The 108934-nt window shown below is 47.4% G+C and overlaps 1 protein-coding gene across 1 annotated transcript; it reads left to right on the top strand.

Annotated features, from left to right (window-relative positions):
* The first annotated feature begins 13928 nt into the window (after positions 1-13928).
* On the top strand, positions 13929-71671 carry gmeb1 (glucocorticoid modulatory element binding protein 1). Its single transcript, XM_038798446.1, has 9 exons — positions 13929-14333; positions 29171-29259; positions 42374-42495; positions 43609-43712; positions 49176-49333; positions 53665-53787; positions 60586-60723; positions 63011-63133; positions 69866-71671. The coding sequence occupies exons 1-9, from the start codon at positions 14194-14196 to the stop codon at positions 70585-70587; spliced, it is 1719 nt and encodes a 572-aa protein (XP_038654374.1). The 5' UTR covers positions 13929-14193; the 3' UTR covers positions 70588-71671.
* The last annotated feature ends 37263 nt before the right edge of the window (positions 71672-108934 follow it).

Raw genomic sequence — 108934 nt, 5'->3', positions numbered from 1 at the left:
GTGGATATTTTATGCGTTGGGTGGCACAGTGGCACACTGGGTTAACACTGCTGCTCACAGCGCCAGAGAACTGGGTTCAATTCCAGCCTTGGGTGGCTGGCTGTGTGGAGTTTGTACATTGTCCCCGTGTCTGTGTGGGTTACCTCCGGGTGCTCTGGTTTCTTCCCACACTCTCACCCATGTTAGCTGGGTTGGCAGGGTGCTCTTTCAATGGGTCGGTGCAGACTTGATGGGATGAATAGCATCCTTCTGCACTGTAGGTATTCTATGGAATATTGCATGATGATAAGATATTGTAGCCACCTGGGTTGGCCACTCCCCGATTCCAAAATGGAGATCCGCTAAGAATGCAGGGAGAAATGGCCAAGCTCAGGAAAACAAGCAGGTGCAAAGTTTCCTGTATATTAGGACTTGCAGAACCCAGACGGAACCGAAACCAAAAACCATCTGCATAGTAATGAGCGATCCCCGGGAACAATTGGAAACATTAAAGTAATCAAGACCAAACCAGACTCCTTGGCGCCAGGAGGAGCCAAGGCAAAGGAAGGCCAACGGACACTTAGGAAATGCCCAGCGATCAGGGAACAGCTCCAGTATTGGAGAAATCGATCCAAGTGATCAGAACTTAGTCCAATCAATTGGAACCAGGTACGGGGTCCGCCCAAAAGGGCGCAAAGCCCCTGGGGACTATAAAATAGAGTCCCTAAGTTCAATTTGTCCTTCTTGGCAGCTCTCAAAGAACTCTTGACCGTGACTCTCAACTCGGAGAGACCAAATGGCCTTTCTTTCGATTCTGAGTCTGCAGGCTTCCAGCTGGTATGGACTAATGGGTAGGAGCGCCTATCTCGTAGCGTGCGTTGACTGGACACTTACTTGGTTGGTGCAGCTGCTAGGCAGGTCTCTCCGAGTTGAGAGTCACGGTCAAGAGTTCTTTGAGAGCTGCCAAGAAGGACGAATTGAACTTGGGGACTCTATTTTATAGTCCCCAGGGGCTTCGTGCCCTTTTGGGCGGACCCCGTACCTGGTTCCAATTGATTGGACTAAGTTCTGATCACTTTGATCGATTTCTCCAATTCTGGAGCTGTTCCCTGATCGCTGGGCGGTTCCAAAGTGTCCATTGGCCTTCCTTTATCTTGGCTCCTGCTGGCGCCGAGGAGTCTGGTTTGGTCTTGATTACTTTAATGTATCCAACTGTTCCCGGGGATCGCTCATTACTATGCAGATGGTTTTTGGTTTCGGTTCCGTCTGGGTTCTGCAAGTCCTAATATACAGGAAACTTTGCACCTGCTTGTTTTCCTGAGCGTGGCCATTTCTCCCTGCATTTTTGCTTATTGTCACAAGTAGGCTTCAATGAAGTTACTGTGGAAAGCCCCTAGTCGCCACATTCCAGCACCTGTCCGGGGAGGCTGATACGGGAATCGAACCGTGCTGCTGGCCTGCTTGATCTGCTTTAAAAGCCAGTGATTTAGCCCAGTGAGCTAAATCAGCCCCTCTCCCTGCATTCTTAGCGGATCTCCATTTTGGAATCGGGAAGTGGCCAACCCAGGTGGCTACAATATGTGTGCAAGATTCCTTTTGTGTTGGATTCAATTTGCAAGTCAAATAGTGACCCCTGTTGTACACCATAGTTATATCATGAGAAACAAGGATTTACAGATCTGCGTCATTTAGACCTGCCACATTTTGCTAAATAGTCTCCAAGAATAAAGTAAGAAAATGATGCCGAGCAGGTGTCAGCATCATAGTTTCAGTTCTTGCTAAAATTCCAAAGAACTGTGGATTTTTTTCTCTATTCCCAATTCACAGGGGAAACTTGAGTATATGAATTTACATTCCATGCTGGAAGTGCAAGCATTAAAGTAACAGACAAAGTGTGGGAACTGCGAGTTTTGATACTGGTGATGATGAATTAATTGGAAACTTTCATAATCAATGCCTTTGGGCAGCACGGTGGCACAGTGGTTAGCACTGCAGTCTCACGGCGTTGAGGTCCCAGGTTCGATCCCGGCTCTGGGTCACTGTGTGGAGTTCGCACATTCTCCCATGTTTGCATAGGTTTCGCCCCCACAACCCAAAAGATGTGCAGGCTAGGTGAATTGGCCACGCTAAATTGCCCCTTAATTGGAAAAAACGAATTGGGTACACTAAATTTAAAACCAAAAATAATCAATGTATTTGCACCACCAAGGATCAAAGTAGAAGTAAATTGATTTCTGTTGGTGCGTGGATTCTATTTTAGTACTTCAAGACAAAAGCCAGTTATTTTCCAGTTTAGCAATCTTTTTCATCCATTCTCTACCTAAAGGCAAGTCCAACCCATCGCGCTATGAACCTCACCATGGGGTCAGACAAGAAGGCAGATCCAGAATGCACCCCAGCTGGAACAGGGATCGAACCCCATGATGTTAGCACTGATCCGATCCACACTGGCCACCCAGCCAACTGGTCTGAGTTGCTGCAGTAATGTACACTTTTACATTTTGTAGCCTGGAGCTATAGATTGGGATAGTGACGGTAGAGGTTCCAATTTGCTTTCCATCACATGGCTGACCAGGAATCTCTCCAGTTCTTACTGCCTGCCATTGGCACATAATGGAAGGATTTACACATTGATACTCAACCTTTTGGCCACATTATCAACGCTCCTTCCTTGGCGATCAAGTCCTGGAGTGGGACTTGAACTCAGAGCCTCTGGCTCGGAGGCAAGAGGTGCTGCCCACTGCACCACAATACCACCTCCTATTCAAGAATATATAATTATACTACATAATTAACACAACATAATTATATTATATTCATTTCACACAAATTTAATTTCCCTTAATGCAGTTAATATATAAAAGATACAGCTGAAAAATATTTTGAGGCCCTTATTCTTATGTGAGCACACAAGTGCATATGTCCTAATATAGACAACGCTTCACAGAAATCATAGAATTGTTACTGCACAGGAGTAACAATTGTGTCTTGTAAACAAAATAAAGAATTGCATTATGTAGCACTGTTCACAACCATCGGATGTCTCAAATTGCTTTACAACAAATAAAGTACTTTTTTGGAGTGTAATTGTTATGTCTTCTGGTTCCCGTAAGTTGGAAATAATCACACTTCAGGCTCAAAAAGCTAGAGCGTCATCAAACGGGTTTCTTGCTGTTCTCAGACTGATAGCCTGATACATTATTACCCAGCACATGGTAGCATTGAGAAAGTGAATGTGGCACCCGAGGACATGGATTCAGATATAACATCTAGTTCCTAGCTCTTTACAAATAATATAACAATATAACAGTAATCACTGTTGTAACACAAGAAATGAATGTAGCTGACAAACCCGCACAGCAAAATTCCTCAATCAACAATCAGATATTCTGTATTGGTGATGTTGTTTGAGGTTTTTGGAAAATCCTCTTCAGACAAATAATAAATGAATGCCAAAGTAGTGCGCCGATCTGTGTATGCCTGTCCCTATCTTTGTGCTTCTTAAATGCTTTATACATGACAGTCTGTATGGGTTTGCCTGTTCTCCCTGTGCCTGCATGGGTTTCCCCATGTTCTTCAGTTTTCTGCCACATTCCAAAGATGTGAAGATTAGGTGGATTGACCAAGCTGAATTGCCCCTTACTGTCCAAAAGCTTAGGTAGGGTTACAGTGATAGGATGAGGACGTGGGCCTGGGTAGGTGCTCATTCCCATGTTTGATGCATACTCGATGGGCCGAATGGCCTCCTTCTGCACTGTAGGGATTCTATGATTATTTTCCTACATTGCAACTGAGGATGAATGAAAGAAGAACAGGTCAAGAGGAAATGCCAAATCTGAAAGGGGCAAGAAAAGAAAATTATAAAACCATAAATATTTTCCAAGTAAGTTACAAAAAAATAAAAATGTTGATCCTGTGATAAAACTGAAATACTTACCTTAATCTGAAGTTGGAGGTCGAGAACTCCAGTTCAACAGACTGTTGCACACGCACCAACCAGAAAATGGCAGCACAATGCGAGGTTTGGTGATTCTGCATTTTTTAGGCCAAGGACCACACCTGTGTGTCTGAGTAGTTTAGAACAGTACAGCACAGAACAGGCCCTTCGGCCCTCGATGTTGTGCCGAGCCATGATCACCCTACTCAAACTCACGTATCCACCCTATACCAGTAACCCAACAACCCCCATTAACCTTATTTTTTAGGACACTAAGGGCAATTTAGCCTGGCCAATCCACCTAACCCGCACATCTTTGGACTGTGGGAGGAAACCGGAGCACCCGGAGGAAACCCACGCACACACGGGGAGGACGTGTAGACTCCGCACAGACAGTGACCCAGCCGGGAAGTAGAGTGGAGAGAGAGAGGAACGGTGTGAACAACATGTCAGATGACCCGAACGAGGGAGCCATTATCAAGTATCCCAGGGAGCAGGAAACGGGAGGGGGGCAGGGAGAAGGCCACAAAAAGAAGTCCCAGCTAAGGAACAAAAGGGAACAGGACTAGCTCCCCGGAGGTGAAGTTCAAGAAAGGAGCAGAATAACAGGCTCTAAATAGAAGCGAAAGCTGCAGACTTTAAGCGAAGCGGGCACAGGAAAATGCCTAAAAATCCGCGAAGGCAACTGAAGGTTTGTGATTCCATGCTGCGGGCTATTGGGGCATAGATACCCCTTTGGAGCAGTGGTGTTTTGCCAGGCATGGCTGAAGATCTGAAATTGTCATTGGAGGGGGCACTTGAGTGGACCCGGAAACCCAGGGGACAGGAAACTTGGGAGGAAAGATTGAAATCCTGAGTGAAACAACCTAAGAGGGAGCTGCTTTTATAAATAATTCCAAGGTGAGATCTTCAAATAAGGAGATTGGAAACCCTCATGTGAAATTTAAAGTTTCAGTGAGATTTGTTTTTTTTTAAATAATTTTTATTGGAATTTTTTACAGTAAATATAAAAATATAACAACAAGCAGTAATATGCAACTAACTGCCCCATAACACCCACAAATCCCCCCAAACCGTAACATCACATGTATCACACTCCCCCCACCCCCCCCCCAACAAGAAAACTTAACCATAAATTAAAATTAAATAAATCAAATTTAAATTAAATAAGCAAACATAGTCATCGTCCCCCCCCCCCCGCCCCCCCCCCCCCCCCCCCCCCCACTGCTACTGTCCCAGTACCCTATCGTTGAGCCAGAAAGTCGAGGAAAGGTTGCCACCACTTAAAGAACCCTTGCACCGATCCTCTCAGGGCGAATTTGACCTTCTCTAGCTTAATGAAGCCCGCCATGTCATTGATCCAGGTCTCCACGCTTGGGGGCCTCGCGTCCTTCCATTGTAGCAAAATCCTTCGCCGGGCTACTAGGGACGCAAAGGCCAGCACACCGGCCTCTTTCGCCTCCTGCACTCCCGGCTCTACCCCAACCCCAAAGATCGTGAGTCCCCATCCTGGCTTGACCCTGGATCCCACCATCCTTGACACCGTCCTTGCCACCCCCTTCCAGAACTCCTCCAGTGCCGGGCATGCCCAGAACATATGGGCATGGTTCGCTGGACTCCCCGAGCACCTGACACACCTGTCTTCACCCCCAAAGAACCTACTCATCCTCGTCCCAGTCATGTGGGCCCTATGCAGCACCTTGAATTGAATGAGGCTAAGCCGCGCACACGAGGAGGAAGAATTTACCCTCTCCAGGGCATTAGCCCATGTCCCGTCTTCGATCTGTTCCCCCAGTTCCCCCTCCCACTTCGTTTTCAGCTCCTCTACTGACGCCTCTTCCACCTCCCGCATGAGCTTGTAGATATTGGATATCTCCCCTCCCCGACCCAGACCCCCGAAAGCACCCTGTCACTCACCCCCCTCGCGGGGAGCGCAGGGAATCCCTCCACCTGCCGTCTAGCAAATGCCTTTACCTGCAGATATCTAAACATGTTTCCCGGAGGGAGCCCAAATTTCTCCTCCAACTCCCCCAGGCTCGCAAATCTTCCGTCGATAAACAGGTCCCTCAGCTGTCTAATGCCCGCTCTGTACCATCCCTGAAATCCCCCATCAATGTTCCCCGGGACGAACCTATGGTTCCCCCTTAACGGAGCCTCCATCGAGACCCCCACTTCTCCCCTATGTCGCCTCCACTGCCCCCAAATCTTGAGGGTAGCCGCCACCACCGGACTCGTGGTATACCTCGTGGGAGGGAGCGGCCACGGCGCCGTTACCAGGGCCCCCAGGCTCGTATCCCCACAGGATGCTCTCTCCATCCGTTTCCATGCTGTCCCCTCCCCCTCCATCACCCACTTACGCACCATCGACACGTTGGCCGCCCAGTAGTACCCCGAGAGGTTGGGCAACGCCAGCCCCCCCCCCATCTCTACCCCACACCAAGAAGACCCTCTTCACCCTCGGGGTGCCATGCACCCAAACAAATCCCATGATGCTGCTGGTCACCCTTTTAAAAAAGGCCCTAGGGATAAAGATGGGCAAGCACTGGAAGAGGAACAAGAACCTCGGGAGAACCGTCATTTTGACGGATTGCACTCTGCCCGCCAGCGATAGCGGCACCATGTCCCACCTTTTAAATTCCTCCTCCATCTGTTCCACTAGTCTGGTGAAGTTAAGCTTATGGAGAGCCCCCCAACTCCTGGTCACCTGCACCCCCATGTACCTGAAACTCTTCACTGCCCTCCTGAAAGGGAGCCTCCCAATTCCCTCCTCTTGATCTCCTCGTTCTTTCCTAAATTTAGCTTATAGCCCGAGAAGCCCCCAAATTCCGCTAACAGATCCATCACCCCCGGCATTCCCCCCTCTGGGTCCGCCACATATAACAGCAGGTCGTCTGCATACAGCGATACCCGGTGCTCCTCCCCACCCTGCACCAGACCCCTCCATCTCCCTGACTCCCTCAACGTCATGGCCAGCGGCTCAATCGCCAGTGCAAAGAGCAGGGGGGACAGGGGACACCCCACCCCTGCCTGGTCCCACGATAGAGCCTAAAGTACTCCAATCTCCTTCCATTTGTGACTACACTCGCCATCGGAGCCGCGTAAAACAGCCTCACCCATTTGATGAATCCCTCCCCAAATCCAAACCTCTCCAGCACCTCCCACAGGTACCCCCACTCAACTCTATCAAACGCTTTCTCTGCGTCCAGCGCCACCATTATCTCCGCCTCCCCCTCCACTGCCGGCATCATGATAACATTGAGCAGTCTCCGCACATTTGTGTTGAGCTGCCGCCCCTTGACAAATCCTGTCTGATCTTCGTGAATTACCTCTGGCACACAATCCTCTATCCTGGTAGCCAGGATCTTCGCCAGCAATTTAACGTCTATGTTAAGGAGCGAGATAGGCCTATATGATCCGCACTGCAAGGGGTCCTTATCCCGTTTTAGGATCAAAGAAATCAGTGTCCGCGACATCGTCGGGGGCAAAGCCCCCCCCCCCTCCCATGGCTCATTGAAGGTTCGCACCAACAGGGGACCCACCAGGTCCGCATATGTTTTGTAAAATTCCGCCGGGAACCCGTCCGGCCCCGGGGCCTTACCTGACTGCATTTGTCTGATCCCCCTGACTAGCTCCTCCAACTCTATCGGCGCTCCCAGCCCCTCTACCAGCCTCTCTTGAACCCTTGGGAAACATAGCTGTTCATGAAGCTCTCCATCCCCTCTCTCCCCCTCGGAGGCTCCGACCGGTACAATCCCTCGTAAAAGTCCCTAAAGACCCCGTTTCCTTCTGTCCCCTTCTGCACTACATTTCCACCCCCATCCTTCACTCCACCAATTTCCCTAGCCGCATCTCGCCTACGGAGCTGATGCGCCAACATCCTGCTCGCCTTCTCTCCATACTCATATACCGCACCCTGCGCCTTCCTCCACTGTGTCTCCGCCTTTCTGGTGGTCAACAAGTCAAAATTGGCCTGCAAACTGCGCCGTTCTCCCAGCAACCCTTCCTCCGGTGCCTCCGCATATCTCCTGTCCACCTCCAGGAGCTCTCCCACCAGTCTCTCCCTCTCCTTCCTCTCCCTCCATTCCCTGTGGGCCCAGATGGAGATCCGCTCCCCCCGGATCACTGCTTTCAGAGCCTCCCCACCTGGACCTCCCCCGTATCATTGGTATCCAGATACCCCTCAATGCTTCTCCGAACCCTCTTACACATCTCCTCCTCCGCCAGCATCCCCACATCCAGGCGCCAGAGCAGGCGCTGGTCCCGCGCCTCTCCCATCTCCAGATCAACCCAGTGCGGGGCATGGTCCGAAATCGCTATGGCCGAGTACTCGGCATCCTGCACCCTCGGAATCAATCCCCTGCTCAGGACAAAAGTCATATCCGGGAATAAACCCTATGGACGTGAGAGAAAAAGGAATACTCCCGCGCTCTCGGTCTCCCAAACCTCCAGGGATCCACCCCTCCCACCTGGTCCATGTATCCCCTCAGCACTTTGGCCGCCGCCTGTCTCCTACCCGTCCTTGAACTGGACCGGTCCAGTGTGGGATCCAGCACTGTGTTAAAATCTCCCCCCATGATCAGGCCCCCTGCCTCCAGGTCCGGGATGCGGCCCACCAATCGCCTCATGAAGCCAGCATCATCCCAATTCGGGGCATATACATTCACCAGCACCACCTTCTCTCCCTGCAGCCTACCCTTCACCATGATATATCTGCCCTCCTTGTCCGACACCACCTCAGCCGCCTCAAATGCCACCCTCTTCCCCACCAGAATCGCCACCCCCCGGTTCTTCGCGTCCAATCCTGAGTGAAAAACCTGCCCCACCCACCCCTTCCTCAGACGAACCTGGTCCGCCACCTTCAGGTGGGTCTCCTGGAGCATAGCCACGTCCGCCTTCAACCCCCTTAGATGGGAAAACACCCTGGTTCTCTTAACTGGCCCGTTCAGCCTCCTCACGTTCCAGGTAATCAGCCGGATCAGAGGGCAACCCGCCCCCTCCCTCGCCGACTAGCCATAGCTTGGGGATGGGACAATTGGGCGCGGCCGTTTTGGCGCGGCCGTTTGGACGCAGACGACAGAAATTCTTGTATTCAGAAAACTATTGTATTTGTTGTTGAAACATTCAATTTACTATTTTGAACTGTCAGTTGTGTCAATTTCAGCGGCCGGCTCACTTTGATCCGGAGAGGGAAGCTGCTCTCACTGAAGCAATCAGCCGGCCGCTGAAATTGACACTGCCCACTGCTCTCTCCCTCCAATCCAACTTTTAAGTTTTAATGTTTCTGATTGGAGGGAGAGAGCAGCCGGCAGTGTCAATTTCAGCGGCCGGCTGATTGCTTCAGTGAGAGAGCAGCTTCCCTCTCTGGATCAAAGTGAGCCGTCCGCTGAAATTGACACTGCCGGCTGCTCTCTCCCTCCAATCAGAAACATTAAAACTTAAAAGTTGGATTGGAGGGAGAGAGCAGCGGGCAGTGTCAATTTCAGCTGTCGGCTGATTGTTTCAGTGAGAGAGCAGCTTCCCTCTCCGGCCGCTGAAATTGACACTGTTTTAATTGGATCCACGATGGGGGTTTTAAATTTATTTAAAAATCTATGCTAGCGCTTCCCATTGTGAGTCTACGGGGGTCTGACCTCTCCCCCCGCCCCCCGTAGACTCACAATGGGAAGCGCTAGCATAGATTTTAAAATAAATTTAAAACCCCCATCATGGATATCCGCGGCTCGGATACAACGCGGGTGGCTGTCTTGGACCCCAACACCCGCGTTATAAAGGGGGACTACTGTAATGCCTCAGCATTGCCCTGAGCACATCAAGAATGAAATAGGTAGACCACTAGCTTCCTCAGCCCAACACTTTCACTTTACCATGTCCAGCATTCACTTAAACCATTTGCAAGCAAATTTAGAAATACATTTGATTTTCATACATTAGAATACATGCTAACTTGTAACTATTAAATAGCAAGGTATCAAAGATAGCGTTTACAATTCTTGATGATCCAGTCAAAACCAGCAAGCCCTTAAATACATATCATGTACGAGTAAGAACACTGGTTTTTAAACAAAATGTAACAAAGTTTGTGCGACTACTAAATTTGATGAACACACCTCCCTCATGTTGACGCCAAAACGTCCGGCGCCAAAACAGCCGGCACCAAAACGGTTGGCGCCAAAACGGCCGCGCCAAAACGGCCGCGCCCAAATGGCTGCGCCAAAACGTACCTAACCCCCATAGCTTGGCAGATGTTCGCCCCAGGCCAGCACACCCCGCTCGACCCATTCCCCATGGCGATAACGCCTCTCCTCTTCCCCCCCGGCCCCCATCGGCTCCTTCCTAGGCAGCAACCCGGTATCCCCCCCCCCCCCCAAGGCTCGGACCCCTCCTAGCCGCGACGCACCCTCCATGGTACTTCCGTGAGTCAGCTGACTTCTGCTGACCCCGGCAGCTCCCGCCAAAACCTATCCCCTCCCGGCATGGGGTCATCCCCCTCTTGCCACACCTCCTTGGCATTGCTGCAGCGCGGGAAAGAAGACCCATAGAGGCCCCGCCCCCACTGCAAGCTCCACCCCCCCACCTCGCAGCGCGGGAAACCAGAGGAAAGCACGCGCTTTCACACTGCCACACCCCACCCTTCTGACGCAGCTCCCCAAAATCCAGTTTCACCTCAATCCCCAGCCCCATACAGAAGAGAACATATAAAACACAAACCCCCAACACTCCCCACCTAACCCACAACCATGCCCAACAAACAAACCCACCCGTAAACAGAGCAAACAGAAAACCAGCATACATAACACACATGTCGTAGTTAAAGAAAGTTGAAACAGTTGAAACAGTTGAAACAAAACAGCCACAGCGGAAACAACGACGGCCAAAGTATGTCCCCAGGCCCTAGTTCAAGTCCAGCTTCTCCGCCTGTACAAAGGCCCACGCCTCCTCCGGGGACTCGAAGTAATGGTGCCGGTCCTTGTATGTCACCCACAGGCGCGCAGGCTGCAGCATTCCAAACCTGACCTGCTTAGCATGAAGCACCGCCTTCGTCCGGTTGAACCCGGCCCGCCGCTTAGCCACCTCCGCACTCCAGTCCTGGTAGATCCTCACTACCGAATTCTCCCATTTACTGCTCCTCTCTTTCTTGGCCCAGTGCAGCACACACTCCCGGTCACTGAATCGGTGGAACCGCACCAGCACCGCCCTCGGGGGCTCACCTGCCTTGGGCCTCCTGGCCAGCACTCTGTGCGCTCCCTCAAGCTCCAGGGGCAAATGGAAGGACCCCGCTCCCATCAACGAGCTCAGCATCGTGGTCACATACGCCGGGAGATCCGACCCCTCCAGCCCCTCCGCCAGGCCCAGGATCCTCAGATTCTTTCACCTCGTGCGAACGTCCAGCTCCTCCAAGCGGTCCTGTCACTTTTTGTGAAGTGCCTCGTGCAACTCCACTTTCCCCACGAGGACCACGGCCTCCTCCTCCCTTGCAACGGCCTGCTGCTGCAACTCCCGAATAGACTCCTCCTGGGCCCCAAGCAGCTTGTTCGTAGTTGCATTCAGGAGTCCAGCAGCTCAGCCTTCAGCTCAGCAAAACAACGTAGGAGCGAGGCCTGTTGCTCCTGCGCCCACTTCCACCAGTCCTCGGGTGTTGCGCCGGCCGCCATTTTGTTTTCCTTCCCCCGTTTTCTGGGGGGAGTTGCTGCAGCCTTTTTCTTCGTCCCACTCCAGGTGAGCACCATATAGTGTGGGGCAAGTTCTTCCAGGCACCTTCCCCCACCGGGATGCGTAAAAACAGCGCCGTTTGGGGCCATCGAAACAGCCCAAAAGTCCCTAAATAGCGGGAGCTGCCGAACGTGCGGCTTAGCTCCGCATAGCCGCAACCGGAAGTCCCCTCAGTGAGATTTGTTGACTAACAATGTGACAAACATCTGGATGGATTTTGAAAGAAATCCATGGAATCTGCTTATGTCACACTTGTCATTTATTGGAGAGCTCAGTGGATGTCAGAGAGTGAAGACAGGGATTTCCAGCTCTCTAAATAGAAAATGCTACAAGGCTATTGGGATGTAGTCGACTGAACAATCAGTTGCAGAGCTCAGTCAAGTGATCAGTTGAGCAGAGGTGCTACTGGAAGACTGAGTGTAGAGTGTGAGTTTTGGGTGTCTTTGGGAGCGATATGAGTTGGGTAAAAAGCATTGGGTGAATGCTCAGGAATTCACTAGAAGAAAGCTGTTTGCAACTATGCCAGTCCCAAGTGAGAAGTCTTTTTGTGTCACTCTCTGCTGTGGTAACTCTTCACTGGTTTATGTATCTGTAGAAATAGAGCTGGGGTAGAATTTGAAGCGTCTTCTTGTGTTTGTATTGAGATCTTTCCAACCATTTTGTCTGGTGTAATATAGTTCATTTTTCTTCTTTAATAAATATCACAGTGGTTAGCACTGCTGCCTCACGGCACCGAGGACCCGGGTTCGATCCCAGCCCCGGGTCACAGTCCGTGTGGAGTTTTCACATTCTCCCCTTGTCTGCGTGGGTCTCACTCCCATAACCCAAATATGTATAGGGTTGGTGGATTGGCCATGCTAAATTGTCCCTTAATGGAAACGAAAATCACAGAATCACAGCAAAGGAAGCCATTTGGCCCATTGTGTCTGCACCAGCTCTCCAAACGAGCATTATGGCTTAGTGCCATTCCCTCCACTTTTCCACATAACCCTGCATATGCTTATATTCATGTAATCATCTAATGCCCTCTTGAGTGCCTCGATTGAACCTTCCTCCACCACATTTTCACTGCATTCCAGACCTAAACCACTCGTGTGAAAGTTTTTTCTCACATATTTGCTTCCTTTTCAAATCACCTTTAATCTTTGCCCTCTCATTCTTGAACCTTTTATGAGGGTGACCAGTTTTTCCCTATGTACTCTGTCCAGCCCCATCATGATTTTGAACATCTAAATCAAATCTCCTCTCAACCTTCTTCTCTCTGAGAACAGCCCCAATCTCTCTGATCCATCCTCATAACTCAAGTTTCTCATCCCTGGAACCATTCTTGTAAATCTCTTCTGCACTCATTCCAATGCATTCACATCCTTCCTGTTTTGTGGCACCTAAAACTGTACACAATATTTCAGCTGAGGTCTAACTAGTGTCTTTTATAAGTTTAGTTTAAACTCCTTGCTCTTGTACTCTATGTCCCTACTAAAAAAGCCCAGAATCGCTCCCTCCAGTTGTTCTGCTATCTTCAATCATCGATGCACATATACACCATGTTCTCTCTGCTCCCACACACCTTTAAAAATTGTACCCCTTATTTTAAACTCTCTCCTTGTTCTTCCAACCAAAATGCATAACCTCACTTTTCTACACTGAACTTCATCTGCCACTTGTCTGCCCACTGTGTCTATGTCTTTTTGAAGTTCTACACTGTCCTCTTCAGTTTACAATACTTCCAAGTTTTATATCTTCTGCACACTTTGAAACTGTCCCCTGCACACCAATATCGAGATCATTGATGTATATCAGGAAAAGCAAGGTCCCCAGTACTGACCTCGGGGGAACACCACTACAAACCACTAGCTTTGACAAAGAGTAATCCAGACTCAAAATGTTAGCTCCCTTCTCTCTCCAAAGATGCTGTTAGACCTGCTGAGATTGTCCAGTGTTTTGTTTTTGTTTCAGATTCCAACATCTGCAGTAATTTGCTTTTAGCCACTACAAACCTTCCTCCAGCCCGAAAAATATCCATCGACCATTACTCTTTGCTTCCTGTTTATGAGCCAATTTTGTAGCCACATTGTTATTGTCCCTTTTATTCTTTGTGTTAAAATTTCATCAGCAGGCTCCAATGAATATGTTCAGTAACTTTCCTTCCCGGTTTCTGAAAGAAAAGTTAGGATCAATCAAGTCAGATTTCACTCTGGAATCTGATTTGTCCAGTGTTAACAACAGCTTTGAAAAGTTTTGTACAAAAGTAATGACTGCAATGGATTGATTGCCAGTATACAATATGGCGACGCACTGAGCAGTCACAACTCGGAATGGGCAGACAGAGAATGGCACGTGACGATGATGCAATCGCCGATGCCACAACGTCGTGACGTTACATCGCGCCGACGCTGGCAGGGAGACGTTGGTGACGGAAAAGCGCCGAAGCAGCGAGCGTGGGGCCTCGGCTTTTTCTCGGTTGTTTAGCGGCAGTCGGAGCCCGGGGGTGGGCCGGTAGGCCCCGCAGGCTCGCTCGGAGGCGGCGAACAATAGTTCGGAGCGAGAAGGAGAAGCAGGAAGGAAAAATGGCGAACGCGGCCGAGGTGAACGCGGTGTCTGTTGGGGATGTGGTGGTGGTGAAGGCCGAGCCCGTGAGCCTGGAGGGGGATAGCTCGGAGGAGAGCAAGACCCAAGTCATTCTGCAGCTTCAACCGGTGCAGCACGGGTAAGGAGCGGTGAGGAGAGGCCTGCCGGCTCAGTATAACCCTAGCAAGGCCTGGCCCTAGAGTATAGCCTGGGGCAACAACAGGCACAGTACAATCACGTTCAAATAAATGAAATCTATTAAACCATAAGTAGAGTGAGAATGTACAATATTAAGGTATTAAACCCTGATTCATTGAAATCTGATAATACATTAAAACATAGAATCAACCTGTGACCTAGGTCTGATGACCAGAGCTGTGAATGGGGAGCTGTCTGATGCCTAGAGGGGCAAATGGGGAGCTAACCAATGCCCAGAGTGCCGAATGGGGAGCTACCTGATGCCCAGAGTGCAGAATGGGGAGCTACCTGATGCCCAGGGGACTGAATGGGGAGCTTCTGATGCCCAGGGCACCAAATGGGGAGCTGCCTGTGCCCAGGGCACTGAATGGGGAGCTATCCAATGCCCATGGTGCCGAATGGGGAGCTGCCCGTGCCCAGGGGACCGAATGGGGAGCTGCCTGATGCCCAGGGGACCGTTTGGGGAGCTACCTGATACCCAGAGCGCCGAATGGGGAGCTACCTGATGCCCAGGGGACCGAATGGGGAGCTACCTGATGCCCAGGGGACCGAATGGGGAGCTACCTGATGCCCAGGGGACCGAATGGGGAGCTACCTGATGCCCAGGGGACCGAATGGGGAGCTACCTGATGCCCAGGGGACCGAATGGGGAGCTACCTGATGCCCAGGGGACCGAATGGGGAGCTACCTGATGCCCAGGGGACCGAATGGGGAGCTACCTGATGCCCAGGGGACCGAATGGGGAGCTACCTGATGCCCAGGGGACCGAATGGGGAGCTACCTGATGCCCAGGGGACCGAATGGGGGAGCTGCCTGTGCCCAGGGCACCGAATGGGGAGCTGCCTGTGCCCAGGGCACCGAATGGGGAGCTGCCTGTGCCCAGGGCGCCGAATGGGGAGCTGCCTGTGCCCAGGGCGCCGAATGGGGAGCTGCCTGTGCCCAGGGCGCCGAATGGGGAGCTGCCTGTGCCCAGGGTGCCGAATGGGGAGCTGCCTGTGCCCAGGGTGCCGAATGGGGAGCTGCCTGTGCCCATGGGTGCCGAATGGGGAGCTGCCTGTGCCCTGGGTGCCGAATGGGGAGGTGCCCGGGGTGCCGGATGGGGAGGTGCCCGGGGTGCCGGATGGGGAGGTGCCCGGGGTGCCGGGTGGGGAGGTGCCCGGGGTGCCGGGTGGGGAGGTGCCCGGGGTGCCGGATGGGGAGGTGCCCGGGGTGCCGGATGGGGAGGTGCCCGGGGTGCCGGATGGGGAGGTGCCCGGGGTGCCGGATGGGGAGGTGCCCGGGGTGCCGGATGGGGAGGTGCCCGGGGTGCCGGATGGGGAGGTGCCCGGGGTGCCGGATGGGGAGGTGCCCGGGGTGCCGGGTGGGGAGGTGCCCGGGGTGCCGGATGGGGAGGTGCCCGGGGTGCCGGATGGGGAGGTGCCCGGGGTGCCGGATGGGGAGGTGCCCGGGGTGCCGGATGGGGAGGTGCCCGGGGTGCCGGATGGGGAGGTGCCCGGGGTGCCGAATGGGGAGGTGCCCGGGGTGCCGGATGGGGAGGTGCCCGGGGTGCCGGATGGGGAGGTGCCCGGGGTGCCGGATGGGGAGGTGCCCGGGGTGCCGGATGGGGAGGTGCCCGGGGTGCCGGATGGGGAGCGAATGGGGTGCTGCCCGATGCCCAATTTCTTTTTCAAAATTAAGTGACAATTTAGTGTGGCCAATCCACCTACCCTACACATCTTTGGATTGTGGGAATGCGACCCAACCAGACACAGGGAGAATGTGCAAACCCCACATGGCAGAGCAGCGAATGCTGAGCCGTCTGCTGCTATTGCACCTTAGGATCTGTAGAAATCTTGACATAGACCGGCACTGTCTTAAATTTTCAATGAGCTGATTTCCGCAGCCTGGGACCTTCCGCGGCTGTCTCTTACACTGATCTTTGTGTTGGAGACATGGGCTATGTAAGCACTACGTACTCAGATACTTAGCCCAGCATTGTTGCACTGTTTAATCTCTGGTGTAACTCAGCAATTCACATCATAATAAGAACATAACAATGAGTAGCAGGAGTAGGCAATCTGGCACCACGAGCCTGCTCTGCCATTCAGTTGTTTTTGATGTTTTTGTGGACACAGCTCCACTTACTCGCACGTTCACCATAACCTGTTATTCCTTTACTATTCAAAAATCTATCTACCTTTGCCTTAAAAACATTTAACAAGATGGTCTTTTTAATAAATTTAGAGTACCCAATTATTTTTTCCAATTAAGCAGCAATGTAGCATGGCCAATCCACCTACCCTGCACATCTTTTTGGGTTGTGGGGGTGAAACCCACGCAGACACGGGGAGAACGTGCAAACTCCACACGGACAGTGACCCAGGGCCGGGATTCGAACCCGGGTCCTCGGCGCCGTAGGCAGAAACGCTATCCACTGTGCCACCGTGCTGCCGATAAGATAGTCTTAACTGCTTCACTGGGCAGGGAATTCCACAGATTTGTGACCTTTTGGAAAACAAGTTCCTTCTCAACTCAGTCCTAAATCTGCTCCCCCTTATTTTCAGGCTAAGCCCCCTAGTTTTAATTTCACCCATCAGTGGAAACAACTGCCCTGGTTTTATCCTATCTGTTGCCTTGATAATTTTATGTATTGCCATAAAATCCCCCCTCATTCTTCTAAATTCTAATGAGTAAAGTCCCAGTCTACTTAGTTTCTCCTCATCAGTTAATCCTCTGAACTCTGGAATCAACCTAGCGAATCTCCTGCACACCCTCCAATGCCAGTACATCCTTTCTCAAGTAAGGAGGCCAAAACTGTACACAGTATTCCAGGTGTGGCCTCACCAGCACCCTATACAACTGCAACATAACCTCCCTACTTTCAAACTCCATCCCTCTAGCAATGAAGGACAAAATTCCATTTGCCTTCTCAATTGTTTGCTGCACCTGCAAACCAACATTTTGCGATGCATGCACAAGGACACCGAGGTCCTTCTGCACAGCAGTATGCTGCAATTTTTTATCATTTAAATAAGTCCATTTTGCTGTTATATCTACCAAAATGGATGACCTAATTTGCCGATATTGAACTCCATCTGCTAGACCCTTGCCCACTCAAATGATCTGTATCCCTCTGCACCCTTTCAGTATCCTCTGCACACTTTGCTCTACCACTCATCTTAGTGTAATCTGCGAACTTTGACACATTAGACTTGTTCCCGAACTCCAGATCATCGATAATTGTGGACCCAGCACCAATCCCGGAGGCACACCAGTAGCCACTGATCACCAAACCGAAAAACACCCATTTATCCCCAGGCTTTCTGTAGTCAAACAACCCTCTATCCATGCTAACGCATTACCCATAATGCCTATATCTTATGCCGCAGCCTTTTGTGCGGTACCTTGTCGAATGCCTTCTGGAAATCCAGATACACCACATCCACCGGTTCCCCGTTGTCCACCTCGCTCATAATGTCCTCAAAATACTCCACTAAATTAGTCAAACATGACCTTTCATGAACCCATACTGCTTCTGCCCAATGGGTCAGTTTCTATCCAGATGTCTTCCTTAACGACAAATTCAAGCATTTTCCCCAATGCCCCACCCCCATTTCTCAACAAAGGCTCCCCCACTGACCCTGACTCACTACCGACCCACCAAAAAGCCTTTTGAGATCTTTATACACCTGAATGTGGCAGCTGATATTGTTAAAACGGAAACCTGTGCTCTGCTCCTCTTGACTATTTTGTGTGGATGGTTGTGCTGATGCATCGCTGCTGCTGGTGGGGCAGGAAGTCCTGGCTGGAAAGGGGCAAAGAAAATCAGGGCGCAGCAACCTTGACAGTCACCGACAATCACCCATCTGGTCCAGCATTTGTTTTTGTTTTTTTAAAAAAAAATTTATTAAGATTTTCACAAAATATAAACAACAAAACAATATTAACAAAACAATCATGGTAAAAACCCAAGAACAACACCCACCCAACTACAAAAGCAACTACAAACAAAGAAGAAGAAAAAAGGCAAACAACAAAAGGGAAAGAGATAACACCTGCCACATCCCACAAACCCATGTACAGTTCTCCCTCCCACCGAACCAAACCCCCCCCCCCCCCCCCCCCCCCCCCCCTGAAAGGCTGTCACCGCCTAAAGAACCCTTGTACTGATTCCCCTCAGGGCAAATTTCACCTTTTCCAATTTGATGAACCCCTCCATATCATTGATCCAGGCCTCCACGCTTGGGGGCCTCGCATCCTTCCACTGAAGAAGAATCCTCCGCCGGGCTACTAGGGACGCAAAGGCCAGAACACCGGCCTCTTTCGCCTCCTGCACTCCCGGCTCCACTGCAACCCCAAACATTGCGAGTCCCCAGCCTGGCTTGACCCTGGATCCCACCACCCTCGACACCCGTCCTTGCTACCCCCTTCCAAAACTCCCCCAGCGCTGGGCACGCCCATAACATATGGGCATGGTTCGCTGGGCTCCCCGAGCAACTAGCACACCTGTCTTCGTCCCCGTAAAACCTACTCATCCTCGTCCCAGTCATGTGGGCCCGATGCAGCACCTTGAACTGTATGAGGCTAAGCCTCGCACAGGAAGACGAGGAATTCGCTCTCTCCAGGGCATCCGCCCACGTCCCCTCCTTAATCTCCTCACCCAGCTCCTCTTCCCATTTACCCTTCAGTTCCTCCACCTAGGCCTCGTCTACCTCCTGCATTACCCGGTATGTGTCCGAAATCCTCCCTCCTCCAACCCACACCCCCGAGAGCACCCTGTCCCGTACCCCACGTGGGGCAGCAAGGGGAACCCCTCCACCTGCCGCCTGGCAAACGCCCTAACCTGCATGTACCGAAACATGTTCCCCGGGGGGAGTCCAAACCTCCCCTCTAACTCCCCCAAGCTCGCGAACCTCCCCTCCACAAACAGGTCACTCAACCTCCTAACCCCTGCCCTGTGCCAGCCCAGAAATCCGCCATCAATGCTCCCTGGAACAAACCGATGGTTCCCCCGTATCGGGGCCTCCATCGAGCCCCCCCACTTCTCCCCTATGCCATCTCCATTGCCCCCAAAATTTGAGGGTAGCCGCCACCACCGGGCTTGTGGTATACCTCGTTGGAGGGAGCGGTAACGGCGCCGTTACCAGCGCCTCCAGGCTCGTGCCCACACAGGACGCCACCTCCATCCTCTTCCATGCTGCCCCTTCCCCGTCCATTACCCACTTCTGCACCATAGCTGCGCTGGCAGCCCAGTAGTACCCACAGAGGTTGGGCAACGCCAGCCCCCCCCCCCCCCTATCCCTGCCCCGTTCCAAGAACACTCTTCTCGCCCTCGGAGTCCCATACGCCCAGAAAAATCCCGTAATACTTCTGTTGACCCTCCTAAAAAAGGCCTTCGGGATAAGGATGGGGAGGCACTGGAACAAAAACCTCGGGAGCACTGTCATCTTAACGGACTGCACCCTCCCCGCCAGTGACAGCGGTAACATATCCCACCTTTTGAACTCCTTCTCCATCTGCTCCACCAACCTTGAGGTTGAGCTTGTGCAGGGCCCCCCAGCTCCCAGCCACCTGGACCCCTAGGTACCTGAAGCCCTTCCCTGCCTGCTTCAGTGGGAGCCTACCAATCCCCTCCTCCTGATCCCCCGGGTGCACCACGAACAACTCGCTCTTGCCCAGGTTCAGCTTATACCCAGAGAAGCACCCAAATTCACTAAGAATCCTCATCACCTCCGGCATCCCCCCCCCCACCGGGTCCGCCACATAGAGCAACAGGTCATCCGCATAAAGAGACACTCGATGCTCCTCCCCACCCCGCACCAGGCCCCTCCAGTTCCCCGACTCCCTCAATGCCATGGCCAGGGGCTCAATTGCCAACGCAAAGAGCAAGGGGGACAGGGGACACCCCTGTCTCGTCCCCCGTTACAGCCGAAAGTACTCCGACCTCCTCCTATTCGTGGCTACACTCTCCATCGGGGCCTCGTAGAGCAACCTCACCCAACGGACAAACCCCTCGTTAAAGGTCCGGACCAACAGGTCCGCATACCTTTTTATAAAATTCAGCCGGAAACCCATCCGGCCCCGGCGCCTTCCCTGACTGCATGCTCCCTATCCCTTTAACCAGCTCAATCGGCGACCCCAGTCCGTCGACCTGCCCCTCCTCCACCCTCGGAAATCGCAGCTTGTCCAAGAAGCGCCCCATTCCACCCCCCTCCACCGGGGGTTCAGACCGGTACAGTTCCCCATAGAAGTCCCTGAAGACCCCATTAACATCTACCCCCATCCGCACCACCGTACCAGCTCTTTCCGTCACTCCCCCAATCTCCCTGGCCGCGTCCCGCTTTCGAAGCTGGTGTGCCAGCATCCTGCTTGCCTTCTCCCCATATTCATACACTGTCCCCTGTGCTTTCCTCCACTGAGCTTCCGCCTTTCTGGTAGTCAATAGGTCGAACCTGGCCTGAAGGCTACGCCTCTCCCCCAGCAATCCCTCTTCCGGAGCCTCCGCATATCTCCTATCCACCCTCACCATCTCCCCTATCAGTCTCTCCCTCTCCCTCTGCTCCCCCCTCTCCCTATGGGTTCGGATGGAAATCAACTCCCCTCTAATCACCGCCTTCAATGCCTCCCAGACCGTCCCCACTCGGACCTCCCTGTTATCGTTGGCCTCAAGGTACCTCTCAATACACCCCCGAACCCTCCCGGCCACCTCCTCATCTGCCAGCAGCCCCACCTCCAAGCGCCAGAGCGGACGTTGGTCCCTCTCCTCCCCCAGCCTGAGGTCCACCCAGTGCGGGGCGTGATCTGAAATGGCAATGGCAGCGTATTCAACATCCTACACCCTCAAAACCAGCCCCCTGCTCAGGACAAAAAAAATCAATCCTCGAATAGGCCTTCTGCACGTGGGAGAAAAACGAGTACTCCTAGGCCCTTGGCCTCGCAAACCTCCAGGGATCCACCCCTCCCATCTGATCCATAAATCCCCTCAACACCTTAGCTGGCCTCCTACCCGTCCGGGACTTGGATCGATCCAATGGGGGATCCAACACCGTGTTGAAGCCCCCCCCCCCCCAAAAATGATCAGGCCCCCCACCTCCAGATCCGGAATGCGGCCTAACATACGCCGCATAAACCCCGCATCGTCCCAATTTGGGGCGTAAACATTCACCAACACCACCCTCTCCCTCTGCAGCTTACCACTCACCATCACATACCTCCCGCCACTGTCAGCCACCACATTTAACGCCTCAAATGACACCCCTCTTTCCCACCAGGATCGCCACCCCCTGACTCTTCTCATCCAGCCCTGAGTGAAATACTTGGCCCACCCATCCCTTCCTCAGCCGAACCTGGTCCTCCACTTTCAGGTGTGTCTCTTGGAGCATGGTCACATCCGCCTTCAGCCCCTTCAGGTGCGCAAACACCCGGGCCCGTTTGACCGGCCCATTCAGCCCCCCTCACATTCCAGGTTATCAGCCGGATCAGAGGGCTCCCTGCTCCCCTTCCCTGCCGATTAGCCATAACCCATCCCCTGGCCACCACTGGCCAGCGTCTTCCCCCCCCCCCCCCCCTCCCCCAAGCACCCCCTGCATCCTCCAGCTCCTTCCTGACCATTTCAGCAGCAACCCGGTCCCCCCCCCCCCCCCCCCCCCCCCCCCCCCAAGGCTAGGACCTCTCCCTTCATAGCACTCCCGTGAGCCAGCTAACTTCTGCTGACCCCGGCGACTCACGCCCTACCTCCGACTCCTCCCCACGTGGGACTACTCCTCCTCCTTCTTGCCCATCAGCAGCGGCCCCCCCCCCCGGCCCGAACCCGTCCCCGTTTACCTCCCTGCCCGAACCCGTCCACCAGACCCGCACAAAAAGACATAACGACATCACCCCACCCACCCTAAAGCCAACCCACATCTTGCATTAATCAGAGCAAACACAATTACATTATCATACAAAATCCCCCATCTTAGACCCTCAGTTTGAGTCCAGTTTCTCGGCCTGCACAAAGGCCAAAGCCTCCTCCGGGGACTCAAAATAATGGTGCCGGACCTTGTAGGTGACCCACAGACGCGCCGGCTGCAACATGCCAAACTTCACGCTCCGTCTGTGGAGCACCGCCTTCATCTGGTTAAACCCGGCCCTCCGCTTAGCCACCTCTGCACTCCAGTCCTGGAAGATCCGCACCTCCGTGTTCTCCCACTTGCTACTCTGCTCCTTCTTGGCCCACCGGAGCATGCACTCACGGTCCACGAACCGGTGAAATCGCACCAACACCGCCCGCGGCGGCTCGTTCTGCTTGGGCCTCCTAGCCAGAATTCTGTGGGCCCCCTCCAATTCCAGGGGCCCCTGGAAGGACCCAGCTCCCATCAGCGAGTTCAGCACAACAACCACGTAGGCTGCCAGGTCCGACCCCTCCAGCCCCTCCGTGAGGCCCAGGATCCGCAAATTCTTCCGCCTCGACCGGTTGTCCAGCTCCTCGAACCGCTCCTGCCACCTTTTATGGAGCGCCTCATGCATCTCCACCTTCCCCGCGATGGCCACGGCCTCATCCTCCCTTTCGGAGGCCTGCTGCTGCAGCTCACGGATCGCAGCCCCCTGGGCTCTCTGAGTCTCCATCAGCTCTCTGGTGGTAGCCTTCAGCGACTCCAGCAGCTCCACCTTAAGCTCCTGGAAGCAGCGCAGCAGAGTCTCCTGCTGCTCCTGCGCCCACTGCCTCAGCTCCTCGAGGCCTCTGCCGGCTGCCATTTTGTTTCTCTTCCCCCCCGCTTTTCCAGGGGTGCTTCCACCGTTTTTCTTCTTGCCCCACTCCTGGTCCGGACCATAGGACCTTGGGGATCGACTCCAGTCCCCTTCCCACGTTGGGATTCGTCGACGAAGTTCTGTTGGGGGCCCTGAAAAGAGCCCCAAAGTCCGTTATTCGTGGGAGCTGCCGATCGTGCGGCTTAGCTCCGCATTGCCGCCACCGGAAGTTGGTCCAGCATTTGTTGAACTACATTAAAATAAATACATTATAATAAACCAAGTATGTTAGGAAGTAAATATGGAACAATGCATGTGAAACAAATTATATTTTTTTTAATTTTGAATTTCATTATGCAACTAAAATTCAAATCTAAACATTAAAATAAATACATTAAAATATAAGCACTGAACTATAATTGGTAAAACTAACCTACCAATATTTTGAAAAATACACCTAATTTATAAGTATTGCATTATAATTAACTATATTTTAAGATTAAATTGTAAATCCATTAAATTATAATTGTTCAGCAATAACAGGCATATAAAATTATAAACAATGTAAATATTTCTATACTATAAATAAAATAATTTGAAGTGCTTCGAAATTAGACTTGGAGAAGATCTGGGGAGTACAAAGCTTAAGGTCCTCAAATGTAAGATAGCGACTAATAAATATTAATAAGAAATTCAGAAGAAACGTCTTTACCAGAAGAGTATAGAGCTCACTACTGCATGGAATGGTTGTGGCGACTGGTTAAGGAGAACCTGGATAAACATACGAGGGGGAAAGGAATAGGTCAGGTGAAATGGGGTGGGAGGAAGATCGTATGGACCATAAACATTGACCAACTGGACCAGTTTCTGTGCTGTAAATTCTATGTAATATAAAGTAAAACCATAAAAGCATATAGAATTAAAATTCAAACATGCAGCATGATTTTTTTAAATGTAGATAAATACCATAAATTTTAAACTGGCATCAAATATTAAGTAAATTTTAATATGAACAAATAGTGTAAATACAATGAGTTATTTTAATAAATAGATTACATTTTGAAAGCTCAAACGCACATTTGTTAAATGGTGAATAAATATTTTAAACAGTGAAATACAAATTGTGAAATAAAATGCCAAAATTAAATATAAACAATTTTTAAAGGAGAAATTTATGTTAAAGTTGCTATAAGTATATAATTTAATAAAGTTAAATATAATTAAAATGAAATCTGACAAATATAATTTGGAATTACATCTTGCAGACAGGAAAAAACAATTCTTGGAAAATGTGCATTTCAGCCCTTCATGGCTTCCAAGTCTTTCTCCAGAGACCTGAACACCAAATTCTGGTTAACATCCGAGTGCAGTACTGAGGATTCGGCAGAGTTAGAGGCTTTCAGATGAGACCTTAAGCCTAGACCCTACCTGCCCTCTCGGAAGACATCAGCGATCCAGTTCCATGAATGGAACATGTGCAGGAGTTCTCACTGGTGCCCTGGCCAATTGTTATCCCTCTGCAAAAATCACTGAAAAGAAAATGATCTGGTCATTATCTCATTTCTGTTTGTGTGCAAGTTGGCTGCTGTTTTTCCTAATTACTACAGGTCAAGTGCGTTGGTGGGGGGGGGGGGGGGGGGATACTCGTTTGGCTATAAAGTGCTTTTGGACGGGGGGGGGGGGGGGGGGGGGGGATACTCGTTTGGCTATAAAGTGCTTTTGGACGGGGGGGTGGCAAAGCAAATTACTTTGCATACTGGAAATACAAAATAAAAACAGATATCGCTGGGAATACTCAGCATAATAGGCAGCGTCATGGAGAGAGAAACAGGGTTAACGTTTCAGACCCAAGACCAATTGTCCAAAAAGATCTTCAGAATGACAGCAGAGAAATTCAGCACCTTGTGCCCGTCCTGCTGCTCTTCAGTCTGAGCTCTCGACTTAAACCCCACTTCCTGATATCTCCTGCATATCTTTCTATATTCCTATCAAGCACACCCTATTCCCTGCTGCTTTATGTTATGGTCTGTTCCGAATATATACATTTTCATAACCATTTTGGTTTGGAAACATCTTGTAACTGGAACTCTTTTGAACCGTTTTTGCTTCTGGGGAATGTTCGTCCAAAGCAAAGTTACTTTTTAAAAAAAAAAGAAGAAAACAGTCTCGGGTGAAGAAAAATTAATGGGTGATTACTTGGGTGACTCAAAGTCCATTTTTAGCCAAGGTATAATTTTGCCCAAGACTCCTTGTCTAAGATACGGGAGGGGTGTGGTGCCAGCCAAGTCTTTGAAAATTTGGGGGAGGGACTTATTAATGGCCTTTTAGGGAAGGAAATCTTAGAATCCCTACAGTCCAGAAGGAGACAATTTGGCCCATCGAGCCTGCACCGACCCTTGAGAAGAGCAGCATATTTAAGCCCACGTCTCCACCCTATCCCCATAGCCCAGTAACCCCACCTAATCTACTGGAAGGGGCAATTTAGCATGGCCAATCCACCTGACCTGCACATCTTTGGATTGTGGGAGGAAACCGGCGCACCCGCAGGAAACCCACGCACACACGGGAAGAACCTGCAAACACCACAGTCACCCGAGGCCAGAATTGAACCTGGGTCCCTGGCGCTGTGAGGCAGAAGTGCTAGCCACTGTGCCATCCTTGTCCAGTGTGATGTACATGTGACTCCAGGTCTACAGCAACATGGTTGACTCTTAATTTCCCTCACTTTAAGCGTGATCATAAATGGGCAGCAAATGCTGGTCTTGCCAGTGACGCTCACGTTTCAGGAAAGAAAAAAAAGGTTGAGCAACTTTTTTTCCAGCACTCCTGTCTGATGCTGTTGTCTAGGGAAGGCTAATCTTTAAAATATTGTCAGGGTGTGGGTGATGCTGGCGCGGTGGGAATTTATTGCTTACCCAAGGGCGTTGAGTCAACCATGTGTGGGACCAGCCAGAGAAACATGGGACAGGCCAAGTAGTGTTGGCAGGTGCCCATTCCTCCTGAGCATGAGTGAACCAGTTTTTTTTTATAGACAATTGCAGTTTTCATGTTTTACCTGATGCCTGCCTAAAAACTATCAGATTTTTCAACTCGTCATGGTGGGATTTGAGCTCTTAACCTCGGGATTGCTAGTTCACTCTCATAACCACTGGTTTATCGTAGAAGCTAAGTTGTAGAGCAGCAACTTCCTACTCCATTGGTAAGATGATCCACTCTAGCCAAAGAGATGCGGTTACTATCTTTAAAAAAGGTTGGATGTTGCTGCTTCATTTGTGACTCTGGCATTTTGAACCCACTTTTTCATAGATTTTTCACAGTTACCTCATTGCAGTGTTACTGTAAGCCTACTTGTGACAATAAAGATTATTATTGATAGATCCTCCTGCATTATGCACTGGGGCGGATCTGGTGGATGATGTCATTTTCCTGGCCTCTTTAACATTGGGGGGGGGGTCTCATAATCCCCTTTCTTCTCCTAACTGGATTTTTTTTTTGCTGTTAAATATAATGGTGTGTGACTCTATTTGAATTCTGAATCTGCCAACATTCCCTTCTGTTCCAACCTCCAGACTAGTACCATCCCAAATCCAGAAATTTCAGAGTTATGCTCCTTTTCAAAAAAGGATTGAGGGCCTGCCATAACATTTATCCAGCTGGAACGTTTTACATAGGTACATGCAGAATGTAAAACGCTGATTGACATATGCCAATCATGAATTACTCCAGGGATTGTCCTGTCTTTTGCAGTTTATACAGTGTTTCTGGAAGTTTTGCCAATCTACAACTGAAACCATACTGTGAGATCAAACATGGAGAAAATACAGGACTGCTGCATATTTGATCATTGTGTCAGTGCCAGTAGTGCAGGAGTGTGAGTTGATTGCCTCAATGAGGAGACAGTTGGCTACGAATGTATGAAAGAACAATGGGTGTGTTGGAAGTGGAAGTGAATAGCTGGTGCAGGTATGATGAGCTGATTGGCCTTCTATTGTGCTGTTTTATGATTAAAACATTCTATCCCGCACATGTATCATTTTTAAGCAGTTTAAAAACTACAGTAATTAAGTTTGTTTCCACATGAAGGACACTTTTACTTTGAAGGCAAGTTTGTGTTATTCCTACCATTGACAGCATTCTCTGATAACCTATGTGGTCCTTGCGTTGTCGATGATCCACCATTTTCTGTTGTGCTGCAAGATGCTGTGGCCTTCTACTCATCAAAAACGCCAGCATCTTAACAAAAATGCAATAGAAAGGAAGTTAAATTAAATCTCCAGATTAAACAATCAAACTGCAACTTTAGTGTGGCCTAGTATTAATCCCATATCCTGCTTAACCCAAGTCTGTTGCAGCACGGAGACCGGGGCATGGCTGAATTCTTACTCTGCTGATTTAGTTTTCAATTGGAGGTGGGCTTCAGCACTTCTGGATCTAGTTTCTGATCACCATCCACTGACCCATTGCTGGAAAGTATATGTGCATAATGTGAGAAAAGCTAAACTACTGTGCTCCCATTGTCAAATAGCTTACCTAAACCTTTTTGTCAAGACCCAAATATGAAAAGTAATACTTTGGAAAAAGTACTGAAAGGCTTTTTGTTGTGGAACTATATTGCAGCAAAATCCAGCACCTTCAGGAATGGAAAGGGGAACATTTCAGGGGATCACGTGAAGCAAAACTTGAAACCCAAGCAGCTGGTTTAAAGTATTGCTGGTCATTAAGGAAAGCTTTATATTGTCATTTCGCATCTAAAATTTTTTGATATCAGCATGATGTTGAGGGGAAAATATCACCATCAACTATGTTTGTGTGTGCGTTAACTTGAGCACGTTGTAAATTTTGAGTTTATTATGAGGACATGAGCTTATAATCGAAGTTGACACGCGTGCAGTACAATGTCATATTTTGGATCTAACATTAAGCTGTGGTCCCAAGTGTTCTGACTTTAAAAGATCTGTGGCGCTGTTTCAAGGAAAAGCAGGCCTTTTCTTCGAGCTCCGTTGATGCTTGGGCTAAAGTTCCGTCTGGATAACAATGAGTGCAGCCAAAAGTAATTCATTGTGTATTTCACCGAGAGAAATTTCTTACAAAGTGCTGAAATGCTATATAAATGCTAGTTTTTAATAATGAGCCAAAATGTTTATGATTTGATCTTCATTACTTCTTCACCTTATGTTGCTTCCACGATATCCACATGTTCTTCATAACTTGTAATGCTTTTCCAGACACAATCTCAGATTGGTTGGAAAGAATCCAAAATGTTTGGATCTTTTTCCACTTGCGGTATGTGTCTAATTGCCCACAGAGTTGGAACAGATGTTTACAACAAAAAGGATGTATACTGGACAAAATGTTGCATGCAATAAATGTAGCAGTTACAAGAAATGCCCATTATAAACCAGACTTTCAGTATACCAATACCACATTTTGATGGTCAGTTGCTGTGTTTCACTGAACTTTCAGTGGCAGCACTGTATATTCTTTTGACTAGACTGCTTTCCGTTTATCTTTGTGAAGTTGTTGGGCGGCACGGTGGTACAGTGGTTAGCACTGCTGCCTCACAACATTGAGGACCCGGATTCGATCCCGGTTTAGGATTACTGTCCGTATGGAGTTCACACATTCATAGAATCAGAACTTGCAGCGCATAAGGAGGCCATTCGGCCCATCGAGTCTACACCAGCTCTTGGAAAGAGGTCCCTACATAAGCCCACACCTCCACTTATCCCTGTAACTCAGTAACGCCACCAAACCTTTTTGGACACTAAGTGCAATTTAGCATGGCCAATCCACCTAACCTGCATGTCTTTGGACAGTGGGAGGAAACTGGAGCACCCAGAGGAACCCCACGCAGACGTGGGGAGAACGATCAGACAGTGACCCAAGCCAGGAATCGAACTTGGTGCTGTGAAGCAACAGTGCTAACCATTGTGCTACCGTGCCGCCCTTATCCGTGTCTGTGCGGGTCTCACCCCCACAGCCCAAAAGATCTGTGGGGTAGGTGAATCTTTGTGTAGTTGTTGATTCCTTTACTTTGGACTGATCCCCCGCTTGAAATTATTCCAATAGCATGTGTGAAGAAGGAGCAGAATCGAATTGCAATGCTTCAGTTGTGACCGTGGAGACTCACACTTTACAGAAGCTAGCAGACGGGGAAGGTAAGAGTTCAGACTATATACACTCGTAACATAAAACGTTGGTTATTGCCATTTGAGTTTTGTTTATCTTATGGTTTGAACATCCAATTGAACATTGCTAAATATTATGAGGGAACAAAACTTCTTGACTTCAGGGTTAAGGGGTTACAAGGGTAATGTCTGTTGAATGTTTGATGTTAGTTTGATTTGAGCAGTATTTTAAAACAACATCGTAAACATGTACTGTACAGGTGCAGGAAGTTTAACATGTAGACTGCGCATTAAAGAGGAGGGAAGCTTTGGAAATTGTAGAATTTATAGTTCTGTCGGAAGCTGTTAACTCTCTTTGTGCTGATGCTAGCTTTTGATCTGCTCTAATTACATAGAGTTGTACAGCACAGAAACTGGATATTTGATCCTACTTGTCTGCTAGTGTTTTTGTTGCACACAAGCCACCTTCCACTGTACTTAATTTAACCCCATCAGTTTGTCCTTCCATTCCTTTCTTGTGTGTTAATCTAGCTTGTTCTTAAATGCATCTATTAAATCCAGTTCCTGGGTAGCAAGTTCCACATTCTAAACTCTCTGATAAAGAGATTTCTCTTGAATTCCTTGTTGGAGTTATTTGTGACTTCATGACGGCTCCTAAGTTTGCATTTCCTCACCAGTGGGAACACCAGTTGAGCTTCTCATTCATTTCAAACATAGCTATTGCACAGAATTATTTTTTTCTCTGTCATCCTCATCAAATCCTTTCATAACTTTAGACCTCAATTAAGTTGTCCACTTTAGACCTCTGTTGGGTTGTTAATTGTATATTGTGTTTACTTGTATGTAAGTGATGGTCATTTAACTGGGAATTCACTTGTGCATCTATAAATAGCAACAGTTTGAAACCATGGTGGGGAGGTAGGAGGCGTATGTATGAAATAGGTATCTCTAAGCAAAAGCTTATCAAAAGTGTATAAAGTTTGGTTTCAGTTCTATTCTTCATTTGCAGGCTTTCTGGATTCGAACATTGGTAACCCCTCAGCTTTCTCTTTTCAATCAAAAAGAATCCCAGCCTGTTCATTGTTCCCTGATAGGTATAAATTCTCTCAATTCTAGTATCATTCTGATCAATCTTTTGGTACTTGCTCCAGTGTGGCTACATTATTTTTGTCAGTGTGGCTACATTATTTTTGTAATATGAAGACCTGGGCTATGCCCAAGTTGTCTAACCAATGTTTTTCACCGGTTTTACACAATCCCTGCACTTTTCGTTCTTCCACAATCTCTCCACTTTTAGGTTCTATTCTTCTGGAAATTAATCTTTTACAATTCTTCCCTTATTTTTATTGTTTTTATAGTCATGTTTAACGATTTGTGAATTCTGTACCCTCAGATCCCTTTGCTTTTTTTCACACAAGGTGTATTTGGTCTCTTGATACTTCCTACGAAATGTACCTCCTCGCATTTACCTCATTGAAGTTTGATTGCCAATTGCATGCCCATTCTGCAAGTTTAATAGTGCTATCTTGCATTATTTCTCACTATTAATAATACCTCTAATTAAACCCCCTTCTGTTCATTCCACTATCCACTATCCTGATCCACTAATCCCCTTTCTGTTCATTCCTACTGCATAAGACTTATTGGGAGCACAGTCCCAGAATGCCAACCCTTTGCTGTTGTACAAAATTCTTAATCCAATTAACGGTCTAACAGAAAAAAAACTGTCTGTATAACGATATCAAAATTGCAGCAAACACTTCAGTGCAACCAAATGTGCTCATCAAGGTGACTTTTAGAATGTCTCTGCGGCAATGAGTTTTACAATTTCCTGCATAATTCGCTAAAATAGTGCAGACTTTTTAGTGCGGACAATGTATCGTTACTATGACTTTTTTGGGAACTTCAGCTCCATGTGAGCAGATGTTTAAGCTGCTAAAAAAAGAAACTTTTCATACATCTTTCCCATTACCAAATCAGTGTCCTGGCATCACTGAATAAATTGGTGTTGGGAGGGGGACACTTAAAGACATGTTTCTGACTTGAACATTTATTTTTAAAACCGCTAATATCTTTTATTAGGGTACTCACAGTAAGATGCCATTTGCCAAATTACATGTTTCCTATGATTTCATTGCTTTAAGTGAATTGTACACTGTGCACAACCAGTGGTGAAATATCCTCGTCCTTTTTCTCCTAGTTTCAGAGATAATCCTTACGTTGGTGTCTGAAGACTAGCATGGGACATTGAAGACACTAGAAAACTGCAGCTTTTTTCACTGCAAACCAATGGATTGGATGAGGTTGAGCTGCATTTTCTCAGACCTCACCATTTACTGCGTGGGTTTCCTCTGGGTGCTTTGGTTTCCTCCCACAGTCTGAAGAAGTGCAGGTTAGGTGGATTGGCCATGATAAATTGCCCTTAGTGACCAAAAAAAAAAGGTTAGGAAGTGAGGGCTTAAGTGGGTTGGTGCGGACTCAATGGGCCGAATGGTCTCCTTCTGCACTGTATGTTCTATGTTCTATTTGCAATGTTGGAGGAAAGGAGTTAGCCTGTCCCATCCAGCCCTTCTAAAAGATTATAACCAAACCATCACACCACATTGCATCTCTCAGTGAAGCTAGACTTCAGTTGACCATTCAGTACGTAACTACTCTGTTTGGGTGAGGTTAGCTAATCTTCAGATTGTGATGTTTTGTTATTCTCAAAGCCTCTTGGGCTCATTAAAGAGAAACAAAATCCTGCATGTTTCTGCAGTTGCTGCACAATGACCCATGCTGGAAAGTGTGCCCTTTGTGGACAGGGTCCAGCTTGGCTCTGATCCAAATTATAGCCTGCCAACACTCCTGAAGGATGTGTCATGGGTGAGATAATGGAGGGCAAGTGGTGTCTGTGAAACTGTACCGTAGCATGAATAAGTGCCTTCAGGAGTCAAGAGGTTCTGTCAGGAATATCAGTAATGGTACTTTGCACGCTGTGGCTTGCGTTCCTTAATTTCCCACATAGTGGAGGCACCAGGTACTCTGTGTTCAAGATTTAAATTCAGGAATGCCCAAGCTTCATCGCTTTTTTGGCTGATTAGTGAATTCATTGGAACCTTGTTCAGTTGCCAGAGAATCAGTGCGATTGCAGGAAAGGTCGAGGTGCCACTGATATTGAAGTTAGACGGCTCCAGGAGAAATGCCAAGACCTGAACATAGAAGTCTCTACACCATGTTTATTGACCTGACCATGGCTCTGTCAGCACTAACCCTCTGCCATGCTTCCCAATGCTTTCCATGCTAGTGATCCTGGCATTGAAATTAGATATCTCTTGGATGGGAAGCTGCTCAGTCTGAGAAAAAGTCAGGTAAAGATCAAAGTCTTCACAGCCATACTTTACGATTTCCTGTTTGCTGCCAACTGTACTAGCTATCAGAGTTGGATGTGCAGTGGAGCATTGACTTGTTCTCCAAGGCATGTGACAACTTGGCCTTTCAATCAACATAGAAAACTGAAGTAATGTACCAGCCTGCTTCAGGAAAGCCCTATCTCGAGCCCAAGATTTCACACCATGACCTGTCAGAAGTGGATAAGTTCACACTTCGGAAGCCCGCTCTCGAGCTGTCTATATTGCATACTAGACATGTGGAAGAATAGCCAAAGCAAGTGTAGCCTTCGGAACACTTTGAATACCAGTCTGGGAGCATAGAGGATTAAGTTTCCCTACAAACCAAAAGTCTGTAAAGCAATAGTACTGCCCACTCTACATATCCGAGATTTGGACTGTGTACTGGCATTGTGCCAAGAAGATCAACCACTTAAATTTGAGCTGCCTTCAGAAGCTTCTTAAGGTCAGATGGCAGGACAAAATACTAATCATTGAAGGTACTTGCCCGAGCTGGCATGCCAAGCAATCACATCATATTGAGACTGTCACAACTGAGTTGGCCTGTTCATATAACCAGAATGCCTGACAATTGCTTACCAAGGAAATTTTCTCGGAAGAGCTGGATCCTGGGCTGCACTCACATGGCGATCAAAGGGAATGCTACAAGGATACTATGAAGGCTTCACTTGGGAGTTTTGATCTCAACTTAAGTCCTAGGAGATGATTGCCTAGGAACAATGCACAGGGCCCAATCAAATAAGAAAATTGTGTGGCCTCCTTTGAAAGCAAGCGCTGCTCAACGGCAATGAGAAAACGCAAGCAGAGAAATCTCAAGCCAACACTCAACCAAAACTCAATCGTCTGCGGTATTCTGTCCTATTTTCAGCACCGATTTGCGGATACAGATCGGGTTTAGCAGTCATCCACTTACACACTGGAACCCTACCAAACATCGCAGATGATGAACATATTCAGCTTCACCTCGAAGAATGAACAAGAAGTAGATTTACTTGGATCTTGTTGGTGCATTGAAAGTTGAAGTGCATCATTCAATTCTTCTGTGTATATCTGAAGTAGCTGCAACTGACAGATCTGGGTGTTCTGATTTGGAATGTATTCACCAATGAGGCAACAGTACGAAAAGCAGCACTTTCCAAATCTCCAGATTCCCAACATATCAAACAGGACAAGCCAACACACTAAGTATAAATCTAAATTTCCTGACATCCATGCCCAGTTTTTAAAAAACATAGGAAATAGGAGCAGGTGTAGACTACGTGACCCCTAAAGCCTGCTTCACCATTCAAAAATATTGTTGAATTACCTCGATCCCTGTATACTGCCCTGGGCTGCGTATTGCTCACCGACTGCAGCTTGGACATCCCTTCATTGGCTTGATCTGTGTTAGTTGATCTCCGAGTAATCCCTCAGACTTTTTTTTATTTTCACAGAACCCTCTGAGTTAGTTTTCTGGGCAACTGCGAGTGGCTCTTGAGAAAGAATTTCCAACAGCATGGAATGGGGAAGGAGCACATTTGAGTCAATAGAAGAACATCAAACAGCTGAACCTTCACTTGCAATCCTAATCAGATGAAAGCATGAATTGCTCACTGATATTTATCCCAACTTGTCGTGATGCAGTTTATCTCTCAAGCAGATGTGACTCAAAAGGTTTTGGCTTCAGCTCTCACTCCAGCGACTTGAGCATGAGATCCAGGATGACTCTCCATTGCGGTCCTGAGGGAGTGCTGCCTATAAGTCTTGATGATGAAACATTTAACCAACTTCATACAGATTACATGTCTGCAGGATTTTGCTGTGCACAATTGGTTGTCACAGTTCCTGCATTACAACTACCCTTCAAAGGATCATGCCTTGGGGCGTGTTGAGGTGGTGAATACTTTATAAATGCTGTTGATTGATCTGAAAAGATTCCAGATCACTTCCACTGGTCTCTACCCTTGATGCTACAGGCAAATCTTCTAACTGCACTGGTATAGGTAGGCAGGCAGAGTGAGGCTGGCTGGCAAGCATGAGAGACAAGCTGGCAGTGAGACCAGGTGTCAGCATGTGGCTGGCAGGCAGGTTGTCGGCTTGGGGTCTAAAGTGAGGCCAGCAGGCAGTGTCATATAATAGACATACTCAGCTGAAACTGTGAGATTGCTGACAAAGTGTAGAATAATAACCAGTATTTCTATTGGCATTCACCTCTCTCATACAGCTAGGCACAGGAGTACCTCCTAGTCACTTGCCACGAGAAGACTAACAACATTTGGAAAAGGAAAAAGACAAGGGGGAGGAGAGTGAATAGGAAGAACAGGGAGGCTGAGAAGGTAATAAAGGAGAGAGAAGAGAGTTTAAAGTGTTTTGTTTTATTTAAAGTTATTGAGGATACATTCCCTTGAACACTTTACTGACAAAGTGTATTTACACCATTTAATGTGCATATCCCATTTCCCGGTGGCCTGGTTAATAAAATGTACTGCCCAATGTAGAACTAAGTCACACAGCAGGCACTGGGTTTGATTCTCCAATCCACTGATTTCAGCCTGAGTATTCCATTGGGCCTCTGCTTCATAATTCAGCGAGACAAAACCCGACATGGATTCAGCTGCTGTCCAGTAGCTCCAACCAGAAAGGATGGGAAGGCAGTGGCGTAGTGGTATTATCGCTGGACTAGTAATCGAGAGACACAGAGTCATGCTCTGGGGACCTGGGTTCGAATCCCACCATGGCAGATGGTAAAATTTGTCGGTTGTTCTAAAAACTCATCTGGTTCACTAATATGCTTTCGGGAAGCAAATCAGTCATCCTTAGCTGATCTGTCCAGGTAACCTCAGCAATGTCGTTGACTCTTAAAAGCCCTCTGGGAGCAATAAATGCGGCCCAGCCAGCAACACACATCCCATGAATAAATAAAAAGAATATGCTGAATATGTAATGCCAACCTGCCAACACTCCCTCCCAAGACTGGCAAGATATATCAGACAACATGTGTTACCTGTTGCATAGTAACCTGAACCTGCCAACACTCCCTCCCAAGACTGGCAAGATATATCAAACAACATGTGTTACCTGTTGCATAGTAACCTGGAAAGTTATCACAGATGTGTGCATCAAATTGCAGTGTAGTATAGTGGTACTGTACCAGGAACAGTGGTCGAAACGTTTTGAATGATCCTGATGAACAAATGAAAATTGGACCAGGAAAGTGGATTTTTAAAATCACTTGATGCAACTTTTTAAATTCATTTACAGGATGTGGGCGTTGCTGCTTCGGTCAGCATTTATTACCCATTCCTAGTTGCCTTCAGAAGGTGATGGTGAGTTTTTCTTGAACAGCTACAGTTCCTGAGGTGCTTTTAGGGAGTTCCAAGATTTTGACCCAGTGACAGTGAAGGAACAGTGATATATTTCTAAGTTGGGATGGTGAGTGATTGGAGGGGAACCTCCAGGTTGTTGGGTTCCCAGATATCTTGCTGCTCTTGTTCTTCTAGATGGTAGTGGTCATGTGTTTGGAAGGTGCTGCCTGAGGAACCCTGGTGAGTTCTTGCAGTCCATCTTGTAGAAGGTACATACGGCTCCCACTGTTGGCGGTGGCGGAGAGATTGAATATTTGTGGAAGGAGGAGCAATCAAGCAAGCTGCTTTCTCCTGGATGGTGTTGAGTTTTTTTTTTAAATTAAAAATTTTTTTTTTTTTTAAATTGAGTACCCAATTATTTTTTCCAATTTAAGGGGCAATTTAGCATGTCCAATCCACGTAACCTGCATATCTTTGGGTTGTGGGGGTGGAACCCACGCAGACACTGGGAGAATGTGCAACGGTGTTGAGCTTCTTGAGTGTTGTTGGAGCTGCACTAATCCAGATGACAGAGAATATTCCATTGCACTCCTGACTTGTGCCTTGTAGATGGTAGCCACAGTATTAATATGGCTAGTCTAGTTCAGTTTCTGATCAATGGTAACCCCCAGGATGCTGATTGTGGAGGATTCAATTATGGTAATTCCATTGAATGCCATGGGCGATGGTTAGATCCTCTCTTTTATAGGAGATGATCATTGCCTGACACATGTGTGGCACAAATGTAACTTGCCACTTGTCAGCCCAAGCCAGGATATTGTCCAGGTCTTACTGCATTTGGACCTGGTGCTGAACATTGTGTAGCCATCTGCAAACATATCCTCTTTTGATGGCAGGAAGGTCTTTGATAAAGCAGTTGAAAATGGTTGGGCCTAGGACACTGCCCTGAGGAACTCTTGCAATGATATCCTGGAGCTGAGATGATTGACCTCCAACCCCACAGCCAACTTCCTTTGTGCCAGGTATGACCCCAACCAGCAGAGGGTTTTCCCCCTGATTCCCATTGACTCCAGTTTAGCTAGGGCTCCTTGATGCCATACTGTCAAACGCTGCCTTAATGTTAAGAGCAGTCACTCTCACCTCGCCTCTAGAATTCAGTTCTTTTGTCCATGTTTGAACTAAGGCTGTAATGAGATCAGGAGGTGAGTGACCCTGGCGGAACCCAAACTGAGCATCCGTGAGCAGGTTATTGATGTGTTAGTGCTGCTTGATAGGACTGTTGATGACTCCTTCCTTCACTTTGGTGTTGATGGAGCATAGACTGATAGGGCAGTAATTGGCTGGGTTGGATTGGTCCTGATTTTTGTGTACAGGACACACGGGCAATTTTCCACAATGTTGGGTAGATGCCAGTGTTGTAGCTGTACTGGAACAGTTGGCTAGGATGCGGCAAGTTCTGGAGCACAAGTCTTCAGTACCCGGAATGCTGTCAGGGCCGATAGCCTTTGCAGTACCCAGTGCCTTCAGCTGTTTTTTGATGTTCTATGGAGTGAATCGTATTGGCTGAAGACTGGCATCTGTGATGCTGAGCATCTCCGGAGGAGACCGAAATGGATCATCCACTTGGCACTTCTGGCTGAAGATTGTTGCAAACGCTTCAGCCTTGTCTTTTGCACAGATGTGCTGGGCTCCGCCATCATTGAGGATGGAGATATTTGTGGAGCCTCAAGTGAGTTTACGGTAGCACAGTGGTTCGCCCTGTTGCTTCACAGCGCCAGGGACCAGAGTTCTATTCCCAGCTTGGGCCACTGTCTGCAGAGTCTGCACGTTCTCCCTGTGTCTGCATGGGTTTCCTCCATGTGCTCCAGTTTCCTCCCACAAGTCCTGAAAGATGTGCTTGTTGGGTGAATTGGACATTCAGAAATCTCCCTCAGTGTACCTGAACAGGCGCCATAGTGTGGCGACTAGGGGATTTTCACAGTAACTTCATTGCAATGTTAATGTGAGCCTACTTGTGACACTAATAAAGATTATTAGCTATTTATGCTGTTGGGCACACAAGTGGTCCTGTGTTGTAGCTTCACCAGATTGACACCTTATTTTTAGGTATGCCTGGTGATGCTCATAGCATGCACTCCTGCACTCTTTATTGAACCAGGGTTGATTCCCTGGCTTCGTAATGGTGGAGTATGGGATGTGCCGGGTTGCACATTATGGTGGAGTACAATTCTGCTGCTGCTCATGGATGCCCAGTCTTGAGTTGCTAGGTCTGTTCGAAGTCGCCTTCAGTGCTTCCTCCAAGTGGTGTTCGATATGGAGGAGTACTGATTCATCAACTGACGGTTGACAGCTCATGGTAATCAGCAGGAGGTTTCCTTGCCCATGTTTGACCTGATACCATGAGACTTCATGGGGTTCAGAGTCAAAGTTGAGGACTCCCAGGGCCACTCTTTCCCGACTGTATACCACTGTGCCTCCGCCATCTTTGCTTGGTCTATCTTGCCGATGAGACATGACGTCCCCAGGAATGGCGATGTTGGTGTCTGGAACTTCAAGTTTTGATCCTGTGAATATGACTGTCAGCTGTTGGTTGACTAGTCTGTGAGACACCCCTCCCAACTTTGGCACAAGCCTCCAGATGTTAGAACAGAGAACTTTGCAGGGTTGACAGGGCTGGGTTTGCCATTGTAGTTTCGGTGCCTGGTTTGATGCTGGGTGGTCCGTTCTGTTTCATTCCTTTTTTGTGTTTTTGTAGTGGTTGAATACAACTGAGTGGCTTGCTGGAGGGCATTTAAGAGTCAACCACATTGCTGTGGCTCTGGAGTCACATGTAGGCCAATCCAGGTAAGGATGGCAGATTTTCTTCCCTAAAGGACATTTGTGAACCAGATTGGCTTTTATGACAATCGACAACAGTTTCATGGTCATCATTAGACTTTTAATTCCAGATATTTTATTGAGTTTAAGTTCCACCACCTGCTGAGATGGGATTTGAACCGAGGTCCCCAGACCATTACCCTGGATGGTGCCAATAGCACTACGCCACCGCCTACGATAAGAATCTAATGTAAAGGTGTTTGTTAATAACCAAATCCCCTTTGGATAGGAAAGGCTTTAAACTTCTGATGTTTTGTTCCTTTAATCTTGTAGGTATGATTACTATGTGCACTTCCTGCAGTGGTTAAAGTCATTGTATGGATCTTGTAGATAAATTTCATATCAAAATAGGTGCAACCCTTTAGACGAAGGCTTGTTGCAAAGTCCTGAGGGTTTTTTTTACTTGTGCTTTAATGCAAGGGAGCAGCTGAAATGGTGACCTGGGCACAGGATGCCCGACCCTCTGCAAATGGATAATGGGGAGTAGGAGGGCATTGAACATTTTATTCTTTTTTGGCATAGTACAAAATGTTTATAAATATGATTGAGACTTCTCTTCCATTAATTTTGTCTACTGCTTCCTTGAAAGCGCTGCCCATGGGTGGGGTTCAAGGACCTCAGTTCCTGGATATTGTAACGGCTGTTCTTCATGCATAATAGACAGTAAGCATTGACCAGGTTTCTTCATCACCTGTCTTAATTATCTTCTTTGTAACTCACTGTCAGATTTTGTCTGCTAATGCACCTGCAAAACACCGTGGAACTTTTTTTTTTAACTTCTGTTTGACACACTTGTGATCCTGGACCAAACCCTGCCCCCCTGCCAAGTTTTTGATGATAACTGATTAAGGACCAATATAATTTTTTTTTTGAAGTAGACAGTTTGAGATTCAAGACATTTGCTAAGAGAATAAAGTCACAAGATTTCAAGGTTTCTGAACAAACAAAATTAACTTTACGATACAAAGTTAGAACAGTAAAACATTTTACAATGTCTGCTTGCACTTTATGTTAATCCTGGATGTTAGCGTATTTGTGAATTAACAGGCAAACTGGTCTAACACCCACAGCACATATTAAGTAGCTAGTGCGACCAAGACTGATCCCATAGTTTTCTCATCAACCCATCCAGATGCCAGAAAACACTGAGAGTCAATCAATCTCATTGAAACTTCCTCTCTCATGAAGGATTCAGTCGTCATTTTCGAAGATCCAGCCTTGGAATTCTTTCAAATGTTGCTCCAACTTGAAATGCCGAAACAAATGGCCCACTTCGCAGGGTTTCAAGCTCATCTCCCAAGCTGTTTTCCTGGTTACCCAACTCTGCACCCAGCACCAGCTCACAAGCACAAGTTCATTTTTTGCGACGCAGTGAGCCGAACACTACTCCTCCAAAGGATTACTTTTGCAGCACAAAATCACTAATCGTTCTCCAATCTCCAGGGCTTCTCCGAAACCTTCAAACGCCAGCCAACTGCAACATACTGCCCCTGCTCATCAATAAGATAGGTTTGGATCTAGTACAGCACTTATTTATTTATCGTTTGATTTGATTGGGTGGATTTGGGGAGCAGGGGAACTGTTGTACGATGGACTGCATCACTGTTGAGGCTTCATTTGACATTTAGAAGTGGAATTACCAGCAGGGAGTGAACAATAATAATCAGAAGGGAGTCAGTGGAATGTGAGCAGGGAGCATGCTGAATTGTTTTTCCCTTCTGGGATGAAGTACTGAGGCCTATTAAATCCTTACCGCCAACCTCTCAGATCAGCCAAGGTGACACAGATTGTTGTGCCCTTTATGATCTGTATAGTTCAGTACCATACTGGGTGAATTTACTGATCAAACCTTTCAGGGATAGCTAATGCTATTTCTGACATGGACCTCTGTCCTCAAGTAAGTTATACTCTTTTTTTTCTTTTTTAAAAAAATAAATTTAAATTACCCAATCAATTTTTTCCAATTAAGGGACAATTTAGCGTGGTCAATCCACCTAGCCTGCATATCTTTGGGTTGTGGGGGTGAAACCCACGCAAACACGGGGAGAATGTGCAAATTCCACACGGACAGTGACCCAGAGCCGGAATTGAACGTTGGAACTTCGGCGCCGAGAGGCAGCAGTGCTACTCACTGCGCCACCGTGCTGCCCCTCTTTGTACTATTTTCTGAATTAAAATAACAGTTACACAAAAGCCATTGTTGATGGACTCTTACAACACCAGGCTAAAGTCCAACAGGTTTATTTGGAATCACTAGCTTTCGGAGCGCAGCTCCTTCATCAGGTGAGTGATGAAGGTTCACTCAACTGGTGAAGGAGCTGCGCTCCAAAAGCTAGTGATTCAAAATAAACCTGTTGGACTTTAATCTGGCGTTGTAAGACATCTTTCTGCGCCCACCCCAGTGCAACACCGGCTTCTCCACATTAGGACATTCTGAAGTAGCTGGTTTGATTCTGAGGAGTGACTTGCAACGTTTGGAATCCAGTGCTTGATTCAGGCATGCAGTTAAGTTCCGAGCAGTCTGATCTTGTGTTACCTTTTCTAGCCATGTCCCTGGTAATAGTGCTGGTGCAAAGTTATTTTAAATTGCATCCATTTTATCACTCATTTGTGCAGTGGCGGATATATGCTGCCAATTGACAACTGCTGGCAACATTTAACTTTAAATAACTCCATGTGAATGTAAAGGCTGAGTGGCAATATTCACCACCACATTTCAAATTCAGACTGGACTGATGGGATGAGTCATGAACCAACCATGAAATCTTGTGCAAGGTGAGTTTGAGACCAGTTCAATCCAGTTTGCAGTTGGATGAAAGTTCACATCACTAGTCACTCATCTGTGGTCTCACTCAAATAATAGGATATCTATTGTGGGGAACCGAGCTATCGAAATGAAACGGTATGTGCAAAGAGTGATGTATCTTGTATCTCATCTGTGCTGTGGTTTGGTCTTGTGTGTGTTTGGTGGAGGATTTGTTAAAGGAATTTAGCACTACATGTTAAACTGTACTCATATTTGGAAGTACTTGATTGGGACATTGTTGAAGTAGCTTTGCTCTATATCTAACTCCCTCTTTATCTGGGAGTCCGTCCTGCTTGTCCTAGGTTCCGTTTGTTTTATACCTGCTTTCCCCTTGTACAAAATTCCATTAATTGGACCTTTATTAAAGCTGTTCTAAATGAATGCCCATCCATATCTCTAACCTACAGCAGCCCTATAACCCCTGAAATTGCTGTGTCCTTCCAATTCTGACCTCTCGCACATCCCTGATTTTCATCATTTGCCATTGGCGACAGTGCCTTAGCTGCCCTAAGCTCTAGAATTCCATTCCTAACTACTCTGCTCCTCTACCTCTCTTCCTTAAGATACTTCTTAAAACCTGCCTTGTCACCTGAGCTAAAAATGCCTTGTGTGGCTCGATGTCAAATTTTGCTTGATAATGTTCCTTTGAAGTGCTTTGGCATTTTACTAAGTTAAAGGCACAATGTAAGTCACTGTTGTTTTAAACTGGCCACTGGGAAAAGAATTGAAAACAGTTTGCAGAGACAGTGAAAATTTACAGTATATAAGGTGTATTTTTTAAATTTCAGATATCTGCAATGAGCTCAATGAAGAAGTTGAAATTGCTTATCCCATTACCTGTGGCGAAAGCAAAGCTATTCTCTTGTGGAAGAAGTTTGTTTGCCCGGGTATTAACGTGAAATGTGTAAAGGTATGATAGAGATAAAATGTTCTAGATATAACTATTCTGAAATTTCTGATAAATTTGCTGCTCTTTTTTTTTATTGTTGAGTTCTGCAGACCATGAAGGTCTTACGTTTGATTTATGGCTGATGCAGAGTTGGCAGATCTCAAACAGGAGATCAAGCAGGGGTACCTCAATTGATCTAAGCACCCTGGGCAGGATTCTCCGATTATCGATGCCGAAATGGCATTCAGTGATCGGCCGGAGAATCCCTTTTTACGGGTGGTGCTGTTTTTGGATGCTCCGCCCCCTCAACAACAGCCTACTCTAGGAGTAAGCCACGCCTTAGGACGTCACCTGAGGCCCTCCCCCGATGGTCTGACTTCCCATGGCTTGGGACACGTCCTCTCAACTTTCATGAACCTGTTGTGGCGGCTGCAGACTGTGTCCAGCGGCGCCACGCTGGGGGGGGGGGGCCTTCGGTGGGGACTGTTGAGGGTGGTGAGGGGTTACAGAGGGCAGTATTTGGCAGGCCGGGGGTCTGTGCGCATGCGGCTGCCGTGTGCATATGCGATCACGGACACGGCCATTCTGCATCCATATCATCGGGTAAAGCCGTGGTCTTTACGTGGCGCAGCTGCTAGCCCCCCACCGTACGGAGCATCGGTGCGGGGAAGGCACTGACGTTTTAGTCATAAGACCAGATGCTTCCTCCGGACATAGCCGGAGAATTCCGCTCCCTGTATTTGGAACAGGCGATGAAATCAGCTTGAGCTGGTACTTGCTCTTTATCCTACTTCCATGTGTGTTTGAAATCTGATTCTGTTCTGCTGACTCTAAAGGCTGAATGATCTGCTGCTGTCTCGGTTTATAAATGTTAATGATGTTGTGTACCCTTTTGCAGCAAATGGATAGCTAGGTATTCCCCAGCATGAGTCAATACCTCCCGTTTCAAGACTCTTGTCTCTGAAGGTGCTTGAGCTGCGATTTGGTGTAGGGGAGTCTACATACATGTTTTTGTGTCTGTGTGCATGTAGGCCTGCAGTATTCTGGAACTAATGCAGACATTTCTGTCCTTTTTGTAGTATATGACCTATATTTCCAGTTCTGAATTAATTATCCTGATTTTCCTTTTTTCAGTTTAATGATCAGCTCATAAGCCCAAAACAGTTTGTACACCTGGCGGGGAAGTCTACACTGAAAGACTGGAAGCGGGCAATTCGAATAGGAGGTATAATGTTGAGGTTGGTACCATTTTGCCAGGATTCCTTTTATTAATGTTGACCACTTCCGCTCATGTAATCTTGAATGATAAACTTGAGGATGATGATGTCTTGTGTTCTGAATTTTGTGGGCGTCACGATGGTGCAGTGGTTAGCACTGCTGCCTCACAATGGCGAGGACCCAGGTTTGATCCCGGCCCTGGGTCACTGTCTGTGTGGAGTTTGCATATTCGCCCTGTGGCTGCATGGATTTCACCCCCACAGCACACAGATGTGCAGGTAGGTGAATTGGCCACACTAAAGATGCTTGCCGGCATCTTGGCGGTGGAATTTGAGAAGCAATGAAGGGTTGTGTCCAGGAACCTTCGTAAGTTGTTAGAGCTTCCATTTGATCAAAGTTAGAAAAGACGTCTGAAACGGTAAAGGTGCATGGCGTGGCGATTTAAGGGTGTGGAGACTGCTCTTTTGAAACACAACAAATAATTGCCTCATTAGAGGCTGAGATCTCCCTGATAGCCAGTGAAAATAAAGCACAGGGGGCCATGGTAGATGATTTGGAAAAACGCTCTAGGAGGCAGAATGTCATGGTCGTGGAATTGCCGGAAGGTATGGAAGGCCCAACTCCAACAAGATGTTTGGGAAATTGTTGGGGAAGGGTGCATTCATGTCCCCTCCCAAGCTGGATTAAGCCCATCGGGCATTCCAGCAGAAGCTACAACCCAACGAACCACCACAGGTTTTTACCGTTCGGTTTTACAGCTTCCAGCTGAAGGAACAGGCCCTGAAATGAGCTAAGGAGCATAGGAACTACTAATGGGAAGTCCATGCCATCATTCTTTACTTGGTCGTTGAAGTGGATTGGCAAAGAAGCAGGTGGCATTTTAAAAGTCCAAAGTCGCCCTGTATAAAGAGTAGAGTTCGGTGGCATTTTCTGCATCCAAGGGACAAGGATTTTTCTTTTCCGATGTCCATCAGTTTTACCCACGGATTGACTTTTTTCTGGTGGGTAGGTCTCTTCTTCCCTGGGTGAAGAGGGCAGGGTATTCGGATATTGTACTCTCAGACCATGCTCAACACTTTATGGACTGGTTTTAGAGTCGGTTCCCTCTCAGCGCCTGACAGGGAGGTTCGATATGGTGTTTTTAGCAGTCAAAGGATTTTGCGAATGTATATCGTTCGCCATTGAGGAATATATCAAGTTTAAAAAGAGAGTCTATCTCGCTCTCTGTGCTATGGGAAGCCCTTAAAGTGGTCATTAGAGGGGAGATAATTTTCTATAGGCACACATGGAATGGGCTGTGAGGGTGGAGCGGAAGATGCTGGTGGACTCGCCCTTGAGGTGGACCATCAGTACTCGCTTGACTACCCAGGAATTGCTTGCGAGCAGGAAAAAGCTACACACGCATTTTGAATTGTCATCAACGGGTATGGCGGAGAGTCAGCTGCGGTGCTCAAAGTGGGTATACGGGAAGAAAGCCAGTTGCCTATTAGCTCATCAGCTGAGGCGGCAGGTGACTTCCCAGAAATTATACAGATAGGGACTTGAGTGGCAGTTTGGTTGTCGCCCCAGTCAATGTGGCTTTCCAAGAATTCTTTAGGCATCTTTATAGATCTGAAAACCCAGAGGAGAGTTTACTCATGACGGAATTTTTAGATGGGCGTCCTTCCATTGGTGGAGAGAGAAAGTGGGAGGAGTTTGAATCCCCATTTGAGTCCTGAGGAGATTTTGAAAGCCTTGAGTTAATGCAGAGGGGTAAAGCTTTGAGTTCCACAAGAAGTTTGCGGGTCAGTTGACCCCGTTAATATTGGACATGTTAAGCGATTCCTTGTCCCAGGGATTGTTGCCAATTACACTTTTTTTTTCTTCTTTTTTTTAAATTTAGAATGCCCAATTCAATTTTTCCAATTAAGGGGCAATTTAGCATGGTGAAACCCACCCAAACACTGGGAGAATGTGAAAACTCCACACACACAGTGACCCGGAGCCGGGATCGAACCTGGGACCTTGGCTCCGTGAGGTTGCAGTGCTAACCCAATGTGCCACCGTGCTGCTCCGCCCATTACACTTACACAGGCCTCTATTTCTCTGATCGTGAAGAAGGACAAATACCCTATGGAATGTGGGTCATATCAAATGTGGTGGTGGAGTCTGCCCTGAGGGTGTGGAAGCAATTCAGACAACATTTTGAATTTAGCTCCATGTCGTTGTTGGCCCCTATCTGTGATAATCAATTCTTTGTGCCGGTGAGGTTACACTCAATATTTAGGTAATGTGAGGGGAAATGATCTGGAAAGCTTTGGGGACTTGTTTGTGGAGGGACGGTGTGCCAGTTTTGAGGAGCTATCAATAAAGTTTCAGCTCCCAGGGACTAATTTGTTTCAATATTTTCAAATTTTAGATTTTTTGCGGAAGACTTTCCTTAATTTTCCTTGACACCACTGTCCTCCTTGTTGAAGACTATCTTATCTTTGGTCTGGTGGCGGGAGTAATTTGGGGAACGGTGGAGATCCTATCAGTGGCGTCAACTGCATTGGATGAGGTGAAGACAAACTGGAAGCATGAATTGGGTCCTTTTCTAGATTAGCTGTGGAGTGAGGCTCTTGGCAGGGTAAACTCCACATCCTCCTCTGCTCGGCTCAGTTTGACCCAATGCACAGGGCTCATCTGACCAAGGCGAGGATGAGTGGATTTTTTTCAGGGGTGGATAACTGCTGTGAGTGGTGTTCTGTGGGGAAGCACAGTGGTTAGCACTGCTGCCTTGCCGTGCCAGAGACCTGGGTTCAATTCTGGCCTTGCATGGAGTTTGCACTATCTCCCCATGTCTGTATAGGTTTCACCCGGGTGCTGCGGTTTCCTCCCACAGTCCAATGATGTGCAGGTTAGGTGGGATTATGGAGTTGCGAGGATAGGGTGGGCATAGGTAGTGTGCTCTTTCGGAGGGTTGGTGCAGACCGGATAGGCCGAATGGTCTGCTTTTGCACTGTCGGAATTCTATGTTTCTAACAATACTCATATATGTTCTGGTCATGTCCCGAGTTGTTACGCTTTTGCGTCTCCTTCGTTAACACCATATGAGGGGTTCTTAAGTTGAACCAGTACATTGCCCACTGGTGGCTATTTTCAGGGTATCGGACTATCCAGTGCTGCAGATGGGGGGCGAAGGTGGCTGACCTCCCTTTGCCTCATTAATAACCCTGAGGTGAGTTCTGAGGTGTATGTCAACATACACACTTGGACAGTGCCTTACATCCTTGTCGTATGAGTTTAAGACTACCCTTTCTGTATCCTAATCTTTTAACATTGGTGATTTCCTGCACAGTCTATCGTTTCAGCTAGGTTTAACATTGTAAAAGTTTAAAATTTAGTCATTTTGTGTGTCTCTGCAACCATCTGAGGGCTGTTTTCCTTTAGGGAGTTTCCACCCAGATTGTATGCTCATGATTTTCCTGTATGCGCTTAAAGAAGATAAAGCTACCCAAATGTAATAATAATAATCATCATTTACTGTCACAAGTAATCTTCAATGAAGTTACTGTGAAAAGTCCCTAGTCGCCACATTCCGGCGCCTGTTCGGGGAGTCCGATACGGGAATTGAAGCCACGCTGCCTTGTTCTGCATTATAAGCCAGCTGGTTGGCCCACTGTGCTAAACCAGCCCCTGTGCGTATTTGTTAAAACACCGCTGTCTGGGCAACACGGTGTGCAGTGGTTAGCACTGCTTCCCCTCGGCGCCGAGGTCCCCGGTTCGATCCCAGCTCTGGGTCACTGTCCATGTGGAGTTTGCACGTTCTCCCCGTGTTTGCGGGGGGTCACCCTCACAACCCAAAGATGTGCAGGGTAGGTGGATTGGCCACGCTAAATTGCCCCTTAATTGGAAAAATGAATTGGGTACTCTAAATTTATTTTTTAAAGCACTGCTGTCTCAATTTTTTTTTCATCTCCATACTGTTGAACTCTGTTGTGAATCCCCTATAATTGGTAGCAATCACTGCCAGAAGGGTTATGCTGAACTGTCAGCAGTAAATGCTAGTCTGCAGCATTCTTGAAGAACCTGTAATACTGTATTTACATTAGTGCTGTTAGCATTGCCTCCATAGAGGGTCTTGATCTGTTGTTCGACCATGCTGCAGAGGTGCTATGATTTCTTTCTGCCATGGGCAGAGGATATAGTTTGAGGAGCTGAGTGATCAGTGATGACTAGAACAGTAGTGGTATACATGTCCTTGTGCTTTAGTGCTGGTGCTGTGGCCACTGCCCTGCACATAATTCAAACAAGAACAAGACCTTTTCTATTTGGAGCAGCCAATATAGTGGAGGTGGGAAGTAAATTTGATTTTGTGGGGTTCTTGAGCCTTTCACTCATTTCTGGTATTTATGGTACAATGTTAGGCTCGAATGGCCCATGCTAACAGCTGTCTAGGCCAGCACCTGAAGAGTGTGGTTGCTAATGTGAGGTTCTGCCAATATAATCTTCCACGCGTGACAATGCCTGCGAGCAAAAGGGCTTGGGAGAACCTTAAAGAAGGGATTGCAGTGGAACATCACTGGCGTTCTGATGTGACCTCGCTGTGGTGTGGAAGCTCTTGGATTTCTATTTTATTCCTATCGTTTTTAAAATTGAGGACGCAGGATAAGTCACATACTGCAGGACATCACTAAGTTTAAAAAAAAAAATAAATTTAGAGTACCCAATTCATTTTTTCCAATTAAGGGGCAATTTAGCGTGGTCAATCCACCTAGCCTGCACATCTTTGGGTTGTGGGGGCAAAACCCACGCAAACACGGGGAGAATGTGCAAACTCCACACGGACAGTGACCCAGAGCCGGGATCGAACCTGGGACCTCGCAGGACATCACTAAGTTGATGAAGATTTTAAAAATCAGGAATTAGTGGATGGGCCCCAATTTATTTCTGGATTTAAAATCCTATAGATTGTCAGAAGAAGATTGGGAGATTCCACAGCCTTGAAACCATGGCATGGTTTTGGGGATGACTCTGAGCTCCTGATTTCAATTGCACTGCGATGAGAATCCAGAGAAAGGAAAAATGTGTCCATTAATTATTAGTTCAAGTGAAGAGAACTCTTCCATGTTGTGAATGGAAGCTGGAATAATTCAACCTCTGATCGTCGTATGAAAAATGAAGTGCAAAAAGAAGCCATTCTACTCATTTTGCCCATGCTGGCTCTTTGAAACAGTTATTCAATTAGTCCCACTCTGCTGTCCCAATGGGTCTGCAAATTTTTACCTACAGGTATTTGTACAATTCTCTTTTTTGAGAGTTTCTGAGGGCAAAGGGGAACAATAATGAATCCCAGCTTAGACCAAATCCCACAGTAGGGTAGACTCTGAATGGAAGCCCAGAGCCACATACTACATCCAGTTTGCAACGATGGTAGATTATGGTGCAGTGGATGGCAAGTTGCCTTGGGCTGTATTACGCATGCCACTTTTCTAACTGTCCCTGAATGCACTTAATTGCAGGAAGATGATGGATTCTGGGCAGTTGGACTTCTATCAGCACGATAAGGTTTGTACCAACACCTGCCGCAGCACAAAGTTCGACCTTCTAATCAGCAGTGCCAGAGCGCCAGTTCCCAGTCAGCAGAGCAATGTGATACAGACCTCGACCTCCATGGATGGTGAGTGCAACAGAGATAGAGGGAGATGTCAATTTGTTGCAATTTCATGACTTACTTTTCACAAGAACTGCAGGGGTCTCCTGTTTTTTAATCATTTGAATTTGATGCGATGGCAGACTTCATAGATTGGGACAGAAAAATGTTCTGAGAGAGAGAAGAAGTTTGGTCAATGTTTCAGGTGAGATCCTTGACTGAAAATTCTCTTGGAATGCAGATTGCTCAAGTGTGCAATTGCATTATTTCAGATTTTTGGCATTAGCTTTTTTTTTTTATTTCTGTCTGCACGGTGTGGTCTTGTGGCTCCATCACTGGACCAGTCCAGAGAATATGAGTGCAAAACTCACCAGAAAATTTGAAATATCTTTTTAAAATTTGTAAATGTAACCTGGAAGCTATCAGATTATTGTTTAAAAATCTATCCTCTGAGAGAAGGAAACTCGGCATCTCTCCCTGATCTCACTTGCATGTGAATGCAGTCCTACACTTAACTTGGTTGATTCTAACTGGCTTTCGACCTCGCAAAACAATTGAGGGCAATTAGAGATAGATATTGAATGCAGGCCTTGCCAGAATCAGCCACATTGCAAAAAATAATACTTAACCTACAGGGGTAGGAGTGCATAAAAAATATGCACTGTGAGGCAACTTCCGAATTTTGTTTTCTTTTGATTCATTCATGAGATGTGGGCTTCACTGGTAAAGCCACCTTTTTATTGCCCCCCCACCTAATTTTTCTGATAATGGTGAAGATAAGCCACCACCGTGAGCTGTTGCTGTCTGTCTGGCGAAGATACTCCTATAGTTGGTAGGGAATTCAAAGATTTTGGCCCAGCAGCCTTGAAGGAACAGCAATATATTTCCAAATCAGGATGGTGAGAAACTTGCACATGGCAGTTTTTCTATTCACCCTTGTCTTTCAAGTGGTATTAGTCACTGGTTTGGGATGTGCAGTCAAAGCAACCTTGGCATGTTGCTGCATGCATGTTGTAGGTGGTACATACTACAGGCATAGCTCACTAATGCTGTAGAAAGTGAATATTTAAAGTAGTGTTTGGGGGGTCAACCAGCAACATGCTTTGTCCTGAATGGTGTCAAGCTTCTTTGTGTTGTTGGAGCTGAGCTCACCCAGCCAAGTGGAGAGTCTGCCAAATGGTACCTTGTAGAAGGTGATAAATGTTTGGGGGTTTAGATGTCAGTCCCTCGTCAAGGAATACAAAATCCTTGACCTGCTCTTGTAACCACAGCATTTATGTAACTGGTTCTGTTAAGCTACATGATGATTAAGATGGGGATTGACAATGTAAAACGGTAGAATGTCAAGGGGGGGGGTGATTAGATTCTCTTGTTGGTGATAGTCATGCCCGATACTTGTATTTTGTGAGAGTTATTTGCCACTTATCAGTTTGTGTGTGGGTCTTGCTTCATTAGCTGAAAAATTAACACTGCGGTCTTCAGTGACGATCCCTTCTTTTGATCTTATGGTGGAGAGAGGTGAATTGATGAAGCAGTTAAAGATGGTTAGGCACAGGACACTATCCTAGGGAACTCCTGCAGTGTTGTCCTAGGGCTGAGACCATTGGCTTCCAATAACCACAACTATCTTTCTTTATGCCGGGCATATGACACCAATCAGTGAAGAGATATCCCTCTAATTCTCATTGATTTGGGGTTTGCTAGGGCTCCTTGATGCCACACTTGGATCAAATACTGTCTTGACGTCAAGGGCAGTCACTCCTAGCTCACCTCCAGAATTTAGCTTTTTTTGCCTTTGTTTGGGCCGCAGCTGTGATGGGGCCTGGAGCCCAGTGGTACTGGCAGAATCCATACTGAGCTTTGGTCAGCAGCTTATTGGTGAGTTTATGCTGCTTGATAGCCCTGTCATTGGCACCTTCCATCCATTTGCTGATTAAGAGTAGACTGATGGGGCAATCGTTAGGTAAGGTTAGATTTGTCCTCCCTTTTGCAGACAGGACATAGCTGAACAATTTTCCACTTTTTTGGACAGATGTCAGTACTGTAACTGTACTGGAATGACTTGACTAGGGAATTCTGGGGCATAAGTCTTCAATACCACAGCCAGAATGGTGTCAGGGTCCATAGCCTTTGCTGTATCCAGTACTCTCAGCGGTTCCTGATATTGCATGGAATAAATCGAATTGGCTGAAGACTCAGATTTCTGATGCTGGAGACTTCAGCAAGAGACTGAGATGGATCGTCCATTCAGCATTTCTGAATGAAGATGGTTGCCGCGCTTGAGCCTCATCTTTTGCACTTGTGCTGTGCTCCACCATCATTGAGGATGGGGTTGTTAATGGAGCCACTGCCTCTTAGTTACTTAACTACCCACCACTATTCAGCACAGGATGTGGCAGACTGCATTGCTTTCATCTGATCCCTTAGTTGTAGCTGAACTATGTCCATAACATTCTGCTTCTATTGTTTAGCGTGTGTGTAATCCTGTGGTGTAGCATCACCAAAATGCAACCTTTTTTTAGGTATGCCTGGTGCTGCACCGATCATGCTCTTCCATACTCCCATTTGAACCAGAGCTTGTGCACTGTCTTGGTACAGTTAGGGACAAGAGGTGGAATGCAGTCCTGCTGCTGCTAACCTCGTGGATGCGAAATGTCTGGCTGCCAGATCTGTTCTGAATGCATCTCTGTTAGCACAATGGTAATGGCCTAGAACACAATGGAGGAGCTCCTTGGTGTGAAAATGATATTTTGTCTCAACAAGGACTGTGTTCACTCCTACCAATACTGTCATGGGCAGATACATGTATAACGGGATGGTGAGGACAAAGTCAGTAGGTTTTCCCTCATGTTGGTTTCATGCCACCTGCCACGGGCCTAGTCTGGCATCTTTAGCTTTTAGGATTCAACACCATGGTCAATCGTGATGCAACGTATCCACTCGTGGTATCCACTCTTGGTGATTTAGGACATGTTTGTGGAGCATTTGGAGGCACGTGTAGATCAGATTGGGTAAGGACAGCAGATTTTCTTTTGGCTGAAATTTTAGTTTCATGATCGCCATAACTGAAACTCTTTTTTTTTATTCCCAATTCATTCAGTTAACTAAATTGACATTCCTTGGCTACCGTAGTGGAATCTGAATTCCTTTCTCTTCTTTCTCTCTATCTACCTATCATTAGGTTAGGCCATTGGATTACTAGACCAGTAAAGTAACCACAATACTATTATATCTCTGTACGTGATTGGCGTGCCCCTAGTACAACCAGATTTTATGCATCTGGCATGTAGAGTTCCTACAGAACTGCTCTGATTACTGCTCCTTGGATGTTGTACATAATTGTGCCGCCACTGAACTTCCTAAGTTCATAATATGCGTTTAGTACATTTAAATACTTGACGCCCTGATGCACTATGCATTTCTTGGGGAGAGTTACTAACGCCCCCACCCCAAATCACCCTTTGGCCTTTAATATCAAAGAAGCAGACCACTTACACAAACAATGACCCTGTTGGAAAGAAATGGAATGTTGCATAGTTTTTTATGGCTTTCCTTGAATTTTCCCTTCTAAACCGGTTATGTGTAAGTTGCACAGCTCAGGCTTGTCTGGTGTAGTATGAGAGGATCTGGAGTCAAAATTACAACTGGGGCATTGATAAAGCGCTGCACCGTTGGGCAAACCGTCAGCTGTGCTTTGTGCTGCTTGAGTAAACATCAGGCCTCCAGGCTCAGGCATACAGATCTACCTTTGAACTACATAATGGTTTGGGGAATAGAAAATATTTAATGGGCTGGATGGAATTCCTATTGATGGACCATTTCTGCTGTCAGATTGGGAGGGATCTGGGGCATGCATTTAAACAACGCAAAGGTAGGAATAGGCTAGATGTTGGGCAGTTCTGTTTTTTTCCGGGAGAGTAATGGGCCCCTGGAATATACTGAAAGTTGTTGTTCTGGATGCTGACTCTCGTGGGCCTCCAAGAAGGAGCTGGTGCGACTCCTAACTGGGCAGAGGTCACATATGTAAAAGGTAAATGGATTAACAGTTAGCACCTGAGGATATCTGCAAGGAATTTTCCAGAATTTTTTTCATCCTTAATTTTCCTGAGTGTTTGATTACAGGGATTGGGGCTGGGGTAGAAAATGTTTTATCATGATGCTTCACGAATCATGTGAGGCAAAATTGATGGAGCAATAAATATTTTCCTTCTAGCTTTTTCATTATGTGGGATTGCTCTCTAATTGTTGAAGAATGGTACAGTGAAGTTGCAGGTAAGAGAAAAGGGATGAGAATTTGTCTACTCTAGTAGAACAAAAAAGTATAGTTCCAGTCTAAGGAATGTCTGTTCATTTTACAGGCAATGGGACCCACATCACTGTGGCTGAAGAGAACACTGAAGAGTGCATTGAATGGAGTCCAGCTCTGACCACAGTTGCGGTCACTACAGAGGATTTAAACAGGAAAGATGAAGAGATCTCTGGTGAGTTCAGTGAGCCTATGTTCTGAGCTGTAGTCAATTCTGAGCTATAGTCAAACTAAAAGCCCTGCAGTGCTAGAGTTCTAGCTGACATCAGAAAACATTGCCTGTAGCCCACACAGGAGCAATCCAAATGCTTAAAAAATAGAAATCATTGAACAAGTTTTGCTGGTTATGAGGGCAGCACGGTGGCACAGTGGTTAGCCCTGCAGTCTCGCGGCGCCGAGGTCCCAGGTTCTGCGTCACTGTCCGTGTGGAGTTTTCACGTTCTCTCTGTGTTTGCATGGGTTTCACCCCCAAAACTCAAAGATGTGTAGGGTAGTTGATTGAACACGCTAAATTGCCCCTTAATTGGAAAAAATAAATTGGGTACTCTAAATTTATAAAAGGAAAAGAAGTTATGCTGGTTATAAAATATTGTCACTTCATAATGCTGCACCAATTAAATGCACTACCTCAGTCTCGTGTTGAGCTATGCAAACCAGCAAGTCCTGCGTCCATAAATAGATCTGGCTGGTCTGATACCCCGAAGATCACCACTTTCGGGCATGGCTCCACCATCATCCTCACCACTTTGGACATTGCCTCAAAGAAGGCTGTCCAGTACCCACTAGTCTGGGGCAAGACCAGAACACGTGGGTGTGATTGGCTGGGCTTCCTTGCCACCACTCACATCTGTCCTCCACCTCCAGGAAGAACCTACTCATTCAAGTTCTTGTTAAGTGGGCTCTATATACCGCTTTCAGTTGCGTCAGGTTGAGCCTTGCACGTGGCGGTGGAGTTGACCCTATGCAGTGCTTCGCTTCAGAATCCCCACCCTTTTTCCATCCCCAGGTCTTCCATTTCTTTCTCATTGAGTCCAGTAGAGTGTCACCAGTCATTCATACAAGTCGCTAGAGTTTCCTTTATCTAGGATGTTTGCATCCAGTAACAGTCAGTTGTGGCGGTTGTGGGTACGTCCTTTAAAAGTGGCGTCAGTCAGCGCTGGTGTGAACCTATGGTTGTTGCAGATGATGGCTTTGTCCAACATTTTGGTCAGGCCAAATGCCAAATTGCTGCCGTTGTTGGTTCCAAGATTGGAGGGTGGCTATCACCACTGGGCTGCTGGAGTGTTTTTTGTGTGGGGATGGGAGTGCTGCCGTGGCGAGGGCCCGGAGGGAGGTCCCCTTGCAGGAGGCCTCCTCCGCGAGCACCCACTCGGCTCCTTGATCCATCCCCTTATTCGTTCGGCTGTCGCCGCCCAGTGGTAGAATTGTAGGTCTGGGAGGGCTAGCCCCCCCCTTGGATTTTGTTTTTTGTAGGACCTTCTTTATGATCCTAGCATACTTCCCCTCCCATACGAACGCCATGATTAGTTTGTCTAGTGCTTTGAAAAAGGCCTTGGGGATGTAGATCGGGATAGATCAAAGTAGGAAGAGGTACCTGGGCAGTACGTTCATTTTGATCGTCTGGACTCTACCCATGAGTGAGAGTGCGTTCCAGCTTTGCAGGTCCTTTTTTACTTCCTCTTTCAGACTGATGAGGTTCCATTTGTGGATCCCTTTCCAGTCATGGGTTATTTGGATCCCACGGTAGCGGAAGTTGTGTCGGGCTTGTTTATACGGCAGTCCCATTAGTGCTGCCCCCGCTCCTTGTGGGTGCACCGGGAAAATCTCGCTTTTGCTCATGTTGAGTTTGTAGCCCGAGAAGGCACCAAACTCTTTCAGGGGCACGATGATTCCGTCCATGCTGCTTTGTGGGTCTGAAATGTAGAGGAGCAGGTCATCTGCATAGAGTGAGACTCTGTGCTCTCTGCCGCCCCTTCGGATCCCCCTCTAGGTATTTGCTGCTCTGAGGGCGATTGCTAATGGTTCGATCACTAGAGCAAACAGCAGTGGGGACAGTGGACATCCTCGTCTGGTGCCCCTGTGCAACTGGAAGTATTGGGAGTTGGTGGTGTTTGTCCGTACGCTCACCATGGGAGCGTTGTCTAGGAGCTTTACCCAGGAGGTGAACCTTGTTCCAAGCCCGAACCGCTCCAATACCTCTGTGGTACTTCCATTCGACCCTGTCGAAGGCCTTTTCTGCATCTAGGTGTTCTTGCCCTGGATGGAAAGCCAGTATTTTGCCATCTGCGTTTAGCAGTGAGATGGCTCTCTATGACCCACATTCCGTTGGGTCTTTATCTTTGTTGGGTATCAGTGAGATTGAGGCCTGTGCTCGTGTAGTTGGCAGCGTGCCCCTAGCCAGCGAGTCTGTGAACATGTCCTGCAGGTGTGGGGCCAGTGCTGTCGCACATGTTTTGTTGAAATCCGCCGGGAACCCGTCTGGTCGCGGCGCCTTCCCCGCCTGCATGGAGCTAATGCTCCACATTGACTCTCTTATGATCTTTCCCAGTGCGAGTGGTGCTTTCAGGCATCTGTTTTCTGCCCTCCCCCACGACTGGCATGTCCAGTTCATCAAGGAACCGTTTCATCCCGGTCTCCCCCATTGTGGGCTCTGAGGTGTACAGCCTTTGGTAGAAGGCCTCGAAGGTTTTGTTGATCTTTTCTGGTTCTAATGTGCCTCTAGTATCCCTGATTTGTGCAATTTCTCTGGTGGCTGCCAACTTTCTCAGCTGGTGTGCTGTTTAACGCTTTGTCTCCGTGTTCGTATAGGGTCCTCTGTGCCTGACTTGAGTTGGTGCACTGCTTTCCTAGTAGAGAACAGATCAAAGTTCCTTTGTAGCTCTTTCCTCTCTGCCAGGTCGGGGCCTTGGAGTATTTATGATCTACCTCCAGTATGGAGTCGACCAGCCGCTGCCTCGCTGCCCTTTCCTCCCTATCTCTTCGCGCTTTCAAAGCGATAATTTCCCCTCTTATTACAGCCTATAGCACTTCCCAGAACGTGGAGGGTGAGACCTCCCCCTTTTGGTTCTTCTCCGTGTACTCTGCTGTGGCCTGCGATATCTTTTCGTTGCAGGCCTTGCCTGCTAGTAGGGCAGTGTCCAACCTCCATGTGGGATATTGGTCTCTGTCCATCTCCAACCTCACATCCATGTAATGTGGAGCATGGTCGGATATCACAATTGCGGAGTATTCCGCTTTGACCAGCCCCGGAACCACCGTTGCCCCACCACAAAGAAGTCAATTCTGGTGTATACATTGTACTGGGGAGAAGGAGAACTCCTCGGCGGTGTGTTTCTCTTTCGGGGATTTCTGCCATGGTCTTTTTGATGAAATTTGGTTGTCCCAGTTGGGAACGTACACGTTAACTAGTACTACCGGTGCCCCATCCAGGGACCCCTGGTTCCGTAATCATCTTTGTCACCCTAAACATCATCCTCTTGCTGATCAGTATTGCCACCCCTCTGGCTCTCATCCCATAAGAGGAATGGTAGGTCTGTCCCACCCAGCCCTTTCTTACCTGCAGTCAGTCCTGTTCTCTCAGGTGTATCTCTTGGAGGAAGACTGTCTGCTTTCATGTTTTTTAGGTGAGTGTGGACTCTGCATCTTTTCACTGGGCCATTGAGCCCCCTTGAGTTCTAGGTGACTATCCTGGTTGGGGGCTTCTATCCCCCTGTTCCTGTTGAATTAACCATACTTGCCCTGTTCCTGTTGAATTAACCATACTTACCGGCGGCATGTGGCGCAGTGGTTAGCCCTGGGACTGCAGCATTGAGGACCTGGGTTCGAATCCCAGCCCTGGGTCATAGTCCGTGTGGAGTTTGCACATTCTCCCCATGTTTGCGTGGATTTCACCACCACAACCCCAAGATGTGCAGGTTAGGTGGATTGGCTACACTAAATTACCCCTTAATTGGGGCAAAAAAATAATTGGGTACTCTAAATTTATTTTTTAAAAACGTACTTACCTTTTGTACGTTTGCACTCCGGGGTTTCCCTTTGTTAGGGGGCTGTCCAAGTTGGCCTCTGTTCAAAAGTGAACATAAGAATTCACAATTTCATAGAATCCCAACAATGCAGAGGAAGGCCATTCAGCCCATCGAGTTTGCACCGACCCTCTGAAAGAGCACTCTACCTGGGCACACTCCCCCACCCTATCCCCACCTAACTTTTTGGACACTCAGGGACAATTTAGCACCTAACCTGTACATCTTTGGACTCTGGGAGGAAACCCACGCAGACACAGGGAGAACATATGAACCCCAAACAGACAGTCATCCAAGCTTAGAATTGAACCCTGGTCCCAGCCACTGTGCCACCGAGCTGCCCTTTACACACTAAATGCCACTAACAGCAATTGGGTAATGATTAGATAATCTATTTTGGTGATGGTGATTGAGGGATAATTTTTGGCAAGGTCACTAAGAACCCCCTGCTGTTTTACTAAATAGAGCAACAAGATCTTTTACATCCATCTGAGGGGGCAGATGGTGCTTTTAAACATCTCAACCTAACCACAGCTTCTCTGACAATGCAGCATTTCATCAGTACTACACTGAAGCATCAGCCGAGATTATGAGCTCAAAACTCTAGTGATACGTGAGCCACTGAGTCACAGCTGACGTTTTCTAACATGCTTGGAATTAATACTACTTCCAACATCTTGTGGACTTTGGTCCATTGATTCACATAAAACGACATCAAGATTTATAACACAAAAAAGAACATTTGGCTTAACAGATCTCTGTCAATACTCCACATAAGCTACCGCCCATCTTTTTTCATCTCATAACTCATTCTTCTATTCTATTCTCCCTCATTTCTTCTATTCTATTCTCCCTCATTTCTCCTTATTGTATGTACTTTTCCCAAAAATGCATAAAAGCTAACTGCCTCAATTGCTCACTGTGATAGGAGTTTTCACATTCACATAACTCTCTGATTAAGGAAGTTTCTCGTGAATTCCTCACTGCATTTATTAGTGACCATAAGGTATAGGAAAGGAATTAGGCCATTCGTACCATCGAGTCTACTCTGTCATTCGATCGTGGCTGATAGGTTCTTCATCCCCATTCTCCTGCCTTTTCCCCATAACTCCTGATCCCCTGATTAATCAAGAAGTCCCATTATGAATCAAGAACACTATATTTGTGCTCAACGTGCTGTTTCCTGCAGGACTACAGACCAAGAGCTGGAAGGTGGAATTGGGCAGAATAGTTATTTCTTAGAACATAGGAACATCAGAAGTAGGAATAGGCAATTTAGCCTCTTGAGCTATATGGACTTCTGATGAACATAACACCAGGTTTTGGCAATAACTTGAGGTTCACTCGCCTAACAAAATCACAATGTAGAATTGCGCATGAAGAATAGACATATGCGTGAGAACTGTTTTTTAAATTTAGAGTACCAAATTAATTTTTTCTAATTAAGGGGCAATTTAGCATGGCCAATCCACCTACCCTGTACATCTTTGGGTTATGGGAGTGAAACCTGCACAAACATGGGGAGAATGTGCAAACTCCACACGGACAGTGACCCAGAGCCGGGATCGAACCTAGGACCTTGGTGCCATGAGGCAGCAGTGCTAACCACTGTGCCATCGTCCTGCCCCATATGGTTGAGAACTGATGATTGAATTGGGTGAATGATTTTTTAAATTCCTTGATGAAGAGTTACTGAGAGTTTGTTCCTTAAAAGATACTTGTGGATTTTCCATGGAAAGTTGAATGATGTGTTGTCTGAGAAGGCATAGGGTGTTAATAAAGTCTAAAGACATACTCTTGTAACTTGAGTTTAATTATTACGAAATTGTGCAGATTGGAATGGGATCATCTTTTTATGCTGCACTTCCGCATCATGGAATGTTTTTAAATTGTTTTGCAACAGTGATGTCTGTGTTCTCGGTATGTTAATTTTTTTACATTGTAATGACCATTGAATGATCAAAAATAGCTTGGCACTTTAAAGACCACTGATTTTTAGATGTTTAATGTTGGTAATACTTTCTACAACCCTCCCTTTTCCTCTGCATGTGTACGGACAAAAATCAAGTTCAATTGTGAGGCTTTCTTTGGTAGAATAACCCTGCCATGCTCACTATTTACACCTGTATGTTAGGAACGGTTATTTTAGGAAGTGTAGGAGTTGGAGGGAACACTGAAGTAGATTAACTGGTAATTCATTTGTGGGACCTCGCTGTGAATAAATTGGTTGCAGCATTTGCCTGCACAACGACTGTGTGTATATCAAAAGTAGTTATTTAGCTTTGAAATACTTTTGCATATCTTGAGGTCCGAGGGAAGTTTGTTTTCAGTTTTCTGCATTTCTGAACGATAGTGCTACTGGACACGAGAAGAAAAACTAGTGGATCTCAGTCACCAAATATCATCAGGTGACGGTAACAACAGTGTGTGATCATAATAAATAATTGTTCATGAGTATTTAAATCTGAAATTATGAAAAATGTGTACTTATTGAGAAAGATGGGAGAGCCAAGTTTGACAGGGTAGGTGTCACCATAAAATTATACAGTACAGAGCTATTTGGCCCATTATGCCTCAAGATTTAAATATGTAGAAAAGTGATTCCACTGATGGCTGGATGAGCTTATTCAGTGATCCATCCAGCCCAGGAAGTTCTTGGGTTCAATCCTTGATATATTCTGATCTCTGGGAAGAGATGGCAGTCAGGGTGATACAGTTGGACTGATTGCTGCTGGACTCGAGGGTAAATGTAGAAACAGAAAAGCATGAGAAAATGAAAACTATGATACCGACAAATGGTTTATGAAGGTTTGTATTGGAGAAAATAGAAGTTGAATGTTTGTTTCACAGCAACTCTGAGTGGATTTCTAAAATACTCTGAACCTTCATCCTGGACTTGGTATTGCTGTTGGAATATTAGACTTTTTGAGTGATTTTATTTCTTGCTGCAGAGGACACCCTGGCCTTCTGGAAAGGAATAGCAGATGTGGGTTTGCTTGGGGAAGTTGTCACTAACATTCAGAAGGAACTGATGGAGATGCTAGCAGGCGTTCAGCAGAGAATGGGTCAGACTACCTTGCAGATCACAGGTAGGTGACAGAACATTTTACTGCACTTTTCAGATTAAATGGCATTCTTGTGAAGTTAGATTCCAGCTCAGTGCCTTTGTATAACCTTTCACTTGAAGATCCTGCAGACGCAACGGTCATGGTGGTGTGGTAGCACAGTGGTTAGCACAGTTGCTTCGCAGCACCAGGTTCCAAGGTTCGATTCCTGGCTTGGGTCACTGTCTGTGCAGAGTCTGCACGTTCTCCTTGTGTCTACGTGGGCTTCCTCCGGGTTCCTCCCACCGTCTCGAAAGACGTGCTGTTAGGTAATTTGGACATTCTGAATTCTCCCTCAGTGTACCCGAACAGGTGCCAGAATGTGGCGACTAGGAGCTTTGCGCAGTACCTTCATTGCGGTGTTAATGTAAGCCTACTTGTGACAATAAAGATTATTATAGAAAGGACTGTGCCAGGGTGCCCCTGTCTCACCATTCCACTATTTAATTAACCAACTCAGTATTTCTAATGGGAGGTCGAAGTTAAATTCTCCTTGTTAACTACAGTACTGATCAATTACTCCAGTGCTATCTTTGTTGGTCTCATCTTCTACCCTCCATTAACTCCAGTTTGTTTAAGACCCTGCTGGCTATGTGCCATTGAACAAGTCAAGTTCATCCACCATACTCGCTGACTTAGATTAATTCATGGGATCTCATTGCCTCAAATTTCAAACTTGTGCCCTTGTCTTTAATTCCTATGAGGCTTTCCTTCCCGATCTTAAACCTTCTGCAGCCCTATCGAGCCCCTTTCCTTCCAAACACTCCAGTCTTCCAACTCTGACCTCCTATTCTGTCCCTTACCACTTCATCTATCTCGGTGGAACTTCCAGAATTCTCTCCTCAACCCTCTGTGCCTCTTCTTAAAACCGGTTTCTTTGACCAAGCGTTAAGTCATCTTCCTGAATCTCTCCTCCTCTGGCTTGGTGTCAAGTTTCTTCGTAACTTGCTCAAGTGTGTTGGGACATTTATAAATGAAACATCAAAATGTCAGTTAATTTTGCAATTTTATTTATTATTTTCTGTTCTCTCTGCCCACCACCAGTTGTAGCTTAATGCAGCAATGTCCAGGTTACAACTGATGGCTTGTATATAACTCTACCTTTATTTAAATAAATTTAGAGTATCCAATTTTTTTCCAATTTAAGGGGCAATTTTAGTGTGGCCAATTCACCTATCCTGCACATCTTTGGGTTGTAGGAGTGAGACCCACGCAGACATGGGGAGAATGTGCAAGGTCCGTAACCCGGGGCCGGGATCGAACCCGGGACCAATTTTAAGACCTGGCAGTACAGCCCTCAAAGCCAAAACAATTCAGACCTATATACAGTTATACAACTTTGTCCCTACTTATTTACCTTGTTTGTGTTTTGAGTCCTTGGAAATTTGAGGAAGGTAATCATTGGCATTGTTACCTCACGAGTGCATAAAACGAAATAAAAATCTGAGATCTGTTGGTTTCAGCAATTTAAGAAGTGCTCAGATTAATTTGAATATGGATATATATTTTACAAGTGACCCATGACTACTTTAATACGTATACCTAAGTGGCTCATGCAGAAAAAACATTTGGACACTTGCGTCCCGATGCTTTTTTTGTTAGAATCCATGCGTATGTAATTCGGCTAACAATGCCTGTCTGGAACTATCATCCATAATTGTGGTGGGTTATTGTGTTCGTTTTATCCTGTTGATAAATCTAGTGATCTCTTTGGATAAGCTGCTGAAATATTAAATGTATAAATACAAAAGCAAATCTGAAATAAGAACCAAAATAACTGGAAAAACTCAGGTCACACAGCATCTATGGAGAGAAACAGTGTTAACGTTTCAGGTTGAAGACCTTTCAATGGAAGTAAATCCATTGCTTGAGGTGATATGGAGCCATTGTGTTAGGAATGTTGGTTTGATCCCCATTCCACCTTGAATTAACTATTGATGGAGCTGTAGATGGATACTACTAGAGTGAGGAGAAAAACAGCCAGAATTCCTACTCGTGATTATTACCAGAATATCTGGTCAGAATATCAGGCTTAATCTGATGATCTCCACAGTTGAATAGCCAGTTGACTGCCTTTGTTTGCACATGAAGAAGACTAGGCACTTGAATGAGGTACAATTTAGTTGCCAGATACCAGAAGATTATCCAGCAATGGTCAGTGCCTTCAAGAAAAGAGATACTTAGCTGGTCATTCAGGCTGATGGAAATGTAGTCAAGTGATCCTTGTTCTGGATTAAAGAGATAACGTAAAGTATTTGTTTTTTGGCTTCAGACGCTGCTGTTCTGAACAATATGGCACACACCTTTGGCCTCCTGGAGACGGTGAAGAAAGTTTTGGACAAAAGGAAGAGTCAGACTGATCAAAGCCAAGAACAAATTCATAGTGATCTTGCAGGTAAGCTGTCTTCTCCCCCGTACCCCCACCCCTACATGAAGGTATCTGAACACTGGTTCCAAGGGCAAAGGGGCCTCTTGCTGTCAGACATCTGCCAGAAGGCTGTGAAAGAGGTTTTTTTTTAAAGTTTATATTCTCCTTTTTCACATTTTCTTCAAAATTTACACCCACTAACAAAAAATCATGATAACAAATACAATGGCAATCCCCTTATCAACAACAGTCCCATCCACCCACCAACCCCAAACAACAACCCACATGTCAACACAAACATCAAATAAAAAAGGAATCTGGAATCACCCATAGTCACCATCAACATACACAGACCCCACCCCCCAACAAATGTTCGATGTCGTCATCCAATTCTTGAAACTGCATAATGAATAACGGCCATGAATTGTAGAACCCCTCCATCCTTCACCTCAATTCAAACTTCACCTTCTCAAGAGTTAAGCATTCCAGATTCCAGCATGTCCCCCTGCCAAGCCAGGGCATAGGGTGGAGAGGTTGACCTCCACCCCAACAGGATCAACAAGGCGAAGGCTACAACATCCGCTTCCAACCCCGGCTGCTCTATATACCATCTTGAGCTGTATCAGCCCCAACCTCGTGCACGAGGTGGAGGAATTCACTTTCTGGAGCACTTCACACCAGAACTCCTTCTCCATACCCTCTCCCAATTCTTCCTCCCACTTTGCTTTGATCCCTTCCAGCGGTGCCTTCTCCTCCTCCAAAATAACCCCATAAGCCGCCGACACTGACACTACCCTTTCTCCAGTCCCCCTGTCGTCACCGGGAAGCTCTGTATCTCCTTCTTGACAAAGTCTCGAACCCGCATGTATCTAAATATTTCCCCCTGCTCCATCCCATACTTCGCTTAAAAACTTCTTCAATCCTGCAAACTGACCCCCTAAAAACAAATCCTTTAGTGCCCGAACTCCCTCCTCCAAAAATTCCCATCTCATACCTGTGACTCTCCCAAGTTGGCATTTTTTCTTGACCTTGCCCCCAACCTGAAGTGCTGGCGAAACTGCATCTAAATTCTCAACGATGCTATTGGACTGCCGGACTATTTTCCCGGGGCCATCGGGAGCGGTGCTATTGCTAGCACTTTCAATCCCGACCCCCTACACAAACTCTCCTCCATTGTGACCCACTGGGAATCCACCCCTCTGACCCAGCTCAGCACCCTCTACACGTTCGCCGCCCAAAGTCCCTGCCCTACGGAATGTCAGCCCCCCCCCCCCCCCCCCCCCCCCGGCACTATCCCTTTCCGCACCCCCGAGCTACTCAGCGGGACGGCCAACGACTCAATCGCGACTGCAAACAGCAGGGGGGAAATAGGACATCCCTGCCTAGTCCCACGGTGGAGAGAAAAATATCCCAAGCTGACATTATTTGTGCGGACACTCTCCCTCGCTCCTTATACAGTATATTTACCCAGTCCACAAATGTGGTCCAATCCCAAACCGCTCCAGAACTGCCATCAAGTACCCCCTTTCTACCCGGTCAAACGCTTTCTTGGCGTCCAATGCCACAACCATCTCTGTTTCCCTTTCCTCCACTGGCGCCATAACCACGTTCAATACCCTCCTAATATTCAAGAAGAGCTGCCTCCCCCTCACAAACCCCATCTTGATCCTCACCTATCACCTTCGGGAGGCACTCCCCCAGCCTACCTGCCAGTACCTGCGCCAACACCTTTGTGTCCACATTGAAAAGTGATATGGGCCTATACGACCCACACTCCGTCGGATCCTTATCCTTCTTAAGCAACAGGGAAATCTATTCTTGCCCCAAAGTTTGTGGTAACACCACACTCCCTATCGCCTCCTCAAACATCCCCACCATCAGCGGTGCCAGCTTATCCTTGAATTTTTTATAATATTCCACTGGAAACCCATCCGGCCGTGCCACCTTCCCCAACTGCATCCTCCCAATTGCAACTTTTATCTCCTGTTCTACTATCGCCCCTCCAATGTAGCCCTGTCCCCATCCCCTAACCTCGAAAACCCAGCCCATCTAGAAATTCCTGCATCTCCTGGTCTTCCCCAGTCGGCTCCAACCTATACAACCTCTCATAAAATTCCTCGAAGACCTTATTAATCTGATCTGGAGCCACCACCAACTTCCCTGCCCTGTCCTGCACCTGGACAATTTCCCTTGCCGCTGCCTCCATCCAAAGCTGACCCACTAACATACTCCATGCTCGGAAACTGCACCCCTTGCTTGCCTCAATTGGCGCACCGCCTTCCTGGTAGATAGTCGGTCAAAGCTCGCCTGTAGTTCCTTCCTTTTTACATCTTTGCTGGATCCCCATCTTCAGCATAACTCCTATCTACCTCCAACGTCTCATCTATTACCCTCTGATGCTCCAGTCTCTCCTCTTTGTCCACCCTAGCCTTAAACGAGATCACCTCACCACCGCCTTTAGAGCCTCCCGGGCAACCACCTTCAACACCTCCCCCGTGCAGGTAAAACCTACATATTCCTCAATTATTTTCTTAATTTTATCTCACAAATCTCGGTCCCCCAACTGACCCATATCTAATTTCCACCCCAGCCTCTGTACTACCCTCTTCTGCAATACCATATCCACCCAATGCGGAGCTAGATCTGATATTGCAATTGCCGAGTACCTCGACCTCTTAACCCCAGCTAGCAATGCCTTCCCCACCCCCCACTATCAGTCAGTTCGTGTGAATTCCAAGTCGGGGTGGCCCCACACACCTTCACAAATCCTACATCATCCCAATTGGGATCATACGTACCTACCAGCGCCACTAACCGCCCCTGTCAGAAGCACATACCTACCCCCCCTGATCTGCAACCACCTTTTTTATCTGGAACCGTACTCTTTTGCTGACCATTACCACTACCTCTCGAGCCCTTCCTTCAAATCCAGAATGAAACACCTGGCTAACCCAGCCCTTCACCCTCAAGTGAGTCTCCTGCTGCATTGCTACATCGGCTTTCAAGCTTTTAAGATTTGCAAGTACCCTTTATCTCTTGACTGGACCTCCCAACCCCCTCACGTTCCAGTGACTGTCCTAACCGTTGGTCTCTCATCCCTCTCACCTCCCCCACCCCCACCATCACCCCCCTTCTTATTCACCATCATCATACCACCAGGCCCTGCCCCAAGAGTCTGACCCGCCCCTATCCATTGTTAACATCAACCCCCCCCTACTTCCCCTCTCATCCCCCCCCCCTTCACACCTCTTAGGCTCATTGAAATCTGCTCACCAGGCTCCAATGTCTGCAGCCCCACCTCGCCTCCGTTCACTCGCCGACTTTAGTTAGCTAGTGCAGCCCCCCCCCCCCCCAGGCATTCCGTCCCGCCCGCCCAGTCCCAGAAAAGAACAATCCAACCATACAACTCAATAAAATAACATATAACCGTCGCAACAAAGAATGCCAATCAAACCAAACAAAAACTTAAACTCTATAACGAGGTGAAGTCCAGTAAGTTACAATACAGGTCAATGAACAGAAAGTTACAACATTCATAAATTCTCCAGCGACCCAATCACAGTCCACGAACCCTCTCCAGTTCCACTCCTCACTACTTTTCTTTTTTTTAAATAAATTTAGAGTACCCAATTTATTTATTTTTTCCAATTAAGGGACAATTTAGCGTGGCCAATCCACCTAACCAGCACATCTTTGGGTTGTGGGGGTGAAACCCACGCAGACACGGAGTGAATGTGCAAACTCCACACGGACAGTGACCCAAGGCTGGGATTCGAACCCGAGTCCTCAGCGCCATAGTCCCAGTGCGTCACGTGCCACTCCACTCCTCACTTCTTTCCCAAGCCTTCTGCCTTCAGAAGCGCCTCAGCCGCCTTCACCGTCTCAAAATAAAAATCTTTGGTGTTGTACGTCACCTCCGCTTCGCCGGGTATATCACACTAAATCGCACCCCACTGTTGTACAGTGCCGTCTTTACTCGGCCGAAAGCCGTTCACCTCTTTGCCAATTCCACCGTCGGGTCCTGGTATCCAAACTCCAGCACCAGTCCACTGCACCGCACGCTTCTGCTTCGCCATCTTAACACTCTCTCCTTCGTGTGGTATCTATGGAAGCAGATGATTACTGTCCTTGGTGGCTCATTTCATTTTGGCTTCGGCCTTGATGACCGATGAGCTCGGTCTAGTTCATACCGGGAGGGCTCCTCTCCCCATCAACTCCTGCTAACATCTAGGCGAAATACTCCGTTGGTCGCGAGTCCTCTATCCCTTCAGGCAAGCCCACAATCCTCAAAGTGTGCCGCCTTGAGTGGTTCTCCAAATCTTCGAGCTTTGCTCAAAGCCCTTTGTTAGCCTCCATCACCCTCAGCAGCTCTTCCCTCATCCCACAGCTGGTCGCTGTGCTGTGACATGGCCTCCTCCATTTCCTTCATCTTCTCACACGGCTCTCTCAGCTCGGCCGATGTCTTTGCCACAGCTACCCTCACCGGTGCAATTGCCTCCTCCACCAACAATTTCAGTGCGACCGCCATCTCCTTCCTCAACACCTCCATGTGCCTCGCAAACTGCTTCTCCAGCTCCACAGCCATCACCTCAGTCATCGTCTCCACCATAAGCAGTGCAGCCCCACCTTGTGGTCCAGCCTCTGACATTTTGCCAGCACCGTTGCTGGCCCTCTCACTGGACAGTGATCCCTCACTTCCCTCCCTTCTTCACAACTGGTTTTGGCGGTCCTTTTAACGACTTTTTATTTCCCTTCAATCCTCCAAAATTACCCCGGGACCGGACTTTAAAACCTCCTAAAAATATACCTCGACCGGGAGCCGCCCAACGTGCGACTTCCCCTCTATATGCTGCCACCAGATGTCCTGCTACAAGAGGTTTGTGAGGAGGTAGCTCGCCCTCCAGGAGAGCACATGTTTACCACTCAGCCACTTCCCACAAATCAATCTTCAGATTTAACCCAGATAGCGAAGTATATTGCCAATTAAAAAGTGACCTCTGGCTCCATATCCTCTTATTTCAATCAATATCAGTCATTTTTATTATTCCAGGATCACAGGAATATTAGTTTTCTCAATAATACTGTCCCTCTTACTGAGGGAAGCCTGCTGCCTAAAGGCCACATTCCCTTGTTTGCTGCTGCTGGCAAAAAAAATCAATATAAGTTTTATACAGGGACCAGGTGCCCTTCATCAGCTACTCTTCAGCAGGCAATGTCTAGCTCATTCATCCCAATGGCATTGGAGACCCATCAAACAAACTTAATTTATTGTTGGGATAAGAAAACTACGTGGGGAGTTTGGAGATGTTGTGTTTTGTTGCACAAATCTCTGTCCCAAATTTTTGTTGTCCAGAGCTCTACATTGAGATCTGTTGTCAATTGTTTAAAAACTCCTGTCTTGGCCTCTAAAACTTGATGCATGTGAACAATGCACCATCCTGAAATATTTTCACAGAATCATTAACAAACAAAATTTGACACCCAACTATATAAAGTGATATTAGGGCAAATTGGTCAAAGAGGTAGCCTTTCAGAAGCAACGAGGGAGATTTAATGATATACAGAGATTTCGGGAGGGATTTCCAGAACTTAAGACCAAGCTGTCAGGTGTGTAAGAGGCCAGAACTGGAGAAGCTCGGAGATTTTGAAGGAGTGCAGGGCTTGAGGAGGTTATAGAGGTGGGAAGGCAGATGAGGTAGGGAGAGGGGAACAAGATAGATAAGTATGGTTGATTCATGGCCCTTAACTTCCTCAGAATGGCAATCTCCAGTGAATTGTCACACTCGACAGCCTTACCCATGCTGGGATTCCAAAGCCCTTTCTCGTCCAACATTCTGCGCTCAGGCTGGGTGAGACAGGAGCAGTGAAGCGTGTTGCATTGGCTCGGGTTGGGGGAGGTGTGGGCTGTCTCATGCGAAGCTGGGTCTGAGTGGTTAAATAGTTACTCTGGAGTGAAGGTGGCACAGTGGGTTAGCCCTGTTGCCTCACTGGTGCCGAGGTCCCAGGTTCGATCCCAGCTCTGGGTCGCTGCCTGTGTGGAGTTTGCACATTCTGCCCGTGTGGAGTTTGCACATTCTCCTCGTGTTTGTGTGGGTTTCACCCCCACAACCCAAAAAAAGATGTGCAGACTAGGTGAATTGGCTACGCTAAATTGCCCCTTAATTGGAAAAAATGATTTGGGTACTCTAAATTTAAAAAAAAAAGAAAATAGTTACTCGGGAGTTGGGAGTGATTTTTGTTTTTCCTTCTAACTCTTTCAGAGTAACTTATCAGGGTAAAACTGGCAGAATCATCCAAAGTTAGTGATTTAAGTCTCTTTTGTCCGATGGTTCCCAGCCCAGCGCAATTGTCTAGAAGGAAATTAGCGCTTCTGGGCAATTGACAGGTAAAGGCATGGGAGCTTCCGAGAGGAATTCCCCATCCCATCATTGGGATACCCACGAAATGCGACGTTGGGGAACCAGGAAGTTATAGGCCAATGTTTTTTTTACTCAGTACATTTGTGTATGGTTACACAGTGAAGGATGTTTCTTTTTATTCAAAGTAGCTGTCATTTCCTTGCATTGTCCTCCTTTAATGATCCATTCAATGGTATTACACATGCTATATAATAGTGCTTTAATTATTGATTGAATTTTTTTATTCCTATAATTCTACACGTACTGAACTCTGATCAAGAAATGCAATTTGAACATGTGCAGATATTGAGTACTAAACCTATTTTTCTTCCCCCTTACTCCCTCCACTTTCCAACAACAGAGCTAGAACGTCAGCTGGAGGAGCAGAGGAGACGAGCCAAGGAGCAGAAACTGAAAAACCAAACTCTGCAAAACGTGGTGCTGATGCCGATCGCTACTCCCAAACCCAACAAGCGCCCCCGACTGCAGAGACCCGCCTCGGCCACCATCCTCACCCCAAACACCTCCGTCCAAACACCCCAGTTCACCGTTATATCACCTATTGCCATCACTCCAATAGGATCAAACTTTTCTGTCGCCAATGTCACAACCATGCCAGTGGCCATTGGCCAACAGTCCAGCCCCATCACTGTACACACACTGTCGGGCGGATCCCAGCTCTTCACCAGGTATGCCGGTGTTGTCACTGCGGCCAAGACAACTGCCTCTGACACGGTCACCATTCATCCTGCCTCCAGCCTTGCCCTGCTGAGCACAGCAGCCATCCAAGACAGCAACACGATCACGACCATGGCCGGCATGAACGTGGGCCCCATGGAACTGGTCACTGTGGACTCGGGTCTGATGTCCGTTGTTCAGAGCCATGGTGTTGACCATTCAACGACAGATTCACAGACTGTGATCGAGATTCATCCTGGGCCAGAGATGGACTCGGACCCAGACGGTGCAGTGGAAGCAGAGTGCGATGACAAGGTGCCAGACACAGACAACGAAACCCAAATACAAGCCATCGAAGTTGTGACCCAGGAGGAACAGCAGAATGAGAGAAATGATGAAAATTAATTAAAAACAAATTTGAGCTATTGAAGTACTTGCTTGGCTGTATTTGAATGTACTGTTACCAAAACATAGTTATGTGTAAAAGGTATGAATTTCAACGTGAGGATTTTTTTTAAAGGAAGGAATGCAGTATTATAATGCATTCTTTGTGCTGTGTTTCGCCTATTCAGCTGGACCCTCAACCTTGGATCAGAATTTGCTCCAGTTTGCCTTGTTTTGCAACTGCTAACGACCAAGCAGTGTTTGGGTAGCATGTTAGCATCTTGATCTTTTGGCATTGTCTGTCCCCTCCCCTTTCCAGAATAACTTGTAAAGAGGACGCAAGCTCAGGTTCACTGATGTAAAGTAATGTAAGATAAATGCACCATCCACATACTTCCAATTGATCGCCACAAACCAGCTGCCACTGACAATTCCAACTCCAGATGGGTTGATTCAGCTTCACTTAAGCCCTAGGCTGATGATGCTATTCAACTTTGACTCCTTTCCGCAGAAGGGTTGAGGTACTCTTGCTGCATGAAGCAAAGCAGACGTTTTAAGTGTCATTATTAGTAGATGACGAAACCAACTCAGTGAGTTCAGAGGCAGGCAATTCTGTATTGGGTACTTGGAGGACGTTTTGGGAAGCAATCACTACAAGCATAACTGATTAGAAAGTTACAGCTGCTGCTGCTGTAAATCTGAAGTAAACACATACAATTGCTGGAAATGCACAGCAGATACGGCAGCACCTGAAAATTCGAAACACGATCTGCGTCTCTTCAGCTTAAAAAGAAATCCATTTGTAAAACATTAACCTGTCATCTCTATTCAGATGCTGCCGAACCTTGCTGTGTGCTTGTATTTTTACTCTCAAGTGTAACCTTCTTGCATATCCTTGCCAAAATTTGAAAGAGCCTCATTTGTGTAAGGGCAGCTTCAGTGTGTCTCCTTTCCAATGATGTTTTCAGAAGTTTCTTATTGTGAACCTGTATTGTTTTCATTTGCTTCTTATTATGAATCCACACTATGTACATTTTTTTTACTAAACCAACAAAAGATGCATAGCATTCCTGTATAACAATTAAATGCATGTGAGAGAAAGGTGGTTGAAAATATTCAAATGCTTTTATTTACGTGCCATGTCTGAAAATACTTCATTTTGTAATTCCACCACCCCACATCCTTGCACCAATGTTGTTGCTGGCAGATAGATACCAAAACCTAATTTAGCATTGGTGAAGGTGATTACAGATACTGATAAGCTGACCGAAGATGAAGCTACAGTATGGATCACTACAACTGGCTCCAGTGCTGCTGGGCATGGGAATGCTGTTGTTCACTGTCCCTTGCCAGAATGTGTACCAAAGTTGGCTGAACTATTCTGCCCTTTTGAGTCATATTAACCTGTGGGGTGCTTACCCACAAAAGAAAATCAAAATTCTGGAAATACTCAGCATGCAGGATCCATGGCGAGAAAGAATTCACGTTGAAAGCGTTTCATCAGGACACCTGCTTTTGGGTAATCTCAACTCAGTTTCTGGTGGTTATAGCAGCAAACTGTACTAATATAGTGCCTTCAATGTAGTAAAACACAAGAATATTCACAGGAACCTGATCAGATAATGAATGACACTGGGCTAAAGACAGTTCACCAAAATTTGGTCAACAGTTTTAATGAGTGCCTTAAATTACAACAGTCTCCTACATTATAACAGTATTACGCTTTAAAATACTTCTCTGACTATAAAATTATTTGGGACATGCTGAGTTTGTGGAAGGCAAATGCATGGAGGAGCAAGACCTATAAAGGCAGATAGGTGAGCGACAGAATCGCGTAGCTTAGGATCTAGTTATCTAATGGCATGGTTAGAAGGAAATTGACATGGGAAAAGTGAGAATTTGACAATGCAAATAGACCCGCTCTCTTGTTTTCCACCAATTGCTTCTCGATCTCCAAAGTATTGGCCAAGAATTAGATAATTTGGGAAATTGAAAAATATTTGCTGCATTCGGCAAGCGCCTTCTGAGGAGAGGGTACATTGGGCCAGGGCAAACACATTTGTGTTGGCTGAGCTCTTTCTGATCCAAAAGTGAAAAATCTGTTTAGCTTTTCATTCCCTCAACCCAAACACAGATAAATGATTATAATTTTATATTTAAGTGATACTATGATTCTGCTGAATAATTACATGAAATTTGTGTACAGGTTACTTGTTCTCATTTACAGATTACTCTAGCTCTGATTTCCTTGAACATTCCTCACATATGCCTTTCAGTCCTCTAACTGGGCTTTTGTGCATCCCATTCTTACTCGGCTCCATCTTTGGTGGTGGACCCTTCAACTCTCTTGACAGTACTCTCTGGATCTCTGTCCCTAATCAGTACCCCTCTCATCACCTTTGAAATTCATCTTAAAATTGAATTACCCACCATGATTTTGGCTACTTTTTCTAGATCTTGCAATGCTGCTTAGTGTGAGTTTTCTTGGATTGATAGAAATTACATTTGACAAATCCTGCCTTTGATTGATTAGTCCTTTAACCTACATTAGCCATTTTAATCCTATTGCCCTGCTGAGTTTTATACTGTAATGTTTAAAACACATACCCGTTTAAATATATATCTTAAATGGAATTAGAGTTCCATAATAGTCTTAATAGTCACTTGTGGTAAATTTAGTATTCCATATTCTATCAACTTCTGGTGTGAAAATAATTTTCCTCTTCTGTTTTAATGGTAACCTAGAGTCTATCCCCACTTTACTAATTTACTACCGGGGGAAACAATATTCCACAAGGTGGATAAATGGAGTTAAAGTACAGCTCAATTGTGATCTAATTGAATTGGCGGAGCAGTTGAGGGGCTGGAAGAAAATTTGGCACATAATCCTAGAACAATTCACAACTTGAAGGAATGAGACTCAAGATTTCTATTAGTTAAGTTACAGTGCCAGAGATTGCTAGCAATTTAAAAATTATATTGTTAAAAGATACTGCAACATTATTTACTGAACCTTTTGTGGGAAGTCTAATAGGCAGTTAATGTACAAATGCAGCAGCCTCACAACAAGGGATGTTGAGGGCGATGAGTGGTGTTGTGATCGTAACACTAGAGTGGCACAAATCATCCAGCAATTTAAAGTAACTTGAAGTTCATTGGGCCCCTCTTCCTCCCCATCAGTTATTTCAAATTTGTGCTCAACTACCAGCACTATTACACAACTACTTTCCCAGCAAAGTCTCATCCGATGTTAAATGTGGATTTTTGTGTGAAAGTGATTAACTGATGTCTAACTCGAACACAAAAGGAGGAGTTATGTACAGCTATACAGAGCCCTGGTTAGTTCACACCTGGAGCAATATATAAAGCTCTAGGCACCTTGGGAAACATTGGCTTGAATGAAGTGTAGCAGTTTTAGCAGTGTTAACAGGGCTTCAAGGGAGAGATTCTGAGGAAAAATTCACAAAAGCATAGCTTGCTATAAAGGGGTAATTTAACTAAAATCATCAGAATTTTGGAAGGAGTATATGGGGTTCTTTTCTGCTGGTGGTGGGAGTTCAAGACGTTTTGAAATCAAAGCTGAGAAATCAGAAGATAAACTAGGGAACACTTCTATATGCAGAGTGGTAGAGTTTGTGGAATTCCCACAAAAATAGATGCCGCCAAAATTCATTTTAAATCTGACATTAATAGATTTTTGCTAGCCTTGGATATTAAGGGCTATGGATCCAAGGATTCCTTACAATCCCAGTTGATGTTATAACTGGATGGGAAGATCCCAGAATGGAGCCCTGATTCAAAAGACTAACTTTTATTTTTTTATATATAAAATGTGGAGGAACAGAGTAAAAGAATCACAAATTAGTTTTAACAACAAGGAAAAAGCATTTATTGAATATGAAAACTTGGATTATTATACAATATTCATTACTTATCTTAAATACACATTTAAATATTAACATGGATTACAGAGTACAATGATCTCAATGCAAAAAAAGTCCCTTTTTAAGAACACAAGATGACTGGTCAAATGCATGCACTCTCCTCTGAACCCAAGTTAGTGCCTGTGGATTTCTTTTCCGAATCCCCCCAGATGGTGATCACATAAGAGTTTCCAAACTTCACTCTCAAAAACACGCTTTAAAATTTTCTCTTAATGCTTTCCCTGAGCAATTTGCATTCTGTAGTCCAGACCAGGTTTTCCAAATGACACCTAAACAAAGCTTCTGCTTCACTTTTAATAGAAACTCCAGCGTAGGATTTTACACCAACCTCTTTAGAATGTCTTTGTCTTCACTGCTGGACAAACAGCTGAACAATTGTTTTAACTCTTGATTCCCAGACTATTAAAATTGCACAAGGCGTTTGATTTACCTTTGAAGGCTGGTGTCCCACAATAAATCTGGGGCTGGATTCTCCGCTCCCGACACCTAAATCGTGTTTGCAACAGGGCGGAGAATCTGTTTTGCCGCTAATATTGGGAGCGGTGCCGGTTTATGTATTCTCAGCCCCCTGAAAAGTACGGTGCGCTGATTATCCACGGCCTCAGGCCATTGTCTGAGGCCCACCCGGTGATGCTCCGTCCCCGACCGGCCGAGTTCCCGACGGCATGGGAGTCTCATGGTCTTACCCGTCTTGAATTAGCGTGGCGGCGGCGGACTCAGTCTGGGGCCGCCAGAGTCTGGGGAAGGCCAATCCGCGGGCAGGAGGCACTGTGGGCCGGAGGTCCGGTGCACGTGAGTGGCCGAAGAGGTGCACTACTTTTACGGTCCGGGCCCGCGGGCTGAGTCCGCCATGGAGCAGGGCACAGCTGCTGCAGGCCTCTGCTGTGCCCAGGCGCCAGAATCGGAAATGCTCAGGGCCGTATCTGCAGCTAGAACTGCGAGCTCTATGCTGTCTCCCTGCTAGCCCCCAGCAAAACAGGGAATCGGTGGCCCTGTTACGCCAGTTTTCCTGGTGTAAAATACCACCGTTTTCACACTGGTGAAAACACAGTCAGCAAATTTAGAGACTTAGTCTCCAAGATGGAGAATCCAGCCCCTGGTTACTGCAATTGTCTCTTTAACTTCTGAATGATATCTTGGTCTTCACTTTTTTTAAATTTAGAGTACCTAATTATTGTTTTAAGGGGCAATTTAGCATGGCCAATCCACCTACCCTACACATCTTTGGGTTGTGGGGGTGAAACCCACACAGACATGGGGAGAACATGCAAACTCCACAGGGTCAGTGACCCGGGGCCGGGATTCAAACCCGGGACCTCAGCACTGTAGGCAGTAATGCTAACCACTGTGCCACCCTGGTCGCTGTTCACTTAACTTCAGGTACCATAAATGTTATTTCTGTCCCAATTGCCTGGTTATCTGGATTGTATCCTGTTCCTTAGGAAGGTTTCAATCCCTTGTCCTGTCCAGCTTCGCCTGGCAGAGTTGGGAGAAGTTCACTCAGTGTCCTGTCTCCAACTTCTCTCAAATTCAGCTGAAGCTAAAAATTAAAAGCTTCTCTGCTTCACAATGTCCTGGTTGCTAAGCAACACATGCTTATGCCTTTAATCGTGGTACACATTGGTATTAATGACATACACAAGAAGAGTGACAAGGTCCTGCATGGGGAGTTCAGGGAGTTAGGTAGTAAATTAAAAAACAGGACCTCTAGGGCGGCACGTTAGCACGGTTGTTGGCACTGTTGCTTCACAGCGCCAGGGTCCCAGGTTTGATTCCCGGCTGTGTGGAGTCTGCACATTCTCCCCGTGTCTGCGTGGGTTTCCTCCGAGGTGCTCCAGTTTCCCCCCACAGTCCAAAGATGTGCAGGTTAGATGAATTGGACATTCTGAATTCTCCCTCAGTGTACCAAACAGGCGCCGGAATGTGGCAACTAGGGGATTTTCACAGGAACTTCATTGCAGTGTTAATGTAAGCCTAGAATTAATCCCTTCTCCCTTCAACCTCCCAACCCTTCCTTCATACCCCCACTCCCACTACTGTGAAACACGCATGTGGCTAACGATGCCCTCTCTGTGTTTCCTCAGGAAAAGCACTCCCACTATCACTGGGAGAGGGTGTAGACTGGCGGTGTGCCGGACATAAGAATGCTAATCACCTTCAAGGAGCAGGCCCTGGAGGTGACTGGTATGGCCGAGGACAGGGTGGTCACCAACGCGGAAGCTGGTGAACGCCGCAGAGGTGAGTAACTAATAAAAATTATTATGGGCAAGATTCTCCGAAAAGACTTCTAATTGTGGTAGCGAGCGGGAACTGCTGCAAGGTTCCCGGCTCTCGGCCCAGCAAGGCCGGCAACTCTATTCAGTGTTAATTGGTCCATTTACGGGCTTGCCCACTAACATGGTCAGGCAGCACTTGCCCAGCCAAACCAAGTCAGCTCGCAACAAAGGCACCCAGGATTTTGGGTTGCAGACCTGGGGAGGCTTCTAGATGCACTGAAGGCCAGGAGAGATGCCCTGTTCCCCCGGAGGGTCAGCCACAGGGCAGCTAGTGCTGCCTGGGATGAGGTGGCAGCGGCTATAATCTCCAGGATTGTGACCAGGAGGTGAGTAACCACCGGGCTCCATCCTGGGGATCTTTCAAACGTGACTTGTTATTGCCTGACTGACCCATCCCTTCTACTGGCCACATGTCCATTCCCCTCCAGCTGATGGCACCAGCCCACCTTGGGTAGCCCTATCTCCAGCCTCCAACGAGACACAATCGAGATGTCACAGCTGTCATCCCGAGTCTCCACCAGCATAGATACACACATCTTGGTGGGAAACGTTAGTGGTCAGGCTTCTGGGGCACAATCTGGTGAGCACCACACTGCTGCTGATGTACATCAGGTGGAGGCAGGAACCCCCAGGTGAGACAGCAGTCGGAGATCTGCTGGATCCAAGGACCCAGCCTGATGCTGAGCCTCTAGGAGAGATCATCCTGGAGCTGATGGAGACGTTAGGATGTGGCCGGGACATTCAAAAGGAGACGTCAGTGTTACTCCAGCAGATCCATAGTCGATTGGAGGAGTCCCGGAGACTACAGGTGCAGGAGATGTAACCGGCAATTTGTGGCACCAAGGCCAACACTGTTAGGGTGGAGACCACAGTAGAGAGCTTGGTGCACGACATTGGCATAATTAGTGGAGGTATCCAAGGCATTGTGCAGTCAATGACAGCCAGGTCTGAGGGCCTCAGCAGAATGTCCGCCTCGCTGGGGGATGTCACCCAATACCAGGCAGACCTTGATGAGGTTCTGCGGGTCATGTCACACTCCCAGATGGGAATGGCTGAGGCACTCCGGAGCTGCATTGCCGAGGCACTGCAAAGCATAGCTCAGTCACTGAGGAGCATCGCCAAGGGCATCGGAGAGCCGCCAGGGCTGGCAGAGCCAAATAATGCAGGGGCAGCCTGGGCTCGAACTTACTGCCCCTCCATCCCAAGGTGATTCCCAGGGCCCGATGTGCACCAAGCGGGAGGAGGGGACACTGGGTGCCAACCCGGCGTGTCGCGTCTTTTCGTCCGACGTCACTTCGTCCAACGACACTTCGTCCACGTCTTTTGGTCCAACGTCTTTTTGTCCGCACGTCTTTTGGTCCAACGTCACTTCGTCCAATTATCCAATTACAAATTAACTCCGTATAAAACCATTTAATTGATAAAATGCAAGTACAATATAGCAAGTGAATTTAATTGCTAAAATGCAAGTAATTGATAAAATGCAAGTAAAATGCAAGTTGAAAAATGCAGTTAAAAAGTTAAAAAATCTAAAAATGCAGTTAAAAAATCTAAAAGTTTACTAATTACTTAAAATTCCCGAAATTACTTAAAATTGATGTAAATTGTAAATTCCCGAAATTCCCTAAAAGTTAGATTTCCAATACTGTACCCGAGAGAGAATAATGGGGAGAGGACAAGATGATTTGATATTCTACAATTCCGACAGACACAGATATAAGTGGGAGTCTAATTGGATTTAGACAATGAGTGCAGTTCTGAAAGAAGCAGATTTAAACTCGATTTTCGTCGAGTGATTAAAACCTCTGGTTGGCAGTGGGTTCTGACATTACAGGTCTGAAATGATCAAATATTCCATCAGATACAATGGCTCTCATCACGCTGGAGCATACATGGGTGAATATCCTGCAGCTTATCTTAATAATGTCTGGAGATCAAGCAGCACAAATGCAGAACTCAACCTCAAGAGGCGAAATAGGTGGAGAGGATCCTTGAGCAGTAACATTGAAAAACTAAATTAAACTATTTGTAATTGGATAATTGGACGAAGTGACGTTGGACCAAAAGACAGGCGGACAAAAAGACGTTGGACCAAAAGACGTGGACGAAGTGTCGTTGGACGAAATGACGTCGGACAAAAAGACATAGCACCGCCAACCCGGACCCGTTCCCGGGAGTGCCGATGGAGTTCACCAACTCCTCCACTCTGAGGAGGCCGCGTCTCACAGTCAGCAAATGGGACAGGGAGGCAGTGCTGTGCAGGTGCTGCCAACAAGTGCGCCGGGGCCCTCTCACCCCAGAGCCCCCAGGGGCATCGGCCATGGGACGACGTAAGCAGCTGGTTGCCTCCACCTCTGATGTGCATCCTGGGGACACACCCTGACGTAAAGGTAGAGCTAGGAGGGCAAAGCACATTGCGGATCGCTGATGTCACCGGGGAGGGGGCGAGTGGAGGTGGGGGAGGGGGCGGCAACATCGGGAGAGTGGGGAATTGTAAAACACAATAAACAGCCTTGACCACAACCAGTATGACGCCTGTGCCACTTTCTTATGCAATGAAATGAAAATCACTTATTGTCACGAGTAGGCTTCAATGAAGTTACTGTGAAAAGCCCCTAGTCGCCACATTCCGGCGCCTGTCCGGGGAGGCTGGTACGGGAATCGAACCGTGCTGCTGGCCTGCTTGGTCTGCTTTAAAAACCAGCGATTTAGCCCAGTGAGCTAAACCAGCCCCAATGCAGTCCAACCTCCAAACCCTTGGCTCACCTCTCCAGGTAATCCGCCTCCCAGTCGCACTCAGCCGTCATCCGGCGTGGACATGTCCCCGGAGCTGTGTCCCATCCCCTGTGTGTTTGGATGTTGGCTGCTGCGTGTGTGGTGTTGCCTCCCGCAATGTTCAAGCACAGTGTCCATTCCACAAGGTGTGACTTGATGCTAGACAATGACTCCCACATGTTATATGGCCCACCCACCTACAGGAATCCGCTTGGGTTGTGTGAAGTGCTCACTTTTTAAAAATATAAATTTAGAGTACCCAAGTCATTTTTTCTAATTAAGGGGCAATTTAGCGTGGCCAATCAACCTACCCTGCGCATCTTTGGGTTGTGGGGACGAAGCCTACGCAAACACGAGGAGAATGTGCAAACTCCCCACGGACAGTGACCCAGGGCCCAGATTGAACCTGGGACCTCGGCGCCGTGAGGCAGCAATGCTAACCACTGCGCCACTGTGTACCGTGTGAAGTGCTCACTTAACCACGATTCCCAATTCCCTATTAGCAATAGCCTTCAGTCGCACGGCCAGAGGCCTCGGCAATCGGTGGGAGCTGTGGGTGGTCGGTGGGACGGACGGGCGGAGGTTAGGATTGCCCCTGGAACAGATACACACGATCCAGGAGTTGGCATAGTGGTGCTACGCGCGGTTGCCCCAACTCCCCAGCACCTTCCCCCCCCCCACCTTGCGGAGGCCCCCCCTCCCAGTCGGGGTTCCTCCCCCCCCACCCCAGCCGAGGGTCCACCCCCCGCCGAGCACTGGGGTGGGAAGCACAGTACCCCCAAGCTTATTGCCTGCTAGCAAAGATGGCTACTCACCTCAGCTCCCTGCAGAAGCCTTTCTTTGATTTGATTTGATTTGATTTATTATTGTCACATGAATTAGTATACCGTGAAAAGTATTGTTTCTTGCATGCTGTGCATAGGGAAGGAAGGAGATACTGCAGAATATAATGTTACAGTTATAGCAAGGTGTAGAAAAAAGATCAATTTAATACGATGTAGGTCCATTCATAAGTCTGATGGCAGTAGGGAAGAAACTGTTCTTGAGTCGGTTGATACGTGACCTCAAACCTTGGTATCTTTTTCCTGACAGAAGAAGGTGGAAGAGAGTATGTCCGGGGTGCATGGGGTCCTTAATCATGCTGGCTGCCTTTCCTGGGCAGCGGGAATTGTAGACAGAGTCAATGGATGGGAGGCTGGTTTGCGTAATGGATTGGGCTACATTCACAACCTTTTGTAGTTTCCTGCAGTCTTGGGCAGAACAGGCTCCATACCAAGCTGTGAGACAACCAGAAAGAATACTTTCTGTGGTGCATCTGTAAAAGTTGGTTATAGTCTTAAGTGACATGCCAAATTTCCTTAGTCTTCTGAGAACGTAGAGTAGTTGGTGGGCTTTCTTAGCTATAGTGTCGGCACGGGGGGGACCAGGACAGGCTGTTGGTGATCTGGACACCTGTGAGGTCACCTGAGAAAGGAGCAGTGCTCCGAAAGCTCATGGTTGAAACAAATCTGTTGGACTTTAACCTGGTGTTGTAATACTTCTTACTGTCCTCACCCCAGTCCAACGCCGATATCTCCACATCCAGAGGGCAGTAATGTTCCGGAGGACTTGGAGCATCTTAGTGGAAAGTTTCCTCCAAAGACAAAGGCCCCGGCAGGAAGCTGGTGGTCGATTTCGCTGACCACTTTATGGCAAATTCAAATGTGGAGCAGAATAATTTCCAAAGTGGCCTTGAGTGAGGTGACGCCTCACCCAGCTGATAACCCACCTGGAGGTAAAGCAAGAGCTGAAACTACCCCTGGGAGCAGTAGTGTCCCTGAGCATATAGGACAGGTTAGGGAAAGATCCCCATCTAAAGCAAAAGAGGAGGGTCTACCCTAAAGAAGGGTGTGTAGGAATCCTGGGGTGAATGGCAGGGAAATCCATGCAGGGGTAATCCCTGTTAGACCACATGTGAACAAACAAGCTTTAGTCCTCAACCAGGACTGCATCGATGAACGGCTCACTAAAAGTGAAGCACTGGAACGAGAAGGCCTACAGGAGGTGGAAGTCAAAGCACACTAACTTCCTAGTAATTAGATTTGTAAAAGTGTCTGGGTTTGAACCAGTCAATTCATGGGTTCCAGAGGCAGACAAAGAGTGACGCCTAGCACAGTTGGTCAGCACTGTTGCTTCACAACACCAGGGTCACAGGTTTGATTCCCGGCTTGGGTCACTATCTGCACATTCTCCCTGAGTCTGCATGGGTTTCCTCCGGTTGATCCGGTTTCCTGCCACAAGTCCCGAAAGATGTGCTGTTAGGTAATTTGGACATTCTGAATTCTCCCTCTGCATACTTGAACAGGCGCTGGAATGTGGCGACTAGGGGCTTTTCACAGTAACTTAATTGCCTGCTTGTGACAATAAAGATTATTATTATTATGACCGGAACAGCTGAACCCAGCAGCCAAACTAATTTTAATCGTACCAGTCTTTGCAAAAGACAGCATATTGTGAGCAGTCTGGGAGATGACAGCCAAGTAAATCACCTGAATCCCATTGATGATACTTAGTCCAGTGCCTCGACAATTGACTAACAGGGACGCCAACCAGAGATGACGGTAAGATAAAAAGCATTGAGACCTTGATGCAAAGCTAATCTATAAATTAATGTAACCAATCGCTTGAAAAAGAAAGGCAAGCAAGTTATCCAGAGGCCGAACAAGTTTAGGGACATTTGCCTGCTGACCATTGCTCGGAGATGAATGTGTATGAGAGTGTTTGTTGTTTTGTCATTTTTTTCCCGTTTGTAATGAATTGACAATGAATCTCATTTCATTCTCTTTTTTATAAATTTCGAGTACCCAATTCATTTTTTACAATTAAGGGGCAATTTAGCGTGTCCAATCCACCCACTGTCCACATCTTTGGGTTGTGGGGATGAAACCCACGCAGACATGGGGAAAATGTGCAAACTCCACACGGACAGTGACCCAGAGCCTCGATTCTAACCCGGGTCCTCAGTGCCTTAGACAGCAGTGCTAACCATTGTGCCACGTCTCGCCCCATTTTCCTTTTTGCTGCATTTCCATTTGTTTCATTTGGACCTGGATTTTAACTAATTCTACTGACTGTTGCAATGATCCAGGCTGTGCCTCTGGTATTTCTTTCAAATTTAAATGCTGAGAAATCACCTCAATTATCTCCACCTTCCCAGCTTGAGCTGGAAACTCCATTTTTAATTCACCTGCTAATTCGATTCATTGTCTTTTTAAGAACAATCTGAGCAGCCTCCAGAGCCATCCTGTTATACCACCTCAAACCTGGAGCTGGATTCTCCGTAGCCCGACACCAGAATGGTGATCGGAAATCAGGCGGAGAATGGATTCCGACGCCGGAATTGGGGCCGGCGCCGGTTTGACGCTGGTCAGCCATGCACCGCCCCCTCCAAACCGGCGTCGTTGTGGCACGCGCCGCGTGCCGTTGCAACGCCATTGGTGTGTCATCAGCCGGCCCACCCACGATGCTTCGCCCCCGATGGGCCAGAGTTCCCAACGACGTGAGCCATGTGTGGTCCCAGCGTCCAGCGTCGCCACACTCATCCGGGATCTGTGCTGCTGGCCGGCGGGGACTGCTGGCCGGGGGGGACTTGTGCTCGGGCTGTGGGGACTGGTGGAGGATGGCCAGGGTATGGACTGTGGGGTCACAGTTGGCAGGTTAGAGCACGGCCGGCGCCATGTTTTACGGCACGACCGGTGCAGGTCATCAGCCCTGTGCATGCGTGGCGCGGGACCAGTCCATTCTCCAGCCATTTTCGGCACGATCCGTGGGAAATTCACGTGGCGCATTTGCTAGCCCCTCACCGCATCCGGAATCGGTTAGGTGTTCACGCCAATTCTCCGTTCGCACTGGCACTTAGCTTCAGAAATGGAGAATCCAGTCCCTGGTGTCTCTTTTTAGTTTATACCGTAACCCAAATGTCGCTGTCTACCGTTCCAAGGATTGCGGATCCGAGTCCCCAAATAATGTTACAACCCCCTCGGCTAGTGTGCGGTTGATTCCAGCCCCACTGAACCCAAAGTCACAACACAATTGAAATTAATAAATAATAACAATAATAAATAGTAACAATAACTATAATTAAATAGGCAGCAAATACAACAGATGAACTATTATTCCTACCCCCGGCACTTAAATTTGCCCCACCCTTTATATAGGCACACACAAAACAGACAGTTGTAGGTAACCCAAAGGGAGGCCCGAAGAGGGGTGTAAAGTAATAATGAAAGTAAGCACACCCTTCTTCGACCAGGTTTTCAGTCGCAATTACTATTTCCAGTCTGTAATGGTTTTCACCGTAGATTAATTCAGGTCTCTGCAGTTTCGGAGATACAGCAGCTTTTCTGCAGAGAGATAGAAAAGAGTAGGTCCTTTCCTCTTGAGCGTCCAGGACTCAAACTGCTTCCCCAGGCTCTCTGAAAATCATCCGACTCAGGCAGGATCCAATCACTGCCTGTTACCGGGCAGAATTTAGCCTTTTGGCCACCAGCCAACAAATCAAAATGAGTCCCACTGATCTTTTGCGTGCCAAAAAAGTCTGAGTTCTGCTGTATGAAGGGTAGCACAGTGTTCTCTTTTGTAACTTTTGAGTTCCTTTCTTCCCCTACTTGACTGAAGGTATATGTCCATGAAGCATCCATGCATCAAAATTACTACAGCAAAAATAAAGAAAAGGGAAAAAAGGGGAATCAACAGGAAGGATCCTTACAAAAGCAAAAAGACTCGTTACCCAATTGGATGATGCTTGACTGTCAACCAAACAGCCGTTTTCCCCTATTTTCAACACTTTTATATTTTATAAAAATAAATTATTGAAGACTTTTATTAAATGATCTTTTTTGATGTTCCCATGTGTCATGATATGCAGACATGCAGATAATGATATACAGACAGGCAGCTAATGAACACAGATAACAAGACATGACCAATGAGCAGGCAGGACACTCAGGGGTGGTATCTCACTATAAAAGGCACGAGGCACTCACACTCCACCTCTTTCCACTGATGAACATCTACAGAGTGAGTCAGGGTGTATGTACAATATCACACTTCCAGCACGTGGCTCACAGCTAGTGTCGTTCAGCCAGACAGAGTAACCACACTTAGAGAGTCGAACTCATAGATAACTGTGCTACTGGTTCAATAAATCAGATTGAACTAACTTCAAGGTATGGAGTATCTTTTGGTTAAAGCTGCATCCAGTTGCAGCCTGTGTTATCCCAGAGTACATAACACAATACCATGATCTTTCTCCAAGATTGCACACAGTGCTGTCTTGGAGTTTGATCTTCAATGTCTGGAAACTCCAGGCCAATCCTGGAGGGCTGGCAATTACACATTGTGTCCAGGTATGGGTACCACAGTTGAGGAAAGATGTGGACTTCCAGAGGTGACCATGGAGTGAAAGATCGCACATTTGGCAGCTCCCGCTCATGGTGGTCTTTGTGTGGCTTTTACACCGGATTGTTGCAGGACTTTTGTAGAGGAAAGATGTAGAAGTAAGAACAGAAGGAGGGGACCCCTAGATTATGCAGCTGCGGTCCAGAAAAAAATCGGAAACGGAGGAACCAGAAGGTGGTGGCTGGTGAGGAGCAGATATCGAGTGTGGAAATGGCAGGTGCGCAGGGTCTGGCCCCATCAGCTCAGTGCTCACCGAGTTGGTGAGCTTCCTAAACGAGAAGTTCACCCAACAACTTAAGGAGTGTGCGGAGGACCTGGCCCGGGCGGTGGACTCGATCAAGGTGGTGGTTGACCGCGTCGAGGCGAGACTGATGACCCAGGGACAGGTGATCCAGAGGCTGGAGCAGCTGGCGCGGAGTATGAGGAGCAATCCACCTCGATGGCAGCCGAGATAGGGATGCTGCAAGACCAGCAGTGCGACGGCTGGAGAAAGTGGAGGACTTAGATAACCGTTCTCGGAGGCAGAACATTTAGATCGTGGGTCTGTTGGAGGGAAGAGAAGGATCGGATGCTGGTGCGTACGGTAGCATGGTGGTTAGCATCAATGCTTCACAGCTCCAGGGTCCCAGGTTCGATTCCCGGCTGGGTCACTGTCTGTGTGGAGTCTGCACGTCCTCCCCGTGTGTGCGTGGGTTTCCTCCGGGTGCTCCGGTTTCCTCCCACAGTCCAAAGATGTGCGGGTTAGGTGGATTGGCCATGCTAAATTGCCCGTAGTGTAAGGTTAATGGGGGGATTGTTGGGTTACGGGTATACGGGTTACATGGGTTTAAGTAGGGTGATCATTGCTCGGCACAACATCGAGGGCCGAAGGGCCTGTTCTGTGCTGCACTGTTCTATGTTCTATGTATGTGGGGAAGATGTTGGAGAAGGTGCGTTCGAAAGACCGCTGGAGGTGGTCCGGACCCAAAGGGCGCTAATGCGCAAGCCCAGGGGAGGGGGGGTTTACTCGCCGAGGGCGATGGTGGTACGACTGCATCGGTTCCTGCACAAGGAACGTATTATGAGGTGAGCCAGGCAGACGAGGCGATGTACGTGGGGAGATGTCGAGATCTGGGTGTATCAGGACCTGGGAGCAGAACTCGCAAAGAGGAGTGCGAGCTTTAATAAGGTCAAATCGGCCCTGTATAAGAAGGGCATAAAGTTTGGACTACTGTACCCGGCCCTCCTATGGGTGACCTATGCGGGCTGGGAACTGTACTTTGGCTCGGCGGAGGATGCAGTCGACTTTATGAAAGAGAATAAACTGATAGGAGAAGGAGGACCTTGAACTTTGACTGCGGAGAACTGAGCTATGCTTTGTAAAACTTTTAACTTTTGATTTGCGATGTTCGGTCTTCTTTCGAAGGTTCTGTTTGTTTCTTTTCGTTTTTTTAGTTCGGTTTGGGGTTAGGTTAAGGGAGGAGGTGTGGGCCTTTGTGTTCGGACCTTGGGAGGGATTGTTTGTTTGTTTTTGCTTCTTGCCTTTGTTTGTACTAAGAGCGGGGGGGGGGGGGTGGTTTGGAGGGGAACCTCCCTGCTAGGTGCCAGGAGAGGGGGCTGCCAGGCCAGCTGGGAGGGCTAGTTCACAGAAGTAAAGTGGGGGGTGAGCTGTAAACCGATGATGGGGGAGGGGACTTTCTAGGTGGTTGAGGAGGAGGGTTGATGGCGGTGGTTACTGTTGCTCATTATGCTTTCCCTTAATTTGCTCTGTTTTAATTACCTTTGCTCAGGAGTCGCCAGGTATCTTTCTGATACCACCACACGGTTCAAAGCCGAATACTGATCAATGACTCGATACACCAGTTAGTAAGTTTGAAATCAATACACGTTTATTTACACACAGTCAATTATTACTCATGCATAAACTCTACTCGCTAAACTACAACTGCTACTAAAAGCCTATACTTAGCTTCGAGGGGCCCACTCAGTCAGAGGAACAATGGCCGTTGTCCGGTTCTGACACTGCTGGCTTCGAACTGGTATAGAATAGTAGCTAGGAGCGTCTATCGCGTAGCGTGCGTTGACCTTAGACTTACTTGGCTGGTGCTTGGCGGCCTCTCATCGCTGAGAGCCAAATGCCAAGGTGAAGGTGATGAAGAGGAGTAAGAGATCATCCCAGGGGTTTCGCGCCCTACTGGGCGGACCCTGGACTTGGTCCCAATTAATTGAACCATGTCCCAATCGTTCGTTTTGATTTTCTCCAATAACGGAGTTGTTCCCTGATCGTTGGGCGGGCCCAATGTAACCATTGTCCTGCCTTTGTTTTAGCTTCCACTGGCGCCGGGAAGTCTGTCCTGGTACCTATTGTGTCAATGTTTCTTTTTGTCCCCGGAGATAGCTCATTACTATGCTAATGGCTTGTAGTTTCAGTTCTGTCTGGGTTCTGCAAGTCCTAATACACAGGAAACCTTGCACCTGCTTGTTTCTCTTGTGCTGTCCATTTTTCCCTGCACCCTTTGCGAGTATCCATTTTGGAATCGGGACATGGCCACCCCAGGTGGCTACATTACTTGAGCGCGGGCCAGGAGAGGTGGGACATGGGCCGCAGACTGGCCTAGGATAGGGTATGGTTGATCGGCATGAGGGGTGGGGGGGCGGTGTGCCCCCCAACCAGGCTGGACACATGGAATGTTCTTGGACTGAATGGGCCAGCCAAAAGGGCCCGTGTGTCCGCGCACTTGCGGCAACTGAAGGCAGACGTGGCTATGTTGCAGGAGACACATTTGAAGGTGGGTTAGGTTGAGGAAGGGATGGGTCGGGCAGGTGTTCCTTTCGGGATTGGACTTTAAAACAAGGAGGATAGCAATCCTGGTCAATAAGTGGTTGGCATTTGAGGTGGAGAAGATAGAGGCGGACCGGGGAGGGTAGATTCATTATGGTTAATGGGAAGTTGGAGGGAATGGCAGTGGTGCTGGTTAATATATAAGCCCCAAACTGGGATGATGCTGAGTTTGTTAGGAGGATGCTAGGGAAGATCCCGGACCTGGATTCACATCAACCGATTATGGGGGGAGACTTTAACACGGTCCTAGATCCGAGGCTGGAAAGGTGTCAGCTATGGCAACAAGCTGCGGGGGTTCATGGTGGGGGTGGATCCGTGAAGATTCGGGAGGCCAAGGAGTAAAGACTTTTTATTCTACTCCCATGTGCTTAAGGTGTATTCCCGGATAGACTTCAGAGCTGGACAGAACGCTGCTGGCTGGGTTGGTGGATACTGAATGTCAGACCACGCCTCACACTGGGTAGACCTGCAAGTTAGCAAAGGAAAGGCCCAGTGGCTGCAATGAAAGTTAGATGTAGTGTTGCTATCAGAGGATGAGGTGTGCGAGCGCGTGAGGGAGGCCATTCGGGGATACATTTTTAATATAAATTTAGAGTACCCAATTCATTTTTCATTTTTTCCAATTAAGGGGCAATTTAGCATGGCCAATCCACCTATCCTGCACATCTTTGGATGGTGGGGGTGAAACCCACGCAAACACGGGGAGAATATGCAAACTCCACACGGACAGTGACCCAGAATCAGGATCAAACTAGGACCTCGGTGCCATGAGACAGCAGTGCTATCCATTGTGCCACCATGCTGCCCCTCATCCGGGGATACATAAGGATCAATAACACGGGTGAGATCTCGGCTGGGGTACTGTGGGAGGCACTGAAGGCGTTATTAGGGGGGAACTCATTTCAATTTGGGCCCATTAGGAGAAGGTTGAACGGGCGGAGTTGGATAGGCTAGGAGGCAAAATTTTGCAGGTGGACAGGAGGTATGCAGAGTCTCCGGATGACGGCCTGCTGAAGGAACGTCAGAGACTGCAGCTGGAATTTGGGCGCCTGTCCACAGGTAAGGCGGAGGAACAGCTGAGTAGGGTGAAGGGGGCGATCTATGGATATGGGGAAAAAGCCAGCAGGATGCTGGCGCATCGGCTGAGGAAACAGGAGGCGGCGAGAGAGATTGGGAAAGTAAAGGATACAAGGATGATGGTGGATCCGGCGGGGGGAACGATGTGTTTCGGGAATTTTACAGTAGATTATATAAATCGGAACCCCCAGCCGGGGAGGAAGGTATGAAGACATTCTTGGGGGGGGCTGGAGTTCCCGAGGATAGATGGGTTGGTTGAAGGCTTGGGAGCTCCAATTGGGCCTGGGGAGATAATAGACGGGTTGGGGGCGATGCAATCGGGTAAGGCCCCGGGATCTGATGGATATCCGGTTGAGTTCTATTTTTAAAAATTCTGTGTTGCTGGGGCTGCTCCTGGTAAAGGAGTTGGGAGTGCTCCCCCAACGTTATCGCAGGCATCGAATTCCCTTATTTTGAAGCGGGATAAGGATCCGGAAAGTTGTGTATCTCCCTTTTAAATGTAGATGCAAAATTGCTGGCAAAGATCTTGGCCATGCGCATAGAGAATTGTGTCCGAGGGTAAAAGGAGAGGACCAGATGGGATTTGTGAAGGGACGTCACATGATGTCCAATATTAGATGGCTCCTAAACGTGATGCCAGCGGAGGGGTGCGAGGTCTAGGTGGTGGTGGACATGGATGCAGAAAAAGCCTTTGATCGGGTAGAATGGAAGTAGTTGTGGGATGTCCTGAGAAGGTTTGGGTTCGGGCAGGGATTTGTGGACTGGGTCTGACTGCTATATCAGGAATCAGTGGCGAATGTAAGGACCAACTGGGTATTGGTGGCGAATGTAAGGACCAACCGGGTACGGTCAGAGTATTTTAGTCTGTGAAGAGGGACAAGGCAGGGGTGTCCACTCTCTCCACTACTGTTTGCCCTGGCCATAGAGCCTTTGGCACTGGCGCTTAGGTCATCGAACATTTGGTGATGCAATCGGGTAAGTGTAAGTATCCCTTGTGCCACCCTGCTGCCCCTCATCCAGGGATTCATAGAATTTACAGTGCAGAAGGAGGCCATTCAGCCCATCGAGTCTGCACCGGCTCTTGGAAAGAGCACCCTACCCAAGGTCAACAACTCCACCCTGTCCCCATAACCCAGTAACCCCACCCAACACTAAGGGCAATTTTGGACTCTATGGGCAATTTATCATGGCCAATCCACCTAACCTGCACATCTTTGGACTGTGGGAGGAAACCGGAGCACCCGGAGGAAACCCACGCACACACGGGGAGGATGTGTAGACTCCGCACAGACAGTGACCCAAGCCGGAATCGAACCTGGGACCCTGGAGCTGTGAAGCGATTGTGCTATCCACAATGCTACTGTGCTGCCCTTATGATACATACGGGTCAATGACATGGGTGAGATCTCGGCTGGGGTAGTGTGGGAGGCACTGAAGGCGGTTATTAGGGGGGAACTCATTTCAATTAGGGCCCATTAGGAGAAGGTTGAATGGGCGGAGTTGGACAGGCTAGGAGGCGAAATTTTACAGGTGGACAGGAGGTATGCAGAGTCTCTGGATGACGGGCTGCTGAAGGAACGTCAGTGACTGCAGCTGGAATTTGGGCTCCTGTCCACAGGTAAGGCGGAGGGACAGCTGAGGAGGGTGAAGGGGGCGATCTATGAATATGGGGAAAAAGCCAGCAGGATGCTGGCGCATCAGCTGAGGAAACAGGAGGCGGCGAGAGAGATTGGGAAAGTAAAGGATACAAGGGGGAAGGTGATAGTGGATCCGGCGGGGGGGAACGATGTGTTTCGGGAATTTTACAGTAGATTATATAAATTGGAACCCCCAGCCAGGGACGAAGGTATGAAGTGATTCTTGGGGGGGGGGGGGGGGGGGGGGCTGGAGTTCCTGAGGATAGATGAGGAGTTGGTTGAAGGCTTGGGAGCCCCAATTGGGCTGGGCGAGTTTATCGATGGGTTGGGGGCGATGCAATCAGATAAGGCCCCGGGACCTGATGGATATCCTGTTGAGTTCTATAAAAACAAATTCTTGGTTGCTGGGGCCGCTCCTGGTAAAGGAGTTGGGAGTGCTCTCCCAACATTATCGCAGGCATCGATTTCCCTTATTTTGAAGCGGGATAAGGATCCGGAAAGTTGTGGGTCGTATCTCCCTTTTAAATGTGGATGCAAAATTGCTGGCAAAGATCTTGGCCATGCGCATAGAGAATTGTGTCCCGGGGGTAAAAGGAGAGGACCAGACGGGATTTGTGAAGGGACGTCACATGACATCCAATATTAGATGGCTCCTAAATGTAATGCCAGCGGAGGGGCGCGAGGTCTAGGTGGTGCTGGACATGGATGCAGAAAAAGCCTTTGATCGGGTAGAATGGAAGTAGTTGTGGGATGTCCTGGGAAGGTTTGGGTTCGGACAGGGATTTGTGGACTGTGTCTGACTGCTATATCAGGAATCGGTGGCGAATGTAAGGACCAACCGGGTAAGGTCAGAGTATTTTAGTCTGTGTAGGGGGACAAGGCAGAGGTGTCCACTCTCCCCACTACTGGTTGCCCTGGCCATCGAGCCTTTGGCAATGGCGCTTAGTTCATCGAACATTTGGCGGGGGAAAGTGAGGGGGGGGTGGTGGAGCATAGGGTCTTGCTCTGTGTATACAACAGACCCATTGGGGGGGATTGCAGAAATTATGGGGATATTGGAGGAATTTTGTCGGTTCTCAGGGTACAAGCTGAACATGAGCAAGAGCGAAGTCTTTGCGATGCAGGCAAAGGGGCAGGAGGGGAGACTGAACATTTGGCGGGGGAAAGTGAGGGGGGTTGGTGGAGCATAGGGTCTTGCTCTGTGTATACAACAGACCCATTGGGGGGATTGCAGAAATTATGGGGATATTGGAGGAATTTTGTCGGTTCTCAGGGTACAAGCTGAACATGAGCAAGAGCGAAGTCTTTGCGATCCAGGCAAAGGGGCAGGAGGGGAGACTGAGGGAGATGCTGTTCAAAGTGGTGGGAAGGAGTTTTAGGTACCTGGGGATCCAGGTGGCAAGGGAATGGAGTCAGCTTCATAAACTAAATTTGGACAGGGTAATTGAGCAAATGAAAGGGGACTTCTGCAGGTGGGATGGAATTAAAACCGTGACACTTATGCATAGCAGATTGCTTTAGTGTCTACATGGCACCCAACGTGTTAACACTGTGTTAATTACACCCAGCATGTTGTTTGCTTTCTCCATGGCACCCAGCGTGGAGGCCTAGAATATTAGAAGTTTCTAGGTAAAGCGAGGCTCGAATATTAGAAGTTTCTAGCTGAGCAGAATGGGGGCTAGAATATTAGAAGTTTCTAGCTGAGCAGAATGGGGGCTAGAATATTAGAAGTTTCTAGTTCCCAAGAAACGGTTGGAATATTAGAAGTTTCTAACCGGCACAAAGGCTAGAATATTAGAAGTTTCTGGTCTGTGTGAGTCAGACTTTACCTGCCGAGTTTAGTCTGGAAAGTCATGTGTGATTGACTTTTGTAAGGATATTCTGTGGATCGAGGGGACTAAAACTCAGGTTGGGTGTGAAAATCAGCAGACTAAAAGATGCTGACCCTGAGAAAAGTCTGCAAGACATCTTGGTGACATCACTAAAATCTTGCATCCATTACTGGTAAAAGGAGGCCAAAAAGTAAATCATCCTTAGAGTAAGGCAGATTGTGAGGAAACATTTCAGAGAAAGAGGGGACGCCTAGAATCTTTAGAGACCAATAACCAATCGACCATTAACTAAAACGGGAAGATAGTGCCCCAGTTAGCCTTGGATGGGGCCCAGAAAGGGTACTTATTCTTAATTTCAGATTGCAACTGAAAGGGACAACCAGGAACAGAACTTAGAATTCTGAAAAATGGCAATTAGAATAATCCTCTTGCTCTGAAATACGGTCAAGAGAGTTGAAGCAATGAAACAAGAGTGGAAGAAATTAAGAGGCAAAAAACTCCTGCATAAGAGATACTTATCAGCACGGAGGGGGTCTCTATTTTTGTTAAGAGTAACTAAAACCCTACCAAATAGAGGTCCAAGATCTCAGTGGATGAATGAGTGTGTATGTTTCATAAGGATTTGTGGATTTCCTTTGGTGTTTGTATTTTTTTTAATGTTGTATTTTGCAAAACCAAGTTTCACATCAATTGGAAGTTATAAACGGCAGGTGGAAATGTGATCAGTATTATGAGGTGGTAAATCAGTATGTTCAAAACTAAATTGGTCTCAGAATAAACACATACAGAAGTTTTTACTGGCAGCAGTCAGCTGCTTGCAGACTTTGAAACTGATGTGTTGAAATTGACACTGCATAGCTCCGCAGGGTCCTAGTGCCCGATGTTCAAAAATGTCACTAGCAAAAATAATGATGTTTAGAATGTTAAATATATTGTAGAAGGAGCTTTGGAGAATAAAGATATTGGACCAACAGTTAAGTTAAGAGAATTACTTGCAGTATCAGGAAATGAGAATCTGATAGCAGGAAAAGATTTAATAAAAATAGATGCAGGAAAATTAAGATATTAAAACGATTGATAATACAGAGGAAGTTTGTGTGAAGCTACCAATTAAAACTGCAGGGAAAATAATCAGCGAAGCTGTAAAATGTAAAGACAAGATCATTCAGAATCTGAGTAAACATACAGTTGAATTGGAGAAGCATGGTGTCTGGAGCAAATGAAACACAATGAAAACACATGACCAAATTGGTGGGAAGACAGTGAATTAAAACCTGTTAGCAGCATTGATTGGACAGATGATGAAGTTAAAATATCATGTTTGGAACTTACCTTCATGAAAATCCGGTCGTAATCAAAATAAAGTAATCAAAGTAAATGCAGTAGCAATATCAGGAATGTATCAGGGTAAGGTTTTGACCAGATTGGATCACTGAGTGAACAAAAGAGGAGGAGTTTGAGATTCTTCGAATCTCACTCCGGGGTGCAATGACAGACAGAGGAGACTTAACAGGCATTAATTGTATGATGTATATCAATGATAAGGAAAATAAACCAGTTCAAAAAGAAAAAGGAAAGAAATGGTGGCAAAAGAAATCCGGAAGTCCTGGAGAGGGCACTTCTGGGGTATCCAAACGAAAATAGAAAGTACAAATTAAAGAATAGGGCCCTCTCCACCCTTGACCTGTTCATTTGATTTTTCAGATGGAAAAAATAAATAACAGACAAACCAGTTCACAAGAAGGAAGAGAACTACACTCCAGAGAAGAATGTTTTGGACATGGTTGGGGGGAAACTAATGATACAATTAGCTACATATTTGAGGGAATTAAATGACAGAGCCTGGAGGAAAACTTTACGGGTTAGAAACAAATCAAAATATCAAATTATTACTGAACAGTGAAACCTCCGGTCAGACATCTCTAACTGGACATCAGCTGATGGATGATCTGCGGTCTCCACGGGGTATGTACTACGCGGTGGAGTTATTAAGGGTCTCGGCAGACAGCAGCGACTGACGAGGAACTCCAACATGATAAATGACAATAGTTTAAGAATTTTTGTAGCTTGATGCCACGGCGTGAAAATTGTTACCAATGCAGCAAACAATATTGCATTGAAGAGCTGTAATCGTTATTAAAGAAGAAATGTCATGTAAATTGGTAAGGGCTGTTATATATGATAATGGGGGTATGTGTGCCATTCAAGAACTCGATCAGCATTTCTAAACTGTGTGAGTGTTTTAATAGAGGGGGAATAGTGGTAGTTTAGTGTGTTTTCTTGAGTTAACTGCATAGAACATCACGAATAATATTGATGTTGTTTACACGCCATATTTAGTATGTAATAACTATTGGTCCCAAAGCCACAAAGTGATGTGTCGATATTGTACTTTCATTTTAGTATTGAAATTGTGATTACTGCTTAATATATGTAAAGTTGTAACACACAGTCTATTTGTGTGGTTAGGTAATGAGTAATATGTTAAGATAAGACTTCATTTTTTTACTGTGTATTTAACAATAGGGAGAATTTATTTGGAAAAAGTGACAGTTCGATGTGGTTTTGCGAATACTGTTGGCATATTATGTTGCAAATGTTGTAATGGAAAATATACACTTTCATGTTGTACGGGAAATGATGACAGATGAAAGGGATTTGAAGGAAATTTGTCAGAAAGATATTCTCTCATGTACACCAGGGTCTGGCAGACATACATGGTTCAGAACAATGTTAGACATTAATGCGGTGAAGTTAGGAATAGAAGTAGGATCAATTGAACCTCTTAAATTAATGAAGCAAGGGAATCAGTGGGTGGTACATGATATCATAATTTACCATTCCAATGAGAAACAGAAAGCAATTTGGATGACGGAAAAATGGGACACTTAACAGCCAGTGATGGACAAAAGACCTTTTTGGTTACTGATGGACTGAGTTGTGTGCTGTTTCTAAGGGACATGAGGAAGCTTCTACGGTGCTGCTACCCCCAAGGAAGTAAAATGCTTTGGAGGTAGTGGAACACACGGATATAGCTATTGTGTTACCTTCCTGAGCAGCTGCAGCTATGGTTCACGGTAATTGGACTTGAGGAAAGAATGAAAAAATACTCTTATCGACACTGGTCTGTGATATGGATACATTTACGAATTGATTTCGGTGCACAATTTAAAATCACAACACATACATACAAAATGAGAAAGATCGGGGATCAATGTTAGTCAGTACAATTAGATGGGGGGGATAATTGACCAAATGATATAGTTATGTTTCAAATGTCAAGACGGGGTGTAATTGAAAATATGGAAAGATGTGTCATTTGAAACATGGAAGTCTGGCAATATCTGGTCTGAGAGAAACATGAGAGGATATAGGGAAAGATCCCATGAAGGGTTAATAGCAGCTGCAAAGAGCAGGATTATAAAATACAGATTCCTTCTTCCAAACAAACAAAACAGGATTCTTGTATGAAGCTAAAAACAATGGCTCACACCTTCATTGAAATTAACTATCTTAGTAAGCAGCTGGAAAGGAAAGGATGAGGTTCAGTTGAATTTGGTGACAATTCTAGGTGTGAAGCTCTGCCGATTTCAGGTAAATTAAAGAAAACTGTAGACTATCAGTCTACAAGAAACATAATTTAAAGCCAAAACCAAAGTCAAAATTATGAGCTGAGAATACAATTGGAAAATAAAACTAGAAAATAGAAATGACAGGAACCAAACCAAAATTCACACCCCTATTGAAATCAAAGCATTTTTGAATATCACATAGGAACTTTGAACATCACAAAGGAAACAATGTAATCAGAGACCTGAGAGGTGAGGTCATGTCAAAATGAATACTTAGTTGTATTAAAATGTTTAGATCAAAGATACTTTTTACAATTCAAGGACCTAAAAGTTACTTTACAATAAGGTCATAAAAACTTAATAACTGTTAGAAAGAGAATAAAATCCCAGATACCAGAGCAGGAACTACCAGAACCAGATTTCAGAGAGGAGAGAAGGAACAAGAGAAGCAAGCAGATTCAGCTTGCAGCCAGTTCGGTCATGGGAAAGATAAGACATAGCAGCCGAGCTAAAACAGCTAATACATCTAAGGAAGACTAGAATTTAAAGAGGAGGCAGAGTCAGCTCAGAGACAGCCAGCAGAGTCAGCTCTCATAGCTCAGTACATGGGATCGACAAGACATAGAACATAGAACGATACAGCGCAGTACAGGCCCTTCGGCCCTCGATGTTGCACCGACATGGAAAAAAACTAAAGGCCATCTAACCTACACTATGCCCTTATCATCCATATGCTTATCCAATAAACTTTTAAATGCCCTCAATGTTGGCGAGTTCACTACTGTTGCAGGTAGGGCATTCCACGGCCTCACCACTCTTTGCGTAAAAAAAAGCCACCTCTGACCTCTGTCCTATATCTATTACCCCTCAATTTAAGGCTATGTCCCCTCGTGCTAGCCACCTCCATCCGCGGGAGAAGGCTCTCGCTGTCCACCCTATCTAACCCTCTGATCATTTTGTATGCCTCTATTAAGTCACCTCTTAACCTTCTTCTCTCTAACGAAAACAACCTCAAGTCCATCAGCCTTTCCTCATAAGATTTCCCCTCCATACCAGGCAACATCCTGGTAAATCTCCTCTGCACCCGTTCCAAAGCTTCCACGTCCTTCCTATAATGAGGCGACCAGAACTGTACGCAATACTCCAAATGCGGCCGTACTAGAGTTTTGTACAACTGCAACATGACCTCATGGCTCCGGAACTCAATCCCTCTACCAATAAAGGCCAACGCACCATAGGCCTTCTTCACAACCCTATCAACCTGGGTGGCAACTTTCAGGGATCTATGTACATGGACACCGAGATCCCTCTGCTCATCCACACTACCAAGAATTTTACCATTAGCCAAATATTCCGCATTCCTGTTATTCTTTCCACAGCAACCGAGCTCACCAGCGAATACATCTCAAGATGACCAGACTTTAAAGAAGATTGATTGTCAATTTGGGTCTGAAGGTCCCTTCAACCAACCAGAAGGATCCAGAAGCAAGATCTTTTTACCTTTCTGTAAAGAAAGTGATTGCAGCTTATAAAAGAAAAAATATAATAATAAAATAACTTAATTTAACCTGAAACAGTGGTTATTCCTAAGTCTACTTTACTTAGCAATGCGGGACCCAGGATCGATGCTACTAAGTGGTAAGTAGATGAAATCTTCGGTGAAGGTATGGGTTATACCGGGGGATAACATGAAAATATAGTTTATAGCACCCACCGAAGCTTGCATCGGAGTCAGGGAATGAGAATCCCTGTTCACCATTTAGAATGTCGGCCCTTTTTGGTACAGGGGGACTTCTAAGAAGAGTGGTGAGTTTTCAACAACAATGTGCTTCTGCTGTCATTGGCGGGGAGGGTACAGACTGCGAAGATGACAGTCCTCACGAGATTGCTGTTTGTGTTTCACTGTCTCACAATCTTCATCCCTGAGGCATTTTTCAGGAAGATGAACGCGGCAATCCTGGATTTTATGTGGGCTGGGACAGCCCCGAGGGTGAGGGAGGTCCTTCTGGAACGGGGGCGCGGGGAGGGGGGCTCGGCCCTTCCGAACTTTATTAATTATTATTGGGCGGCTAACATGTCGATGGTTAGGAAATGGGTCGTGGGGGGAGGGGCCGGTGTGGGAGCGGGTGGAGGCGGCATCTTGTGAGGGCACATGTCTGGAGGCTCTGTTAACGTCACATCTGCCGTTCTCGCCGGCTCGGTACTCCACAAGTCCAGTGGTAGAGGCAGGCCTGAGAGTGTGTGGGCAATGGAGGCAACACATGTGACTGGAGGGGGCATCGGTGTGGTCACCGATCTGTGACAATCACTGCTTTGCTCTGAGGGGCTGGATGGGGGCTTTTGGAGGTGGCAGCGGGCAGGGATTGAGAGATTTGGGAATCTCTTCTTTGAGGAGGGTTTCCCGAGCCTGGAGGAGGCGTTTGAGTTGCCAGGTGGGAACGGAATTTGGTACCTGCAGGTATGGGACTTTGTTCAGAGGCAGGTTCCAGGCTTTCCATGCCTCCCTCTAAGGGGGCTACAGGATAAGGTGATGGTAAAAACAGGGGTTGGGGAGGGGAAGGTCTCGGAAATATATAAGCAATTGATGGAGTGGAAGGGGTCCCAATTGGGGAGGTGAAGAGGAAGTGGGAGGACGAGTTCATAGATCATAGAATTTACAGTGCAGAAGGAGGCCATTCGGCCCATCGAGTCTGCACCGGCTCTTAGAAAGAGCACCCTACCCAAGGTCAACACCTCCACCCTCTCCCCATAACCCAGTAACCCCACCCAACACTAAGGGCAATTTTGGACACTAAGGGCAATTTATCATGGCCAATCCACCTAACCTGCACATCTTTGGACTGTGGAAGGAAACCGGAGCACCCGGAGGAAACCCACGCACACACGGGGAGGATGTGTAGACTCTGCACAGACAGTGACCCAAGCCGGAATCGAAACTGGGACCCTGGAGCTGTGAAGCATTTGTGCTATCCACCATGCTACCGTGCTGCCCATGAGTTGGTGGGGTAATTGGAAGTCGGACTATGGGAAAAGGCCTTGAGGAGAGTCAATTCATCCTCGTCGTGTGCCAGGCTCAGCCTGATCCATTTCAAGGTAGTCCACAGGGATCGTATGACAGTGGCCAGATGAGTAGGTTTTTTGAGGAGGTGGAGAACAGATGTGGGCGGTGTGGGGGACGCCCGGCGAAACACGTAGACATGTTCTGGGCGTGTCTGAGGCTGAGGGGATTTTGGCAGGGATTCGCAGATGTCATGTCAGAGGTCCTGTAAGGGAGGGTGACCCCGAGTCCAGAGGTGGCAATATATGGAGTGTCGGATGATCCGGGAGCCCAGTGGGGAAGAGAGGCCGGCGCCTTGGCCTTTGCCTCCCTGGTGGCCTGGAGATGGATTTTGCTGGGATGGAGGTACTCGGAGCCTTCAAAGTCGGGGGTGTAGGTCAGTGACATGGCAGGGTATCTCAGGCTAGAGAAGATTAAGGTTGCCTTAAGGGGTTCAATACACTTAAGTGCTCAGAGGTAACAGCCATTCATCAACTTCTTTAAGGAAAACTGACCATCAGCAGAAGAGGGGAGTGGGTGGGGAAAGGGCGGGGAGCGGGGTGGAGAAAGGAAGGCATGGCAGTGAAGAATACGGGTAGGGAATCTAATATATGGGTAGTCAGGAGGTAGGGCAGGGAGAAGTTGGGTATGTTACTGTGAGGTTGTTGCGTGTGTCGGACCGCTTGGTGCATGTGTCAGACTGCTCAGTTGTTTTGAGTGTTAAAATGTTAAAATTACAAATGCTTAAATAAAATGGTTTCTTAAAAAAAAAGAGGAAGAATGTGGAGGGGTTAGAGTGGAGGGGCACAGGAAAGATCCACGAGGGATATGTGGTGCAGTGGTTAGCACTGGGTCTGCGGTGCTGAGGACCGGGGTTCAAATCCCGGCCCTGAGTCACTGTCCGTGTGGAGTTTGCACATTCTCCCCGTGTCTGCGTGGGTTTCACCCCCACAACCCAAAGATGTGCAGGTTAGGTAAATTGGCCACGCTAAATTGCCCCTTAATTGGGAAAAAAAATAATTGGGTACTCCGAATTTCAAAAAAAAAGAAAAGATCCACGAGCGGGGTGAGGAACCTCACTGCAGTGGATAGACTGGAGAAGCTGGAGCTGTTCAGAACTGGGCGGCTTGTCTTACCAGGAAAGGTTAGAGAGGTTAGGTTTGTTTCCACTAGAGTTTAGAAGAACAGGAAGCAACTCGATCGAAACCTTAAAGATCCTCAGAGGTATTGACAGGGTGGATGTAGGGATGTTTCCTCTTGTTGGAGAATCTCAAACTAAGTGCCACTGTTTTTTAAAAAAGGATTTGTTCTTTTAAATGGAGTTGAGGAGGACAAGCTTGACAAATCTGTTTAGGGGCAGCACAGTGGTTAGCACTGTGGCTTCACAGCACCAGGGTCCCAGGTTCAATTCTCTGCTGGGGCACTGTCTGTGCGGAGTCTGCACTTTCTCCCCCTGTCTGTGTTGGTTTCCTCCGGGTGCTCCGGTTTCCCCCACAGTCCAAAGCTGAGCAGGTTAGGTGGATTGGCCATTGCGGAATTGCCCTTTAATGTCCAAAAAGGTTCAGAGGGGTTATTGGGTTACGGGGTAAGGTGGAAGTGAGGGCTTAAGTGGGTCGGTGCAGACTCAATTGCCAAATGGCCTCCTTTTGCACTGTATGTATGTTCTAATTCCTTCTTGTTCTAGGAATTCTTTGAGGAGGACTTCCAGTGGTGGCCATGGTGTGAGTGGTTGCACATTTGGCAGCTCCCGCTAGAGGTGAGTTTATTTGATCCTTTTCCCGAGTTGCCGGGTGGATGTTTTGGTGAAAAAGGTGCAGAGATGATGGAGGAATGCTGTGCTCCCCTGGTGAGGTTGGTGGATGGATCCATGGACCAGAAACGGGTCAAGAAGAAAGGTGCTGCAGGGAAAGGAAACTCTTTGTGCGACACAGGGGAAGATAGCAGAGGGTAAAGGGTCAGCCCTACCAACCCAATGGTCAACGGAGCAGTTTGTGGACTTTCTAAACAAAATGTTCAGCCAACTGAGGAGGGAGGCTCAGGGGGATCTGGCGAAGGTGGAAGGCCCGCTGGAAGCAGGGATCGGCCGTGTGGAGCTGAGGCTGGAGACCCAGAGCCAGGCCATCCAGTAGGTGGAAGAGCCTCTGGGGGAGCATCAGGAGTAGCTTACCTGGTTGGCGGAAGAAGTTGGGAGGTTGAGGGAGACCCAGAAGTGGCTCAAGGGGAAAGTGGAGGATTTGGAGAATTTCTCCCGGAGGCAGATTCTGAGGATAGTGAGGATGCCGGAGGCATCGAGGGAGCGGATGCAGACTCCCATGTGGCCAAGCTGTTGGAGCAGCTAATGGGGGAGCGGGCCTTTCGACCAGCCCCTTGGGTGCATAAGGCGCTTCTGAGGAAGCCGCAGGCGAATGAGCTGCCGAGGGCGCTGGTGGTGAGGCTGCACTGGATAAAGAGAAGATCTTGCAGTGGGTCAGGCAGACGAGGAGATGTACCTGGGAAGGCAATGAGCTCCAGGTATATCAGGACGCGGAACTGGCAAAGAGGGGAGCCAGATTCAACCGGGTCATGGTTGCCTTCTTTAAGAAGGGGGTGAAGTTCAGGATGCTGTACCCGTCCTGCCTTTAGGTATCCCACAACAGCCACAAATATTATTTTGGAACACCGGAGGAGGCAATGGAGTTTTTGAGAGACAATGAATATGCAGGAGAGGGAGGACGTTGAACTTGGGAGGAAATATGAGGTAGTGTTGTTTTCCCTGGCCCTCGTTGTGCTCTTTTTTGGGTGATGGCCACGGGAGAACCTCTCTTCTCTTAGAGGCTGCTTAGCATTTTTATGGGGTTCTTTGGTGGGAGGCCAGAGGATGGTGGTGGGTGAGTACACCTTTTTTGCTTCTTTTCATTGTTATTGTTGTTTGCACTATGGTAGTGTGCGAGCAGAGGGGAGGAATCAGTGTGGGTAGGATGCTTGGCGCCATGGACGGGGGCTGCCAGGCTAGCTGGGCGAGCTGGTTTATGGGAGCACAGAAAGGAGGGGCGATCAGGTGGTTAGAGGGGGATGGGACTGTTGTGCTGTTTAGGGGAGGGGGGACTGTTGACAGATGTGCGATAAGGAGGGAGTTTGTGACGATGGACATCCGAGAGCCCCCCCCCCCCCCCCCCCCGCGACCAGGATGGTCACATGGAATGTGAGAGGGCTGAATGGGCCAGTCAAACGGTTGTGTGTGTTCGCATACCTGAGGAGCTTAAAGGCGGATGTGGCATTCCTACAGGAAACACATTTGAAGATTGAAGATCAGATTAGGCTGAGGAAGGGATGTGTTGGACATGTTTTTTACTCGGGGTTAGATATGAAGACACGGGGAGTGGCGGTGCTAATAAATAAGCGCGTACGGTTTGAGGTGGGGAACATAGTGGCAGACCCAGGGAAGGTTTGTCATAGTGAGCGGGAAATTGGAAGGGATGCCAGTGGTGTTGGTGAACGTTTATGCCCCAAATTGGGATCATGTTGAATTTATGAGGTGTGTGTTTGGGAGGATTCCAGACCTGGAATCACACCGGTTGATCATGAAGGGGGGGCATTTTAATATGGTTACCGAGCCGTGATTCATCCAGTCCGCGATCGGGAGGGTGTCGGCAGTGGTGAAGGAGCTAAGGGGGTTCATGGAGTGTGTAGACACCTGGGTTGGCCACTTCCTGACTTAAAATGGAGATTAGCAAAGAACGCAGGGAAAAATGGACAGTATGAGAAAACAAGCAATTTGCAGAGTTCTTCTGTATATTCGAGTTGCAGAAAGCAGACAGCATTGAAACTAGCAATCTGAATATTAATGAGCGATTCCCAGGCACAATAGCAACAGTTAGGATAATCGAGGTAAAACCAGACTTCTCGGCGCCAGCAGGAGTCCAAGACAAAAGAGGCTAACGAACACCCAAGGACCGCCCAGCGATCACGAAACAGCCCCAGTATTGGGGAATTCAAACCGATCGATTGGTACGTGATCCAATCGATTGGAGGCAGGTACGGGGTCCGCCCAAAAGGGCGCGAAGCCCTTGGGGCCTATAAAAGACAGGTCCCAAGTTTAATTCGCTCTCTTTGCAGTTTCTCTCGACAGACTTCTCGGCAGGGTCACGCAGCAGACCGAAACAACACTTGACCCTGAACTGCCTTGCAGCTGCACCAACAAGTAAGTGTCCAGTCAATGCACGCTACGAGATAGGCGCTCCTGACCCTTAGTCCGTACCAGCTGGAAGCCTGCAGTCTCAGGATTAAACAAGAGGCCATTGTTACCTGACCCAGTGGGTTCCTTTTCCAGAAGATAAGTATTGGCCTGTAGTGGTAGAAGTAGCTTAGTTTTGTAGTATTTATGCATGAGTAGCGATTGACTGTGTATATAATAAATGTGTTTTGATTTGAACCTTACTAACTGGTGTATTGAGTTATTGATCAGCACTTGAACTTGAACCTCGTGGTGGTATCATAAAGATACCTGGCGACTCTCGAGCAAGGGAATAAAACAGAGCCAATTGAGTGTAAAGCACACTCACCAAAACGAGCAATAAGTGCATGGTGGGGTAGACCCATAGAGGTTTAGGAAGCCGAGGGCGAAGGAATTTTCGTACTTCTCCTGTGCATAGGGTGTACTTGTGGGTCGATTACTTTGTAGTGAATAAGACTCTGCTGGCGGGGGTGGTCGACCCAGGGTATTCGGCGATTCTGGTTTCTGACCACACGCCACACTGGGTGGACTTGCAAGTGGATTGGGGCGAGGGGGAGGCCAGCACCCGCATTGACGATTAGACGTGGAGTTGTTAGCAGACGAGGAGGTGTGCGAGCGGGTGAGGGCTGCCACTCGGGGGTCTGTGGAATTGAATGACACGGGTGAGGTTTCGGCCACCACCCTACGGAGGCACTTAAGGCCGTGGTCAGGAAGGAGTTTATATGCGCACAGGGATAGGACGGAGTGGGCAGAGATAGCTAGGCTGGTGGAGGAGATCCTGTAGGTAGATAGGAGGTACTCAGAGGCCCCAGAGGCAGGCTTGTTGAAGAACCAACAGAAGCTCCAATGGCATTTGGGTTGGTGTCAAAGGGGAAGGAAGAGGGGCAGTTGAGGGCCAGGGGGCAGTGTATGAATATGGGGTGAAGGCGAGTAGGATGCTGGCTGACCAACTTAGGAAGCATGAGACAGTGAGGGAGATCAGAAAGGTGAAGGGTGTGAGGGGAAGTGTGGTCTTGGACCCAGTGAGGTGAATGGGGTGTTTTTTTTTTGTTTTTTTTAAATAAATTTAGAGTGCCCAATTCATTTTTTCCAATTAAGGGGCAATTTAACATGGCCAATCCACCTAGCTTGCACATTTGTTTTTGGCTTGTGGGGCGAAACCCACGCAAACACGGGGAGAATGTGCAAACTCCACACGGACAGTGACCCAGAGCCGGGATCGAACCTGGGACCTTGGTGCCATGAGGCCACAGAGCTAACCCATTGGGCCACCTTGCTGCCCTTTGAATCGGGTGTTTGAGGATATACGAATTGGAGCCCCTGGCCAGGGGAAGGGGGGGGGGGGGGAATGCGGCGATATCTAGATGGGTTGGAGTTCCCTAAAGGATCTGCTAGAGGGGCCGCATGCGGGCACCCATTGGACTGGTGGAGGTAATGAAGGGCATGGGGGCGGTGCAGGCAGGGCTTGCTTGGGTTCCCAGTGGAATTTTACAAAATGTTTTCTGGGGATCTGGGGCCCCTGTTGGTAAGGGCATGGAATGAGGTGAGGGAGATGGGGGAGCATCCCCCTCACTACCGTGGGCCGCGATATCCTTAATTCTGAAGAAGGGTAAGGACCTGGAGCAGTGTGGGTCTCATCACCCGATCTCGCTGCTAAATGTGGATGCCAAGCTGTTGGCAAAGATCTTGGCCTTGCGGATCGAGGACTGTGCGCTGGAGGTGATAAGGGAGAACCAGACGGGATTTGTAAAGAGGAGGCATTTGTCGGCGAACGTTAGGAGACTATTAAATGTGATTATGATGCCCCTGGTGGGTCAGGAGATGGAAGTGGCAGTTGCTATGGATGCAGAGAAAGCCTTTGATCAGGTAGAATGGGAATATCTGTGGGAAGTACTGGGAAGGTTCGGGTTCAGGCAGTTGTTTGTGGATTGGGTCCGATTGCTATATAGGGCACTGATAGCAAGTGTCAGGATGAATCGGGTGAGTTTGGGGTAGTTTGGATTGCATCGTGGGACAAGTCAGGGATGCCCAATCTCCCCGTTGCTTTTAGCTCTGGCGATAGAGCCATTGGCAATGGTGCCTCGAGCATCAAAAAGTTGCAAAGGGATAATGGGAGTGGAGCATAGATTTTCGCTATATGCAGACGATCTGTTACTTTACATTTTGAACTCATTGGGAGGAATTGGGGGGTTCTTGAACATCTTAGTGGAATTTGGCCAGTTTTCTGGCTATAAATTAAACATGGGGAAGAGTGAGATTTTCCCGATTCAAGCAAGGGAACAGGAGGGGAGGCTGGGTGACCTGCCGTTTAAAGTGGTGGGGATGGACTTTAGATACTTGGGCATTCAGGTGGTGCGGGGATGGAAACAGTTGCAGAAGTTGAATCTGGCACAGTTGGTAGAGCACATGAAGGGGGATTTTAAGAAATGGGACATGCTCCTGCTGTCACTGGCGAGGTGGGTGCATTCCGTGCAAATGATGGTACTACTGAGGTTCCTATTCGTTTTTCAGAGCCTTCCGATTTTTATCCCAATGGCCTATTTTAGGAAAGTTAAGATTTTGGGGTTTGTTTGGGCGGTGAAATCCACCCATGTAAAGAAGGTGGCGCTGGAGCGGGGACGTGGGGGGAGGGGGGTTTAGGTGGGGCGCTGGCCTTGCCAAACTTAATGAGCTATTACTGGGCAGCAAATATAACCATGGTTAGGAAATGGGTAGTGGGGGAAGGGTCGGGTGTGGGAGCGGATGGAGACAGCCTCATGTAAGGACACTAGCTTAGGGGCACTGTTGACGGTACCTCTGCCGTTCTCGCGGGCCAGGTACTTCACAAGCCCAGTGGTGGCAGCGGCCCTGAGGGGTGTAGCCAATGGTGACAGCACCTGAGGTTGGAGGATGCATCGGTTTGGGCACCGATCTGTGTGAATCATGTGGTGGTGGTGGTGGTGGTGGTGGTGGTGGGGGGGGGGGGGGGGGGGGGGGGGGGGGGGGGGGGTGGGGGGGGGAGACCATGTTGCATGTTCTGGGCTTGTCCAAAGCTAGAAGGATTCTGGGGTGGGGGGTTCGCTGACATTATGTCTGAGGTACTGAAGGTGAAGATTGACCCGAATCCAGAAGTGGTGATTTTCGGAGTGTCGGAAGTCCCGAGGGTCCAGGGGGTGAGAGAGGCCGCGTCTTGGCCTTTGCCTCCCTGGTAGCCCAGAGACGGATCTTGTTGGAACGGAGGGACTCGGGCTCGCCAAAACCATAGGTATGGGTGAGCAACCTCATGGAATTCCTTAAGCTGTAAAAAATAAAGTTTGCCTTGAGAGGATCAATGGGGGGTTTGCCCAGAGGTGGAAGTAGTATACTGACTTCTTCAAAGATAGTTAAGATGGTGAGAGAGGGTAAAAACAGGGGAGGCAGAATGGATGGAAGGGAACGGCAGGGAGGGTGGGGTGTCATTTATTGGTTAGGAGGCTTCCTGTTTGTTCTCTTTTTCTTGGTTTTGGTTGTGTTTTATGTATTTATTTATAAATGCCTCAATAAAAATATTTTTAAAAAAGAATTCTTTGAGAAGGTAATGAGGAAGTTAGACAAATGAGAGCCAGTGGACGTGATCTATTTGGCTTTCCAGAAGGCCTTTAACAAGGTGTCATACAGGAGGCTGCTAAATAAGATAGGAGTCCATTGTGTTTGGGACAAGGCACTGGAATGGATGGAGGATTGGCTGACTGGCAGAAGGCAGAGAGTGGGGATGAAGGGGTCTTTTTCAGGATGGCAGCCAATGACGAGTAGTGTTCTGCATGGGTCAGTGTTGGGACCATAACTATTCTTGATATATATTAAATATATGGAAGAAGGAACTGAAGGCTTTGTTGCTAAGTTTGCAGATGAAACTAAAGATGTGTTAGTCAGGTGATATTGAGGAAGCAGGGAGGTTGCAGAAGAACGTGGACAGGCTAGGAGGGTGGGCAAAGAAGTGGCAGATGGAGTACAATGTGGAAAAGTGTCAGGTTATGTATTTTTGTAGGAAAAAGAAGCATAAATTATTTTCTAAATGGGGAAAGGCTTCGGAAATCGGAAGCACAAAGAGATTTAGGAGTCCTTGTTCAGTTGTTCAGGATTCTCTTAAGGTTAGCACACAGGTTCATTGGCAGTTAGAAAGGCAAATGCAATGTTAGCATTCATTTTGAGAGGGCTAGAAAACAAGAGCAAGGATGTACTGTTGAGGCAATATTAGGCTCTGGTCAGACCCCATTTGGAATATTGCGAACAGTTTTCAATATTGTATCTAAGGAAGGATATGCTGGCCTTGGAGGAGGAAACATACAGAATCACTTCCAGTGGAAGCCATGAGCTGAGCGTTTGGACAAAAGTTGGCTCTCGTCTAAGAACTTGGGTTAAGGTCCTTTAACCCCAACAAACAGGCACCAAAAGGTCAGGAAATACCCCAACCAACACTTCATCAACCACAGCGCCAACCAGAATGCCGAGGAATCCACTACCCAGCTGTAAAAGTAGCAAAAGTGAGGAGAGGCTAATCCCAGCCTCGGAGCAGGGAAGCCCACGTGATGGCACGGAACTGGTGGCGGCTGATCTCATAGAACCTCCAGTGCAGACCCAGGCACTGATGGGGAAAATTATGGGTTTTATCACCTACGAGCTCCAGAAACACAGGGAAGCAATGAAGGAGGACCTCATCGCTGCCTTGGGGAAGGGGGGGGGGGGGGGGGGGGGGGGGGGCAGTCGAGGCCGCAACAACTCCCACGAAGGAGGCTATGAACAAAATAGAGCGGAGGCTTGAAGACCAAGAGGTAACAACGCGAGACCGCGAAAAAACCACCACGGACCAGGGCGACCGGATTGCGGCACTCGAAGCCGAGGTGACGAGGCTGGTCAGGACTCAGAAAGGCCTGAGAGAAAAGGTTGACGACCAGAATAGATTGCGCCAGCAAAACCTGTGGATTGTGGGACTGCCGGAGGACACGGAGGGAAGGGACTTCACGGAATACGTACTGCGATGCTCAGGATGCTGGTCGGTGAGGAGGGCTTCACCAAGCCCCCAGAGGTAGACCACGCGCACAGGTCGTTCCTGCAGCGGTCCAAGGCGGGGGAATTACTGTGAGCGATGAATGTAAGGCTCCACAGGTACCAAGGCAAAGAGCGGATCCCGAGGTGGGTGAAAAGCACAAAGGCATGTAAGTGGGAAGGACATTCCATCCGCTTGCATCACAGCATTGGAACAGATCTGGCTAAACGCTGGGTAAGATTTAATGGTGCCAAATCCACACTATTCAAGAGCAAGGTACGGTTTGGCATGCTCAACCCTGCCAAATTATGGGTCACCTACTAGGGCAAGGACTACTACTTTGACTCCGTGGAGGCGGTCAACAAGCTCATTCAGAAAATTGAACTGGAGAATCAGCAGTAAAAGGCAATGGCCTCAACGCATGCTTTAAAGATTCGAAAGGGCCGGGAAAACCACATCAGGGGTCATGGGGAGGGAATGTGAAGAGAATTAGACGCATTTAAGAAGGGGATATTCAACCTCTGGGAGAGCCACCACACTAGTGAACAGTCTGGTGTATAGAGGTACAGAGAAGGGGGAGGTCGCGGCTTCTAAGAGAGAGTAAGCTCCTGACAGGAGGGGGAAGCAGAAGTTATGGGGAAACAAAAAATAAGAGGGGAGGGAACGGAGGGGGGTGCAGAGAGCGTGGTAAAGCAAAAGGAAGGAGGGTACAAGAAGAGGGGAGCACAAGGGAAGGGAGG

This window comes from Scyliorhinus canicula, chromosome 1 (genome assembly GCF_902713615.1).
Source record: "Scyliorhinus canicula chromosome 1, sScyCan1.1, whole genome shotgun sequence".
Classification (NCBI taxonomy): domain Eukaryota; kingdom Metazoa; phylum Chordata; class Chondrichthyes; order Carcharhiniformes; family Scyliorhinidae; genus Scyliorhinus; species Scyliorhinus canicula.
Note: the sequence above shows the minus strand (reverse complement) of the source record. Positions and strands in the feature narration are given on the sequence as shown.

What these genes read in the sequence shown, in the direction of transcription:
- gmeb1 (XM_038798446.1), top strand. Translation starts at nt 14,194, where the DNA reads ATGGCGAACGCGGCCGAGGTGAACGCGGTGTCTGTTGGGGATGTGGTG. An exon ending in TTAACGTGAAATGTGTAAAG is followed by an intron (nt 42,496 to 43,608) that starts GTATGATAGAGA and finishes TCCTTTTTTCAG; the next exon opens with TTTAATGATCAGCTCATAAG. An exon ending in GACTACCTTGCAGATCACAG is followed by an intron (nt 60,724 to 63,010) that starts GTAGGTGACAGA and finishes TTTTGGCTTCAG; the next exon opens with ACGCTGCTGTTCTGAACAAT.